The sequence below is a fragment of the Cricetulus griseus genome, chromosome 9 (genome assembly GCF_003668045.3).
Source record: "Cricetulus griseus strain 17A/GY chromosome 9, alternate assembly CriGri-PICRH-1.0, whole genome shotgun sequence".
Classification (NCBI taxonomy): Eukaryota; Metazoa; Chordata; class Mammalia; order Rodentia; family Cricetidae; genus Cricetulus; species Cricetulus griseus.
Window position 1 is genome coordinate 6604007 of NC_048602.1, and position 137567 is coordinate 6741573.

A 137567-nucleotide genomic window follows, 5' to 3' on the forward strand; every position below is an offset into this window, starting at 1 on the left:
AGTTGAGGCAGGAGGATTGCCATGGGTTTGAAGCCAGTCTGGACCTAGAATAAGACCAGTCCCCATAAGCAGCCAGGCGTTGGTGGCACACGCCTTTAATCCCAGGACTTGGGAGGCAGAGGCAGGTGGATCTCTGTGAGTTCGAGGCCAGCCTGGTCTCCAGAGTGAGTGCCAGGATAGGCTCCAAAGCTACACAGAGAAACCCTGTCTCGAAAAACCAAAAAAAAAAAAAAAAAAAAAGTCCCTATAAGTCAAGCATGGTGGTACAGGGCTGTCTGTGGTCCTGGCACTTTGGAGGCAGAGACAAGATTGGGAGTTCAAACCCATCTTTGGGTACATTGTGAGTTTTAGCCCAGCCTTAGATCTATTAAGACCCTGTCTCCAAACAACAACCGAAAACTCAGGTCTAGAGAGTGATGACTCAAGGCTGAGTGTGGACTGTTGCTGGTCCTTTAATCCTAGTATCCTAGCGGCAGGTAAGCAGATCTCTGACTTTGAGGCTATCCTGGTCTATATCATCAGTTCCAGGACAACCAGTGTCTGAGTAAAAGAGATTGGGAAGGTGGAGAAACAGAGAAGCACAGAACTACCTTTGATCCCAGCACTCAGGAGGTAGAGGCAGGCCAATCTCTGCGAGTTGGAGGCTAGCCTGGTCTCTAGCGCCAAGACGAGGACAGCCTCCAAAGCTACACAGAGAAACCCTGTTTTGAAAAACCAAAACAAGGATGAAAAAAAAAAAAGTCAAATCAGAGGGACTTACAGTTAAAACTGGCCAGGATGGAAGTTTGCCTATTGTCTCCCTCCACTGTTGATTATCAGTATATAAACAATTTGGATTTAGTTGGGTGGTATAGAATTTCAACATGAGTAATTCTGCCTTGTTGGCCAGTTACTATAGGAGATCAGTGCAAACAGTGGCCTCCAATATATTATAATAAGGAAAATTGTTCACCTATTGAATGTATACTAGGGCCAAGTATTGAGTTCTCTGTGTAGCCAGGCTGACTTCAAACTCATGATTCTTCTGTGCTGTGGCTACAGGTGTGGTTGTCCACACCTGGCCATGCCGCCTCCTTCCGGTGTTGAGTATTTTGTTGTCCCAATCAGGGTCTCACTATAAATCTCTGGCCAGCCGCCAGAGGAGGCTGTGGAGACCCAAGAATAAAGATGGTGTTGAGATCTTACTGCCTCCCTGTCATGATCTCTGGAAGAATTTAGGTGACACGTAAGAGTGTAATGTAGAAATTGGGCACACTCTCAAGGGTTGAGTGGACAAAGACCAAAGGGACCGTTGTAGAAACCATCTAAGTTTTGGGTAGGCTTTATGCTTGTTCTAAAATCTCTTGCCAATTGTAGTGGCATATGCTGGTAGGATATGGTGCAGACCTAGAGGCTATGAGTTCAAGGCCAGGTTGAGCTATACCTGTGGGCTCAGTGGTTTAAAGTGTTTGCCACTCAAGCCTGAGGACTTGAGTTTAATCCTGAGGAAAAGCCAGCTGCGTACAGAGGTTCTTATCTGTAATCACAGCACTTCTGAAACACGATTGGAGACAGACGCTGGAGAATTGACTGGCAACTCAGGACACCGCAATCAGCTCCCCCCCTCCCCCTCCCTCCCCCCCCGTTCTCCCCCCCCCAGACAGGGTTCCTTGTAGCCCAGGCTTGCCTTGACCTTCCGGTGTTGCTAAGGGTGATCTTCAACTTCTGACCCTCTCGCCACTACCTCCGCAGTGTAGGGGGATTTATGAGTGTTCACCGGCTTGCATACCCTACTAAACAAAGACTCTACCAACTGCCTCAGTTCTCAACTTTTGTTCTTCCTCTTTTTCCTTTTTCTTCTTTTCCTCCCCCTTCTTTCTTTAAGGTTTCCTTGAAGATTGAAGACAAGGTTTCATTGTACAGAAGACTTGGCTGTCTGGGAACTAGCTTTGTAGACTAGGCTGGCCTTGAACTTGAGCACACAGCCTCCACTCCTGAGGGCTGGGATTAAAGGCGTGCACCACCAACGCTAGGCTAGTAATTTCTTTTTTTTAAAGATTTATTTACATGTATGAATGTGCACCATTTGAGTGCCTGGGGAAGACTGTTATGTAAGTTCACAACGTAATCAGGTCCCATTCTCCTGATCAGTAATTGAAGTCTTGCCTCTTAGCCATTTGTTTTACAGGCTGTTGACCACCGGAGGGGCCCAACTCTTAAGCAGGCTACTATTAAACCGGCAGCCTAATTTTACCTATAGGAGTCCACTTCCGGATCACATTAGCCCATTGCCCAAAAGGCTCTGGAAAACCTTTTTCCTCAGGAGGACTTTTGATCTAGAGGTCAAGCAGGCACCGCAATGTCACTGCCAGAACAATCATAAATTCCTCGGGGGTCCTCCTTTAGCGCAGAGATAGGCGTTTCCACAATCTCCGCTAGCGGACGCCAGCCCTCTCTCTAGCTCCTCTAGGAGCCTGTTGGGGGGGGGGGGATGCTCGTTACCATGGAAACACGCGCGCCGCGCAGGCGTGCCTCGCGCAGGGTGGAAGTCGGAGCGGCCATTTTTATAGCTGGCAAGAGGGGTGGAACAGGCGCTGCCAAGCAACGGTTGACCCGTTTTAACCAAGTGACTGGTACAGCGGGGCGGGGAGAAGAGGGCGGTGCCATCCTAGGGGATGAGGGGGGCGGGAGGGCATTAAGAGGGGAGGGCAGGGGAGGGAAGGCCAGGCGCCGCCAGGCAAGGCTGGGTTAGGAGCATCCGGCCGAGGGACCAGATAAAGAAACAGCGAGGCAAAGGCAAAAGGGCGGGGCGGAGGCCAAAGTTTAACCTCCGAGGAGTATGGGCGTGGCCGGAGGAGGCGGGGCGTAGAACAGGTTGGCGTTGGGGGCATGGACAGGAGAGATGATGAGAAAAGGTGGAGGGAAAAGGGGTCGTTGGGGACAGTGAAGATCGCCAAGTCAGCGTGGGTGTGCGACGACGGGAGGTCTTTAGGCCAGAAGACGGTCTGTGGCAAGGAGAAACCCCGAGGTCACGAGCGAGGTGTGGGCGAAAACAGATACTGGGGCAAGGAGAGAGTTATTTATGAGAGGGAGGGCGGCGAGGAGCGACCCCCCGCCGAAGACAAATCCCGGGGCGAGGGAAAGACGCCCGGAGAAGAGCGACTCCGGGGCGGGGAGAAACCCCGAGGCTCAGAGAAGTCCCGAGACCAGGACAGGCCCCCGAAGGAGAAGGCGCAGGCGGGGGCTGAGCACAAACCACAGTTGCGGCGGGCGCCGGAGAGGAGGAGTGGGGAGCAGGGGCAGGAGCAGGGCCGGCGCTCCCAGGACCTGGCGAGAGGGAGGAGCCAGGACCTGGGGCGTGTCCAGGAGAGAAAGAGGAGCGAGGAGCCAATCGCCAGCAAGACTCAGGGCTTGAGCCAGGACAAGGGGCGTGGCCAGGAGAAAAAGAAGAGCTTGGAACCAATCGCCAGCAAGACTCAGAGTCTGAGCCAGGAGAAGGGGCGTGGTCAGGAGAGGAGGAGGAGCCAGGAGCCGATCCGCGGCGAGACTCAGGCCTTGAGCGAGTATAAGGGGCGTGATCAGGAGAGGAGGAGGAGCCAGGAGCCGATCCGCGGCGAGACTCAGGCCTTGAGCGAGTACAAGGGGCGTGATCAGGAGAGGAGGAGGAGCCAGGAGCCGATCCGCGGCGAGACTCAGGCCTTGAGCGAGTATAAGGGGCGTGATCAGGAGAGGAGGAGGAGCCAGGAGCCGATCCGCGGCGAGACTCAGGCCTTGACCCCGTACAAGGGGCGTGATCAGGAGATAAAGCGGAGCAAGGAGCCGATCCTCGGCGAGACCCAGGGCCTGAGGCAGGACAAGGGGCGTGATCAGGACCGAAAGCCGAGCAAGGAGTGGTTCCTCGGCGAGACCCAGGGCCTGAGGCAGAACAAGGGGCGTGATCAGGACAGAAAGTCGAGCAAGGAGCCGATCTACCGCGAGACCCAGGGCCTGAGGCAGGACAAGGGGCGTGATCAGGAGAGGAAGCCGAGCAAGGAGCCGATCTACAGCGAGGCCCAGGGAAGAGGGCGTAGCGTGGACAGAGGTGTGGGCAAGGACTTACAGAAAAGCAAGAGCAAGACCAGAAACCGGCTCCTGAGCAGGGCAAGAGTCAAGAGAAAGGGGCGTTTCGAGGAGCAGTGTGAGGGCGGTACAGCCTGTGAGGACGGAGCCAAGTCCACGAACAAGTCGGTGATCTCCGAGGGGCGCAAGGGAGGGGAAAAGAAGGACTCCGGCAAGTCCAGAAGCAGAAAGAGAGGCTTGCCGAAGACCAGGGAGAAGAGCAAGGGCTCGGCCAGGAGAGAGAGCGTCACTAGGAAGCGGGGCGAAGCGAGTCTCAGGGATAGGGGCGAGGCCAGAAGTAAGGGCAGGATCGTGGCGAGGAGTATTAGCAGGGCAGGGACTGAGAGTAAAAGAAGGGGCGGGACCCGGAGCAAGAGTAGGGTTGGGGCCGAGAGTAAGGGCAGGGGCAGGGCCGAGAGTAAGGGCAGGGGCGGGGCCGAGAGTAAGGGCAGGGGCGGGGCCGAGAGCAAGAGCAGGGCGGAGAGCAAAGTCGCGGTCGCAGTCCGGAGAGGGACGGGCACTCTCAGCCTGGTCAAAGCTGGGGCCCGGAAGAGGGGCGGGAAGAAAGGCAAGAGCAGAGCGCTTTCCCAGAGAGGCTCTCCAAGCCGACTTGCAAGTGGGTATTGACCCCCACGTTCTCCAGGTTGTAGCTGCATGGTGTGCTGGCCAGCCATGTCCCCTGTCAGCCCTGTGTGGTCGAGAAGACCAAGTGTGTGGGCGTGCTGGGGACTGCTGCTAGTGCTACTGTTGTCGTGGAAGTCGTGGGCGGTGTATCATTTGCAACAGTGCCGCTGGCTTGTGGTCCTGAACAAGTTCGAGAAAGTAGGCTCGCTCCCCTCGAAGGATCGATTTCTGGAACAAGAACCCACGGATACAGTGGCCGAGGTGTTCGAAAAGTTGGTAGACTCGCCAGTCGACCCGCGGGAGGTGAGGGAACTGGAGTCAAAGGGTGTCATCGGGATCCTGGGTCAGTCAACAGCAGAGGGGTCCTGAGTCAGTACAGCTCCTGACTGGATATTTCGCCCACCTTTCCTTACAGAAATACATGGGCTTTCCTTACTACCTGAAAGTCAACTACTCCTGTATGGGAAAGGTGAGAGTTTGCAGTGTTAATGGCATGATTTCAGTAAGTCTCCAACTCCCCGTCATTTTCAGTAATGTTTTCCCGTACAGTTTAATAGCAGTCTCCGCCAGCCCTGAAGGCCTTCAGGGTTCAGTGTCCCACTAGGCAGAGAGAGCTAACGTCCAATGGTGGGGGCTATAGAAACCCTAAATCCCCCACCCCCAATGACACACCTCCTCCAAGAAGGTAATACCTAATCCTTCTCAAACAGACCCACAACTAGGGTCCAAGCATTCAAGCATATGAGCCTGTGGGGCCACTCTCCTTCAAGCCGTCACACCAACCATCATTATCTTTCTCCTGAACACTCTTATTATCCCCCCAACAAAAAAAACTGTGCCTATTAAAGATTTTATTACACACACACACACACACACCATTCTGCTTCCATGTGTATCTGCACACCAGAAGAGGGCACTAGATCTCAGTAATGGATGGTTGTGAGCCACCATGTGGTTGCTAGGAATTGAAGAGCAGTCAGTGCTCTTAACCTCTGAGCCATCTCTCCAGCCCAAACCTGTGCCTATTAACAGTCACTTTTTTAAAATATTTATTTGGGCTGGAGAGATGCCTCAGCAGTTAAGAGCACTGACTGCTCTTCCAGAGGTCCTGAGTTCAATCCCCACAACCACATGGTGGCTCACAACCATCTATAACCTGATCTGATGCCCTCTTCTGGCCTGCAGGCAAGCATACCGACAAAACACTATATATAATGAGTAAATCTTAAAAAAAAAAAAAAAAAAAAAAGAATTTCAGAGACAAACTTAACCATTGTAAACTACTTTTTAAAAATATTTATTTGTAGTTATGTGTATATGGTGGGTATAGGCACGTGATGCAGTTGTCTATGGATGTCAGAAGAGGGTGACCAGCCCTTGGCATTGGAGTCTGAAATGGGTGCTGGTCATCTAGAAGAATGGTATAAACTCTTTACCATTGAGCTATCTCCAGCCCTACCTACTTTTCTTCATGGCCTTGAACTCACGGCAACCCCGTGCCTCTGTCTCCAAAGTAGTAGGATTACAGGTGTGAGCACTATTCCAACCTGACTTTGTCCATTTTGTTTTGTTGTTGTTGTTTGCTTGTTTTTTGAGACAGGGTCTTTCTACATAGCCCTGGCTGTCCTGGAACTCACAAAGATCTGCCTACCTCTGCCTCCCAAGTGCTAGGATCAAAGGTGGCATGTGCCATCTTGACTGGCTTTCCTTGGCTGGTTGTTGTTGTTTTTCAAGACAGGGTTTTACAGTGTAGCCCTGGTTGTTCTGGAACTTGCTCCATAGACCAGGCTGGCCTCGAACTCAGAGATCTGAATGCCTTTGTCTCCTGAATGCTGTGATTAAAGGTGGGCGTCACCACTGCCTGGCCTTTGCTTACTTTAAAAGGAAGGTTTTGGTTTTTGTTGTTTTTTTTTCCTTTTTATTGTTGATTTGTGAAAATTGTTTATATATTTGGAATGATTGTTGCTTATCAAATACATGGTTTGAAAACACTGCGTTCTATTTTGTGATTTCTTTCTTTCTTTGGAGACAGGGTCTTTTTATGTAGAGCAGGCTGGTCTTAAAGTCATAGTAATCTACGTGCCTCTGCTTCCCAAGTGCTAGAACTCCATTTTGTTAATGGTTTTTAAAGATTTGTTTATTTAATTTTATGTATGAGTGCTCTGTGTGTATGACTTTATGCCAGAAAAGGGCATCAAATAGAGGGTTGTGAGCCACCATGTGGGCACTGGGAATTGCACTGAGGACCTCCGGAAGAACAGTAATACTCTTAACCACTGAGCCATCTCTCCAACCCGTTAGTGGGTTTTGTTGTAGTTATTTGTTTTTGTTTTTTCTTTTTTGAGGGGGTTTTGAGACAGGGTTTCTCTGTGTAGCCCTGGATGTCCTGGAACTCACTCTGTAGACCAGGTTGGCCTCGAACTCACAGAGATCCATCTGCCTCTGCCTCTCGAGTGCTGGGATTAAAGGTGTGCACCCCCCCATCCTGCCCCCTGTTAGTGTTTTTAAGACAAGGTCTCGTGAAGCTCAGGCTGGCTGACTTGATGTGTAGCAGAGGCTAACCCTTCACTTCTGATGATCTAACCTCCGCCATTTCCTTGGAAATTCCAAGTGTGTACCGCCACACTTGGTGCCGTTAGGTCTTGAGAATAGAGCCTAGGGCCTCATGTATACGAGGGAAGCATTCTAACCCTGAGCTACATCCCCAGCCCCATCATTAAAAGATACAAGAAAATGAAAACAGGGCTGGAGAGGTGGCCCACTGGTTAATCGTCCTGGTTGCTCTTGCAGAGGAGCAGAGTTGGATTCCTAGCACCCATTTGGTGGCTCACAGCCATAGGTAACCCCAGGTCTAAGGGATTTAGCAGGTATGCCTGCGGGATACACATATGCATGCAGACAAAACATTTATGCACATGAAGTAAAAGAAAGAAATCTGAAAAAAGAAAGAAGCGAAAAGAAGTGGTGGTGCCTGTCTCTCAATTACAGCACTAAGGAGGCTAGCCTGGGCTATGTAGGAAGGTCCTTTCTCAAGACAGTAACAAAAAGCTTTAAGTTTCTTGAGATATAGTTCACCAATCATAAACTACCACAAAAGTGCTTACTTGTTTTTAGAAAGAAAAGTGGGTTGAATATACTATAAGGAGCCATTGGCTGGGCAGTCACACAAATACCATTTGCTTATTTTTATGTTTTTCTCAAAAAGAGTATTATGTGTCCCAGCTGTCCTTGAACTCAGGATCCTTGTCTTGCTTCCTCCTTTTCCCAAGTACTGGGATTCTATTTGTGTATAATCATGCCCAGATTCTTTCTTCCTCCCTTCCTCCCTTCCTTCCTCCCTCCCTCCCTCTCTCTCCCTCCCTCCCTCTCTCTCTCTCTGTCTCTCTCTGTCTCTCTCTCTGTCTCTCTCTCTCTTTCTCTCTCTCTCTCTCTCTCTCTCTCTCTCTCTCTCTCTCTCTTAAGTTTATTGAGACAGGGTTTGTCTCTCTGTGTATTCCTGGCTGTCCTGGAACTCACTCTGTAGACCAGGCTGGCCTCAAAGTCAAAGATCCATTGGCCTGCCTCCTGAGTGCTGAGACTAAAGTTGTGTGGCCACTGTCTGGTTGTTTTTGTGTTTTTTAAACCAGGTCTTACTATGGAGCCCTGACTGGCCTGAAACTTACTTCTTAGACCAGGCTGACCTTGCACTGAATCTCCTGTTTCTGTTATTTGAGTGTTGGGATTGCAGATATGAATCATTACCCTCTGCTCAAAAGTTTTTGTTTCTTTAACAATTTTATTTCATATGCATGGGTGTTTTGATTGCATTGGTGTTTGAATATCACGTGTATGCTTGGAGCTTGCAGATTCCAGAAGAAGGTACAGGAGAGAGAGAATGTAAACCCTCAGAAATAGATACACAGTTCTTATCCACCTAGGACTCACTTATAACCAGTTATAGGACTCACTTACAGATTACCACTCAAACTTGTGGTGATCTCCAGTTTAATTTCTGAGGGGGTGAGAGGTGAATGATAACCTGGGCTCCAGCTTTTTTTTTTTTTTTTGGAGACAGTCTCACTTTATAGGCCAGGCTGACTTCAAACTCCCTAAGTGTCCCCCTAGAACTGGAGAGCCTGCTGTATCTACCTCCAGAATGCTGGGAATACACATGTGATGTTACAGCAGGCTACACAGCCATGCCCTCCTGTCCTTGTGAGGTGAAACGCCTGTTGTCCCCACGCAGCTCAGACAGGTGGCTCTAGACAGATGGATTCTGAGACTAAGGCATGCCTCTCACCCTCAGGATGACGAGGAGCTGTCCCGAAAGGGCCACCTGATGGGGATGAGACCCGTGGTCCTGATCAGCTACAAGTACCCAGTCAATTTCTATCACTGGAAGATTGAAAATCTGCAGATACAGATGGAGGCCGCCCCATTGCGCAGCTCAGGTGGGCCAGACCACCGGTGGGAGTGGTGGGCGGAGATGGGAAGTCTGAGAGCACTCTGAGGCCCACAGGGGCTTCTGGCTGTCTCTAGCGCCTCAGTGCCCCATCCGACCAGCAGGGTTCTGCATAGCAGAGATCGTGTGTGCCTTGAACTGGTATGTACCCATGCCCATCAAAAATGGCAGCGTAGTCATGAGTGTGGACATCCGCAGCAATGGCTTGGGGCCCTACATTCCCCCCACAAGGTATTCAAGCCCAGGGCACACTCAGGAATGCCAACCCCCAGACTCCCAAAGAAAGCAGGGGAGGCAAAAGGGAGGAGCAGGGGAAGGTGGCCATGAGCTGTGAGGTACCCCTGAGACGGCGTTCCTCACTGGGGCCTGCTTGCAGGTTCTATATGAATATGAATGGCTTCTTGAAGAGAGATGAGAGTGGTAAACCCATCTTCACCATGGGATACGAGGTGAGCGCTGCCGACTGGGAGAAGTATGAATTAGACACACATGGCCTTGGTATCCCCCACACCAACACGGATCCCATTTGCAGGACATTTACTTGAGCTCCAGGCCCCAGGTGTCATTTTCTTAAATGTACCATTTAGTTCCTATTTCAGAGTGACTCTGGGAGGGAGGGATGCTTGCACACTCGAGTGGGTTACACACACACACACACACACACACACACACACACACACACACACCCTCCTCAGGTGCTGGCGACTGAACAGAGCCTGTTACTTTCCAGGTGGCATATGCCCCATTGTCTCATTGGATTTCATGTAGTGTTTTTTCTTTTATTACATTATTATTTTGTGTGTGACTCTACCTACACCATGGTAGGCATATGGAAATCAGAGAGCAACTTTCAGGAGTCAGGATTCCTCTTTCCACCATGTGGAGTTGCCTGGGATTAAGACATAAGACTTGGCAGCATGATTACCTGCCAGGCCATCTCACCAGCCCCTCTGTAGTGGTGTGTGTGTGTGTGTGTGTGTGTGTGTGTGTGTGTGTGTGTATGTATGTGTGTGTGATCTGTGTGTGTGTGTGTGTTTAAAACAGGGTCTCAGTATAGCCCACAGTGGTCTCAAACTCATTACGCAGACCAGGCAAGCTTTGTGAAATTCCTGCCTCAGCCTCACTGAGCATCTCTCGTGCCGTGTGCACTCATTTCAAAGATGAGAACACTGGCCAGGTGGCAGCACACGTATTTAATCCCAGCATTCAGGAGGCAGAGGCAGGTGGATGTCTGAGTGTGAGGCCAGCCTGGTCTACAGAGCCCAACAGAGAGAGAGAAAGGGGGGAGGGAGGGAGAGGGGGAGGGAGGAGAACACTGAGGCTCCAAGGGAGAGAATCCTTCACTACCTCTCCTAGATAAAGTAACCTAAAACCATTCTTCATCATTTCTGCGCCATATTCCTGTGTGTGTGTGTGCACATCTATGATACTGGGGCTTGAACTCGGGTCCTTGTACATGCTAGACCAGCAACTCTACCACTGAGCCAAATCTCCAGCCCTTCACCCATGTTCTGAATTCACTATGCATGCAGCCAGCAAATGCTCCCATGAGGATGTAGCTCAGAGTATTTGCTGGTATTGCTGGGGTTCAAAGCACCTCACTTCCAAAAGGTGGAGAATGAAAGAAAGCAAAGGGAAAGGAATAAAGAGTCAGCTGGGTCCAAAGCCCCTGGGGGAGCTGGAAAGGAAGAGGCCCCGATGGGACTGGGCTACACTGAGGGCAGAGTGGCAGCACACTGCAGAGGCTCTGTAGCTGGGGTGACAACTTCGGCTTGTGGCTGAGGAGGAGGTATGTGTTGCAATCAGGCAGGAGAGGGGCTCAGTGGCTGGCATTTCCGTTCCTCTGGCAGACCTTTATTATGAAGACTGCACACTTCAAGCGTTCCAAATCGAGACCCTTGTGGTACACGATAAACCATTCACCTGTGTTCATCCTCGGCGGGATCGAAGACGAAAAGACCATCTTGCTCTCAGACACCAGTTTCCAGGACTACTCTCTTGTGGAGGTGAGTGATGCCAGGCAGACAGTAGGCTTGGGCTTCTGGACCAAGTCTGGGGCTACAGAATGGGACCCCAAAGATATGCCAGTCTCCAGCAACAGGGTATGAAGAACAATTTTACTGTCAGGAAACAGGTTCAAATCTTTAAAAAAAAAATACATTTTTTAAATTTGCATGTATATGTGTGAGCGGGTACCCAAGGAGGCCAGAAGAGAGCATTGGAGGCGGATCTCCTGGAGCTGAAGTTACAGATGGCCTTAAGCCACCCAACATGGGTCCTGGAAATTGAACTCAAGTCCTGTACAAGAACAGTACACACTCTTTTTTTTTTTTTCAATTTTTTTATTAGTTCTAGTTAGGGAACAAGCTTGTTTCACATGTAAGTCCCTTCTCCCTCTCCCTCCCCTCACCCCATCCCTCCTCCCCCACCCCAGCCTACCCCCCACCCCATCCACCCACCACTCCCCAGGCAGGGTAGGGCCCTCAACGGGGGCTCTGCAAAGTCCACCAAATCTTCCTGTGCTGGTCCTGGGCCCTTCCCCATGTGTCCAGGGCCAGAGTGTAACCCTTCACGTGGGATGGGCTCTCAAAGTCCCTTCTTACACTAGGGAAAAATACTAATCCACCACCAGAGGCTCCCTGGAGTGCAGAGGCCTCCTTATTGACATCCATGTTCAGGGGGCTGGATCAGTCTTGTACTGGCCTCCCAGATAGCATCTGGGGTCGATGTGCTCTCCCTTCAGTACACACTCTTAACCACTGGGCCATATCTCTAGCCCCAGGTTCAAATCCGTGTGTGTGTGTGTGTGTGTGTGTGTGTGTGTGTGTGTGTGTGTGTGTGTGTGTGTGTGTGTTGGGGATTAAATCCAGTGCCTGTTGCATGCCTGGCAAGCAGTCTACTGCTGAGTGACATCCTAGCCTCTCACTGGTATATTCTGGGCAAGTGCTGCACCATTGAGTCATGGCCCAGCCTGTTCTTTTACTTTTGGCTTGTTTGAGGTTTTGTAGAGTTTTGTTTGTTTTGTGTTGTGTTTGTGTTTTTGATACAAGGTCTCACTGTGTAGTTCTGGCTGGCCTCGAGCTCCTAGAGATCTGCCTGCCTCTGCCTCCTGATCTCTGTCACTTTATTTCTTTCCCTTTTATTTGTTTTATCAATGCCCAGAAGCACAGGGCTCAAAGGGAATCCACAAAGTCAGAGCATACTAGACTTTTCTATCTGAGGGGGTTAGGGAAAAAGACTTTCATACTCTCTCTCCATGGCTTCCTACAGACCTTTCCTTTATTATTCTGTTGCCTTCTCTATTTATTTTCCTGGTGATTTCCTTCTCTTGTTCTTGATGTTTGCCTCCTAGGTTTGTTTTTATTCTTGATGTTTTCCTTCTAATCTCTTCTAATTCTCATCCATTATGTTTTCCTTCTAAATCATTTGAACTCTCTCTAACTCTCTATTCTTTCCCTTTAGCTTACTTATATACCCCAGCAAAACCTTTCAGGCAATATAAAAAAAAATCACAATGTGGTTACATTCTGTTTTACAAGTGAATGATTACAGCAAATACAAAACAAACAGTAAAAAACAAACCCAGCATGTTTTCCATAACCCTTACATGATTAAACATTTTACGTATTATAAGTGAAAAATTAATTATCCCCAGAATCCTGGTATAGTCATACCCAAGCAACTTGTTATAGATTAACTACGTAGGCAAGCAAGATATTCTTCTCAGTCATGTCTTTTACTGGCAGGCTGCTTTTTGCAGTTATAAAGAAAGGGCCAATTATTACTTATCTTGAAAGTTAACCTTATAAGGAATCTTAAAGGAATCACAAATCTAAACTTAAACATGAAAAAAAAATCAGTCATCCCTACTTTAAATCTTTAGGGTACATATCCACTCATCAATAGTTTCTTATCAGGAGATGGAGGGAAAAATGGGAACTAGCCATCACCTTTGGTCATCAACCAATCCTAGCAAGAAAGGAACATCAGCTAATGATAACTGGGCTGCTTTGTACTTGTCCCCCTGGCCCTAAGGAGTTCCTCATTTAACTATGTGCCTTTCTAAAATTCCAGGTTATCTTCTTGGGCATTTCATCTCAGAGCTATTTGACAAAAACATCTTTGTATATTTAAGTTATTTTTAAAGCTTTGTTTCAGCTATGTTTCAAAGCTTTGTTGCACCCTGAAACCTGTGAACACATCTTCCAACATTAAGGTTAGAATTGAAATTAGCTGGGCTACTATGACTCAATTGTTTTTCTTAATCACTAACCTAAGCTACAGTCTATATGGTTCCTCAATTGAAACTCATGTCTTCTAGACACTTACTTGTTTATAGTTTTAATCATCAAAACTCTGTTTAAGGTAATTATTATCATCAGTCAATTAGACAGTGCAGCATAAGAAGTCATCTTCATAGTAATCCACAGGTAAAACTGCCCAGTAGATCAGGGTGTTTCCATGAGACAATCCCACTACATTACAGGCACCGGGGATCTCCCCACACCCATTCACACCATGCCAGATACAAGAGAAAGATGGCAGCAACAAACATGTAAAGCACAGCCGAAGCAAAAGGCATTCTGGAGTCTGTGATCTTGGGACTTTGCCTATCCCAGACTGACCCATCAGGGATTTTCAGGGAATTTTCTCCTGGCTGCTGCTGCTCTGCTGTGGTCACTGGCATTCTTTCACCACCACACACACCCCCTTTTGAGGTAAGGTGACCTGAACATGGTCTTCTGGAAGAGCAGGGAGCACTCTTAATTGCTGAGCCCCAAGTTCTTTCAATATAAAATAGTACTTATAGTTATACTCCAACTCCTATGTCTACCCTGACTGGTTTTTTGAGTCTCAGGCAGCACAGATTGGCCTTAAACTTAGTTTGTAGCTAAGCAGGAGAATCAGATCCCAGCACCCACCTGATCCAGCTAAGAACCTCCTGTAACTCAAGCTCCAGGGGAGTCCAGTGCCTCTGACCTCCATAGGCACTGTATTCACACACAAATTAACTCTCTCTCTCTCACTCTCTCTCTCTCTCCCCCTCTCTCTCCCTCTCTGTCTGTCTACACACACACACACATACATACACACACCCTGTAAGATGGCTCCAAAGTTAAAGATGATTGTGAGCTCCCAAGTGGTGCTGGGAATTGAACTTGCATCTCTGGAAGAGCAGCCAGTGCTCTTAATCACTAAAGCCATCTCTCCAGACTCAACATTCTATCCATGTTACGTATTATATATAGGAGTATATTATATTATATTATATATTATATTATATGTTATATATATGATATATATATATATATAGGAGTATATATGTATTAAATATAGGAGTATATTCTATCCATGAGCAGAACTTTGACAGGGGCACAGGGATTTTTGAACACATTGTATACTGTTTAACTCCAGGTTGTGTACAATACCCAAACTGGCCACATTGGGGGAGTGTGACTATCTAGAATAGTAGCTTTTGCTGGGTGGTGGTGCATGCCAGCACTTGGGAGGCAGAGGCAGGTAGATCTCTGTGAGTTTGAGACCAGCCTGGTCTATAGAGGGAGTTCCAGGACAGCCAGGACTATTACAGAGAGACCCTGTCTTTCAACAGGGTCAAATAATGACATGAAGACTTAATTATTAATTATGGGTATGGCCTTAGCTTGGGCTTGTTCCTAACCAGCTCTTATAACCTAAATTATCCCATATTTTTAAACTATACTCTGTCACATAGCTTGTTAACCTCTTTTCTATACTGTGCCTCATGCTTCCTGTTCGTGTTTTGCTGGGGAATTCTGCCTTTCTTCTTCCCAGAGTTCTCTATGCCCAGAAGTCTTGCCTAAACTTTACTGCCTAGCCATTGGCCACCCAGGTTTTTTATTACACCAATCATAGCAACACATCTTCACACACAGCATACAAATATCATACATTTCCCCATTTTTGTTTAAGTAAAAAGGAAAGGTTTTAACTCAAACATAGTAAAACTATATGTAATAAGAACATGCCAGGTGGTGGTGGTGCATGTTTTTAATGTCTGACAGACCTTTTTGTGAAGCAGGAATTTTGAAGGACTGTCCTACCTTGTCTTGGCAAAGTTTGGCAGTCACCTTTTTGTGTATGTGTGTCTTGCTTGTCCAATTTGGACAACATATTGTCAGCAGTTGAGGCAAGGGCAGTTTCTTTGCCAAGTGGATAACTTTACTACAATGAAAGCAAACTCCTTATGGAGGTTCTTTGATGCCTATAATTCGTTTTTGAAGTAAACTGGTGCTGCCAGGAGCAGACATAATCTCATTGTCACGAAAAGCTTTAGGCTTTTTTTTTTTTAAAGATTTTATTTATTATGTATACAATGTTCTGCCTGCAGGCCAGAAGAGGGCACCAGATCTCATTATGGATGGTTGTGAGCCACCATGTGGTTTTTGGGAATTGAACTCAGGACCTCTGGAAGAGCAGCCAGTGCTCTTATCCATCTCTCCAGCCCCACGCTTTAGGTTTTTAAAACCTCTTCAATGCCATATTCTGTAGGTTCCCAAAGTGTTTGAAGACCATCTATCTAAAATATATTTTTGTTTACCTTGAAAACATACTTAACATGGTCACAAATTTGATTGTTATAGATGACTAACTAATACATTTTTTGTTGTGTTTTTTGAGACAGGGTTTCTCTGTCTAACAGCCCTACTAGGTACAATACCTTAAACAAGAGTAGAAACATATATACAGTATGTTTTGACAAGAAAACCTTACCGTGTCGAGTATCAAATATACAAAAATCAACCCAAGGTAAAATATTTCAGTTTAGTAAATTTTTTTTAGTTTAAAAGTAGATCCAATAATCTACCTTTTTCCCTATCATTCCTCTACCCCACTTTTTTTCTTTTTAGAACCAGATCCCTGAATGTAATTTCCCTTGCTTAGTTTCCTTCCTGATTATGACCAATAGCAACTTGCAAACAACCCCCCTAAAAAATGACAAACCTTCTTAACCAAACAACCAAAACCCACCCATCCCAACTCTTGGGAATGTGGGCATCATGTTCTCTAGACTGCTTCCTGTTGTCTGGGGGTGATGGCATCTTTGGGGGACACTGAGAAAACTGGGATAAAGGTCAAGTCCTGGGAGAGCTAGCTGTGTTATTTTTTGTTTAGTCTCTGTGTGATGGAAAAGTCCAGGGCTGGAGTAGTATGTGAGGCTGGACCATTTCAGCTAGCAGTTCTGAATGTGGAATTTTGAGGAAACTGAAACAGAGGCATTCTGAGAGGTTGGATCACCTGGACTACTTTTTCATAGATGTCCTTTTTATTTTGATAATATACAAACTTTTAAAGGTAACATACATATCTGTATTAACACAAGTATGGAATGTACTGTGTGCACAAGTTAGCTAAAGGTGATTCTCTGCTCCATGTTTGAGCAGGTAAAACACATCTGTCAACTTTACAAGTTCAGTTGGATTGTATAACCAAACTAATATGTTTCTGTCCATGCCATATGAAAGGATGGCTTGTAATGATAGGTCATGAGGACCAACAAGATTTATCATGTCTCATCCAGTCTTAGAGTTATTCCCATGTCAAGGGACCAGTATACAGGTCACCTTCCCTGTAGTCTTCCTTAGTTTTTCCCTTATTTCTCTAGCTAAGATCCTCAGGAGGTCTCCCCAGGTCAATCTGATCTTTCTTAATTTTGAAGGAATCTATTGCTTTTCATTTCTTTCGGAAACAAAAGCACAACCTCTTCCCCAATATCCTGACTTTTATTTTGAAGTTAAGACGCCCCTAAAGTATATAAATTGGTTTAATTTAGCGGTTACTTTCAATCTAATGTCTCTCAGCAGTTACCACTTTATGTTCATTAGCATTTAAAAAATTAAAATTAGCAAAGCACCATATAAGGCCCAAACTCCCTGTGTTACATTTAAACTATTAGGCTGTCCACAGTGCGGCTAGCTTAACACATGGCATTGGTAGCTGCCTCTGCCCTCTTTGGGTCTGCCTAACAGTCCCAGCCATGTCTAACCATCCCAGCTCTAGGAAACTTTTTTTTTGTTTTTGTTTTTTTCGAGACAGTGTTTCTCTGTGGCTTTGGAGGCTGTCCTGGAACTAGCTCTTGTAGACCAGGCTGGTCTCGAACTCACAGAGATCTGCCTGCCTCTGCCTCCCGAGTGCTGGGATTAAAGGCTTGTGCCACCAACGCCCGGCTCTAGGAGACTTTTGTGTCTGTGTTGCCACAGACATTTCTTTTCTTTTTTTTTGTTGCAATTTTTTAATTTAAATTCTTTAATTACTACTATATTTACATATTCATCCCCCCCTATTCCCTTGCCCTCTCATCCTTCCATGTTCTACACCAACCCCCCCCAACCCATCCCCAAACTCCTCCCCAGGGATAGTCAGGCCCTCCACGGGGGACCTTCAAAGTCTATCATATCATTTGGGAGAGGGTCTAAACCCTCCTTGCTGTATCTGGGCTGCAATAGTATCCCTCCATAGGGAATGGACTCCCAAAGTCCATATGTGCTCTAGGGTTAAAGACTGGCTCCACTGTTAGAGGTCCCATAGACTGTCAGGACTCCTAGCTGGCACCCACATTCAGAGGGCTTGGTTTGGTCCAATTCTGTTTTCCCAGCTTTATGACTAGGGTCTCCATGCTCTCACTAGGTCAGGTCAGCCACAGACATTTCTATCCAGTCTCCCACTGGTAAGGAATCATTTAGTGCTCTGATGGATAGCAGCCCCCCCCCTCCCTACCTACCTACCTACCTACCCACCTATCTATCTTGTTTTTTCAAGACAGGTTTTCTCTGTAGCTTTGGAGTCTATCCTGGAACTCACTCTGTATATCAGTCTTGCCTCAAACTCACAGAGATTGGCCTGCCTCCAAGTATGGGCCACAAGGGCCTCTTAAAAGCTGTACCTCTGTAAGCCTCAAGCACTGAGTCTACTTGAGAGACCTTGGTCACCCAGGCCAAGACACTGTGTCTGACTCCATGTTCAGAACTTTTTTTAAGCTTTTTTAGGACTTAATATGGACATTTGTGATCCTACATTGGGTGCCATATCTAACGAGTCTTTCTTTGTACCACCAGCCAGCTCCCGAATCATGACATGGAGACTTAGTGATAAATGCTTCCCCTTAGCTTAGGCTTGTTCCTAACTAGCTCTTTTTTGTTTTTGTTTTTGAGACAGGGTTTCCCTGTGTAACAGTCATGGCTGTCCTGGAACTCACTTTGTGGGTCAGGATGACCTTGAACTCACAGAGATCCACCTGCCTCTGCCTCCCGAGTGCTGGGATTGAAGGTGTGCGCCACCACCACCCATCATCAAACTAGCTCTTTTTTTTTTAAGATTTTATTTATTATGTATACAACATTCTGCTTCCATGTCTATCTGCACACCAGAAGAGGGCACCAGAGTGGTTGTGAGCCACCATGTGGTTGCTGGGAATTGAACTCAGGATCTCTGGAAGAGCCGTCAGTGCTCTTAACCCCTGAGCCGTCTCTCCAGCCCCCTAACTAGCTGTTATGACTCAAATTATCCCATATTTTTTTAATCTATGCTCCGACACATATCTTGTTCCCTCTCTTCCACATTGCACTTCCTGCTTCCTCTCCATGCCTTGCTGGCAAATTGAGACTTTCTTTTTCCCAGCGTTCTCTCTGCCCAGAAGTCCTGCCTATACTCTCCTGCCTAGCTGTCGGCTGTACAGCTTTTTATTGCACCAATCACAGCCACACATCTTCACACAGTGTACAAATATCCCCCTTGCTCACCTGTTGTTTTGCTCCCCTGCAGCTGAGCATTGACAGTTGCTGGGTTGGCTCCTACTACTGTCCGATGCTGGAATTCTCAGCCACCATCCATGATGCCATCTCCACCGAGAGCACGCTCTTTATTCGACAGAACCAGCTCGTCTACTATTTCACAGGCAGATACTCTTCGCTCTTTGATAACAGCCGAAGCAGCAGTGAGAAACCTGGACCGCGGCCGGGAGGGGTGGGAGAGATGTGGGTGTCAGAGACACAAAGCCAAGAAGGATGTTGACCAGAAAAGGAGAAGTCCAGGCATCACCATGGTATCCACCTGTCATCCCAACCCTTGTGAGACAGAGGCAGGGGTGTCATGGTTATCCTCAGTACGTAGCAAGTCAGAGGTGAATCTGGGTTCACGAGACCCTGGAAATGGGGGAGCACATGCATGGTGGGGGTGTCGCAGACCTCTGTAATCTCAGCACTAGAGAATCCCTAGTTCAGGGCAAGCCTGGACTACGTAGTAGGTTCCAGGAAGCCTGGGAAACTTCATGAGAACTGCCTCCATGCCCTCCCTCTGGAAAAAAAAAAACAAACAAAGTGGAGTTTGCATGTTTATTGGCTTACCTGAATGAGAAACGCATGAGCACTTTGGCTTCAGGCATAGGCGTATCTACCCAGGGACTCCTTGTAACTCTTGGTCTCCTTGCTGACCATGGTGATTCCTACTTAGACCCAGCAACTGTCCATTTCTCTGTACCTTAATAGTTCCAGGGAAGCTTTTTGTTCGTGGCTGAAAACTGGAAGGGCCTCTTATTTGCCTCTCTCTGTCCAACACTCAGTTCAGAACCAGGGGAGCACAAGAGAGCACCTAGAACTCACAGACAGCCCATGGAGCAGTACACATCTGACATCCCAGTCTTTGGGAAGCTCCAGCAGGAAGCCAGATAGTTTGAGATGAGCCTGGGCTACATAGGAAGTTTGAGGCCAGCTGGGGCCACAGTGTAAGACCCTGTCTCATTATACCAAAGCCAGTCATAGCAGTCTAGGAACGGCAAGTGTTGCTCTGACAAGTGTTGCTCTAGAGACTCCCTAATACCGTACTGACATGCTGCTCCAGGCTAAGAGGACAGGTAATGGGTTTGTAAGGTTAGAAGGAAGGAGACCGGGGGTTCAGGGACCAGCCTGATCACCTGGTTTTGAGTCCCCATCCTTGCCCCCCTAGGTAGCTGGGTGCGTGTCCTGGCTAGCGAGTGCATCAAGAGACTGTGCCCTGTATTCATCCATGGCAATGGCTCTGAGTACATCCTGGCCCTTACCACTGGCAAGCACGAAGGTTACATTCACATCGGGACCATCACAGGTAAAAGCCAGTGGGTTCTGGAAGCTCGGGAGACCTTTCTCTGTACCTTCTCACCTTGCAGTGTGTCCTCAGGAGAGGTGACAGGCTCAGGGTTGGTCCGTGTGTGTGGAAATGGGTATGCATTGGTTGACATGAGGCTTGAACAGTGTTAGGTACTTTCTATGGTGTATTTGACTTTAAAGGGCAGAAACCCAACTCAAAAATCAGGTCAGCGCTGGGGTGTGGGGGAGAGGGGAGGGAGGATGGTGGTGGTGGCGCACACCTTTAATCCCAGCACTCAGGAGGCAGAGGCAGGCAGATCTCTGTGAGTTCGAGACCAGCCTGGTCTCCAGAGCGAGTGCCAGGACAGGCTCCAAAGCTACACAGAGAAACCCTGTCTGGAAAAACAAAAACAAAAATCAGGTCAGCAAAGCTGGATGGGACAATGCTCGCCTTCAATCCCAGCACTTGGGAAGTGGAGCATCAGAAGTTCAAGGCCAGGGTAGGCTACAATGACACCCTTATCTCAAAATAAAATTCAAAAGCAGGCTGGAGAGAATGATGACGTGTTACAGAAATTAATAAATGTAAAGGACTAGTGAGGCAGCTCAGCTGGTACATGTGCTCGCTGCTCAGCCTGAGGACTTGAATTCAGTCCCCGGGGCCCACATGATGGAAGAAAAGAGCCAATACCACAAATTGTCCCTCTGACCCCCTCAGAGGTGTACAGCATGCAGGAATTTGAGGCCATCCTGGTCTCCATAGGGAGGTCTAGGCTAGCTAGGGATACGTAGTGAGACCTGTTCTTGAAACAGGGGGAGAGGGAGGGTTAGGAGAGATGACTCAGCAGCCAAGAGCCCTTTGGAACACTCTTGTGGCAACTCATAATTGTCCCAGGGGATCTGATGCTCTCTCTTGGCCTCCAGCACCAGGCACTCAGGTGGCACACATACAGATAGGTGTGCAAAACGCTCACACACAGAAAACACGTAAATCATAAAATAAAACACTATTGGCATGCTCATACTCAGTGCTAAGCAGGAATCTGACTCAAGTTTTTCCGTAGTCAAAGAATTGTTCAAAGAGGTGCCACTGACGACATTGGACATTTTCATTTCATTTCTTTTGTTTGCTTGTTTGTTGAGCCAGGATCTCAATATATAACTTGCTGCCTTCAAACTCACTGTGTAGACCAAGCTGGCGTCAAATTCACCAAGATCTCCCTGCCTCTGCCCCTCGGATTAAAGGCTCGTACCAACACTCGGGGCTTGTCCTGTTTTTTGTTTTCCATCAGGCATCTGCCAGGCCCCACTGAAAAGACTGTTTGGTTTTTGTTTGCTGGTTTGAAAATGTGCTGATAAGTCCCTATTATTTTTTTAAAGATTTTATTTTATTTATTATGCATACAACATTCTGCTTCCATGTGTATCTGCACACCAGAAGAGGGCACCCAGATCTCATAGAGAATGGTTATGAGCCACCATGTGGTTGCTGGGACTTGAACTCGGGACCTTTGGAAGAGCAGTCAGTGCTCTTAACCTCTGAGCCATCTCTCCAGCCCCAATAAGTCCCTATTATTGCATCACATGGTGACTAATTAGAACACAGATGCCACAGACTGCTCCACAGAGCAGTCTTTGGAGAAGTTACATGACTTCACTGATAACATTTTCCTATCTGTGAAATGGGACCAGATGACAATACTATAGTCTGCTTCTTTGGGTTGATATAAAGATGAAATAAATATACTGGACATGGTGTCACATGCAGTCACAACACTTGGAAGGCTAAGGCAGAAGGATCAAGAGTTGGAAGCTGCCAGACGTTGGTGGCGCACGCCTTTAATCCCAGCACTCGGGAGGCAAAGGCAGACGGATCTCTATGAGTTCGAGACCAGCCTGGTCTACAGAGCGAGTTCCAGGACAGCCTCCAAAACAATACAGAGAAACCCTGTCTCAAAAAAAAAAAAAAAAAAGAGTTGGAAGCCATATTAACTTAAAAGACAAAACCAGGGCCAGAGCTTGCCTCAGCATCAGCGAACAAGTATGGGATCCACCAGTGTGCACCCCAAATCTCAATTCCTTAATCCTAACTCCAAGCCACAGGATGCACTCTGATCGGCTCCCCTGCCCCCAAAACTGATTACTCTGTATTGCTTTGAAGCCTGTCCTGGAACTAGCTCTGTGGACCAGGCTGGCCTGGAACTCACAGAAATTGGCGTGGGCACCACCCCCGCCCCCGCTGGTCACATGGCCAGATCTAAGAACTTTCTGAGACCCTAGGTCAAGTGTAGAGATGAGAAGGCTGGAAAGCAGGACTAAGCCCAGAATCCCTGCACCAAGAGGTTCAAGGTGTGGGAGCCTCAATGGGGTGCTGGTTGGGTGGGACGCCTGCCCTACAGGTGCTGGCAGACTAAAATGTGCCTGAGCATGGGACCTGCTTTGATCCACAGATGGCCTCGTGTCCTTCCGGATGGTGCCAGAGAAATGGTCAATATGTGATAAATTTATAGGTACTCACTTTTGTGGTGGGATCTGGGGTGGAGGGTGGGAGGCCTCTGAGGAGGTGAGAAGGGTTTCCGGGAAGAGGCCAGATTGCTCTAGGTTCTGCTTTCCCCCAACAGGTACCAACTGCTCCATCAACTGGGCTACATACATCACCGATGAGAAGATACTGCTATTGCTGGTGCAGGTCCTGTCCTGGGATTCAGCTTTGGTCTACAACCTAGTCAGCTTTAATTTAGGTAATCAGGTTGCCTGGAGGTTAAGAGGGAACGCACCAGAGCCTGGACTGTGGACCTTATGCCTACCCAAACACTTCACTCTTAGCTCTTAGAGTGGGCTGGGCGTGTCTGGGAGAGAGATAAGAGGACAAGGAGGGAGACTGAACAGGGGAACAGAAGCCCCCCTCCCACAACAGAGTAAATGTAATGAATCAAGGAAGGTATTCTATCCTAAATGGAAAGCCAGTAGCATCTTTAAGATGGGTGGGAGCTGGTTTTTGAATTGTTTTTGTTTTTTGAAACAAGGTCTCATTATGCAGTCCTAACTGGCCTGGAACTCACCATATAGACCAGGGTGTCCTCAAACTCACAAAGGTCCACATGTCTCTGCCTCCTGCGTGCTGGGACACAAGTGCCACCACACCCAGTTGCCAACAGAGTCTGATTTGAGGATTGGAGAGCTAGTAGCTTGGCTCTGCTCTCAGATGTTGAGAGTTCTTCAGGTTTCAGGGTGTTGTTTCCTACTTTTAGAGACCCAGAATCTGGAAGTTCTCTACGTACTACCATTGTTTATCCCAGAAGGTAGGAGCAGAGGGCCAGGGTGGCTTCCGGGGTGGGCAGAGGTCAGGAAGAGCCCAGGTGACTGAACAATTCTCTTCTCCATCGTATCCTTTCCTCCTCTGCTGTGGTCAGCTCAGGGTTTGGACTTCCTGGTGTTAGACGGGACAGAGCCCTATACCACCACTTCTATGGTACCCAAGGGCTTGTTCTTCAACACATTCAACAATATGCTGTACATCTGGGGCAATTTCATCCTTCAAAGGTAGGCATAAGCTATCTCCCCAGGGAGCCAGACACACACACATACATCTTTATTTATAGAAAGAATCTTTGTTTGTTTGTTTTTGCAATGGGTCTCACTATGTAGCCCTCTCTGGTCTTGAACTCAGAGACCCATCTGCCTCCGTTTCTGCCCCATGCTTGAGATTAAAGTCATCTGCCATTAACACCCAGTCAAGTTTTATGTTAATGATGTGTATGTGTGTGTGTCTGTGTGGTGGTGTACACATAGGAGTGTAGGTACCTATGGAGGCCAGAAGAGGGCACTGGAAACCCTGGAGCCGGCATCATTTGGGACTTGGAACCTACCTTAAGAGCAGCAAATGCTCTTAACCTCTAAGCCATCTTTCCAGGCCTTCAGCAGGTGGTTTTGGTTTTGGTTTTGTTTGTTTGTTTGTTTGTTTTTGGGCCCAGTCAGGGTCTTGCTTATATGTTAGGCAAGTAAAATGAAACTTTGTGGACTGGACACACATGAGCAATAGAAAGCATTTCCTGAGGACACTCTAGAACTTTTCCTACCCATCTACCGGCTTATTCTTCATGGACCCAGGGACCTGATGCCGTCTTCATGAACAGTTTCTCTTTCATGATGCATTTAGTTATTTTTTTTAATTTTCACTTTTATTGATTAGTTGTTTTTTTTTGTTTTTTGTTTTTTTGTTTTTTGTTTTTTTTTGAGACAAGCTTTCTCAGCAGCTATGGAGCCTATCCTGGCACTCGCTCTGGAGACCAGGCTGGCCTTGAACTCACAGAGATCCGCCTGCTCTGCCTCCTGAGTGCTGGAATTAAAGGCGTGTGCCACCACTGCCCCGCTGATGCATTTGCTTTTAAAAGAAAGAAGCCTAGTTCAAAAAATCATTTAAACACAAAGAATCTCTTGACTTATATTTAGAAAGATCCAGAGCCAACTTCAGGTGTGCTGGATCCAGGGCTCAGATAGTATGACACTGGGAGTTCATTTGTAGGCAAGATGGTGATTTACTGGAGTCGTAGGCCACAGGGCTGAGTCAGAGAAGGGGGGATGGGGGTCCCAGGGCCCAAGGAGACTCTAATACGTGATGGAAGCTAAAGGTAAAGTTACAGGGTTCCTCTGCTACTGTTTACAATGCCAGTAGACAGACAGTCAGCGAGTCCTATGTTATACCATGGTTGCAATGGTAGCAACGGGTGTCTAAGGACACCGGGCTGTCCCCATTCTCTGAACCCCGTCTCTCTGCCCCTGCAGCTACAATAGGATTCACTTCATTTACCTGGCGGACTTCCCAAAGGAGTCCACCATCAAATATATGGTCAACTCTTACCAAGGAGATATGGCTTTTGTCACAGAAAAAGATGAGGTGCGCTACCCTGCTCTTCTCCCCAAGCCCTCCTGTCCTGTCAGGGTGAACACCCTTAGGGGACCCCCAGATAACGTCAGTAGCAGCTCTATCTGTAACAAGGCCCTGGAGTTCAGAGAGGGTAGGAGATTTTCCAAAGATCATCACAGCACAGTGGGAGAGCCGGGAAGGTGATGGTTTTTTGTTTTTTGGGGTTTTTTTGTTTGTTTGTTTGTTTTTTGTTTTTGTTTTTTTAATCATAGCCCCACTATATCGACCACTGACCCCACAGATCTGGTACTTTCTGGAAGGTGGCTATGACGTATACCAGATTATCCCATCCAAAGGCTGGAGTATCTACTTTAACCTGCAAAAGATGCACCAGTCATCCCTCTTTGCGGAACAAGAGTTCCTGGTCAGCGTCTTCTATGAAGACGGGCAGCTCTACCAGGTGCCGGGAGGGCCTGGTGGGGTGGACATGGGGAGCAGGTGGGGGCGACAAGGTGGTTCCCACCGGCTGACCTGCCTGCTTCTGGCCCCAGCTGATATATCTTCTGGAGTCCGGGAATGAACGTTTGGTCAAGAGGGTGTTGCCTGTGGCTCAGTTGCTGCTGTACAACCAGAACAACCCTGTCACACTGCAGAAGCATGGGTGAGAACCTGGGGGGCCCATGAACAGGCCTGAGAGCTCCCAGCCCAGGGGCGGGACTAAGAGCCACCCTAAGGGTGAGCCGGTGATGGGGTTACATGGGTGCTCAGCGTGAAACAAAGGTCAAAGGAAGAGTGGGGTGTCACTGGAGGCTTGGGACAGCAGAGAGGAGGGGGGCCTCTGATGAGAGGACAGATTTCGGGGGTGGCCCACATGCGCAGTCTCAGCACGTGTGAGGTTAAGGCAGAAGAATTTGCAACTCAAGGCGAGCCTGGGCCACATAGCGAGACTGTCTGCGGGAAGAGAGAAAAAAAAGCTTCCAGGCACCTGCAGAGGGTGGAGCCAGACAAGCAGCTGGAGGTGGGGGTAGAAGCCAGGCAAGGGCCGCAGCTGGAATGGACGGGAGAGAACACGTGGGAGCCGATGGCGGAGGGACCTGGGTTCTGGTCTGAGGGAGCCAACAGGGCGTGTTCAGAGACCGCGAGGAACTGAACTGCGTTTGGTATGAGCTAGGATAGGTTGGGGGAAGCAGCCCCTCAGAAGTGGGAAGCACAGGTCTGGGGTGGCCCTGACACTCCAGAGGAGTCAGCGTCTATCTCCCCTTGCATGCCCGTCGCCCACTGCTGCCAGGAGCTACAGGATGCCTTTCTTCACCAACTTCTGCCCTTTCAAGGTGATGCGTCTCCGTGACCTGCCCAAAAAACAGCATTTCGCACGTCAGGAGCTCTACCACGCTCCACCACCTCTGGTCTCAGAATCCCTGGGCTTCCACAATAATAAGACACTTGCTGTCTATCAAGGCCTTGTTTATTACCTGCTGTGGCTGCACTCCAAGTATGACAAGGTGGGCACCTGGAGGGGTGAGCTTCAGTGGGTAGTGTAGCCAGATTGGAACCTGAAGTTCAAAGATACGGGGGAGGGTGAAGAGGCAGCAGGTTTGAAAGGGGGACTTCAGAGTGGTTGTTAGGGGTTAGGACCTTGGATTAAAAGCCAGGAAGCCAGGTTTCCGTTATACATGCTAGCCCATGCCTGTAATCGCAGCACTTCGGAGGTAGAGGCAGGAAGATCAGGAGTTCAAGACTAGCCTTGGCTATACTTTAATGGCTGTACGTGCTATTATAAAGTGGGTGGTGGTGGTGGTGGGGATCTGATGTGGTGTGGTTCAGCCTTTATGCCTTTATCCCAGCACTCTCGAGGCAGAGGCAGACAGAACTCTTGGGTTTGTGGCCAGCCTGGTCTACATAGCAAGTTTCAGGACAGCTGGGGCTAGATAGTGAGACCCTGTATCAATAAAAAAAAAAACAACAAAGCCAAACAAACAAAAATCAAAACAAGGGACGGGGTCAGATGATGCACAAAACATGAGGACCTGAGTAGGAATCCCAGCACCCACATAAAAAGCTGTGTGTGAGGGCTGGGCCTGGAATCCCAGCACTGGGGAGGTAGAGACTCACTGGCCAGCCATCTAGTGTGGTCAGGCCGGGGTTCAGTGAGAACTCCCTGGGCGGTTTCTTTGGAAACACAAGCAAGGTATTTGGTCTCCACAAGCTCGCACACCCTACACAGACACAGGAGGCCGGGTTTGGGGGCGGGCTGGGGTGTGTGTCTCCTACTTTGGGCTATGAGCTGAAACCAACCCTAGAGCTGTCTGCCTCCTCCCGGTCCCCTCACCGTGTCTGACCGTCCCACAGCCCTACGCGGACCCCGTGCACGATCCCACCTGGCGCTGGTGGGAGCAAAAAACGCAGTACAAGGTAGGCGGACAGGTTGGGAGTTGGTGGAGGGACAGCACCGAGACTCGGGTCCCATCCAGCGTCCTAGCTGATCACCCCGTGCATCCAGGATTACTACTTCTACCTATCCAGCAACTGGCTGGCGGCGGAAGGCGTGTACATCGACATGAGCAGCTACCAAAAGCTCTACAACATCTCCAACGACTACGGGCTGCCCGAGACCGTCTTCCTGGACAAGGGCAACGCGTTTAGCTTCACCATCTTTCTGTCCTCGGATGATGACACCTTCAAGCTCAACTCCAACCCCGGTCTGTGGGCGGGGCCTACTGGCCACACCGTGGGGCGGGGCCTGGATCCTCTGGGGGTGGATCCCAGGCGTCAAGCCCCTCCCTCTTCCCCTGGCAGTCACCGGCTACCAGGTGGAGAAGAAGTTGGCAGTGGCTGTGGCAGTGGCAGATCCTGACTGCCTTAAGGCGTCTGTGAAACAGGAGGTCCTTCTTAATCGCAAAGCAGTGCTCTACAGGGTGAGGACGCCAGAGAGCAGGTACCGGGCCTTGGCTGCGGTCCCTCTCGGCACAGTCAGTGGGAAACCCCAGATCTTAAGTAGCCCCCTCTGAGCGGCCCAAGTTGTCGGGTCTTTGAATGTCCCTAGATCCTAGGGCGGCATTGGATATCTCTATTTCAGTCTCTCCTTCCTCTACCTCAGATTACAATCAAGGACAGAAAGGTCTGCTATGATCAGGGTCTCAGTGGACATAACCTCAAGAAGACTTCCATGATGGTCAAAGTATGGTCCAAGCTTGGGGGAGGGTGTGGGGAGACGACAGTGGCCCTTGGGATCCCTAGCATCACCTACTGCTACCCACAGGTGTTGGGATCTTCCGGAAAATGCTTCCAGACCTCCTACAGTGGGACAAGCATGCAAGTACTGGAACCTGGGTACTGGGTCTGGTACTGGGAGTAGAGGGTTGGGTTGAGTTCCCACAGGGCTGTTTCCTGTTGCTGTCCTGAGAACACCACAAATGCCTTCATATTTTTTTAAAAGATTTTATTTCTTTATTATGTATACAGTCTTCTGCCTGCATGCCAGCAGAGGGCACCGGATCTCATTTAAGGTGGTCATGAGCCACCATGTGGTTGTCGGGAATTGAACTCAGCACCTCTGGAAGAACAGTCAGTGCTCTTAACCGCTGAGCCACCTCTCCAGCCCCGCATTCATATTTTTTAATTTATGTGTATGGTATTTTGCCTGCATGTATGACTGCTCACCATGTGGGTGCAGGAGCCTGCAGAGCCAGAACAGAAGAGGGCATCTGGCCCCCTGGAGCTGAAGTGACTAATGGTTGGGAGCTGCCATGTGGCTGCTGGGAATGGGACCCAGGCCCTCTGTGACTGCAAGTGCAGCCAGTGCTCTTAACCTCGGGGTCACGTGTCCAGCCCCTTTCTCATTTGCTATCTTCATCCAGCCCCCACCTCACCCCCGACTCAGGGAGGGTCTCTGAAGTGGTTGCCTTCACAGCTCTGAAGGCTGCACACAAGCCTGTGTGCTTTTACATAGGTGTCTATTGGCTCCTTTTCCCAGCTGACACACATGTAGCACGTGGAGGGCATGGCAAACCCTTTCACACACACCACACACTGATGTTTTTGTTTTCCATTTCCAGTACCAGAGATTGAACTCAGGCCTTTGAGGATGTGGGCAAGCACTCTACCACCAAGACAGCACCCTCCAACCCTCACCCATTGTCTTACCCTCTCCCTCTCAAATCTTGTTTGTTCTCTCCTTTTGTTTTGTGCTCTTTCTCTTGCTCACACATGTGCTATCCTCCTCGCACACAGTTAGCCACCGAGGCCTGGAGAGGACCTAGAGTCCTTGTTCTCCATAACTTCCCTGTCCACCCACCAGAGCTCACCTCAGGGATCCTCCTTGCTGGATTGGAGTGACCTGGGCAGTAGAAAAGGGGTGTGACAGGCACAGACCTCTTAGATGACATGTGTCAGGAACAAGCTTGGCTGAATCAGGATGAGTAAGGAGAGAAGGGAGAGACTGGGACATTCGCATCTGGCTGTATGCTGGGGACAGGTGTGTGTGTGTGTGTGTGTGTGTGTGTGTGTGTGTGTGTGTGTGTGTTCCAGAATGGTAAGGGAGGAGGGAAGAAAGTTGAAGTTTAGGGGAAAAAATAGATGGCTTTTAGGTATGGCCTTTCTTCTTTTTTTTAAATATGCCTTCAAGTTTTTTTTTGAAAGGCTATATTTTTATTTTATTTATTTTTTGTTCTTTTTTTTTTCCAAGACAAGGTTTCTCTGTAGTTTTGGAGGATGTCCTGGAACTAGCTCTGTAGACCAAGATGGCCTCGAACTCACAGAGATTCACCTGCCTCTGCCTCCCAAGGGCTGGGATCAAAGGCGTGCTCCACCACTGCTGGACCTTCCTTCCTTTCTTTCTGAGACAGGGTTTCACTCTACCACATAGCTGGCTTCAAACCCATATCAACCCTCCTGATTCAGCTCCTTAGCTAGGTCCCCTTTTGTGTTGCCAGAGAAGGAAGGCAGAGACCCAAGCATGCTATCATTACTGAACAATGAGTCACGTGCCAGCCTTCTGGATCTATTTTGAAGGGTTGAAACAGGAAGCTAGGCAGGCATGGTGGCAGCGTGCCCGTATCCCAGCACTGAGAAGGCAGAATCTGAGCCATACTCTTCAACACATCATTGTGAATCCTACACAACCCCAGAACCTCCTTCCCCTAGTAACCCCAAGTGCTCTACAGGGTCAAGCTACATTCACAACCTAGGGCCAAATTTTTTTTTCATTTGAACATCTGGGAGAGATAGAAGTCCATTAACTAAGATGATTTCTAAATAGACTGAACTTTAGATGCCCACCAGCCTATGGAGTGCTGGCTTATGCATCACAGGAAGGGACTGGCACAGGTCTGGCATGGGAGATGCTCACCTCTGCAGCCACCAAGCTCAGACCACAATCTCTGTATGTCATGGCCTAGCCCCAAATGGGCCTAGAGAGATTCTTCATTCTGAAGACAATGAATGCCATGAGGCTTCCCCGACCCGGGCCACTCATTCTGGGCTCTGCTTCCTTCTGGTGTTACATACTCCTCTTGGTGGCTTATAGTCTGAACTTAGACCTTTGAGATGTGAGTAGAAGCTGAGGTTTGCCAGTGCAGACATCAGTGGCTTTGCATATTGTTGCTAGCAGTATATGGATCCTATCTGTCTGTTTCAACTCCTTACCACTGTGCGGTTCCGCCAAATGAATAAGTTACTCGGCCTTTCTATGTCTAGTTTTTCCTTTATTTGTTTTTAAGACAGTCTCAAATAGCCCAGGCTTGCTAGAAACTTGCTCTGTAGCTAAGGGTGACCCTGAACACCTGATCCTCTTTGCTCCAAAGTACTAAGATTACAGGTTCGAGTCACCATGCTAATGCCCCCCAGCCACGCCACACACACACACACACACACACACACACACACACACATCTTCCTGCATTGGTTTCCCAAATGCTGGGGTAACAGCAGGAGCCACCAGAGCCGGCTGTTGCTCACTTTTGTTATCTGTTGTTGCTATATATAACATGGGGATTTGGCCTTGAACCCCAGATCCTCCTGCCTCACCATCCCGGGTGCTGGGATAGCAGGTGCGTGCCATCTCTAAATGCCAAGTATGATGTTACACCCCTTTAATCTCAGTGCTCTAGAAGCAGTGGCAGATGGATCTTTGTGAGTTCAAGGCCAGCCTGGTCTACAAAAGTGAGTACCAGGACAGCCAGGACAACACAGAGAGATCCTATCTCAAACAAACAATCATAAATAAATATCAAAATGGGGCATATTAATAGGCTGTACCATATAGGGCTCACACAGCTCATGCAGGCTTAATTAAGAAAGTTTGTTAAGCTCTTAGAACATTTCCCAATGCCTTGTACATTGCTACATAAGCCTTGGCTGGCTGTCTTAGCTGGGTGTGGTGAGACATGCCTATAATTCCCGGGGAGATGAAGGATGGGGAGTTCAAGGACAGCCTGGCTCTAGAAGATTCTATCTCAAAAACCAAGAAAACTGGGCCTGGTGGTGCGCACCTTTAACCCTCGAAGCTCTTGGGAGGCAGAGGCAGGAGGATTTCTGTGAGTTTGAGACAGCCTGGTCAATGTAGTAATTTCCAGACCAGCCAGGACTTCTTCACAAGGACTGCCTGTCTCAAGCAGCAAGAAAGAGCATGAAGTCGAGGGAAGCAATCGGTTGGATTTGGAAGGACTTAAGGGGAGTGAACGTGATCAAACAGATCGTATGAAATCCTAAAATTTAGTAAACTGTTAATTAAAAACAATAACAAACAAAGGGCTGGAAATGTAGCCCAGTGGTAGTGTATGGGCTTAGCACTGGAGGAAGGCCCTGGTTCCAACCTTTGGCACTACCAAGAAAAGTCAGGCAGGCAGGCAGTAAGGGTGCCATGCTACAGATTCGAGTGGCCGCCAGCCTTGCTGGTGAGGAGGGCTGGTAGTCTGGTGTGTGACAGAAGGGGGCTTTTCTCTCTCTTCCTTTATGGCAATCTGGCCATCCCTCAGCAGGAGGTCTTTTTCCTCCCCAGGGTCACTTGATGGTGCCAGTGTTAATTGGCTGTCCCCCTGGCAAGCGCCTGGCCTTCGATGTCACCTACACGATCCTGCACTCCCGGGAGTTAAACAAGCACTATTTTGACTGTGGGCGGACGAACCCTGAGATGCCGTGCTTTCTCTTTCGTGACTGTGTGTTCCATCCCTTCTCCCGAGTTCACTGTCCTCCTGTCCTGGCCATTTTGTCACCCCTCCCGAGTTCCCTTTGCGTACAACCTTCTGCTCCAACCCCGAGTTCCCCTCCCCTTCCTTCCTGCTCCTCTCTGGACAAAGCTAATTTCTTTCTCCCCTCCTCTCCTTCGCAACCCACAGTGTTTCAGCCCTTCTTCTTAATCCAAGACATGGTGACCGGAGACTCTGGCAGTTTCCTGGGCAGGTGAGGAAAGGCTGCCTGGAGGCTGCCAGTCCTTGGCAAGTGGGACAGGGAAGGTGGACTGTTGATCCACGTTTGCCTCTACATTCCACAGCTACTTACTAAAAGTGGTGGGTGGCGGCCACACGATTGACACCATCAGAGACTACACAGAGGAAGAAATCTACCATTACAACAGCCCACTGGACAAGTAATCTCCCTGGGGCCCCTGCTGGAAGTTGGTGGGTCTGGTCTGCGGGTCTCCCTTCCACTTCCGGTTAAGCAGGGGACTCACCCACCCAGCGCATAGATTCGCCCTACAGTGAGGCCTAGGCTCCCGAGCCAGGGCCCTGCCCTTAGGTGCTGACAAACTGTGCTGCACTCAATCCACCCTGACTTTATATGGGCCTGCACAGGACCAATAGCCTTATCTGGAAAACAAAGGTGGAAAGGACCACTTTGGACAAGAAGTTCTATATCATGTCCTATCAGAGCCCGGGAATTGAGTAAGTACAAGTCCCAAGAGCTCTGCCCTCCAGGTTCGTTTGTTTGTTTTTTGGGTTGTTTTTTTGTTGTTGTTTGTTTGTTTGTTTGTTTTGGTGCTCAGGTCTCATGTATCCCAGGCTGGCCTTGAATTTACTATATAGCTAAAGATGACCTTCTTCTTCTCATTCTCTCACTTCCATCTCTGGAATTCTGGGATTACAGGTGTGCTCACTATACCCGTGTATGGGGTGCTAGGCTTAGTGCGTGCCAGGCAAGCATTCTACCAACTGAGCTACACCCCCAGCATCCTGTTGGTTTTGTTTTGTTTTGTTTCACACAGAGTCTCACTATGTACCCTGCCTCATCTCAAAATTATGACTGTCCTACTCTGCCTTCTGAAATTTGGGGACATGCTCTTTGCACAAGCCCCCCCGCCCCCCAATCCCTCTGGCCCATTGTGGCCTCTGAGAAGCTCCAGATAGTCACATTATTTGTCTTTGTGTTTCTCCAGGAGGCTAGCCTTTGTATACAGAGCCTCTCCTGGAGGCCTGGGGCCTCTTACTGTCTTCAGGCCTTGGCTCACATGCTCCTCCCTTAAGGAAGGCTTAACCATGCCCTTTCTTTCTTTTTTCTTTTTTTCTTTTTGGTTTTTCGAGACAGGGTTTCTCTGTGTAGCTTTGGAGCCTGTCCTGGCACTCGCTCTGGAGACCAGGCTGGCCTCAAACTCAGAGATCCACCTGCCTCTGCCTCCCGAGTGCTGGGATTAAAGGCGTGTGCCACCAATGCCCGGCTAACCATGCCCTTTCTTGGATGGGCAGTGGGCTCCTCTGGACGTCCTCATGCCTTTCCCACACTGACTCTTTGTGTGCACCTCCCCACCTGCCCCTGACCCTTACATTTTGGTCCTGATCATTCTAAGCTGTCCCTGTCTCCCAAAGGACCTGTCTCAGCCCCTGAATAGACACACTGTAACAATTTTTTTTTTTTTAAGCCAAGAGTGAACAAATTAATGCATGGTCAGCATTCATTGACAGTTAAATAGAGATGTTAATGATGCATAAAAAAACAAACTCTAGAGGAGTTCATTAGCATGTAAGGGCGTGGTAACCATGTTTGATTCCATGAAAGGAAAACCATGATACCACAAGGCAGCAAATGAACAAATCTGCCAATTGACCCCCAAGTCCCTGTGTAGTTCAGGGCTATTGACCAATAGTCAAGGGGAATAAGGGAAGAGTTTGTGCCTAGCTTGTGTTCAGACCGAGCTTGGGAGATGGAGGGATGAAGGTGGTACACAGGAGGTACTCAGCCCAACATGGGGGTGACTTGGCAGGGAGGCAGCAGCCAGAGAGTGAGTGAGCAGCCCTCCACGGCAGGTGCTCAGATAGCATCACTGTTTGAATGGATTGGGTAGGCAGGAGAAGGTGGAGGCTACAGACTGGGGGGGGGGGCGTGACTCGGTGGGAGTGCTCTGGCCTAACTTGACTGTGAAGCAGGTCAGTGGGAGAACGCCTGCCTGGAACGCACTATCTGAAGGGCTGAGGGTGGCGGGACTTGGCTCTGGCAGTAGCGTCTTCACCTAGCTTGCATGAGGCCCCGAGTTCAGTTCAAAGCACCGCGGTTACAAACAGGACCAATACCCTGGAGAAGGTGGAGGAGATTGGTTGTTACTTGGCTGGTGCTTCCCGGAAGTGTAAGTGGTACAGCTGCCTAAACTTGGACTCCTAGGTGGCTTTGTTTAGAGAACTCCCCATGCCACGATATCACCCCTCAGAACATCTTTGCACCTGAATTCTTCCTCAAGTTGCTGGTGAGCAACAGGTAAGCCAGGCATTATAGCCTGGGGGTGGGGTGGGGGTGGGGTTGAGATTGTTCCATGGGACGATGCCCCACAGACTTAACCCACTCCTGGACTGCATTCCCTCCTCAGAGGAGTCGACACGAGCACATACTGTGACTACCAGCTCATCTTTGTGCTGCACATGCATGGACTACCGCTCAGCGGCAAGCGGTCACTCTTCATTGTCATTGTGAGTGGCAGTCAAAGGCGTCCCTACGGGGCGGGCGGGGCCGCCGGGGCCCGCCCAGCACCGCGCACCCATGGCTGCTGTCCGGCTCCTGCAGGTGTCCATCAGCCTGCTCGTGGGCCTGGTGGTCTTCTACATCCTGTTCCTCCTCCTGTGGCCCCACATCGTGAGGGCCTGGATCTCGCTGCGCTGGAAGATTAACAACATCATGGCCTCAGAGTCCTACTACACATACGCTACCTCCAACCCAGCCTTCAGTTTCCAGTCTCACTCCGGCTCGGAGCAAAGTTACAAAGAAGGTTCTAAAGAGGAAACTATAGTGAAGAAAGAAGTGGTGGCCTGAATCTAGAAGAGGTCGTCTGTACCGTTCCTCAGACACCTGCCTCTCTTCGTGGGAATGTAGCCTGCCACCTATCTAGGATTTTCTGGTTTGCTAGATTGTTCAAGCCTCCTTCAGACCCAAATAAAGCCTTGTTTCAGAATCAACTCGGATCAGGAAGGTTCATGTGTTGCTTGGTTTGCACCAGTACAATGGTAATTACCATGAAAACACCAGAAGCCACGCACAGCAGACAAAGGAGCTACTGCGGAGCCTGAGAGCTTGGGCTTCATCCCAGGACTCCATGGTGTAAAGCTGAATCCTTGAAGCTGTCTTCTGACCTACATGCATGGGGGTGGGGGTGGGACACACACACACACACACACACACACACACACACACACACACACACACGTTAATAATGTGTGAAGGTAAGCCAGGTGAATGTCTTTGATCCCAGCAGAGGAGGCCAAGGCAGGTGGAGCTCTGAGTCTGAGCTCTTGGTCTACTGGCAAGTTCCAGGTCAGTCAGATCTACAAAGACCCTGTCTCAAACAAAACAAAACAGAAACCCATCAGAGCAAACAAGAAGACGATGCCACCTTGTGTGGTGGCTCAAACTGTCATCTGACCACTTAGGAGCCCGAGGGAGCAGGAACATTCTGAGTTTGAGGTCCATCTGGGTCACTCAGGGACTTCCAGGTTAACTTGGACTAGGAGAGAGAGATCCTTTAAACCATAAATGATTTAAAAAGTCAAGCATGTTCCCAGTACTGGTGCTGGGAGGCAGCTGGACAGCTTCAAGTTCCACTCTGTTTGATTTTGCCGAGAAACTATTTAGGATGACTGTAAGAGGACAGGCAATTACAGCTGACATCATTCCAGCTGGCTGCATCCAGGTCGAGCTGAATATCCACACAGCAGCTCAGCCCCTCTCATGCCTCAGGGTCCTCTACTATCTGGGTTCTCTCTCTGTGGGCTGCAGAATACTCTGATAATTTGGTGCCCTGGTTGTAACAGCCTGTGTGTGTGTGTGTGTGTGTGTGTGTGTGTGTGTGTGTGTGTTTAATTATTTAGCTGTATTTTATGTGCATTAGTGTGAAGGTGTAAGATCCCCTGGACCTAGAGTTACAGAGAATTGTGAGCTGCCATGTGGATGCTGGGAATTGAACTCAAGTCCCCTGGAAGAGCAGCCAGTGATCTTGACTGCTGAGCCATCTCTTCAGCCCCCACCAGTATATATATTTTGAGTGCCAGTGTTTATCTAGTGACTTGTGGGCAATGAAAGGATTTTGTGTGTTTAAAAAAATCATTTACGTAGCTTTATTTTATGTGCATTGGTGTGAAGGTGTCAGACCCCCTGGAGCTGAAATTACAGACAGTTGTGAGCTGCCATGTGGGTGCTGAGAATTGAACCTGCCTCTTCTGGAAGAGCAGCCAGGGCTCCTAACCACTGAACCATCTCTCCAGCCCCAGTGAAATTATTTTGTACTAGTTGCAAGCAGTAAAACCTGTGCTTGAGTATTCTACACAGAAGTGGTAATTTATGTGGTTGATTTCTATTTCATGACACTCATTCATGTGTATTAGAAGGGCACACATGCCCCAGCATGCACGTGGGGGGTCAGAGAACAACTCAGTCACAGATTCTTATCATGTGAGTTTCAAAATTCCATCGAAAGTTATCATGCTTGGTGGTAAGTGTGTTTACCATGAGCCATTCCAATGCATCTACTTTTTAAAAATTCATTCTTCTCCTTCTTCTCTTCCTCCTCCTGTCTCTGTGTAACAGAACCCACTAAGTAGACCAAGCTGCCCTCAAACTTGGAGTTGCTTCTCTTGTTCCTGCTTCATGAACACATGCCTCCACTGCTCGCTCTCTCTCTCTGTCTCTCTCTCTCCCTCTCTCTCTCTCTCTCTCTCCCTCTCTCTCCCTCTCCCTCTCTCTCCCCTTTCAGGTTGGCCTTGAACTGGTCATGTAACTGAAGGATGACCTTGAAACCATGATCCTTCTACCTCCATCTTCCAAAGTCTGAGATTCCCGCTTTCCCTACCACACTTTCAGGGTCTGCAGAAGTCTCCTTCTGTTTCCCTGTCGTTTCCCCCTCTGAATGTGGACACTCACCCCAAGACTTCCAGCCTCACCCCCTGGGGCTGCAATTTTACACGTCATATGGTCCAGAGAACCAAGGAACCAGGGTTCTACAAGTTCAGCCCAAAGTCGTATTGTCATTCTGATGATATGGATTTGAATCATAAGGTCACCACTGTACCGATTACAGGGCAGTGGCAGAGATAGTTTAAGGCAGTCACGTGGCCAATGTTACCCTAATGCTTACTATTTTTCTTTTTTTAAAGATTTTATTATGTTTACAACATTCTGCTTCCATGTATATCTGCACACCAGAAGAGGGCACCAGATCTCATAACGGATGGTTGTGAGCCACCATGTGGTTGCTGGGAATTGAACTCAGGACCTCTGGAAGAGCAGCCAGTGCTCTTAACCTCTGAGCCATCTCTCCAGCCCCTGTTTTTTTTTTTTGTTTTTTTTTTTTGTTTGTTTTTTTTTTTTTTTTTGAGACAGTTTTTCTCAATGTAATCCTGGCTGTGCTGGAACTCTTGGTATAGAGCAAACGGGCCTCAATGCCCGGCTTCCATAATTATATTTTAATTTCTAAACTCAGAAAAAAAAAAATGCAGTGTGGAGGACGGATGCTCTGATGTAAACGGAGGGACCTGGCTTTAAATGCCACGCCCGCCAGTCCTCTCAGAGCCTGCCTGCCCGCCTGCCTTCAGCGGTGGCCCTCGATCGCTTTCCAAACGGCTCCGCGGCGCCACCTCTCGGCCTGCGGGCGGTATACCCTTAAGAGGGCACTCCCACGGGCTTGAAGCCGGGGTGGCCATGTTGACTCCGGGAGTGGGCGGGGCTTGGCGGGCGTCCTTTTCGGTTGGAGCAAACCGACCACTTCCGTTCTTCCTCCCCCCCCCCCGGTTTGAGTGACAGCAGAGGCGGAGCCCGGCCATGTCCCTCGGGGGCTGGGGGGGGGGCGCCCCGGGGAGAGCGGCGGCGGCAGCAGCAAGGGCTGCTGCAAGGGCGGCGGCAAGGGCGGCGCTCCTCCCGCGGCGGCGGCGGCGGCGCGCGGCAGGCAGAGGCTGGCGGCCGTAGCCCCGCCCCCGGCTTCGGGCGCCGCCTCCCGGCTTCATTTCCGCCGGGAGGCCCGTGCCGGGAGGCGGCGCTGCCGTAAGTCAGGTCGGCGGTTTGCCGCGTCACGGAAGATGGCGGCGGCGGCGGCGGTGAGCGGGGCGCCCGGCGGCGTCGCGAGCTCGGGGCCCGCGGGCACTTCGGGCGCGATCTTGCAGGCGGCGGCCGGCATGTACGAGCATCTCAAGGACGAGTGGAACCGCAAGAGCCCGAACCTCAGCAAGTGCGGCGAAGAGCTGGGCCGTCTGAAGGTAGGGAGGGAGGGGGGAGGCAGGGACGGCCACCGGAGCTCCGGGCGAGCGGGCGAGCGGGCGAGCGGGCGAGCAGAGAGCGAGTGAGGCTGGGACACACCCGACACACGCGGCCCCGGGGGCGGCGGCGGTGGCGGCGGCGATGGAGACTGATGGAGACCCTGGCTTTGCCCGACTCCGATGAGAGAGGCGGTTGGTCCCCACCTCGGGCCTTTGGAGGGGCCAGGGATGGAACCGGACGCCAGCGAGCGAGGTTGAGACGACCGACCGTGAGGTTCTGAATAAATTGTGTGCCAGAGACCGAGCCGAGGCCCGCGGTGGGGCGAGCAAGCAGTTTGGGGGCCCCCGGAGAGCATAAAGTCCCGACTGTAAAACGTGTTCAGATGTGCGGAAGGCCCAGCCCGGTCTCCAGCAGCAAGTTGAAGGGAACGGCTAGGGTTACATCTAGCGAGGCCTCATCTCAAAAAACTAACTGTTGTTATTCATAAGTAACCAAACAGCAACAGCAAAATAGATACGTATTAGGTCCCCAGCTTTACTAGGGAATGGTGTCTGGGCTGGATTGCGGGGGGGGGGGGGGGATTAGTGCCTCACACTCCTTGACATAGATTTGGGGCCCACCCTAGTTACCCCTCCTCAGGCAGAGAGTGGTGGGGGAAGGTCTTGGCAGAACTGAGTATCCTAGCAGGGCATGAGATGTTCCACACTTGGAGTCTTAGCAGTTGGGAGGCTGACACTAGGATCTCCAGTTCTAGGCCAGACTGGCCTGCAGAGGGAGATCCTGTCTCAAACAAAACAGAAACCCCAAACAAGCCAAAAATAACAACAGAAAGAATTGAGGTCATCCGTGTCTTCCCCACCCCATGAGTGCCTCCTGTTTACCCATGAAGCCCCTCGTTGTAAAATGAGGTGATCCAATAGCGCCTTAGGCTAAGTGATCGACCAGGACTGACCCCCTTCATGCTCATGGCTGCTGTATGAGCAAGGGTGCCCGGAAGCTCCGTTCTCCGAGTGGAAACATCACAGTCCAGATGAAAGTGGGTAGCCTGTGTTTGCAGTCTCATGTTCATTCCTTCCCCCTCAGCTGGTTCTGCTGGAGCTCAATTTCCTGCCAACCACAGGGACCAAACTGACCAAACAGCAGCTCATTCTGGCCCGTGAGTGTCACTGGTTGGTGGAGGGAGGGTGATGGGTGCGGGTGACGGTAGTGATGATCCCAGGAGGGGGATTCCAGTCACCACCTCAGAACCACCTCCTTGCTAACAGGTGACATACTGGAGATCGGGGCCCAGTGGAGCATCCTATGTAAGGACATCCCCTCCTTCGAGCGCTACATGGCCCAGCTCAAATGCTACTACTTTGATTACAAGTGAGGTTGGGCCCTCCAGGGAAGGGGTTGGATCGGGGTGGTTTCTTGGTAGTTCATTTACCTCTGGGTCCCTCCTGTTGGCTTCATCGCCTGGGAACCGTTGCTGTTCCTACCTCTGTCCCAAGAACCTGGAGGGTCACGGGATTGACTTGGAAGTCTTGGGACCCGGTTTACGTAGTCTGCTTGGTTTGTGTGGTCCGTTTCTGTACGTTTCTAACCAGTTTTCCTTTTTCTTAAAGATTTATTTATGTATTTTCACGTATATGGGTGCTCTCCATGTATGTCTGCACATCAGAAGAGGGCATCAGATGCCATTATAGATGGCTGTGAGCCGCCATGTGGCTGCTGGGAATTGAACTCAGGACTTCTGCAAGTGATGACCTCTTCACTGCTGAACTATTCCTTAGCCCCTCCAATCTGTTTTTCCTGATCCTTACACTACGTTCCCTCTACTCAGTGTGGCTACGTGTTACCTGTCATCTACTAGGCTGTATTCTTGACTCCAATAACTGACATACCACCTATAGCAGCCAATAGGATGCTATTTTGCATCACTATTTGGTAGTTTTGTTTTGAGACAAGTTTCAAGGTAGTACACCTGCCTTTGCTTGGAGATTATAGGTAGTGCTGCCCCCTGCTGGTTTGTTTGTTATGTTAGTTTTTGTTTTGTTTTGTTTTTTGATTTTTTTTTTTTCCCTGTTTGGTTTGGTTTTGGTTTTCTTGACACAGAGTTTCTCTGTGTAGCCTGGCTGTCCTGGAACTCAGAAAGATGCCTGTGCCTTCCAAATGCTGGGATTAAAGGCGTGTGCCACTACTGCTTGTTTTGCTACATAGTTCAAGCTGTCCTTAAATATATTGTCATCCTGCCTCTGCCTCCTGAGTGTTGGTGTAAAAGGCATGGGCCACCACACCTAGCTGTTGTTTTTTGAAGACTGTGTCTTCTGTTCCCCGAGCTGGCTGAGAACTCTGTGTAGCCCAGGATGATCTCGAACTTCTGATACTCCTGGTTCTACTTCCCAGTAGCTGGAATTGCAGATGTGCACCCCCATATCTGGTTCATGCAGTGTTGGGATCAGACCTGAGGTGGTGTTCATGCTAGGGAGACTTTCTACTGACTGAGTGCCTAATCTCTGGATGCTGTTGTTAGGAGTTTATACCTAGGTTAGGCCATTGGACTCACTTGTGGTGTGGGCACTTAGTAACAACTGTTTAAGAGATAGGAAACCATGCATTGAGGTACCTTGCTTGGTCCGTGTGACTTGCGGCTTTTCTTGCCTCTCTGTACATCACTTGTCTGAACTCCTACAAGTAGTTGTAAGGATTCTGGAAAGTAGATGAGGCACTTGGTTAGGTTCCCAGGACCTACTAACCCTTGTTCCCTCCCTCCCGGTTTTCAGGGAGCAGTTACCTGAGTCAGCCTACATGCACCAGCTCCTGGGCCTGAACCTCCTCTTCCTGCTCTCCCAGAACCGAGTGGCGGAGTTCCATACAGAATTAGAACGCTTGCCTGCCAAGGACATCCAGACCAATGTCTATATCAAGCACCCTGTGTCCCTCGAACAAGTGAGGATGGGCAGGGGAAGGGAGAACCTGGCTGAAGTGGGTAGTGTCAGTTCAGACCTTGAGGGCTTCCTGGAGGAATGGTCAGGGTTCAACCTACCAACTCATTGAACCAGCAAATAAAAATAGATCTGTGCCAGGTACTCGGGTAGTTTAAACAGGTAAAACCCCTAATCTTGAGACAGTGAGGAGAGGAAGCATTGGGTACCACAAGAATGAGTCACCTGTGTTGTGTGTGGGAGGGCTCGGTGAGGATCTGACAGGGCTAAGAGGTCATCTGGAAGAGGCTGCCTGTGTCCTGAGGCTCAAACCTTTCTGCCATATCTGAGGGACAGCAAAGAAGTTAAAGGAACGAGGGGATAAGGCTAGGGGAGAGCCTTGGGAGCTGTTAGGAAGTGGTGTCGGGAGCTGGGGCCTCCAGAGGATTTACTGTGGGAAGGGGAGGCAGAGTGGCAGGTAGGAGCAGCCGTTTAGATGTGTGTAGACTGGGAGCTGGGCTTGATACGCCTGCCTTCCCTTCTAACTGGAGAATGCCAGCCCAGAGTAGGCTGCAAGGGTGTGTGTGTAAGCCAGGTAAGGCTTTGTAGACGAGGAGGAGCCCGATGTACAGGGAATGGGTGGGCTGTGTGGCAAGGGTGTTGTTAGAGCAGGGATCAGGAGGCACCGAGAGAGCAGGGAAGCCCCTGTGCTCCCTTCATCCTCTTTCTCTTCTCTGGCTTTGGCAGTACCTGATGGAGGGTAGCTACAACAAGGTGTTCCTGGCCAAGGGAAACATCCCCGCTGAAAGCTATACTTTCTTCATTGACATCCTGCTGGATACTATCAGGTATGTGGGGGCTGGGTCCCTGATACCACCCTGACAATTCCTGTGTTTTTCATAGGGGATCTCACCCCCCCCCCCAGGGTATAATCAGAGCCCTGTGCAAACTAAGTGAGCCCCTCTACTGCTCTGCTGAGCTGTCCTCCCCGCCGGGACACCTGTTTTGGGAGGTAGGGCTATTGAGAAAGGGTTTCATGTAGCTGACAGTGGCTGTGAACCTGATCCTCCTGCCTCCACCTCCCAAGTGCTGGGAGTACAGACATGCACCCCCACACCTGGATTTATATGGTGCTGGGGACGGAACCTGTGCTTCAGCGTGTAGACAGACACTCTTCTTCATGCATGCAGAAACCTCCTCCAGACTCTAAGGGTGCTGTGCTCTTGTGAAGCCCCTACCCCTATTTGAAGACTCCCTCATAGCCTGAGCTGTGGCTCCCAGGAGGGCAGGGTCTGGGAGGTTGTCTGCTCCGTAGTGAGAACTGTCACCTTCCCACAGGGATGAAATTGCAGGATGCATTGAGAAGGCCTATGAGAAAATCCTTTTCGCTGAGGCTACCCGGATTCTCTTCTTCAACACACCCAAAAAGATGACAGACTATGCCAAGAAGGTGGCTGGGGTGTGGGACAGGGACTATGGATTGGGGTTGGGAAATAGAGAGTATTGTACCTTGTCTCGACAGTGTCAATACACAGTGTGGGTAATCTGGAGAACACAGTGTTAATATACAGTGTGAATAGTTTGGGGGGACACAGATTGGGTTGTCTGAGGGACTCTAGGAGAATAAAGACTGCCTACAGCTAGATCCAGTTGTGAGACCTCAGACAAATGGTCCAGCCTCTCTGAGCTTGCTAGCCTTTCTGTAGGTGGTGGCTAGAGTTATATGCATGGAGCTTAGCATCAGGTCCAAGGGTGCTCTGCATATTAGGTTTGCCCTTAGCAGAATTCCTTAGAAGCAACTTGTCCCATAAGACTGTTTTCTTTGGTGTAGAACATTTGAGTAGGAGCAGTGCCCCGGGGAGAAGCTGACTCATGCTGCATACTGACCTTGGTGTCCAGGAAGCAGAAGAGTCAAGAGCAGACTGTGAAGCTGTCAGGCTAGCTAAGTGGCCTGAGACACCAGGCTCAAGAGCAAAGGGATGAATTTGAGATGTGATGGTGACAGCTATTCACTACTTACTGCAGACCAAATACTATTTTCATTGCTCAGAGGCTTTAGTCATAGAGGAGCACGATTATGGTACCCATCTCAAACATGGGGTGCCATTCCTTGCCTCTAGTTACTCTGTGAAGAAAGGAGCCATGGTATACATGGGGTGGGGAACAGCCTGTTGGATCACCCACTTACTTCTGATCTCTCTCTTTCTTCCTTCAGCGAGGTTGGGTCCTGGGACCTAACAACTACTACAGCTTTGCCAGCCAGCAGCAAAAGCCAGAAGACACCACCATCCCCTCCACTGAGCTGGCCAAACAGGTCATCGAGTATGCCCGGCAGCTGGAGATGATTGTCTGAGCCTCGGCCGGGGAGGTGGACATGACTAGTCCAACAAACCCAGTATAGGCTGGCCTTCAATAAAGGCGGATTAACCTCTTATGGGCCCTAGTCTCCCCGTGGAACGGTGGGAGATAGTTGAGAGTTTGGGGGCCTTTGGGCCTCCTGGGTATGTGTTACCCAGTGGCCATGGCTGAGTTTTAAGTGGCCCACAGGAGAGCACAGGCCCAGACTGAGGGACTCATAGCCAGCTGTGGATACATTGTGGTGCTGGGCTAGGGGACTAGATTTTTCTCAGTGAAGCCCCGTGTGTCAATTTTTAATAATTGTTGGCCATGGATTAAATAATTTTTGAAATGCCATGTGAAACTGGCCTTGTCTGTGGGCTCCATTTGTGCCCTCCATAACACACGGTATGGGACCTGATGTTGAGCCAACACTGACTTAGACTGTTTCCTGCTTTGAAGTTCTTTAAGAAGTCCAAGTCTGGCCAAGCTACCTGTTGGGTTTTCAAGAGAGCCGCCCAGTTGGTTATCCTCACTGTTGCTCCAGAGTGACCTGTGACTTTGGCTCAGCCACAGCGTTGGTGGTATAAAGGGGACAAGACCCTGCCCCTGGGCCTAAGTGTGGATGCTCACTGGCATCTTGCCGCTTTGACTTGGTATGCACAGGAGTTGGTTCTTTAAAGGAGGCCTCGCTCTGCTCTCTCTGCACCTCAGCTTCCCAGGTGGTAACTAAGACAGCCAGGCAAGCTGTGTAGACTGGGTACTTTATTGGCAAGGAAGGTGAGGCAGAGGGTGCTGGGCAGATCGCACTCAGTTGGAATGGGTGGCCTGCAAGTCGTAGCGCTCCAGGCCAGCTACTAGGGAGCCAGCCAGCTTGACAGTGGCCACCCAGGGCGGCTCACTCAGGTGGTTGGTGGGTGTACTCAGCCTGGGAGAAGGAAGAATTGACAGTATCTATCTGTGGGGCTTTCTGGGCTTCACTTTCCCCATGGGCATAAAGACAGCCCTGTCCTAAGGTTCTCCAGGGCATTTGGGGCAGAGGTACATCCACGTGCAATAGGAAGGAGTGTGATGAGCCCTAGCTAACCCCCAAAGGAGGCCAAGGCAGGATTTTGTCCATAGCTAGGCTTAGGTGTGGCAACAAAATCCCTGGGCAGTGTCCCCTGATGGGACAGTAACCTTTGTAGCCAAAGGCTGAGGCCTCTACCTTCTAGTTGCCAAAGCCTTGGGTCCCTCCCGAGTAGGTGTGTGTAGGGCTTAGGAAAAGGTATGGAAGGTGGAGATTTCACTGGGCCCAGGAAAGTCGGGGACCTATTATTTACTCCACCCCAGGTTCCAGAGAGACAGTTGCTTCTGTCCCTATCTCTGAAAATAAACTTGGGGCTGGACCCTAGTGCCCTTAGGGACAGGGTTAAGGCAGAATAGGGTCAGACCAACGGGAAGGCTACAGAGTTGGGGACCAAGGGTCAGCCTATGGTCAGGATGCCAAAGCGTTGGATCTTATTCTATCCAGGGAAAATGGGTGCTGGACTTGGGAGTGTGCCCTCTACTCATCTCCCTCACCAGGCAGACACGTTGCGTGGCAGGCGTCGGTGACGGGGTTGATGGCGGCAGTAGCACTTGCAGGGACAAGAATTAAGCACCTCGAAAGGCGGCCAGTGGCGCACTGCACCCTTGCTAGGTGCCCCAGCTGTGGCGGGCCCGCTGCTGCTACCCCCTACGCTGCTGCTGTCAGCCCCCGGAGTCGCAGTCAGTTCTCGAGGACCGTCTCCAGATACAGCCTCTTCACGGATCACACCCCGGGCCGCCCGGGGACCTTTGTTCTTGCGTGTACGAATCTTGGTGGGCTGGGGCACTGGCGGTGCCGGCTCAGCGGTGGTGGTTGCTGGAGCTGGGGATGTGGCCCGAGCGGGTGCTGGAGGCGGGGGAGGGGGCGGGGCCTGGTCGGCAGCCACCGTGGGAGGCAGAGTGGGGGCAGGAGTGGGGGCCGAGGCTGGCTCCAAGTGGTCAGGGTCTGGGACAGGTGTGGGGGCCACCAGTATCGGCGTCCTCGGAAGTGCTGGTGGCTGCGGTGTGGGCGGCGGCACCGGCACCGGCGGTGGAGTGGTTGGTGGTGTGGGCGGTGGCGGTGGCAACGGAGGTGTCTGCTGCGGACCTGGAGGCACTGGGCGGACAGGCTCGCCGTTGGTGGGCGCTGGGAAGATGAACATGGGTGGTGCCAGCAAGGCAGGTGTGGGCCTGCGGGGCCCTGAAGCTGGATGCGTCTGACCTGACCTTGGTGGAGGGGAGCCCCAAGGCCCTGAGAGCGTGGTTGTGCGCCGTCGGGGTGCCCCGATTCCCCCGACTGCCCCGTTGAATCGGAAGTGCCGTTCAGTGCCATCGGGAGGGCTCACCCAGTCGAATTTGGGCTTTGAACCTGGGAAGGTGGTGTAAGGGGGTGGTGGTAGAGCTCGGGCAAGGGGAGCAGGCGCCGAAGGGGGACCAGAGCAGCCTTCACAATCTCCATCACCGCCCTCGGTTTCCTGAGCTGTACGCGGGGCCTCTCCCGAGGGCCGAGTGGCTCCGGGAGGCTGGGGCCCTTGCTTCAGGACCTCCGCATAAGAGATGGCTCCCGAAGAGGCAAACAGTCCTCCGCCGGCGCCGCCGCCGCCGGCCCCAGGTGAGGCTCTGGGGGGCAAGGGGCCCGGGGCCGCCGGGGGGCACAAGTGGGGCCCCGACTTGAAGGTGACTTTACACAGCAGGCTCAGGCCGGACTCGGAAGTAGCAGACCGAGCCATCTCCCCCTCTCCGCGAGCTCCCCCGGCCGCCTGACCCTCGCCGCCGTGTCTGACCTGGCTTTCTGTGGGGCTGCTGGCCGACGAGGCCGGAGCGAGCCTGCGGCTCGGGGGCTGCTGGTCGCCAGGCGGCGGCGGCGGCGGCGGCGGAGGAGGAGGAGGAGGAGGTGGAGGAGGAGGAGGAGGAGGTGGTGCTGGCGACAGCTGCTTCCGAGGCTCCAGCAGCGTCGGAGGTGGGGCTGGGGCCCTCGGGACCGGTTCTTTCTCGGCCAGTTGCCGGGGCAGCGGTGGCAGCGGGCGGAGGCTCGGAGGATCACCCTGACCGCGATGGCTCGCCTCCAGCAGGCCGCGGATCCGAGGCACTGCCGTGCCCGTGGGCTTTCGCCACTTAGAGGGCGCGGGCAGCAGGGTCCCCACGGGGGGCGGGGGTGGTGTGGAGACCGTCGCCGTAGCCGCCTCCTCTGGAGGGGGTGTCACTGGCGAGGGCAGTTCTAAGGTCAGGGGCAGGGGCGAGGGTGAGGCCTGGGGCTCCGGGGGTATCAGGAGTCCCGGGGGCCCGGAACTGCCAGGGAACCAGACGCCCAGCCCTCGAGCCAGGCGCATGGCTGGGGATGAGGGGGTCACCTCGGGCTCCACCAGAGGCGTCCTGCGGGAGTCGGATGCGCGGTCTGAGGCCTGCTCTTTCCGGGAGCCCCCGCCCGCGGAAGGCTCCGACTGCACGTTCCCCATTTTCGACGGAGGTCGGAGACTGCGGTTAAATAAACTTGCAGCAGTCAGGCGGCGGGCTCTGCGGGGACTCCACGGCTCAGGCTGTTCCGGCACCGCCCCTGCCTGCATCGGTCTGCCCGGTCCCTCAGTGTCCCCTCGGCCCCCCGTCCCCTATTTAAGTCTCCGGCTCTCCGGCTCGTCATGGCCACGCCCACTTCCCCAGGCTCGCAGAGCCGCGGTTCTTACTCTCGGAGCCCAACTTCTTAACGTACTAAGGGGGCTGCTGACCCTGACTCCTCGGCTGCTCAGATCACATCCCTAACCACTCCGGCCACGCCCGCCCGGCCTCTCCAGGCCTCAGGGATCGGTCCTCGCCAGCCTCCTTGTTGACTTTTCAACCACACCGGTAACGATGGTCGTTATGCCCAGAAGCCAGCAAGGAATCCAGGCTTCCACCACCCTCCCGCTCTAACCAGGTCCCGGGGGGGGGGCCTAAGCCCCGCCCCCGATTGTCAGAGAACCGGGCCGCATCCTCACCCCGCCCCCACCGGGGTCCGTCCGGTCGGCTCCTGCCTGACAAATAAATACAGAGGACCGCGGTCTGGCTAATCCCAGGCCTTCGGTCCCAGCCCTCCCTGCGATCACCCACCGTCTCCCTCGGTCGATCATTGGGATCCCTCCCGCTTCTCAGCCAGCAGCAAATCCTCAAGCCGCCTAAACTTTTCCCGCTCGGCGTTTGTGACAGCTCTTAACTTAGGCTCCACCCCCTTTCCTCAAGCTCCGCCCCGGCTCGCCGCTCGGTAGACCCCACTCACCGACTCCTACAGCCGACCAAAGATCAGACCACGGCCCCGTGGACCCAGGGCAGGGCGGGGAACGGCCGTAGCAGAAAATAACCGAAAAGAACGGGTGTGCGGGTGAAGGCAAGTGGGCGAGACAGCGAGGACGACCCCCGAGATCTAGGCCACACCCAGAGCTCGAGGCCACGCCCCCACCCGTGGACCAGTTTGAGCTCGGCCCTTCGAACCTAGATCACCCTTAGAAATACTCGGGTGTCCACCGGGTGTGCAAACCCCTTCGCCTTATGCCCCACCCCTTGACAGTGCCCCGCCCCTCTCCGTTAAGTCCCTCCCCGGACCCCGCCCATTGCGAACACTGCTACGTAGCTCCTCCTTTAGGGCCTCTTATCGGACCTGACCCTAAGGAAATTTATTTCCAGGCTCCGCCTCGCTCAGTCCCGGCGGCAGCCCTTCCCGAGACCCCCGTCTCCGCTCGGGTGCCCCCGAAGGCCCACCCTCCCTCCGTGACGCACCCTCTCTGTTCCTCCAGCGCCCCAGCCTCCTCCTTACTCAGGCTCCCAGGCCCCTCCTCTTTTCGAACCCTGCCAGGCATCCCGCCCCTCCCCTTCAGAGCCCAGACCGTGGACCACCTTCTTTCTAGAATCCTGAGACCAGGCCCCATCCCTGTCCCCTTCTCCCATCATCGGGGAGCAGCCGGTTCAGTTCCGCGGAAAAGTGGAGGAGTCCCCTCTGGGTCCCGAGAAGATGGGGACTCTAAGGGGTGCTCGTTGTAGCCCGAGCCGGGCTCTAGGACCCAGCGGGCAAGTACGCCTGCTCGGCTCCTACCCCTCCCCCAAGCCGCCCCCTCCCCCCACACGTCTTCCAGGTTCCCCCTCCCTCCCCCCTCGCCCCGGCTCCCGGTGCCCGTCTCCAGCGCCGCCGGAGCCAGCGAGGGAGCGGGAGCGAACAGGAGGAGGAGGAGGAGGAGGAGGAGGAGGAGGCCGCGTCGCCGCCGCTCGGAGCCCGGCCGGAGCCTCCCAGGCAGGTGCCCAGAGCGGCGAGGGGGCGGGGGGCTGACGAGACCGCCTGCCCGGGCGAGGGGGCAGCCAGGACCGCAGCTGCACCCCTCGGCCCACCCTTGCACCCCGCGGACACCGGCTGGGATAACAAGAGGGGTGGGGGCCCCCGATCTACGCGGTAGCCATCCGGGGTACCAGTTTCCATTTGGGGGTCCTGGACTTCTTCCGAGGATGCCCCATTCACAAAATTCCATCGTGGACCCTCGCCATTGAGGAAGTCTGAGGACTACTCTCCCTGGGAAAATAGATGTGTGGGTAACACGGGGCGCCCCGAGATCTCCGTGCCCCGTCTCAACTAGGCCTTTGCGGGGGACCCCTGCCCTCTTTCCCTGCTTCACCTGTTGTTGGGGGAGGCGGGCGGACAAAGGAAGCAGTGTCACGTGACTGCTCATTCACAAAATCCCATCCCATTGAGAAAAGGGGGCTGGGGGCGCTGTGGCCGCCCCTTCCCCTCCTGAAAGGCTGGGGAAACCCGACTGCCTGCAGGTGGGGGAGGGGGCTAGGACTCGTTGCCTGGGTCCCTAAGGTTGGGACTCCAGGGTCCCTGAGCAGGGGGGGCAGTGGGGCTGGATGCTAATCCTGATTGCTGGGCGGAGGGCTACGTCCCCTCAGCTGGGGGCGGGGTAAAATGTTTCTGGAGGCTTGGGGAGGGTGAGGGGATGGATCATTATCTCCCCCTCCCATCTCTCTTCTCTGGCGTCCCTCAACTGAGACCAAAGGGAGCAGCCTTGATTTTTGTGAATGAAATGCTCCTTGGATCTTTTCGGTCGCCGGTTGCTGGCTTCCTCTGCCTCCATCTCCTTCTCGGCCTCTCTTTCTGGCCATTTCTGGTTCTCTCTCTGCTCCCTGCCCATCTCCCGGTTGCTGGGTGACTCAGTGAGCTTTGCATCCGGTCTCATTCATAAATCCGGGAAAGGGTGGGGGGAAAAGAGCCAAAGGTTTCTCACCCAGCTAGTGGCCTGGGCGACCGGGGTGTGGAGGCAGTGTTGGGGGCACTGAAGCTGAGTTGATGGGTCCAGAGAAAATAGATATGCGCAGGAACCCAGCTGTGAGGGGGGACAATGGGTGGGGCTATGGGTTTGTGATGAGGGACAGGGGAGGAGACTGGGGTTGAGGGGAGAGGCATTGGGGGGGCTGGGTAGCAAACCCGGCCTATGGGGGTGGGCATGGGTGGGGAGAGAAATGCTCAAAAGGTGGGTATGGTGGGGAAAAAGGTAGATACGGAAAAGGTAGGTGGGCCAGATGTCACCCAGAAGGAAGAAGCCATGATAGAGGAAAGTGGGCAGGAGGTGGGGGTACTGGTGGCTTGAGGGTAAGGAAAATCCAGAGGTAGGAGATAAAAGAGGAGAGCCGGGCTGGAGGGACGCTAGAATCCCGAGCACGATTTGAGTTCACGGCCTGTGTTGTCCCTGTTCTCCCCACCTCCTCCAGGTACATGGTGCGGGTCCGAGCCGTGGTGATGGCCCGAGATGACTCCAGTGGGGGCTGGCTGCCTGTGGGGGGCGGGGGCCTCAGCCAGGTGAGCGTATGTCGGGTCCGAGGGGCCAGGCCCGAGGGGGGGGCCCGCCAGGGGCACTACGTCATCCACGGGGAGCGGCTTCGGGACCAGAAAGTGAGCCACCCTGGGGTGTGGGAATGGGATGAACCCTGGGGAAGGAGGGAAGGGCCTGGGGAGGGGGGAACAAGGAGAGGTCACGTTGTCCCTCCACCACTGGGGACTCAAAGTGGGCCGCGGGATGGAGTTTGTTCGAATATATCTGGCTTGTGAATTAAGAGCCGGGGTTTGGGAGTGGGGTAGGGTGCTGGGAAACTTGTGTCCACTGCTTCTCTGGCTACTTCGGTAGTGGCCTTCCTGTCCCCGTCCCTGCTCCTCCTCCAACCCTGGTCTGTCCACAACGACCCAGCTCACACCCAGCTCACATCCTGTCTCTTTTCTGCTCAGAACTCTCTTCTGGGCTCCATCTTGTCCAGAGATGCCCTCTACCAACAGGCCCTTGTCTGCCCTAAGTATCTGGAGGCATTTGTGGGGTCTGCTTAGGAGTGTCACATATGGTTGACAGTCCTTTGTCACGTGCTGCTAATCCCCAGCACTGGGGACACTGTGGCAGGAGGAGCCAAGTCTCACTAACTGCCTGGGCTAGGTAGTGAGACCTTTTGCAAAAGGAAGGCTTGAGAAAGGCATGCATTTCAAAGGAGAGTACAGAGGAAGTGTTGGCGTCAGCAAGGACATGGAAGGGACATCAAGGGGTGGCCAGCATGGAGTGGGCTGTGTAGAAGGCTGATATCTCTGGACCAGTTTTCAGGGGATTCTCGAGGCATCAGAAGGGAATTGGCTGTGATACTTTGATTCATTCAGTAAAGTGTGAATAATGCTTTTTCTTCGATTGGAACAGGGCATGTTAGGTTATGAGAAAAGGTGAATTTTTTTTTAACGTTTAATAAGATTTGAGGTTCCTACTGGGACAACAGAGGAAGAAATTAGATAAGTATAGAAGGCAAAGGATTGAAGGGATATTGCCAAATCAGAGACATGTCCCCCAAGATCTAGGGTATGTGGGTTTGTGTTTAGGTGCACCTGGGGCTGAGAATGAAGTAATTGGGATATACAGAGGGGCTGGGGTTGGAAGTCACAGGCATGGCTAGGGTGGTGTGACCTAGCACCTTCCTGCCCCCTCAGACCACCTTGGAGTGTACCCTGAGACCAGGCTTGGTTTACAACAAAGTGAACCCTATCTTCCACCACTGGAGCCTGGGGGACTGCAAGTTTGGGCTGACATTTCAGAGTCCTGCAGAGGCTGACGAATTCCAGAAGAGTCTGCTGGCTGCGCTGGCTGCCCTCAGCCGAGGTGAGTGGTGTAGGCACAGACTCCCAGGCTGAGGGGGGACAGACATAGAAGCTGGGGTCTGGGGACTCACTTCCGCCTCTCTCCCTGCCCTAGGCTCCCTCACGCCCTCCTCCTCCTCCTCCTCCTCCTCCCCTTCCCAGGACACTGCAGAGACTCCCTGCCCTCTGACGGTGAGTCTTGGGGTCTGCCATGGGAGGGTGGGGGGGTGGTTCTAATCTACAAATAGTCCCGAATACTTGCTGTGGAGCTGGCTGGCAAAAGGCCACATGTTGGGGACACAAAATCAGGGCCCGAATGGATAGTAGCAATTCAGCCATGGTTATTCTTGTTTTTCTCTACTTTTATATGTATCCATTAATTTATTTTTAGTTAGGGTCTAATGTAGCCCAGGCTAGCCTCAAAGCTCCATATGCATCTTCGGATGACCTTGGATTTAGTTCCTCCTGAGTGCTGGGATTACTGGGGTGTGTGTCACCATTTGTGGCTTGCTTGCTCACTCCTCTTTCCTTGCTATTTTTGGAGGTAGGGTGGGGTATGGTGGTACAGGTTCTCACTCTGTGGCCTAGGCTGATCTGCAGCTTGGATCCCCTTACACAGTGGGGTTACAATGGTGCTCCCTTACACCTTGCTTAGTTTTCTCTTTTGTTGTGATTCATATGTTTGTTCAAGGGTACTTAAAAAACACCAGGCAGGTAGTGTTTTAGGCACCAGGAATATATCAAGCAAAACAAACTCCCCCTTTTTTTTTCTTGATGCTTTAGTCCACTGTGAAAGACAGAGGAGAAGATAAAAATAATAAAAAGCAATAAGCATTAAAATAAATGCACAGACAAATGAATTGATTTTATTTATTTGTTTGTTTGTTTGTTTACTAGGGGGAGGCAAGGATTCTCTGTGTAGCCCTGTCTGCAGACCAGGCAGACCTGGAACTCAGTGATCCACTTACCTCTGCCTCCCGAGTGCTGGGATTGAAGGCATTTGCCACCACCACCTGGCTATGGATTAATAATTCTATGTTCTAGTTATTGCCCAAGCTGCAGGCTTGTAACCTTGGAGTCATCCTCGACATCATTGGTTTTTTGTTTTGTTTTGTTTTTTTAGACAGCCCAGGTCATATGACCCAGGGACTGATTTCATGTGGCATCTTATGTGTCGCTGTAAGGGCTTTTTCCTTTACCTTGAGTGATGGAGCCATAGAGGGATCTGAGTGAGGGAAGGGTGTGATGTCATTTAGCCATCCATAGAATCTTCTTGGCTCTCCTTGGGGAGTGGGGGTGGAGAGGTGACAATGAGACACTGTGGCAATGGTTCTATTAGGAGATGAAGTTAGCCTGTACCTCATGACCCTTCCATCCATCTCGTCTCCCAAGTGTGGGGTTACAGGTGTGCGCCACCATGCCTGGCTGGTTCTTGTGGTTTTTCTGCTTCCCATAGATCTGTCACAATATTGGTTTTGCTTGCTTTCTTTCTTTCTTTCTTTCTTTCTTTCTTTCTTTCTTTCTTTCTTTTTTTTCTTGTAGACCAGGCTGGTCTTAACTCATAGAGATCCCCCTGCTTCTGCCTCCTTATGGCTTGCTTGCTCACTCACAAGTACTGGCATTAAAGGCGTGCGCCACCACCACCTGGGTTTTGCTTTCTTTCTTTCTTTAAAAAAAAGATATAGGTGTGTGTGTGTGTGTGTGTGTGTGTGTGTGTGTGTGTGTGTGCGCGCGCGCGCGCGCGCGCGCGCGCTTTGCCTACATATATGTCTGTGCAACTATTTGTATGCCTAGTGCCCAAGAAGGCCTGGCAAAGTGTTAGATAGCCCTGGAATTGGGTTAACCGCTGAGCTATCTCTCCAGCCCTCTTTCTAATCCCTTCCTTCTTCCTCCCTCGCTTTTTTTCCTTCTCAATATTGAGGCTCAAACTCAGGGTGTTGTGCATGCTAGGCAAGGACCCTACCACTGAGTGACAGCCCCAGCCCAGGTCCTACTTTCAAAATGATCAAGTCTGCTCTCCACTCAATAATGTCCAATCTCATCTCCCAACTCAACAGTCCCCACAGCTTCTCGTTGTCACTTTCCTGACTCCTAGAACAAGTCCACATTTGGGGGAGAGGGGATGCCCAGGTGCTCTTATCAACGACTGAGTCAAATTATACACTTTCCCTACTCAGAACCTTCCCAGGGCTCCTCCACTCAAGGTAGCCCATGAGATCCATCTCGGCCTGGGCTGGTCTTCCCCTTACCCCGTTCCAGTCAGACCAGACTCCTCCCTCTCGTTGCAACAGGGTTGATCCATTCCTGTCCTGCGGCCCTTCTGTTAGAAAACACTTCTTCAGATTTCCATCTGACTTATCATTGCTTTTGAGGCTCTGTACAAATGTCTTCTTGGTGGCTTCACTGAACAACCTATTTAAAATCCCCAGCATTCTCAGGCTGGGGATTCGGCTTGCCTAGCAAGCACAAAGCCCTGGCTTTGGATTCTCCGGGCTGGCATTCGTAATCCCAGCACGAGAGAGGTAGAGGCAGAAGTATCTAAATCCAAGGTCATCCTTGGGCTATGTTACAAGTTTGAGGCCGGCTTGGAAGACATAAAACTCTTTCCCCAGCTGGACATGCTGACACATGCTTTTAACTCCAGTATTTGTAAGAGAGAGGCAGGTAGATCTCTGTAGGTTTGAGGCCAGCCTGGTCTACAGAGTGAGTTCTAGGACAGCCAGTGTTACATAGAGAGAACCTGTCTCAAAAACAAAACCTTTGCTTGCCAACCCCCCCATGACAAATCGCCAATGTCCTTTATCTGGTTCTAACCCCCACTACCACCTTTAAGACAGTTTTCTTATCTGTTAGTTTCCTGGAGGCCAAGGATCTTTTGCTAGTTCCTTGTTTCACCTCTAGTCCCTAAAACAGTGCCTGGTCCACTTTAAGTGTTCATTGATAGAACGATAACAAATGAGGCACAGAAATGGCCAGGTGCCTTTTGGGAGTTTCTGAGAATACCGGGAGCAACAAAAACTAGTTCCTTGGGTCAAAGAAATTCTCAAGGTCATGGGGGACAGAGGTGACCCTCCAGCAATCACACACAGCTCCTGACTGTGGGGCCCTTCTTCAAAGCCGGAAGCTGCCATAGTGGCCTTTGTGTCTGGCATGCCCTGGGGCTCAGTAGCTGTAGACTGAAGGCTGTGAACAGATAAGAGGGAGCTATGTCCAACTTCCAGAAAAGGGAACAGAGGGTGTGAGAAGGGGGGCTTCAGCTAGTAAGGTAGAGGACCTGGCTTGGGCAGGGAAAAGAGCCCTTTGAGTTGTAGTGAAAAGGAGGCAGGAAGAGGGTTTTGGGGGAGGGAGAGGATGGTCGATGGCCAGGAGGGTGATCTGAGCCGGCGTTAGGAATCCGGTTGAGATAATATCCACATCCAGAGTCAGGTGGCACACACCTGTATTCCTAGCTACTCCTGGGGGGAGGAGAAATGATCTTGAATTTGAGGCCTGGGCTAAGTGAGACTTATTTAAATAACTAAGGGTCGTGGATGTGGAGTGGTGGAACCTACCAATAAGACTAAATGGCAGAATGCTTGCCCAGAAGCCACTAGCAAGGGGCTAGCATGGGGACAGCTGTTGCCTAGAAGCACTGGTGAGGGACTGCAAGCAGGCTCAGTTATAAAGGATGCTGTAACACAGGTGCTGGACCCTTGACAGTGTCCTGAACAAATCCTTATGAATAGGTACTTGTGATGACCCTCCATTTTACAGAGGAGAACACTGAGGCTCAGAGGGTGATCTCACTTGTCACACAGTCAGTGACAGAACAAAGGTTTGAGCCCGGGGCCTCCTGATCGCAGAGCTCTTGCTCTCTATGGAAGGGAGGTCTGTGGAAGGGCATCTTTGGTTGGAGAACTCCCTGCACTAAGGCCTGTCCAATCTCCCTCAGTCCCACGTGGACAGCGACTCCTCCTCCAGTCACAGCCGCCAGGAGACTCCTCCCACAGCTGTTGCAGCTGCCATTGTCACAGTGGAGTCAACATCTGCCTTCCCTCCAGCCACGCCTCCACAACGGAGACGCTCCTCTGCTCAGGTATGGATGGCTTCCCAGGTGACCGGAGCTGAAGCCCAGCTGAATGAGAAGGGACACAGATCTCAGGAAATGGCCAGCCTTGACTGAGCTGTAGGTGGTAGTGAAAAAGAAAGAGGCCTGGGTTTGGGGTTTGGGGGAGTAGCTCAGTGATAGAGCACTTGCCTAGCATGTCATGTAGAAGGTGCTGAGATGCTAGGTTCAAACCCCAGTCCTGGGGCAGAAAGACTGACACACCTGGGCTCCTGAGAGTGGGTAGGATCTTCCAAGTGTCTCTAGCTCTCCGGGAGATTTGAGGGCTGTCTAGTTTGTACCAGGAAGCCCGCACACATTTTCAAATATGTTAGAAGATGATGGAACTCATGGAAGGACTCCATACGACTGTTTCCTTTATCTTGAAGGAGAGCCTGGGGGTTGGGTTTGACTGAACTGGGAAGTCTTATTTTTTTTTTTTAGGTATCAGTACTCTGTCTGCATATATGCCTACATGCCAGAAGAGGGTATCAGATCTCATGACAGATGGTTGTGAGCCACCATGTGGTTGCTGGGACTTGAACTCAGGATCTCTGGATGAGCAGCCAGTGCTCTTAACCTCTGAGCCATCTCTTGAACTGGGAAGTCTTAAGCCATAACGGGTCCTTAAGGTGTATGCTTGTGCCCACATTCATCTGTCTCTGCGGGCTGAGGGACTTGGATAGGAATAGGCTGGAAGTCTAAACTCAGAACCCAAGAGAGTTTTTGGAGGGACACAGTCCCTCCTGGCTGATGCCTGTGGCTGCATCCTGGATTTGGGGTCTTCTGAACCTGGGTAGCCTATGGGGACTTGGTGAGTTGCAGATGTCCTTAACCTGATCAACTTGTCCCTTGGCTTTGTAGAGCTATCCTCCGCTTCTACAGTTCACTGGGATTCCAGAACCCTCAGAATCTCTAGCCGGGGCCGGGAGCCAGGGCTGGGGCGGCCGTGGCTATGAGGACTACCGGCGATCAGGACTACCGGCACCTCTTCCCCTGTCGACCTGCGTGGTGGGCTTTGCCAAGACTGGTGCATTGAGGGGTGCAGCACTGGGTCCCCCAGTGTCACTCCCTGCTCCTCTCACTGAGGCTGCACCCCCAGCACCCCCTGCTCGTCCACCCCCAGGTCCAGGCCCCACCCCTGCTCCAGCCAAGGCCTCCCCGGAGGCCGAGGAGGCCGCACGGTGTGTGCACTGCCGAGCACTCTTCCGCCGTCGTGCGGATGGGCGCGGTGGTCGCTGCGCAGAGGCCCCGGACCCAGGTCGCCTGCTAGTGCGTAGGCTCAGCTGCCTGTGGTGCGCGGAGAGCTTGCTGTACCACTGCCTGTCGGACGCCGAGGGCGACTTCTCGGACCCGTGCGCTTGTGAGCCAGGGCACCCACGCCCTGCTGCGCGCTGGGCTGCCCTAGCTGCGCTGTCCCTGGCAGTGCCCTGCCTCTGTTGCTACGCGCCCCTGCGCGCCTGTCACTGGGTTGCGACACGATGTGGCTGTGCGGGCTGCGGGGGTCGCCATGAGGAGGCTGCACGGTGAGGATCGTTGGGCTGGTTTGAAAATCGGTCTGAAGACCCAAAAATGGGAGGGCCCAGAACCCTGAACTCCGTACGAAACCTAAAACCCAAACTTAGGTACGTCTGGAACTTGGAGTTTGAATGGATTTGAGAGATCCCAGATCTGGTACCTGAACCCCAAACCTAGGATTAAGATCCCAGACCCAGCGTCATCAGGATGTCTGTCAAGTGGACCCAGGAGTCCTGAATTCTGGATTCTCCCTCCCTCTTCCCCACTGAGGAGACTCGTGACGTCTCCAAACATTGCATCTCAGAGGGCCCAGGAACTCTCACCTCTGAGACCCAGGGATCTTGGACCCTGACTATCTAAATACCCAACCCAGACTCCAGCTCATACTTGACATTGTAAACACTCGTATCACAGCTCCCAAATTAAGTCAGGAGTTGCTAAAACCTGATCCTTTATCAAATGACTTAGACCTTGAGGCCAGAGGACCCAGAATCACCAGAAAACGGTCCCTGAATTTTCACCTGAGACCTGGTATAATATATCTACATCTGGATGTTCTTATAGCCCCAGAACCCGGAAACACCAGGATGGTTTGGAATCACCAGACACTGACCTGAAGTCCACTCACTCCTGAGAGTCCACAGATCTTACCATCAGTTCATATGTAAGCGACTCACAGTAGCCCTCATACCCCAGATTTAAACTGCACTAAGTCTTCAGATATCCTCAAATAAGAGGTGTTTTCTGACCAAAATAGCTTGGGAGGCCCTTTTCAGAGCTCAGCAAGGTCCAGATGTCAGACACCAAGATGTCCTAGGAGCCGGGAACTGAACACCTGCCCCTCAAGCCAGCAGTTCTTGAGAACTTGGGTCTCATGGATGGTCTCTGGAGATGTCTGGTACCCTCAGATGTATGGCTGAAGGCCACCAGCACTTTGAGGCCAATGCACTGGTTTCAAGTGCTTAGATAGCCTTCCAGTTTCCCCGGGGCCTGACTTTCAAGAACCCAAATGTTCTGGAAATATTAGCTTCCTTCTGTCAATGTTCCCTAATCCCTGTCCAGCTGGGTGGGAGCCTGGATCTCAGAAGATGCAGTGGTCATGGTAACCCCGGGCCTCTCATCCCTTGACTCTCAGCTCTAGAGCAACCCCAAGGTGCTGTCAAAAGCACTGGGTCTAAGACTCTGAGATGCCAATCGGCCCCTGGGTGCAGGATTCAAGCCCCCACAATCTTGAGATTGTTTTTGGCCTGAGACCTTGGTCCCTCTATACCAGAGACATTCCGAAGCAAGATGCCCCAGGGCCTTGACACCTTTAGATGCCAGCTTTTCTAGACTTCAAAGTACTTTTAGACTGATGGAGCCCTCGGATACCTCGCCACCTTGACCCCCATGAGTCCTGCCATCCAGAGGCCCACAAAACCACAAAGCCCCAACAACACCCAGATTTCCTCTTTATCCTGGGGGGACACTTGCACCAGTGTGAATTGCTGGAATCCTGGACCACCTAGAAGTTCCCTTCTTTCACCTCTGGGGTCTGGCTTTGCCACAGAGGATCCTACAAGCTGTCTGCTAAGCAGAGGCAGGTAGCTGCAGGGGTCAAGCGGGAACATGGGAGGAAGCCTTCTCTTCTCTACTTTGCACAACAGTAACTTTGGGGCTGGCTACTGCTCCACTGAAGGCCCCGCCATCCCTAGCCTTGCAGATCTCCCACGCTGTAACCCCCAGTTCATTCAGATCCATCTCTTGGTAACCCCTTCTGTCTCCGTTGGGAATGGCTCTGGAAAGCTCAGCACTGTTTCATGATGGCATTTCCCCACGCGTTTCTCCTGGAGAAGAGGGGTGCCCCAGCCTCTTTTTCCCCAAGAGTGCGGTGTCCACTGTACCTAGGATCTGGTGTCCTGGATAGGGCAACCAAGGTCTCCGAGCCAAGACAGTCTTGATGGATTATGGGGCTTAGGACCTACATCTGGCCCTAAGTACCTGGGAATGTGCACCTAACCAACCATTCCTCATTACCCAGGCTTGGACGGCCTTGTGGGGACTCAAGGGATTACGATTTGTGTCACTTCCTTTAAATTATTAACTATTTATTGTATCCGGAACCTGTGATTCAGCTCTCCCAGCCAGACCCTGGGATGGGAGAGAGAAAACGGGGAGAGGGAGGTGCCCCTCCCATCCCCACTCTGTCTAGCTCTCATCACTGTCAGACCCACCAGAGCTGAGGGCGGAGGGACTGGGGGCTGGGGCAGCCTGGGTCCCCATCCCCCTCTCTGTGCCTCGGTCTCCCCCCTTCCATGGTGAGCGGGGGGAAGCTCCATTCTTAACCTACCTCGTTTTGGGAAGGGGTGGGATGGGGGACCAGAGTGCTGTATGGTGCTGTGAGATCTTTGGGTTAAGCAGTGGGGACTGGGGAAGGTTCCCTAGTCTCCATCTCCCGGTACCCCCCTCCCAGGTCCCCAGCCCTGTTCCCTGCTGACACCCACCTCTGATCCATGATTCCCTTTCATTGCCCCCGTACCTGGGGTGCGTGGAGGGCTGAACCCTGGGAGCCAGGGAGACCTCAGACCCTGGAGCCCCCCAGTTTTCCAGCTGCTTGCCCCTCAGATTGGATGCTTGCCCACCCCCCAGATTTTGGGGGACGCACGCCAACATATATCTTCCTGGTCATGATTCCAAGCCAGTCTGTGACCTCAATATTGTTAGGGTCAGTGCAGGCTGAAGTGGAGGGAGGATGGGGCCAAAGACTCAGCCTTGTCATTGGGGGAGGGGCACTTGAGATCTGCTCCAAGAAATGTCTGTGACAGTGTCTTGGCCTGGTCTTTATTTGCATTGGTGCGCCCTGTCCGCTTTGTTTCCCATAAGTGCTGGACTCCCGTTCTTTCCTTTGACAGCCTTTGGTCCCTAACTGGTCATCTAGCTGGGTTTTATTTGTTCAGTCAAGTACATTTACTGAACACCTAGCATGCGTCGAGCCCCTTAGTTACTGGTGGCGCTGCAGTGGACAAAGGCCTTTGGATAAAACCCTGCCAAAGTTGGGGTGGGGGGTTCTGTTGGGTGTGTGCAGGCTGCAGCCAGTACCCATCACTAAGGCAGGGGTGTATCTGGTAAGTTGGGAGTGGGGTTAAGCGAGGGGAATCCTGGGAGGGGGGCCTGGAAAGGTGACAGGGTGTACCCAGACATTGTATGGCTTTGTTGCCCTGAGTGAGAGAGGCGGGGCCACAGGAAGCCTCCGGGGGATGGTCTGGATCTTCAAAGGCTAGTTGTAGCTAGCTGTGAGGGGAAGACTGTCTGGGAAGGGGACAGGCTGGCGGGAAGCTGCTCCCTGGGGAGGCAGTGGTGATGCAGGTAGTGTGTGAGGGGGGGGGAGGGAATAATAGATGCTTTCAAAGAGTCCGTAGATTTATTTTTTTTATGAGTGTTTGCTTGTATATGCGTGTGTATGAGTGCCCACCTGGTTACCTGGCATCAGATCCCCTAGAACTGGAGGTGCAGCTGTGAGCCACTTTGTGGTTGCTGGGGACCCAGGTCCTCCATGAGAGCATCAAGAGCTCCTGCTGAGCCATCTCTCCAGCCTGAGTGCACAGATTTATATCTGGAGTTTAAAAGCAAGCTGGGAATGTAGCTCAGTGGCTGGACGCATGCTTAGCATGAGCAACGGCCTGGGTTAAGGCCCCTGTATGGAAAGGAAAAGGGAGTCAAAGCTAGCAGCCCGAGTTTGTTTGGGGAAAGATTTATTTTTATTTGTGGGTACATGCATATGGGCTGGAGAGATAAACGGTTGTGAGCTCCCCACACAGGAACTTGTGGTCAACTTCCTATGGGAACATAGCTTTAAGACACCAGACCTAAAGCCGGGCGTTGGTGGGGCACGCCTTTAATCCCAGCACTCGGGAGGCAGAGGCAGGCGGATCTCTGTGAGTTCCAGGCCAGCCTGGTTTCCAGAGCGAGTGCCAGGATAGGCTCCAAAGCTACACAGAGAAACCCTGTCTCGGAAAACCAAAAAAAAAAAAAAAAAAAAAAAAACCAAACAAAAACAAAAAACACCAGACCTGGCTTTAAGCACATTTATTCTTTGTGTGTGTGTGTGTGTGTGTGTGTGTGTGTGTGTGCATGTGCAGGGGTGCCCAAAGAGGCCAGAAGTGCATGGTGGGTTCTCTGGTGCTAATGAGGTCAGTATTAGGAGGTCAGTACTAGGAGCTAACCTTTGAAAGAGTACCAAGCGCTCTAACAGTTGGGCCTTGTCTCCAGGCCCCCTGCTTGTTATTTACTTATTTGTTTAAGAGAGGGATTTCTCTACGTAGCCCTGGCTGTCCTGGAACTCACTCTGTAGACCAGGCTGGCCTTGAATTCAGAGATCTGCCTGCCTCTATCTCTTGAGTGCTGGGACTAAAGGCATGAACCACACTGCTTTACTTGTTATTTAACTGAGGATGTATTGAGGGCTCTGTGATTTTAAAGCATATTTTACATAAGTTGTTTAATACAATTAATCCTCACAGATGTCTTCAAGAGTGAGTGTTTGATAGGCTGGGTGTGGCACAAACTTGTAGTCCCAGACCCGGGGAGGCAGAGATAGGAGAATCTTCAGTTAAAGGTAAGCCTGGAATACACAGTGAGGCCCCATTTAAAAAAAAAAAAAAAAAAAGAGGCTGGCGTGATGGCTAAGTGGTTGAGAGCTCTTGCTCTTACAGAAGACTTAGGTTTGGTTCCCAGCACCCACATAACTGCTCACAACCATCCGAAACTCCAGTTCCAGAGGAGCCTATGCCTCCTGACTCCCATGGGCACAAGGCACACATGAGGCTGACGTACACACACGCGAGCAAAAACAATCCTGCACATAAAATAAAAAGTATCATCAACTGGGACCCCAATTACACAGACGGAAAACCAATTTGGCAGGAACACGTGCTGGTTAACGGCGAAGTCAAACCCAGGGCCTGCCTGCCTGCCTGCCCGCCTGCCCGCCCCCTAGGATGCAGTTTTTCAAAGGTGCCTGTGATATGGAAGGAGAGCCTACCTGCAGTGGGAGAGTGGGTGTGGGCGTGTGCTGAGATCCTAATAAGCCTAAGATGGACTTTCCGGACTCGGGTGCATGGAGGAAGAGCAAAGGGCAGCCGGGGGTGCGCGGCACACGCCTGTCAACCTTATAGGGAAGGAGGGAAGCAGGACCAAGACGCCAGCGTGGAATGCAAACATATCGAGACCCTGCCTCAAAAACATATATATATATATAATATATATCATATAATATATATAATATATGATATAATATATATTATTATATATGATATAAAATATATTATTATATATTATATGTATATATTATTTAATTTAAAGCAGAGAAGGGGAGAAGAGAGGGAAACAGGTTGCTTTTTTGCTTTTATGTTCCCGAGAGTAGGAGCACTCAAGCCAACCCCACCCACCCCGACCCGGCGACCTCGGGGAATCCTACAGCAATACCAAACTGTAAAAAAATTTACAACCCTGGACGAGTTGCCCGAGGCGCGCGCGTGGCGGGCTGCCAGCCCAATCGGAGCGCCGAAGCTCCTTCGCACGAGAATGTGATTGGATAGCGGCGGGGTGGGGGCGGGAGGAGGCGCCTCGGGGGGCGGAGCCTGTCCGGGGCGGAAAGGGGAGCGCGCCCGGGGTGCCCCCGCGAAGCTGCCATGGACGGGGCCACGGTGGCCGGCGACCTGCTGACTTTGGGGTGAGGGGTCCGGGCGGTGTGGCCGGGGGCCCGGGTGGGGCGCAGTCGCTCGGGGCGCGGGCGCGGAGGGAGGCACTCGCACTGACGCGCGCCCCGCCGCAGGTACGGAGCCCTCCCGGAGGCGGCGTCGCGGGGCCCCGCGTGTGCGGACTTCAGGGCGCTGTGCGCGCGGCTGGCGGCCGAGCTGACGGCTCTGGGAGCTGTGGAGAGGCGAGAGGAGGGCGCCCTGGGGCTGGGCGCTGGCCACGGTGCGTGAGGATCCGGGCGGACGGCGGGGGGGGGGGCGGGAGCCGCGGGACCCGCCGCTCCCCTGATGGCCGCCTCCTTCTCCTCCCCGCAGGCCCGGACGCAGAGGAGGAATTCCTGCGGCAGTTGGCTGGCCTGCTGCGGGCGTTGCACTGCCCCGATCGCGCGCTCGGCGGCGGAAACTGCGCCACCGCGTTGCGGGAGCCCGGCGGCGGCCTGCGCCTGCTGCGTGAGCCTGGGAGGCCCCAGGAGGCCGGGCGGGGGCGGGGCCTCTGGGGGCGGGGCCTCCCGAGTGGGCGGGCTCTCGAGGTGCGGCTTAAGGCCCGCAGGTAGGTGCCGGCGGGTTGGGGGCTGGGCTAGCATTCTGATGACGGCCTCTGAAAGCTTTCATGGGTTGAGTTAGATGGAGGAGGAGGAGGAGCTGCAGCCTTGAAGTGGGTGAGGCTTATTGGGGGGGGGGCAAGGTTCTAGCTGGGCACGGATCTGTTCCTTTTTTTTCAATATGTTTTATTTTCTGTTCCTATTTGTAGGGTTTCTTTGCTCAGAGCTCCAGGCTGCCCGTCTCTTGCATCTGCGGCTCCCGCTAGATGCTAGCCCCGCACAGTCCATTGGAGAGGGGACAAAAGAGGGAAATGGCATGGTTCAGGAGCTGATGCTAACTCTTCAAGCTCTGGGCCTTCCTAGACCCGTGCGTGGAACCCTGGCCAGCCAGCTAGTTCGGGAGTTTCACGGCAAGGTAGAGAGATTCAGAGGACGCTCTTGAGCTGTCTTACTTGGGGAGAGGATCCTGTCTTCAAAACCATCTCTAGAAAGAATGGCCCGATGACAGGAATGGTTTTAGAGATCTGGTGGCCATTTGTTCTAATTTGCTTTTTGCTGTGATAAAACACTGACCAAATGACGTGTGGGGAGGAAAGGGTTGGTTTCAGTTTACAAGCCCACGGTTGAGGGAACTCAGCTGAAGTGAAGACCATGGAGGAACACTATTTACTAGCTCATTTCTAGATCGTTCCGCTATTTTATCTTATTTTGGTTTTGTATACAGTCCATCTGCTCACCGCAGGCCAGGCTCTCTTACAGTAAATAGCAGTTAAGAAAATGCCCCAACAGGCAGGCCCACAGGCCAGTCTGATGGAGGCAATTCCTCAGATAGAGATTCCCTTTTCTCAGGGTGTCAGGTTGACAAAAACCATTAACACTGTTGTTGTTTCTGAGACCTGAGTTCATATGGCCGAGGGGAACCAGGGTACTTAAGAAGGCCGCGACAGAGAGAGTTCCAGGACAGCCAAGGCTACACAGCGAAACCCTGCCTCGAAAAACAAAAGGTCCATCCTGTTTGTGCTTCATTGGCTTCTGATGGTTTCTTCCACTAGGTCTCTGAGCTGCTGCCTTCGCTGCCCCCAGAGTCCATGCAGCCCCTCCTCAGCTCCCCACTGGATGCGTCACAGTGGGTAAGAGCATGTATAGGTGGCTGTGAACAGTATCCTCACCCAGAGATGGAACCCTTGGTGTGACCCAGACCTCTTCTTCCAGGAAGCCCTGGAGTCTCTGTCCCAAAGCCTAACAGAACAGTACTGCTGCCGCCGCTGCCTCCTCCTGAAGCGTCTGGACCTTACGACATCTGCTTTCCACTGGGGTGACCGGGCAGAGGTGTGGGGACCTTATTAGCAAGGATAAGCGGGCCGTTGGGAGGGACAGCTGCAGGGCAGATGATCAAGTTATTACCCTTCTGGGGATGCCAAGGCCCAGACCGCTTCAGAATCATTTAAGTTTTTATTTTTTGATTTGATGTGTTTTCCTTATATGTGTACGAGCATCATGTGTGTGCCAAATTCACAGAGGCCAGAAGGGTATCTCTGATCCCTTGGAACCAGAGATAGAGATGGTTGTGAGCCCCCATGTGGGGACTGGGAACTGAAGCCAGGTCTTCTAGAAGAGCAGTAAGTTCTCTTACAAGCCACACTTTAGAACCTTTTTTAAAAGGATTTACTCATTTTTATTTTATGTGTATGTGTTTTTTATACATACGTGTGTGTATGTATGTATGTGCAACGTGTTCTTGCAGAGGTGAAGAGAGGGCATCAGACCCTATGGATGCTGGGTACTTAACTCTGCTTCCCTGCAAGAGCAGTGAGTTCTCTAACTATCGAGCCATCTCTCTTGTCCACACTTCAGAATCTTACAGGGTTCAAGACTGCTAGACTCTCAGGCCCTCCAGGACATTCTAGAATGCCCAGCTCTCAGCTGGGAGTGTTCTCAGAACTATTCCCCTGCGAAATAAAATGGACAGTAAGGCCATCTTAATTGGTTTTATGTTGCCAATGCAAAGTACCAGAAACTGGGTACTTTATAAGGAAAATCAGGTTCCTTTTGGCTTACACTTGCAAGCTGGGCAGGTAGTGGGAGTTGCATGCGTCTCCTCCAAGTCTTCGGCCCTTTGATCTTGATAGTGTCACCTAGGTTCTATCTCTTACATGGTCTACCATTTTAAAGATTTTGGTTTTGCCTCCCCCACCCCCCACCCCCGACCCAAGACAGGGTTTCTCTGTGTAACAGACCAAGCTGTCCTCGAACTCAGAGATCTGCCTGCCTCTGTCTCCCGGGTGCTGGGATTAAAGGTGTGCACCATCACCACCTGGCTGTTTTTGCCTCTTTTTTTTTTTTTTTTTAAGATTTTATTTATTTATTATATATACAACATTCTGGTTCCATGTATGTCTGCACACCAGAAGAGGGCACCAGGTCTCATAACGATGGTTGTGAGCCACCATGTGGTTGCTGGGAATTGAACTCAGTCCTCTGGAAGAGCAGTTGGTGCCCTTAACCTCTGAGCCATCTCTCCAGCCCTATTTTTGCCTCTTAACTTGCCATGTGGCTGAGGGTAGCCTTGAACTCCTGATCCTTTAGCCTCTACTCCCCTTGTGCTGAGATGACTTGTTCTTATGCCACCATACTCAGCTGTCTGTTACAGCACGTGTACCTTGAAGAAAACCCCCTCTGGAGCATACAGAGACCCTGAGTGGAGATGAGCTCTTGGGCACCTTCTCCATGGATGCCCTTCCCCTTACTCCAGGGCCAAGGAGAGGCCATGAAGGCAGTGCTGTTCCCAATCCGAGGACTTCTGACTCCAGAATCTGATGTCTCTGTCGCACATGTTCTGGCTGCTCGAGCTGACCTTTCCCGTCTGGTCCCAGCTACCAGTGTGGCTGCCCGCCAAGGGACCAGCTGTGCCATCAACAAGGTGGGCATACATCGGGCAGGGGACAGTCTGGGCATCCTTGGCCTTCAGATTGGCCTTCTGGAGTTTCTCCTGGTCTAGTGTTCTCCATGGTTCCTTGCCTCTGGACCCAACTGGTCTCAGACTAACCATTCTCTATAGCAGTTAGAGGGAAATTTTCTTTCTTCTTTTTTTTTTTTTTTTGGTGGGGGCGGGTTGGAAGGATAAAGTCTCATGTAGCCCAGGCTAGACCTGAAACTAACCCACTATGTAGCCAAGAGGTTGGCTTCAAACTCCCAATCTTCCTCTACTTCCCAAATGCTAGGGTGGCAGTTTGCATGAGCGCACCCAGCTTTTTTACCTACTGAGACTCCAGTCTAATCAATTCTCAGGTGCTTATGGGTGATGTGCCAGACCGCGGGGGGCGCCCAGATGAGCTGGAGGCGCCCATGCCTGCCTGGCAGAGCCGAAGGGAAGACGGAGGAAGGGGGAAGGCTGGCCCACAGCGCTGGGGTCGCAGAAAGAAGAAGAAGAAGTAAAGGGTCTTGGACGGTCAGTCAGAGGTTCTGCCAGGTGCTGATGCCACTGGTCGTCTTTGAGAGTCACTGTGAAGAGTTTTCCTTGGCACCTAAGCCCGGCATTCCCTGTCGTAGAGGCCCTAAATGCCCACCACTCAATACTATGAACCATGTTGTCTGAAAAATAAATTTAATTCTTTTGATCGTTATAGGATCTGTTTCTGCAGGGACCAGCTCAAGGGTGTGCGCATTTGTGGAGGGGCAAATGGGGGAGTTTCTGCCCCCAGGTCTGGAAGAGCCTTTTGCTTTTCCTGTGGGTGAGGCAAAAGACACAGTAAAGCATTGGAGGATCACGTTACAGGTGCTAGGCAGCTGGGCCATAGCGGGATAATACAGAGACACATCTCTGCCTTTCCGGAGCTCTTCCTGGTGAGGAAAAGCAGACACTCATCAAGATGAATAGGTGAAATGTCCAGTTTGTCAGCGGACGGAAGCACCGTGGAGAAAAATAAATCAGGAAGGGAGCGTCACAACACGCATGTGTGACATCTCTGAGGTCAGGAGGCCTCACCAAGGGGATGTCACTTAAGCAAAGCTCTAGAGCAGGTTGAGCCATGTAGCCCTCTGGCCAAGGGCAGTCCGGATAAAGGGAACCACCAGTGCAAAGGCCCTGAGGTGGCCATATTTTAGGGTGTGTTGTTCTAGGAAGACAGAGCCAGTGTAGGTGGAAGGGGAGGAGTAAAGAGTCGAGCTGTGGACTGAGGACACATGGTGGGGACAGATCTTGCAGAGCTTCATAACCCATAGGCCTGAGTTATGCCCTGAGCAAGCTACAGGAGGCCCCGAGCAGAGGAAGGTATTTTCCACGCACTGTCCACACCAGCCTCTTTGCTGACATCGTTAGAACTCTGTCCCCTCCACCCTCACAGCCTCCAGCTCTGGGCCAACAGTCAATGTAGTCCATTGGTTCAGCATTTCATTTGGGAAACAGCGTGAGCCTTGCCTCCCATGCTTTGAGCTTGAAGCTTAACCTTGCTAAGCTCTCGTCTCCTTATCTGGGAAGTTGGGAGTTGGGGAGATGATATAACTGGAGTCCAAATTCATCCAATACAGAGCCGCAGATGCTAAGTGAGGGAGGAGCATGGCTGACAGTCATTGCAGCACAGAAGAACTTTTTCTAGGGTAGAAGATGATGGGTCTTTGTCAGAGGCAGTGTGGATGAGACAGTGGTTAGGGGAGTGAGGGAAAGGACTCCAGATGCTGTTCAGGTATTGGGCTCCGAGGAAGCTTTCGATGGTAAAACTGGTGCTGGGACAGGCACCTGGAAGGAGGAAGAATACACCATGAGGGGCCCTTCATTTCTCTAGGGGACAGTTCACAACCATGACCTGGGTTTCACTCAGATTATGGCTAAAGCAACCAATACTTCCAGATGAAATCTCTGCCTTTCAGGAGTGGAAATTGTTCCAACAACATTTATTGTAGCTCCTGACATATTTGGCCTTAGTGTGTGTGTGTGCATGTGTGTGTGTGTACACATCATGTTCCAAGTAGATGCTGCTGACCCTGACCCTGGAGAGCATGCCAAAAATTCCTGGGTAGGCAAGTGCTCTTGACCTTGTTCTTGCTTCCCCGCTCCCCCCCTTTTGTTTTCTTTTCTTTTTGAGACAGGGTCTCTCACAATGACAGTCTGATCTGGATCCTCACCATGTAGGCAGGCCTTCAATTGTGGCTATTCTCCTTTCTCAGCCTCTTCAGCACTAGGAATATAGGTTTGGGCAACCATGCCTAGCTTTTAAAAACTAGTCAGTGTTCGCTGGGCATAATGGCTTATGCCTACAATGTCAACACTCTGGAAAGTAAAGGCAAGATGATTGTAGTTTGAGGCCAGCCTGGGTTACAAAATGAGTTAGTTGGTTAGGTTTTGCTGTCTTGACACAAACTAAAGTCACCTGGGAAGAAGGAACATCAATTGAGGAATTGCTTCCATCAGATTGACCTGTGGACATGTGATGGGGGATGTTCTTTTGCCTATATGTTTCTCTTAGTGGCTGATGAATAAAATACTGATTGGCAGATAGCCAGGCAGGAAGTATAGGCGGGGCTACCAGACAAGGAGAATGCTGGGTAGAGAGGAAGCCAGGAAGAGATGCCATGTAGAGACCGGGAAGATAGGATGCTCCAGGTGTTCTCTGGTAAGATAAGGCTGTGTAGAAATACATAGTTCAGTACTTGTGGGTTAACAATTAAGAGAGAGCTAGCCAATAAGAAGCCCTAGCCATCGGCCAACAGTTTTATAGTTAATAAAGCATCTCTGTGTTTATTAGCGGGACCTGGCAGGACAGAAACCATCTACAGACATGTCTGTGTGGCATTTTCTTGATTAATGATTGATGTGGGATTGAGGGACTACCCCTGTGTAGGTGGTTCTGGGCTGTGTAAGAAAGGACGGTGAGGAAGCCATGGGGAGCAAGCAAGCAAGCAAGCAGCATTCCTCCACATTCTCTGCTTCAGTTCCTGCCTCAGTTCCCACCTGACTTCCTCCAAAAAAAATGAACTATGACAGGGAAGTGCAAGTCAAATAAACCCCTTCTTCCCCAAGTTATTTTGGTCAGTGTTTTATCACAGGGACAGAAAGCCAACTAGGGCACATAGTGAGACACCATCTCAAAAATATATATATTTTTTTCTTTCCTTTTTTTTTTTCTTTCTAAATCAGCCAGTGTCTCTCACCTCCCATCCAGGTGACTGAGGGTTTTCATATGGTTTCCCTTCCCTGTGATTTCCAGATCTGTCTGATTTTCCCAGGTAAATGCTGCCTTTCCTGGATCCAGCCAGGGACTCCTTACCATCTCTGCCTCCCAGGGAGAGTGTGAGGACTCCGTCTGGGTCCAAGCATGGCGAAGGTGGCTACCCGGCTCAGCATCCAGGGATAGGGTATAGGAGAGATTTTCCTCAGAGCCTGTTTGTGATGTGATGGGTGGCAGAGACGGGACTATGCCAGGAAGAACTCTATGACCTCAAGCATGAACCCTGTGCTCTGGGCCCTCCTCCCAGGTCCCGTGCTCTAGGTCTTACCGCAGCTGGCAGGAGGAGGTGGTGTGGCTGACACGGACGCTCCTGGGGGACCAGGGTCACCCTTCATCTCTGGCCTCTTCTTGCATTCCACTCTCACTTGACCCCTGCAGTGTTTGTGACAACACAGCCCACAGTCTGGGGGGGAAGGAGCCATTAAACACCTCGTTCTTCCAGCCTGCAGGAGGAGAGTCCCTCCCTCTCACTTACCCCGACAGCGGTAACCTTGTTTGGTGACGCCCCAGAGCTGAGGAAAGGAAGGAGAATTGGTTAGTTGGACTAGAGGAGAGAGCATGGGAGGGAGAGGATGGAAGCCAACAGGTTTTGCAATTTCTGAAAGATCCTGAGAATTAACCAAAATTATAGGAACTTGGAGATGATCTCAAACTTGGGGAATCATGTAGGATATTAAAGCTGTTTAAACTTCTGAGTTAACAAAAAATGTACACTCTGTGGATAGGGGCTATTTGAGTCGTTACACTTGTCTCCAGACCCTGGAACTGCCTGGCTTATGGGCTGTGTCAAGTGCAGACCTAGCAGTAAATAAATGGTGAGATCTATGAAATAATCTTGATTTGATGGTTGAGATTTGTCCACTATCAAGAATCTGAAGCCAGGTGTGGTGACACAAACCTGTAATCCCAAGAGGCTGCGGCTAGACTGGGAGTTAGAGTCAAGCCTGAGCTACATAATCCATTTAAGCGAGACACACACACACACACACACACACACACACACACACACAGAGAGAGAGAGAGAGAGAGAGAGAGAGAGAGAGACAGAGAGAGACAGAGACAGAGAGAGAGTTCTGAGGATTGAACCCAGGAACTCGCACGTGGCAAGCAAGCACTGTTTACCACTGAACCATATCCCTTGCCTTGTAAAATGAGTTTGAAGCCAGCCTGAGCTACATGGGAAGACCCTGTTTCAAAAAGCCAAAATTTGAGAGCAAACTAACAATAATAAAAGAGGTCTTTAATTTGGAAATGAAAGCGTTGAATGGTTCAGGGTATGAAGGTCAGAGAATGATTTTTGGGACCAGGTTTCTCTCTGTAGCCCTGGCTGACCTGGAGCTCCAAACGTAGACCAAGCTGGCCTCGAACTCAGAGATCTCCCTGCCTCTGCCTCTTAGATGCTGGCATTAAAGGGGCACCATCATACCAGCTAAAGGCTAGTGTTTAATTTTTGCTTTATTATTTGTTACACTGGTCTTTGAAAGATAGTTTAAGTTTTATTTTTTATTACTGCCTGGCATGTGTATCTGTGTGTCTATGTGGCTGTCACCTGTGTGTGTGGGCACACACATGCCACAGTGCATGTTATAACAGAGAAGGGCTTCATGGAGTCACTTCTACCTTTCTGGGTTGTGGGGTTACAACTTGGGTTTCTGGGCTGAGCTGCAAGCATCTTTGCCTGATGAGCTACCTTGCTGGCCTGTTTTAGTTTTTTGAGACAAGGTCTCACTCTGTTTGCATGTGAAGCTGGTCTAGAGCTCCCTTTAGAGCTCAGAGCTGGTTTCAAACTCATGGAAATCCTCCTGTCTCAGCCTCCTAAGTGCTGGAATTATAGGCATGGGCCATTAGCTCTAGCATTTACCACGATCTTTTTTTTTTTTTAAAGAAGCATTTCTTTTATTTTAGGTATATGTTCGCATGCCACTTGTCTGTATTTGCAACACATGTATGTAGGTACCCTCAGAGGCAAAAAGAGGATGCTGGATCCCCTGTAACTAGAATCACATGCAATTGTGAGCTGCCCAAATCCAGTCCCTCAGCAAGGGCAGCCAAGTGATGTTACCTGATGTCTGCTGAAACATCTCTCCAGCTTTTTTTTTTTTTTTTTTTTTTTTCCCAAGACAGGGTGTCTGTGTATAGTCCTGGATGTCCTGGAACTTTGTAGCCCAGACTGGCCTCAAACTGAGAAAGCAGCCTGCCCCTGCCTCCTGAGTGCTGGGACTAAAGGCATATGCCACCACACCCAGCTATGTTACTTTTTAAATTAATTTTTTAATTTAAATAAAAATTTACTGTTATTTTTTTTTTTTTTAGACAGGGTCTCACATAGCCCAGGCTGGCCTCAAACTCACTATGTAGCTGAGGATGGCCTTGCACTCCTGGATTCTGGCCCACTACCATGCTCAGTGCAATCTATCCAGGTCTGTGTATTATCCAGTGTTTTGGAAATTGCTCATGGCTTTGGATAGTATTCACAGCTTGGCCACTGTCTGGGTAAAGGTTACCTGCTATCATGTAGAGTTTGGTAAGTACACGGAATATGGGAATGCCAGTGTTCCGTGCTTGTATGAACTGTGGAATATCTGAGGCTGGGGCATTTCTGAATGTCTTCCCCCGCCCCAGCCCCCACCCCCACTGCCCTAGCTAGTAGGTTGTGAGGAGCTAATCCAGGGAGACAGAGCCCAAGGGTGCTAACAGGGCCAAGTGCTCACGAAGCCGCTGCAGCTGTGACAGAAGGTGGGCTTGCGGAAGGTGACCTCATGGAAGCTGTGCAGGAAGGCCAGGCCCAGCTTGGAGCAGATGGCGCTGGCACGGAGCAGGTATTCGGTCAGCTCCTCTCTGCTGAAGGAACCGCTCCTACCGGGCAAAGGCCACACCTCAGCACGACTGGCCTCTTGTGGCATGTCCAGGATCCTTGTTTCTGGAAGATCCAGGAGCCAGGGCCTCTCTTACCCGTGGCGGGGAGGTGGGTGAAGCCCATGGCAGGCAAAGGGGAAGTTGCCTGACAGTCGCTCAAAGTCCTCCAGAGAGATGGTGCCATGTCCTTCTGGGTCATAGTTCTTGAACACGGACTTGAGAGGGACACAGAGAGTGGGGTGAGGGCAAGACACCCAGGTGGGCTTGGCTTCCTCCAGGCTTCCCACCCGGGATCCCTCCACAGGGGCCCACAGTTTCTGCTCACCGCCACCAGCTGCTCCACATGCTGGCCCAGGGTCACGCTGTCTGGCTTTGGTGTCACACCATGGGCCCACTCCACAACCAGAGGTGCTTTGTAAGGGGAGGGCGGCTAGAAGGACACAGAGGGACGCAGCTAGTCAAAGCATGGGCTCCAGCCGGGGCAGGGGCGGGGCGGGGACAGAGGTCAGGAGTCAAGGCTCACCAGACTCTTGGCACAACGTGGTTCCCGGGCGTAAGACAGCTCGTAGATCTCATCTTCGGTGTAGAAGAGATCCAGGGAGAGCTGGGGGATGGGCAGGGCAGTAAGGTTTCTCCTCCAGAGCTCTGCCTGGACCCTGCTCCCCCATCTTCTTGTCTAGACTCTTGAACCTGTCCTGCCACAGCTATCACCCTCCACAATCCAGAAGTGCCTTGTTCCCACCGAGGCCTTTAAAAACAAGTGTGAGTGTGCGTGCGTGCGTGCGTGCGTGCGTGCGTGTGTGTGTGTGTGTGCGCGTGTGCGTGTGCACCATGCATGAGCAGGTAGGTGCCCATGGAGACCAGGAAAGGCGTTGCAGTTGCAGGTAACTGAGAGCTAGCTACCCAGTGCATGCTGGGAATGGAAATGGGATCCTCCGAACAGCAAGAACTCCTAACCACTGAGCCACGTCTCACCCACCTTTTTGAGACGATTTCACCACACAGCCCAGGCTGGCCGGGAATTCATTCAGGGATACAAAAGCCAAAGCAACCCAGGGGCCTGGAGCAGGTCCTTGAGTCAGGACAAACTGTGTTCATCTTGTTCCAGGTTCTGCTTTTTCATTTTCTTTGAGACACAGGAAGCCCAGGGTACCCTTGACTCTCATTCTCTTGAGTGTTGGGATTATTAAAGGTGTGAGCCACCATACCCAGCTCAGTCAGATACTATTTTGATTACTTCCTATTACATTATTGATCGTTTCTTCTTAGCCACACTCTGAAGTGGGTCCCATTCATATCCTTGTTTGGCAGGCAATGAAATTTTTGCAGGGATGTGATCTGCCCCAAGTCACAGAGTTAGCTAGATTCCTAGAAGCTGTGGCTTCATGAGTTCTATAGCTGGGCTCCCTACTGCACACCTGTAATCACTGCACTTGGAAGGCTGAAACAGGAGGATTGCTGCCTGACTCACACACAGAGTGCCTGGCCTGAGCTACACTGTGAGACCTGACCTTAAAATAAATACTAAAGGAAAAGGAAGAGGCTTGGATCGGGGATGTAGTTTGGTGGTGGAAAACTTGCTCTAGAACTCATCATGAATGGGGTGTGGCTCAGTGGTAGAGCCCCTGCCTAGAATCCCCCAGTGAGGGGGATATGGCTCACCAGTTGAGTGCTCACATATTGTGAGATCCTAGTTGCAATTCCCAGTATAGCAAAAACCAAACCCATCAAACAAAAATCTCTCGTTCCATAGCTAACTATCTGGATCCTGCAGACCCCCAGTAACCCAGGACTCTGAGTAACAGTCCCCTGTGTTCTTCAGGAAACTTGGGCGACACAGGGCCGACGGTTTACCGTCAGCAGATGCAGCAGGTCCTCGTTGGCGCTACAGGGGGGATGCTGTTCCTGGAGTGTTGCCAGCTCCTCCAGCCGTAGGTAGAGGCTATTCAGCTTTGGTAGGTACACTCGGCCATCTGGCAACCTGTCTGGATGGGCCTCATGCAGGGACACCAGGTCCTTGAGGTGCACACCCAGTACCGGCAGCCGGAAGCCAGTACAGCTGGCCCAGGTGCGGCGGTAGCAGGAGTAGTTGTTGTGGGAGGCGAGGAGTTCCGTCAGCTCCAGCAGGGCCTGTGTGGAAAGTGCGTGCTAGGGATCAGAATGTCTCTGTTGAACATGCCTCTCGCAAAGCATCTCTCTCCAGAAGAGGAAAAGAGGAAACACAAGAAGCTCCTGGTGCAGAGCCCTAATCCCTACTTTAGGGACGTGAAGTGCCCAGGATGTTATCACACCACCATGGTCTTTAGCCATACACAAAATGGTAGTCTTGTGTGTTGGCTGCTCCGAGGTCCTCTGTCAGCCCATGGGTGGAAGAGTGCGGCTGAAAGGAAGATGCTCCTTCAGGAGGAAGCGGCACTGAAAAGCACCTGATTCAAGCTTAGTGGGAGCCATCCCGACAAACACGTTTGGAGATATATATATATATATATATATATATATATATATATATATATATATATATCTCCTTATTCATCCCATTTGTGCACTCTGGACCCCAGAAATCTGCGCCAGATGCGAGAGTGAGCAGCTGCCTAGAGTCAACCAGTGAGGGGCCAGGACATTGCTCAGCATATAGGTGGCCCAGGAAGAAAGAATAGGGGTTGCCAGGGAGTCTATGGAATTTGGAGGATAAAGGTCTTAAGATGGTTCCAGAGCCGTTGAGTAGGGACTGACAAGTCAGGGAGCAATGTGTGTTCAGGGCACAGGACCATTTTGGACTTTGGGGAGTCAAGGGGGTTACCTTAGTGCTGTCGGGGCTCAGGTGGTTGTGGGAGTCCTTGAGCCTGGAGATGGAACTATGACATAGGCCCCCCGTGACTGCCATCAGCGTGTTGAAATTCTGTAGCTGGCGAAGCCTCTAGAAGGGAGGTAACGGCAGAGGTGGGGGGCACCGGGAAACAGCGGCGGGCTGGGGTGCTGAGTTAGGGGTTCCCGCCGTGTGTGAGGGTGGACCGGGTGTGAGCGGATGAATGGGTCAGACTGGCCAGGTGCCAGGCATCAGTCATACACCTGGAACTGGCCAGATTCAGACAGACAGGTGTGTGTCAGCCAGGTGTACGGAATTCAGAAATGTAAGGCCTCTGGGGGCGGCAAACAACTCCCACAGGTGACAGTCACACAGGCGAAGGCGTGACTGGTAGAAGGGAATAGAGTAGTGACATGGAAGAATGAAATGTGGGACAAGTGTGAGATCCTCAGGGTATCAGGGAAATTCTTCCTCCTCTATTCCAAGCTTCAAGGCCACAGGCTGATGCTCCCAGGTTTAAGGTGCCCAGCAAGATACAGCTCAGTGGTAGAGCCCCTGCCTAGAATCCCCCAGTGAGGAGCTGAAGTGTGTGGCTCAGCGGTAGAGCCCCTGCCTAGAATACCCCAGTGAGGGGCTGGGGGTGTGGCTCAGTGATAGAGCCCCTGCCTAGAATTTCCCAGTGAGGGGTTGGGGGTGTGACTCAGTGGTAGAGCCCCTGTCTAGAATCACCCAGTGAGGAACTGGGGGCGTGGCTCAGTGGTAGAGCCCCTGTCTAGAATCCCCCAGTGAGGAACTGGGGGTGTGGCTCAGTGGTAGAGCCCCTGCCTAGATTTCCCCAGTGAGGGGTTGGGGGTGTGACTCAGTGGTAGAGCCCCTGCCTAGAATCCCCCAGTGAGGGGTTGGGGGTGTGACTCAGTGGTAGAGCCCCTGCCTAGAATCCCCCAGTGAGGGGCTGGGGGCGTGGCTCAGTGGTAAAGGACTTATTTAGTTCAATCCCCAGCACTGACAGAAATAGCCAAGCAAGAGAAAGCAAAGCGATGGAAGGCTCATAAGGAAGGGCGTGGTTTGCTTTGGAGATATTCAAAGAGGCCAGACCACAGGCTTCCCTTTTCCCAGAAGGGAGGAGAAGCTGACTCACCAGGTCAGGGCTAGAGACTAGATTAAGTCTCTTTGTATGGAAGTATCACTAAGAATGATACAGTCAGTCAGTGTCCAAAGACACCCTCGGGAGCCACATAGATCCTCTGTCTGCACTGGGGGATAGAATTTGACTTTGGGCTTGGGAAATAGTGCTAATTCCTGACTACAAGCATGGTTTGACTCCGAGACATCAAGGTCCCAGCTAGATAGGAAGAGTGTGGACTCAGGTGATTGTAGGGTCTGATGTGGTAGGTGTGGTGGGGGGGAGTGCAGATGAATCACGCCACCAGAGGATGGACGGCTGGACCAAGAGCCTGAAGCCATGTGAGCCTGAAGCTGGAGAGATGGCTCCATGGTTAAGGGCGTATACTGCTCTTGCTGGGGACCTGAGTTCCATACCCAGCACCCACACAGGCCAGCTCACAACCGCCTCCTGTAACGCCAATGTCACTAGCCTCTAAAAGGGCACTCACACACACAATTCAAAATAATTAAAAAATAAGTATTGGGGGCTGGAGAGATGGCTCAGAGGTTAAGAGCACCAGCTGTTTTTCCAGAGGTCCTGAGTTCAATTCCCAACAACCACATGGTGGCTCACAACCATCTGTCATGAGACCTGGAGCCCTCTTCTGCTGTGCAGATAGACATGGAAGCAGAATGTTGTATACATAATAAGTAAATAAAATCTTTAAAAAAATTAAGTGTTGATCTGTGAGTTTGAGACCAGCCTGGTCTACCTAGTGAGTTCCAGAAAAAGCCTGGAGCCTTGGTCAGTCACAGATATAGAGGGTCAGGTAGCTGTCCCAAAGCTAATGTACAATCCCAGAAGCAAGTGGAAGGCAGCTGTGGTGACACATGCCTTTAATCTTAGTGTTTGGTAGGCAGAAGCAGGCAGATCTCTTTAAGTTTGAAGCCATCCTGGTCTACAGAGTGAGTTCTAGGGTAGCCAGGGCTGTTATACAGAGAAACCCTGTTTCAGAGAGAGAGAGAGAGAGAGAGAAGCAAGCAGGGAGACTGAGCAGTCAGACAGGGGCTTACCTGTGCCACATGAATGAATTTGTCCAGTACCTGGGCGCGCTGCACAGGCCCAGGACGGCTCAGCACCATGACCTGCACCCAGCGGGACACACTGTTACTCAGACCCACAGAACCTTCCAGGGCGGGACAACCCCTCACCGAGCCCTGCAAAACATAGCCCCGCAGGTCTTGGGGCTGAGGACAAGATTGGTCAGGGTGGGTCATAGTGCTCACATGCCATCTTCCTGGCAGTCCCAACCTCTAGAGTCCCTGACATCCCCTTGTCCTTCTCCAGTCTGTGTACTCATTATTAGGAGCCTGACTGGGACATGGTCAGCAAAGGAAGGTATGGAAAGAGGACTTGTTCTGCTCAGTAGTATGTACACTCCACTCTTGTTCACCACACCACACAGGCACACGCTTGCACACGTGCGTGCACGCACGTGCGTACACACGCGCGCGCACACACACACACCAGCCCAGTCTGGAAGTCTGTCCCCTAAAGGAACCAGATTCCCACTTTCCTTCAAAGCAATGTCTAGATGTTAGCAGCTGATAGATGTCAATATAGAAGCACGTGCGGTTGCCTTAGGGGAAGCGAAACACAGCAATTTCAAAGGTTTTCCGAGGATAGTGTTTACTCTAACCATGCAATGGTCCCTGGGGTAGGAACTGTTAATAGCCCGCTTTATTTATTTATTTGTTTGTTTTGGTTTTTCTCTGTGTAGCCCTGGCTGTCCTGGAACTCGCTCTGTAGACCGGGCTGTCCTCAAACTCACAGAGATCTGCCTGCCTCTGCCTCCCGAGTAAAGGAGATAAAAGGCGTGAGCGGAGACCACCTGACTTCATTTTAATTTTTACCTTTACATATGAGTGAACTGAGGCATGGTGAATGGAAATGCTTGGTGAATACGTGAATAAATGATAAAATATTGTGAGCACTTAACTAGGTGACTCTATTGCAACAAGTATTTTTGTGACAGGGTCCCATGTAGTGTAGTCCAAGCTGGCCTTGAACTTCACATCCTCCTGCTTGAGCCTCGAAAGTTCTCGAATCTTAGGCCTGTGCCATCACACCACACTGCAATAAGCACTTTTAAATGGGTTTTCTCGTTCTTTCAACCTCTCCATGAAGTAATATGTTCTCTATCTTACAAATAGGTACCCGAGAGATGGGGAAACTAGTTCAAAGCTGGCTATGTTAAAAAAACAAAGTGAGGAGGGCCGGAGACGTGGCTCCTTGCAGCCTTGCAGAAACCAGCTGTGTTGGCACACAGCTGTAATGCTAGCACTGCAGGGAGTGGACCAGAGTTCAAAGTCATCCTTGATTACATAGTTGGGGACCATGAGACAGGAAGTAAGCAATGAGTAGGGAAAAAGAAATGGCTGCCGAGATGGCTCAGCGGATAAAAGATCCTGAGATGCCTTCCTGGGACTCACATGGCGGTAGAAACATTAGAATGACCCCTACAAGTTGTCCTCTAACCACCATGGTCTCTCAGACACAATAAATAAACATGTAAAATTAAATTAGTGTTTAGAAGGAAGGTGATGGCATTTGAACTCAGGGCCTTAGCGCCCAGCTGGCTTCACAAACTGTCTCAGGGTTAGGGTTAGACTGTTTCAGAGCGCTGGCTAGGAGTAGCCGCGTACACCTTTAGCCCCAGCACTCAGGAGGCAGAGGCAGGCGGATCTCTGTGAGTTTGAGGCCAGCTTGGTCTCCAGTGCGAGTTCCAGGACAGGTTCCAAAGCCACAGAGAAACCCTGTGTCCACCTCCTCCACCCCAAAAAGAGCATTGGCCAGGAGTGGTGGCGCACACCTTTAGCCCCAGGACTCAGGAGGCAGAGACAGGCAGATCTCTGAGTTCAAGACCAGTCTCATCTACAGAGTGAGTTCCAAGCCAGCCTGGGTTCCGTGGTGAGGCCCCGTTTCAAAAAAGAGTTTACAGTCTGGCTTGGGGTTGTAGCTCAGTGTTAGAGAGCTTGCCTAACATAGGCAAGACCCTGGGGTCAGTTACCGGAGCTGTCAACACAGTAACAGTAATAGCAATAATAGTAAGATCTACAACCCCATAAGGTCCCTGTGCCAGGAGCACCCCCCCCCATCTGTTTCCTGCTTGGGGGCAGACTGGGAAAGGCATTCTCACCGTGATGGCCTGGAAGGACCGGAACTCGAGGTAAGTGAGGTGTTGAGCCAGCTCCTGTGTTTCCAGGTGATCGAACAGCAAGGACACTTTGCGCTTCTTACTCAGGCCTGGGCTGCTCATGAGAGGTGGTGGCCCGGGCCCTCTGGGACTCAGTCTGGAGGCCAAGAAGGACAGGCTATTGGAGTGGCTCAAGAGTTGAGGGTTTGAGGGATGTGGAGGGTATGGACAGGCTAGGGCAGGGGCAGGAAAGGGGGGTGGTAGGGCAGGCTCACAGGTTGGAGGCATCTCTTAGGCTCTTTTGGGCCAAGTTGCCCTCCTGGGCTACGGTGGCCCAAAATCGACTAATGACTTCTTCTAGATGGGGTTCCTGGCGCACTGCCTCAGGGTGATGGGTCAGCCAGTACCTGGGAGGGGTCAGAGGTGGAAGGTTAACTTGGTCTGGAGAGCTCTGTAAGGGGGCCTGAGGCTAAGGAATTCTACACATGGGGATCTCAGGGCATTTCTGGAGTCAGGATTTAGAGGGGTGATTTAGAGGATGGGGAGATCTCTAGAGTAGGACTTGGGGGTTGTTAAAACAGGGTAGGGATCTCATAACTTATTTTTTTGAGATGGGGGCCTTACTGTATAGCCCAGGCTAGCATTGGACTTGAGGAGATCCTTTTACCTCAGGCTATCTCGTGCCAGGATTGCCGTCATGAGTTATCACACAGATGCTTAGCACGAGATTTTAGAAAGTGGGGCTGAGTGTATGTGGTGGGGGGATTGGGCTGGGGGGTCTTGGAGAGGTGTTTCATGGGATTGGGAGTCTTGGCCCCGCCCTACCTGACCAGGTAACAGATCTGTAGCTGTCTTAGCTCCTGTGCATCTTTGGCAGCCTCCTGGTACTTGAATTCTAGTCAAGGCTGTTTTCAGCATCCCCATTTGCCCTCTCTCCCGTTCCCTTCGCCCAGGAGTTTCCGGGTCTGCCCTCAGCCCTCTAGATGGAGATCGAGGTTCTGGGAGGATATGAGGTCAGCAGGCGGGCAGCAAAGTCTGAGGAGGGCAGCACCCAGCTGTGCATCGTAAGCACCATCTTGAGAATGTGGTCCCCTCGTCGGAGGCTGCCAGCTGAGTCTGGAGGAGCGGGGAGGAGAGTCCATCAGCCTGGGCCCTGGGCATCAGACCCATGGCCTCCAGGCTGCTGCAGGAATGTGGCCAAGCAATTTGATTTCCTCGTGCCTCAGTTTCCTCATCTGTCATGAGCATAGGGTAGCAGAAGTCTGGTTCCTTGCCTTCAAGCATCTCAAGGTGCTTTCCTTGAGCTTTTATGATTTATTTTTATTGGGTTTTCTTTTTGTTTTTTTTTTGGGGGGGGGACAGGGTTTCTCTGTGGCTTTGGAGGCTGTCCTGGCACTCGCTTTTGTAGACCAGGCTGGCCTCGAACTCACAGAGATCCGCCTGCCTCTGCCTCCCGAGTGCTGGGATTAAAGGTGTGCACCACCATTGCCCAGCCTATTTTTATTGTTTTAAATTTGTGTGTGTGTGTGGGGGGGGTGTTCACATGGGTGCAGGAGCCTTCTGATTCAAGGGTATCAGGTTCCCTGGAGCTGGAGTTACAAGTAAGCCTTCCGATGAGGGTACTGGGAACCAAACTCAGGCCCTCTGCAAGAGAGGTGTATGATTTTAATCTCTAAGACAGCCTCACTCTCTATATTTTTTGAGGCAGGGTATCACTATGTAGCCTTGGCTGGCTTGGGGCTCGCTATTTAGACCAGGCTGGCCTCAAGTTCACAGAGCTCTGCCTGCCTCGGCCTCCTGAGTGCTGGGATTAAAGGCGTGCATGCTATCACCCAGCTAGGCCTGGAACTTTATCCTCCCGCCTCAGCCTTCAAAACTACACCACCAGGCCCAAGCTCTCTCTCTCCATTTACGTCAGGAAGATCCATTCTACTTACCCACTTTCTACCTTGGCCAGTGAAGCTATCGGGGGAGCTGGCTGTCAGGGCTGGGAAGGCTGGCCCCGGTAGGGCTACTCACCGAAGCATTGGATACATTTCTCCAGGAGCTCATCTTCGCTGCAGCTGCCTTCACTCAGCACCCCCAAATTCATGGAAGCCATAACCTTGATGATTTCCCGGGGGGTGGGGCACGTCTTGTGGCGGCGGGCCTGTCGCGGCCGACCCCGTCCTCCTGAGCATTCCTGATGAGACTTCCTGTAGGTACACACACACACACACACCAACCCCACCGCAAAGCATCACTGGAGCCCTTCCTCCAAGTACACTCCCAGAATTCCTCTTGACCCCAATACTCCTAGGCGTCTTGCAAATCAAGGCCCAAGGCTACCCTACCCACTAGGAACTCATGGGTGACAAACCCCAAAGTATTTCAGATTCCCCCAGCAATCATGTTCAAAGATCCAAGACCGCCGGGCGTTGGTGGCGCACGCCTTTAATCCCAGCACTCGGGAGGTAGAGGCAGGTGGATCTCTGTGAGTTCGAGGCCAGCCTGGTCTTCAGAGCGAGTGCCAGGATAGGCTCCAAAGCTACACAGAGAAACCCTGTCTCGAAAAACCAAAAAAAAGATCCAAGACCAAGGGCCTTTCAAAAGCATAATCCCCTCCTCTAGGCATTAACTCGTTCCTTATTTTGTTTTTAATCACTGTCTTTAAAGTGTACAAAATAGTGGGTTTCATTATGCCATTTTTCACACATAATATATATCAAGTCCTTGCTCCTATTTGTCACCCTGCCTCATATCATTGGTTCCTACCCTTTCCCAGACACCGTCTTTCTGCTTTCGGGTCATACATGTGTATGTATGCATGTATGTGTATATACACATACTTAAATACAGGTTTCACACATAAGGAAAACACAGAGTTGCTTTTATTTTGTCTCTCCCCTGATACCCTCCGCTATTCTTCAAGTCCCTCTTCAAGAACAGTCCCAAAGCATCCATGGCAGGGGAATCTTGCTGTAAGCAGACCCCTAGGATTCATCCTGAGTTCTCAGGGAACCCCGGATATGACTCTAGGACCAACTCTAGCATCAAAGTGACCCATGAAGTGGCCTTGAGGCTCCTGGCAGAGCCAGAACGACACCTGGAGTCTCGGAGTCGCGCCTCTGCGACTCCTGCAGTCAGGCCTCTTGGAATCCACCCTGCCCCCGTGAGGCAGCAGACCCTCTCCTCATCCGAGCTCGCCTTGGCCTCTGGGCTGCTCCTCCACATCTGCAGCCCAGAGAGGAAGTACCGGAGCTGCTCCTGGGCTCCCGGGAGGTAGGCGGGGTCCCTGGGGCCACAGCCGCTTCAGGGAAAGTTTAAAAATAACCTTTCCTGCCTTATGCCTCCCAGGGTGCCCTCCCAGGTGGGGGAAAGGGGGTGATGCGGGAGGGATGGAGGGACGGAGGGAGGGGTTAGAAGTCTGGTCTTCAGAGTCGTTCAAAACTGGGCTCCAGAAATTTCCGCCCGCCGTGTGCCTTTTTATAAGTTACCCAATGTCTTTCTAGCCCTTGCTTTCTTCCTATGAAAAAGTAAAGTCATCCTTGGATTTTCCCAGACGTTAGTAAGCCTGGCTCCTCAAAGGGGCCCAGCTGGTGGGGAAACAGAGCTACGGAGAGAAAGCTTTATGCTGTGGCGCTATCTTGTAATCCTAGCTGTCTGGGAGATTAAAGCATTTAAATTGCAAGTTCAAACCCAGCCTGGGCGACCGATCAAATCTTAAAGACAGGAGGAGTTCGAGGCCAGCCTGGACTATAGAGCGAGTGCCAGGATAGGCTCCAAAGCCACACAGAGAAACCCTGTCTCGAAAAAAACCCAAAATAAAATAAAATAAAACAAAAAACAAAACAAAAAAAACAGGAGGAGCCGGGCGCTGGGGGCCCCTTTAGTCCCACCACTAGGGAGGCAGAGGCAGGTGGATCTCTGTGAGTTCGAGACCAGCCTGGTCTACAAGAGCTGGTTCCAGGACAGCCTCCAAAGCCACAGAGAAACCCTGTCTCGAAAACCCAAAACCAAAAAAAAAAAAAAAAAAGACAAGAGGAAGCAGCCAGGCTTGCAGCATAGCAAGGTTGTGAAAATGCAAACAAGGACACCCTACAATAAATCTGCTGTGTCCCCTGCAGCACCATAAGGGCTCGATACAACTGTGAAATGTTAAATAATAATGGACAGGTGCCCACCCAAGTAGCAAAAGCATCACCCTCCTGGGCATTCCACATAAGCACAGCTTCTCAGGCCCCGCACCGCAGACTCACAGAATCTAAAACTTTAGGGGTGGGTCCTTCGGCCTGTGCTTTCCAAGCCCTCCATGTGACTTTGGTACTCGCTTACGTTCGAGAACGGGTGGTCAAAGCAGAGTAAGTTCTGCAAACCCCTCTAGTGTGATACCCATGACAATTCTGACAGAAGTGGAGACTGAGACAGAGTAGTTGAGTAACTTACCTAAGGCCACACAGCCAGGGACAGAGGCCCCTAAGGTTCTCTCACTGTAACGCTGAGTAGGAGGGTGGAACCCCTCTGCTCATCAGGATGGTGCTAGGGAGACCGGAGGAGCTATCCGGGCGAGGGACTCTGCACCATCCTTCCTTATGGGGATAGGAGGGCAAGGAATGCCAGGAGACAGAAGCCCATGTCTGATCCTGCTGGCACAGGCAGCCACCTGACCCTTACCTGCAGAGCGGCAGCCCCCAGTAGTGTATGGAGAACCAGGAGTGATTTGAGAGGCAGAGAAGCTGCATAGACCTGCGTCATAAACCCCTCTCCTGGGACATAGTCCTGCAGGAGCCTGGAGTTTCCAGTCCAGGGCGTGCAGTGACCATAATAGGGGACAGGGAAGACCCCAGGGAAGAGAGAGGCAGCCAGCTGAGGGAGCTAGGATGGAGGGACACAGGACAGCTCAGACGCCAGGGAGATACAACAGCAGTAACAGAGGCTCAGGTGCTCAGCTCCCCACGAGCGCCCGGTCTTGGAGGTGTGGGGCATCCCTTCTCCTATTGTCCACCCCCCACCCCAACCTCCCTGTAGCCAGAGACACCAGGGCTTTGGCTCTCCCAGGTCTCCCTGGGGAGGGCCCTCTTACCTTTTGCTGTCTTTCCGGTTCATGTTTCTTGGAGGGGGTGGGGGTCCCCACAGAAGTGTGACCCTGTTCCTTCTTATGGCCGCACTGTCAACCCCCTGGGAGCAGCAGCGTCCATCGTGTTTAGGAAGGAAAGAGGAACTGCCCCTCCCCACTCACCCCCAGGCCAGGGGGAAGGAAGAGGCTGTGGAGAGACCAAAGGCTCCCCTCCCCCGATGGGGATCCCTGCCTGCTGAGGTTTCCGGTGTTGCTGCCTACCCCCCCCCCAGCTGTCTCTATAGCTTATCTCCCCATCTCTGTCTGTCTCTCTCTGTCTCTGTCTCTCTCACACACACAAAACAGCTGTAAAAGTGTGACTGATATTTATGTAAAAACACGGGCTCAGAGGAAAAGTCTGAATTTCTCTTCTTTTTATCTTTTTTTATTTTTTGATTTTTCGAGACAGGGTTTCTCTGTGTAGCTTTGGAGCCTATCCTGGCACTCGCTCTGGAGACCAGGCTGGCCTCGAACTCACAGAGATCCGCCTGCCTCTGCCTCCCGAGTGCTGGGATTGAAGGCGTGCGCCATCAACGCCTGGCTACTTTATGTTTTTAAAGTTCTAGACTCTCACGTAGCTCAGGCTGGCCTCCTACTCGCAGCAAATCTCCTGCTTCAGCCTCCTGTATGCTAGGATTATAGGTGTGAATAGCGTGGCTGGTTTGAAGGACACCATTTATACCTGGAAAAGAGTTTTCCTTTATGATTTTCTTTGTAAAATCCTTTATGTAGCACCTACTGTGTACCATCTTCGTCTCTAAGGCTTGGGGGCGAGAATTTATTTATCTACTATTTCCTAAAGCTATACTCACCTTTTGTTGTGTTTTATCTTTACTTTTAATCACGTGTGTGTGTGTGGGGGGGGTCTGTATGTGGCTGTGTACTCACAAGCTCTGGTGCCCTTGAAGGAAGCATCAGATCCCCCTGGAGCTGGAGTTCCAGGATGTTGTCACCCACATGGCATGGGCGTTGAGGTCTTCTGCAAGAGCAGGGCAGGCCCTTGATTTTCATTTTGATAATAATTCAGTGCACTGTACTGTTTTTTTGGCTGTTGTTGTATGCTCTCTCTCTCTCTTTCTGTGTGTGTGTGTGTGTGTGTGTGTGTGTGTGTGTGTGTGTGTTTCAAGTTCTGGGCAAGTCTTTTATCAACTGAGCTGCGTCCTCAACTCCCAAGGTTGACCAGGCTGGTCTCGAACTCACAGAGATCCGCCTGCCTCTGCCTCCTGAGTGCTGGGATTAAAGGCGTGCGCCCAGCTCCAAGGTTATCTTTTTATAAAAATGTTACTGATAGAGGTAAGCACTGAGTCACCTCTCCAGCCCCTGGAGTTTTAAAAACAGGACAAAATGACCGTTTTTTGTGTTTGTTTGTTTTTTTTTTTTTTGGTATTTCTTGCTTTTCTTTTATTTTTATTCTATTTTATTTCACATGAATTAGTGGTTTTGCCTTCATGTATGTCTGTATGAGGGTGTCAGAGCCCCTGGAAATGGAGTTACAGACTGTTGTGAGCTGTCATGTGGATGCTGGGAATTGAACCTGGGTCCTCTGGAAGAGCAGTCCTCTGTTCTCTGCTGGGCCATCTCTCCAGCCCCTTGTTTTGTTTTTCGAGACAGGGTTTCTCTGTGTAGTTCTGACTGTCCTGGAACTTGCTCTGTAGAGCAGGCTAGCCTCGAACTCAGAGATCTGCCTCTCCCAAGGCAATTGTTTTAAAGTCCTCTCCCCTTCCACTGCATCTTAGGCTGCTGTGAGCAGCAGTATACACAGGATACATTATTCGGTTTTGTCTCAACCGTTTCATATATATATATATATATATATATATATATATATATATGTGCCCATGGAAACGGACTTTACTTTTGAGTATGTATGTTTTGTTCTTTTATCTAAATGTGTCATGCTTGGCATATTTTTAATTGAAGTACCAAAAAAGAGCATACACTGATATTTAACTTGATGAATTGTCGCTAACTGAGGAAACCCCCGGTAAAACTCAAATCAAATAGTGAACAGGACATTAGCTGGGCCTAGTGTTGCACACCTCCAATCCCCAGTGCTTGAGAGGTAATGTTGGAGCTCCAGGAGTTCAAGGTCACCCTCTGCTACTTGTTGAGTTTGAAGCCACCCTAAACTACAAGAGATTCTGAGAAAAAAAACCTCAACTGTGGTGGCTCATACACTTTTAGTCCTAGTACCTTTGGTGGGGTGTGTGGCTAAGGCAGACTGATCTCTGAATTTGATACTAATCTAGTCCACATAACTCTAGACTGGGGCTCCCCCCACACAAAAAAATCCAAAACCAAAAAGTCAAATGACTCTGGAGAATTCTTTTTTAGTTTTTCGAGACAGGGTTTCTCTATGTAGCTTTGGAACCTATCCTGGTACTTGCTCTGGAGACCAGGCTGGCCTCGAACTCACAGAGATCCGCCTGCCTCTGCCTCCCGAGTGCTGGAATTAAAGGCGTGCGCCATCAATGCCCCGCCCCCCGGGGAACAAGTCCCCTTGTTCTTCCCTTGACGTCTCCCACGATTTATCTGCAGCCTCTACATAACAGAGTAGCTTTGTCTCCTTTAAACTTGCAGAGAACTGGAGTCCAGTTGCCAGCACCCACACAGCAGCTCACAACCATGTAGAACTCCAACTCCAGGGGATCTAATACCCTGGGCTCTAAAGGTTCTCAACTTGCACACACTCACATACAGACACAAATACCTGCACATAATTCAAAATAATAAAAACAAGTCTTGAAAAGTACTGTATGCGCGTGGACTCACGGATTGTGTCAGGTTCCTTTTGTTTTTCTGTTTTTGTTAGTCTTCTCTTGTTATTTTATTTGGTTACACGTCCTCCCTTTTGTTGCTGTATTGTCTTTCATTGTGTGCTAACACGAGATTTGTTAATTTTCTTACAACGGACAGATGAATTGCTTTCTTGGCTCTGTTAAAAACAGTACATTTCAGAGCTAGAAGGATGGCTCAGTGGTCCTCCTGAGGATCTAAGTTCAAATCCCAGTACCCGCATGATGGCCCAAAACTGACTAGATCCAGGGAATCCAACACTCTCTACTGGCCTCTGAGGGACCACGTACATACATAACAGATGCACATACATGCAGGCAAAGCACCCATATGCAATGCCAGGAGAGGGCTGTTTTGTGTTTTGAGACAGACTCATGTAGCTGAGGCTGTCCTTGAATTTGCAACAGAACAGAGAAGGATGACTTTGAATGCCCGATTCCCCGGCCTCACCTTCCAAATGCTACGATTCCAGGTGTGTGCCACCATTCCCAAAAGGCATCTGTTCATACCATGCCAAGATAGAAGCTAGAGCCTGCACGTTCTGTGGCTACTCTCCTACTGAGCCTTTCTGGAACTACTCAAACATGCCGCTCTTGGTGAACACAAAGCCTGCAATTCTGTAGGGCCGTTTCCAGGAGTGGAATAAATGGGTCATAGTGGAATGGTTCTGCCAAACCTAGTACTTTAAGTGGCTTCAATGAAACAGCACTTTCAGGAGAGTACGTTTGATCCTTTCTTTTTCATTAAAACTGTTCGCTGTGGGTATCTTTTTACATAGCCAAGAAGGCCTACTTTAGTTTCCCCATCAAATGAAGTGTGCCCTGGTTTGGTACTCCCTCTCTTTCTGGCTCTTTGCCTTCCTATGTCTTCTGCCTCGTCTCAAGTAGTGCAGTGTGTGCTTCCATGATACAGAGGCCTCCTTTTCTCTCCATTTCCCCAGCACATGCTTAGCCTCCAGGGTGAGAGTATCTCCAGGCCCCAGGGGGTGCAGAAAAGCCCTAAAGAGGAAGGTGGGAAAGGGCCTTAGCACTCGTGCCTAAACACAGAGCCTTCAAGGCTCTCTGGATGACCATTCACACCCCTAAGAACACTGATGACCACAAAGGAAGAGCCGTCTGACTCAAAGAGCAGAAACTCACAACGGGGAAAAACATGCATTCGATAGCATCAGAGTTGAGGCACCACGGGACCAGTATTAGCTGGCCACAGGGGAAAGGTATTTGCATTTTTAAAATCGGCCAGAAAGTGTCTAGAAGTTCAAAAGAACAGCCGTAAGTCAAGAAACCAGTACGGAAATTCCAGTAGAAAATCGGGCAATCAGCTGGAGGGATTGCTCAGGGCATAAGACCTTAACTTGGATCTCCAACATCCATATCAAAAAGATGGGGATGTCTGGGCGGTGTTGGCGCACACCTTTAGTCCCAGCACTCTGGAGGCAGAGGCAGGTGTATCTCTGTGAGTTCGAGACCAGCCTGGTCTACAAGAGCTCGTTCCAGGCCAGCCTCCAAAGCATCAGAGAAACCCTGTCTCGAAAAACAAACAAACAAAAACAAAAACAACAACAAAAAGCTGGGGCTGGAGGAGGCAGAGATGGCTTAGTGGCTCAAGCACTTTCACAGCGGCTAAGAGCCCTTGCTGCTCTTGTAGAGGATCAGAGTTCAATCACTCTCCTGCCTCCACTCCGCACCCAAGTCAGGTTGTTCATAGTGGCCTGTAATTCCAACTCCTGGAGAAGCAACATCCTCTTTTTGGTTCCCAAGGGCACCCATACAGATCACACACACACACACACACACACACACACACACACACACACACACACGTTTCTTGGGAGCTACCACAATGGTTATAATACTTGTTGAGGAACAACAAACAGGCACCAGTTTGGATCCCCAGAACCCACATAAATGCTGGGTGGGTATGGTAGCTTTCATGTCATTCCAGAGCTCAGAAAGCAGAGATGGGATTCTCCAGCAAGCCTGTCTGTCATCTCACCACTTTCGAGACTGAGGCAGGAACATCAGGCATTTGAGGATACCTCAGGCTACATAGTGACACTCTGTCTTTAACAAGTAAGCAGTGAAAACTAAAAACAATGAGAAATATGCTGGGCGTTGGTGGCGCACGCCTTTAATCCCAGCAGTTGAGAGGCAGAGGCAGGCGGATCTCTGTGAGTTGGAGACCAGCCGGGTCTACAGAGCGAGTGCCAGGACAACCTCCAAAGCAATACAGAGAAACCCTGTCCCGAAAAGCAAAAACAACAACAAGAAGAAATAGACAAACAGGAAGAAATGAGAAGGGGTCAAAGAGGATGATTAGGTAGCAGTGACTCCCAAAATCTGACAGATCCCAGGGAAGATGCTAGAAACTATTGACAACTGATTAGTGACTGTAAGTCAGTCTTTAATTCTGTTAAACGTTAGTAGTCTGGTAGCTGGGGAGACGACTCAGTCAGTAATCAGCTCGACACACAAGCAAGAAGACCTGAGTTAGAGCTCCAGCATCCACCTAAGGAGCCAGGAGCGGTGTGTTCTAATGCCCTCAGGGCTGGGGAAGCAGAGATGGGTGGATCCCTGGGGCTCCCTGGCCATCCAGCCTATCCTCACGGTGAACGCCAGGCTAGCTGAGGAACAGCGCCCAAGGTTGTCTCTGTCCTTCATACACACGTGCCTGCATGTTCATCCACAGCACCCATGTGACCCCCCCACCCCTCACCATACACATGAGAAGTTAGAAGATGCCAAGGGGAGGTTGGGAGGTGGAGACCGAAATCTTGTATGGTGACAGCAGGCAGCCACTCCCCAGGCTGCTTAGAGGAATTATGTATATGGGTGTGTCACCTAGCCCTTAGGTTCTGGGGGGTGCATACCAAAATGGTGCCAACTCTGCTTCATCACTTTTCTCATTATTGAGATAAAATTCCTGATACAAGTCACTTAGTAAGGAAGGGTTTGTTCTGGTTCTATTGTGAAGATCCTGACAGCCATGGTGGTGGGAACAGAAGGCAGCTGCTCACACATCTGAAAGAAAGAGAGAGAAAAGGCTGCCGTTCAGCCTTGCTCTCTCCTTTTCACTCATTTGGAGACCCAGCCAGGGTTCACACTGAATCAGTTAAACCATCTGCAAATGCTGTCCCAGATACTCCCAGGCTTGCTTTTCCTATGCATTCCCAAATCCAGTCAAATTGACATTCTGGATTTACCACATCCAGAGTGCAAGGATAGTTACAGAAGCCAGCGGCAGCTTGGTTGTCCATCCCCGGGGAAGGGTGGACAGGCAGAAAGGGACTCGTCACCAAGAAAGCCACCATGGCCATCCACCAGGTGTCCAGAAAGCAACACGGAAGAGTCTTAAAACATGTTGACTAAAGAGCTAAGAAACACTATTAAGGGGCTGGAGAGATGGCTCAGAAGTTAAGAACTCTGACTGTTCTTCCAGAGGTCCTGAGTTCAATTCCCAGCAACCACATGGTGGCTCACAACCATCTATAATAAGATATGGTGCCCTCTTCTGGCGTGTAAGCATATAAGGAGGCAGAATGTTGCATACATAATAAATAAATCTAATAAAGAAAAGAAACACTATTAATATCTTAGGATAAAAATCATCATGACAGCGTAATTCCACATTCTGTATAGAACATTTAAGGAAAAATATTTACCATGCAACTACATAATATATGAAATATAACACAAATATATTTAACTATGTCATATATAATAACATATAGAAACAATATATGTAACTATACAATGTACTGAATTATATAATTCAATAAGGAAGTATAACTGGTTAATCTCAGCACTCAGGAGCCAGAGGCAGATGGGTAAATCCAGCCTGGTCTACAGAGCAAGTCTGAGACCTTTCAGGGCTACACAGTGAGATCCTATCTAAAAAAAAAAAAAGTAAGATTCCGTTTGATACAAGTGGATTATCGCCAGTGTTTAATAAGCAAAACCTACACTGAAAACACTTTATTATAGTTTTGTTGGACTGTAGAATCCTGGTTTTAATGGCATTGGTGCATGATGTGTGTGTGTATCTGTGTTCATGTATGTTATTGTAGGCTGCAGTGTATGTATGGAGGTCAGTGTCATTTCTAACTTTCTGCCCTGGTTGAGGCAGGGGCTCTTCAGTTTTCACCCCTCCACACAGCTAGCAGGCCAGCAAGCCCTAGAGATTCTCGGTCCCCTCCCCAAGTCTCCCCCTCCCCTAGTCTCCTCCTCCCTTCTCATGGTCCAAGCAATGGGATTATAGCTGCTTGTTGCAGCGCCCTGATTTTATGTGGATTCTGGGGATTCTAGAAAGCAAGTCCTTTCTAGGAGCTGGAGAGATGGCTCAGTGGTTAGGAGCACTGACTGCTCTTCCAGAGGACCTGGGTTCATTTACCAGGGCATCCAGGTTGGCTTACAACTAGCTGTCACTCCAGTCCCAGGGGACCTGAAGCCCTCTTCTTGACTCAAACAAACAAAATCAGCTCTCATGCTTGCTCAGGAATCATACCATCTCCAAAATACTTTTTTTTTTGGTTGTTTAAATATGCTAGTTGAGGGTTCTATTATTGAATTATATATCCTCAGCCATTTATTTATTTAGGTGATTTTTTTTTTTTTGAGACAGGGTCTGGCTGGATTAGAACTCACTATGTAGAGCAGGCTGGCCTTGAACTCACAGAGATTCACCTGCCTCTGTGTTCTGAGTGCTGGAACTAACAGGCTTGGGCCTAAGCCCTTTAAAAAAGATGTATATACACACATTTTATTTGTTTGAAACAGGGTTTCATGTAGCCCAGGCTGGCCTCTAGCTTGCTGCATAGCTAGAGATGAGCTTAAAGTCTTGATTTCCCTGCCTACACTCTAGGTGCTGGGATCCTGGTGTCCACCACCAGGTCTGGTTTATATATACAGTGCTGGGGATCGAACCCAAGGCCTCCCACCCAGGAGGCAAGTGCTCTATTAACTAGTCACATCTAACCCCACCCTGCCTTACCTTATCTTTCAGACTTACTTAACATTATGTATGTGGGCGTTTGGCCTGGTGCCTGAGGAGGTCAGAAGTAGGCATCAGATCCCCTGGAACTGGAGTTGTGAGCTACCATATGGGTGCTGGAAATTAAACTCAGGTCCTCTGCAAGAGCATCAGGTGCTCTTAACCGCTGAGCCATCTCTCCAGTCCCTAAACAACATTTTTTTTTTTTTTTTTTGAGACAGCGTTTCTCTGTGTAGCTTTGGAGCCTGTCCTGGCACTCACTCTGTAGACCAGGCTGGCCTCGAACTCACATATCCGCCTGCCTCTGCCTCCCGAGTGCTGGGATTAAAGGCATGTGCCACCAATGCTCAGCCCTAAACCACAATTTAAATGACATTAAAACTGTTTGTGCGCACGGGCACGTGTGTGTGTGTGTGTGTGTGTGTGTGTGTGTGTGCGTGCGTGCGTGCGTGCGTGCGTGCGTGCGTGCGTGCGTGTGTGTGTGTGTGTGTGTGTGTGTGTGTGTGTAGGTTGCCCGGGCCATGGCCTTCATGTAGAGGTCAGAGATCAATTTACAGGAACCTTCTTTCATTCCATTATACGGGTCCCTGGGATCAAATTCAGGTCACCATCAGTATTGGGGGCAATCTTGTTGACTCATATTTTATTTGTTTTTTTGAGACAGGTGATCATACATAGCTTTGTCAGGTCTGGAACTGGATACATAGACCAAACTGGCCTCAAACTCACCAAGATCAGCCTGCCTGTGCCTCCTGATCACTAACGCTAAAGGCATGCACCACCACTCCTGGCTCTTATTTTCTTGTTTTTGAGACAGAGTTTCATGTAGCCCAGGGTGATCTGGAATGTACTATATAACCTGGGCTTGCCTTAAACTCCTAACCCTTCATCCTTTACCTCCTAAATTGGGGGAGCCCAGGCAAGTGCCATCACACAGCTAAATTTAAAAAATCACATGCAACTATGGAGATGTCAAAAGCATAGCTTCTAGGTCCAGATCAGCTCCTGGATGTTGCACAAGGTTCTTAACTCCATCTCCCAAACTGTCCTCATCTTTGGACGTGGCACTGTGAGCGTGGTGAAAGTGTGACCCCCAAAGGTTGCTAAGAGGACTACAGGACATTTAGGAGGTATCTGCGGGGGACCACGTGCTTTTATTTTCTGCTGTTAAGGACGCCAATAATAGCAGGGCTGTGAGACGTGAGTGGCAATAAAAAGATCTTAGCTCACACCTGAAATGCAACAGGTGGGTAAGAGACGAGGGCTAGGACTATTTCAAAACGCAGTTTTTAGCTCGGGGGTGGTGACGCATTTCTGTAATCTCAGCATTAGGGAGGCAGAGACTGGAGGATGTCTGTGATTTTGAGACCAGCCTGGTGGACAGACAGACAGACAGACAGACAGAAACACACACACACACACACACACACACACACACACACACACACACACACACACACACACACTCACGTTTGGAGACAGGGTATCATGCAACCCAGGCTGGCTTCTAACTTGCTCTGTATTGGAGGTTGATTTTGAACTACTGATCATCTTTTCCCCAACTTTCTGAGTGCTGGGATTACAGTGCATCGTCATACCCGGTTTACGTGCTGGAACCTGGGTTTTGTGCAAGCTAGACAAGCACTCTCCTAAGACACACCCGGAACTCTGTTTTTGTTTCTGCTCAGCTCCAAATTTGAGATCCTGCTGCCTCAACCTCTTCAGAGCTTGGATGACAAGCCTGAGCCGCTATGACTGCCTCTAAGTGAGGGATTATTATTTTATTATTTTAAGTTCGGAGATGTGGTGCATCCAGGCACAATTGTGTGATTATGTAGCAAGGGTAAAATCTTAGTTTACCCATTAAAATCGGACCTAGGCTGGGAATACAGCGCAATGGCAGAATGCTTACCTAGCATGCACATAGCCCAGGGTTTGAACCACAGCACTACGTGCATCAGATGTGGCTAGAAGTTCAAGGTCATCCTTGACTACAAATGAAGTTTAAGACCAGCCCGAGGTACATGAGACTCTCAGAGAGAGAGAGGGAGGGAAGAAGGGAGAGAGAGAAATAATTAAAATACATAAATGACAGAACTGACCGTGGCCACTCGCTACTTTCTAGACACCCAGACGACCAGAGCGAACCCCTTCCACCCAGTTCGCGCTGTGGGCGGGGTTCTGGACAGGGGCGTGGCCCTCCCATCCTAGCCCAATGGGTGGGGCGGGGCGGGGACCTCCTTGCATCTGGGTCCCGCACCGGTTCGTTTCCTGCAGTTCCATCTACCTCGCGGGTGCTTCTGGCGTCCCTGGAGGTCTCCGGCCCCAGCCCTCCCCAGCCCCCCCGCCCTCCCAGCAGCCCCCTCTCGCCATCCTCAGCATCCTCAGACCCTAGCCCGGGACAACGGGGCATTGCCGTCATGGGTGATGGAGGAGAAGGCGAGGACGAAGTCCAGTTTTTGCGGACGGTACGTCTTGTGTGACTTAGGCGGCTTTGTGGGGATGTCTCGCTGACCTCTTAGAGTCTCTCTGTCTCTGTCCTGCTTGCGGGTGGTCCCTGAAATCCGAGGTCGCTTTGGGTGACTCTCGCTTCGTCTTTGTGTCTCTTCTCATCACCTTTTTGACCATGGAGAATTAGCAAGGGTTTGGGAGGACCGAGTAGGGAGACGGAGATCCTCAGTTGCCCTCTCTTGACATGAGAGATTTGGGGTCACTGAGGGAGTACCTCCTCCTGCCATCCTGGAAGCAGGCACTTGAGGAAGGTGGTTCTAATTCTTGGGCTTAATTTAGCTGTCTTCCACCCCCACCCTAGCCCTATTCCCTTCTTGCTCCAGGCTCTGACCTATTTAAATTCTTGGGAAGTGGGCTGAGGTAGGCTGGACGTCACTGTATTTTTCAACTCCTAGCCTTTGGTGGTCTCCTCCGGGGGGCTCTTGGATCTTGACTGTTCTTTCTTCTTTGGTTTTGGTGAGGAGCACTAACTATGTCTGCTAATGGTCTCTGAGGGTGTCTGGGTGAAGTCGCTCCCATCTCCTTGGTATGTCCTGTGTCTGTCTCTGTTTTTTGTCCCTTGGCTTCAGCCCTCTGAGTTTTATTATCCCTCTGGTCCTGTCTCCCTGAATCTCTCATCCCCAGCTGGGGGCAGGGATGGAACTTGGAACAACAGGTGTCTCTCCCAGAATAGCCCTCTTTTCTGGGCTCTGGGCAAGGGACAGGGAGGGGACAAAGGGGGGAGGGGCTGCCTCTTTCTTAGTCCTTCCTACCGTACCTTTCCAGGGGCTGAGATGGGGGTTGGTGTAAGAGCATGGGAGATGTTCTCTCTTTTGGGCCAGGTCTGCTGACCCCGCACTGTCGGCTATCCGCCTCAGGCCTTGGGTCCACCAGAAATGCTGACGCAGCATTCCTGGCCCAGAATAGGACCCTGGCAGGCAGGGTCCGGTTTCTTGGGAGGGAGGAACAAACAGCTGGGACTGGTAATGAAAGATGGGGACAGCTGGCTATGAGGCCACTGGAGGAGGGCCTCTCCCCAGCCCCAGCCCTTTCGCCTACACCGTGGGTTTGGCCTTCCACAGCCTAATAAGCCCATGGCTGTGGCTACCAGCTCCGGACCAGTCACTCCGCACCAGGCCCCGTGCCCAGGGCCTCAGCCTCCCGAGGCATCTAATTATATTCTCATTGCCCTATCTTCTGAGGTAGGGCCCTATCTTTATCTCCCTAGGAGAGTTGAGGGAAACCAAGCCCCAAGTGGTAAATTTGCCCAAGGTCAAGGCCAGGAAGTGGTGTCTCTGAGTGCCCTGGGAGGCCAAGTCTTGCTTTCAACAGAAGGAATCTAGGCCCAGGCTTGTTGCGGTAGACAGGGTCAGGCCAGGCTGACCCAGGCTGGGTCTGTTTTCTTCAACGTTACTGAGGTTGAGTGGTACCTTCTTCAAAAAAAAAAAAAAAAAGTCTTTTAGGAATCATATCCCACCTGTAAGAAAGAATCTGCATTGCATATTCATAGGTATTTTTAAAAAAGATTTATTTATTATGTATACAATGTTCTGCCTGCATGGATGCCTGCACACCAGAGATGGCACCAGATCTCATTCTAGATGGTTGTGAGCCACCATGTGGTTGCTGGGAACTGAACTCAGGACCTCTGGAAGAGCAGTCAGTGCTCTTAACCTCTGAGCCATCTCTCCAGCCCTCCATAGGTATTATTAAACAAAAAGAAAATTCCGACTTTAAAGCAGGAGGTGGTGGTATATACCTATGATTCCAGCGTTCAGCAAGCTGAGACAGCAGAACTGAAAGTTCAAGACCAGCCTGGGCAACATAGTAAGTTCAAGATGGCATATGATGGCATAATTGACAAGCAGCAAATTTTACAGATTCAAAACAGTTAACAAGCCTCAGTGCTTTGGGGGGTGATGTTTCATGTATCGAAAGCTGGCTTTAAAACTGATACATAGCCAAGGATGATACTGAACTCCTGACCCTCCTGTCCCTACCTCCCAAGTGCCACGGTGTCTGGCTTCCGTGGGTTTTGACATATTATGCAAACTAAGTAACCACCTTGATTATCAAGGCAAAGGTCACTTCCTCCTCGGCCCCAGAAAATCCCTCCTGCCAGTTGCAGCAAACACCCTGTCCACCGGTCATCATACGGATTCCGCTAGACACCACTAGAGTGTCATATACAACAGGTGTTCATTCTCTTTTACCGCTTAGGATATTTTTGACGTGTAGCATGTATCTAGCCTGAATTCTTTTGTGGGGAGCTTATTGGTATCCCGTTGTATAACTATATTTTAGTTTGCTTGTACCTTCACTTGCCTGGTACACTCTGAGGTAGACACGTCTTCAATATTTTGCTACTACACACAACCTCAGCAAACATCCACACTCACTTTGTATAGCCCTGGCTATCCTAGAACTCCCTATGTGGGCCATCGTGGCCTCAGTTTCACTGAGATCTTCCTGCCTCTGCTTCCCCAATACTGGGATTAAAGACACGGTCACACACACACACACACACACACACACACACACACACACACACACTTGTTTTGGGGGAAGTGGTTTGAGATGGAGTTTCACTGTGTAGCCCTGGCTGTCCTGGAATTTGCACTCTAAACCTGGCTGGCCTTGAACTCACAGTGCCCAGGGCTTCTGCCTCCTGGGTGCTGGGATTAAAGACATGACACACCTATTTTTAATAACAACTTCCATAACATGTCAATCACCTTGATATCAGACTGGGCATGTTATTTTCTTGTTCTATTTTTTTTGTTTTATTAATTTGTAATTATTAAGGGTGCCGGCCATCACCCTCCAAATCATTTTCCTTGTTTTGAATACAGTGACCTCTAGCTCTGCCAACACTGGGATTTCTCAGAAACTGCTTAAGTCAGAACCTCAAGAGGGAGTGGTGTGCTCAAAGGTGCAGATTGTCTACAGATCCCAGAACCACTGAGTCTGGTGGTGGTGGTGGGGTGCTGGGGTGCCAGAAAGCTGCTTTCTGTCTGTTTGTTTGTTTTGTTGAGACAGGGTCTCATATAGCCCAGGCTGCTCTTTGACCTTGAATTCCATATCCTCCTAAAATATTTGGGATAATTAATAGGCATTGTACCATCATGCCTGGCTTTGGAAATTTGCATCTTTTATTGTATTCTGTTCTTCTCTGTCCAATTATCCACTTATTTGGTCATGTATCTATCTATCAATCACCCACCTATCATCTATGAATCTATCATCCATCTGTCCATCTATGGCTCTCCTTCCTTCCTTCCCTATATTGTCTAGGCTGGGCTTGAACTCCTGGACTTAAGTGATCCTCTGTCTCAGCTTCTGGAGTAGATGGGACTACGGGTGTGCATCCTTTCAACCCTGTTTGGAAGCCGTGTCTAAAGCCAGGCTCCTGCTCACTTCACTCTCACACCATTTGCTTGCTTTCTCTGCTTGGGAAAGCGATTTTAGTTTTTTTTTTTTTTTTTTTTTTTTTTTTTTTTTTTTTTTTTTTTTTCTCCAAGCTCAGTTTTCTCATCCAGGGATGTGGAGAGGGAAAAAAAAAATCCAATAAGAATTCTTAGGGCCCATACAAGTTTCTCTCTGGCCTCATAGCATCCCTTACTCCTGCTGGTCCCCCCCCACTCCCCGCCCTGTCCCATTTCACAGGTCACTCCTTGACACCCCCTGCACCCAGTGGCCACGGGCCTTTGCACAGGCAGCCTCTCTGGGACATCCCCTACAGATGACCTGTCCTGCTTCTTTTTATGTGGACAAGGCCTAAGGTCAAAGGTCATCGTCTTCTTGGAGAGGTTTTGTGTCACTTCACCCCCTTGCCGATGGCTTCCCTACCTCAATGCCACTCTGTGACATCAGCCTGGCTTTGTTCCCCAGAACATCTGCCACTAACAATAAACTTACGTATTTACTCACCTGTATATGGATGGTTTACACGTGAGGATATCAGCTCCTTGGGGGCAGGGGTTCTCTACGTTATTTGAGTCTGTGTATTCAGAGCCGGAAACAGTGTCTGGCAGGTCATAGACACTCAATAAGTGTCTGTTAAATGAATAGAAGACGTAAGCATAAGACAACCCTTGCTAAATAATGTTCAAGCTATATAATTGCTATGGATACAGAGATGCCCAGCATGTACCAGGATGTTGAGCTACCAGGGTAGAGCAGTTATCATTAGGCCATGCTTCTGTGTCCTCCTGGGCTGTCAAATGGATTGAAGACTGCGTATGTGGATTGACACTCAAGATTAGAACACGTTTGTCTGACAAGCTCGGGAGTTTGGAGGTCATGTGGTTTCCGGTAGGATGTGTAACCTTCTTTAAAAACGTTTTCTTACCTTTAGTTTCTGTGTACGGGTGTTATGCCTGCATGCGTGTCTGTGTCTGCGTGCGGTGCCTTCAGAAGCGAGAGAGGGTATCAGATAATGCAGGTGCTGGGAATTGAACCTGGGTCTTCTGGAAGAGCAGCCAGTGCTCTTAACCCTGGAGCCGTCCCTCCAGGTTCATTTGTAACTTTCCTGAACTAGTTTCCTCTGCCACAGGATTTGCTGGGCATAGTGGTACACCCCTGAAATTCCAGCTTTTGAGAAGTGCAGGAACAAGTGTCAGGAACTCAATGTGGTCCTTGGCTACAAGGCAAATTGGAGGCCAGCCTGCACGGCTACATGAGACTTTGTTGCAAAAACAAAACAAAAACTAAACCCAATAAATAAATAAATATATAAGTAAGTAAGTAAGTAAGTGAAACAACCCCATGACATTTAATTTGTAAGAAAGTTGATATTTTCCATGTTCCATTGTGTCACTTTGCAGACCCCTCGTTAGGACGCCTCTAGAGGAGCTGGATTTTTTTTTTAAGATTTTATTTATTTATTATGTATACAATATTCTGGCTCCATGTCTATCTCCACACCAGAAGAGGGCACGAGATCTCACTATGGATGCTTGTGAGCCACCATGTGGTTGCTGGGAATTGAACTCAGGACCTCTGGAAGAGTATTCGGTACTCTTAACCTCTGATCCAGGAGCTAGATTTTTTATTTTAATACAAAATTCTCTCACCCGCTGTGAACCCAGGCGTGGGGCCACACACCCATAATTCCAGCTACTCAAGGGGCTGAGGAAGCAGGGGTATCTCATGATCTTGGGAATTCAAGGGTAGCCTGGGCAACTTAGGGAGACTCTGTCTCAAAAGAAAAACGAATGAATGACAGAACAACCAGCCAGCCAAATAGAGAACCAAATGGAGCCTGGCTGGTGTGGAGTGTATCTGTTCTACACGGCACACAGTGTCCTCTCTGGTCCGTCCCTTCTGGTTCCCACCTGTGAGCCTCTGGTGTCCCTCTGTTCTCCCAGGATGACGAAGTGGTCCTGCAGTGCAGCGCCACGGTGCTCAAGGAGCAGCTCAAACTCTGTCTGGCCGCGGAGGGTTTCGGCAACCGCCTCTGCTTCCTGGAACCCACCAGCAACGCGCAGGTCTGTGTGCACCGGGCGCGGGAGGAGGGGCAGGGTTTTGATATTTTATTTATTTTTATTTTATTTGCATCGGTGTTTTGTCTGCATGTATGTCGGTATGACGGTGTCAGATCTTGGAGTTACAGACAGTTGTTAGCTGCCGTGTGGGTCCTGGGAATGAGTCCTTAAGAAGGTTCTGGGGGGCTGAGAGATGGCTCAGTGGTTAAGAGCACCGAATGCTCTTCCAGAGGACCTGGGTTCAATGCCCAGCACCCACATGGCAGCTCACAACTGCCTTTACCTCCAGTTCCAGGGGATCTGATACCTTCACACCAATGCACATAAAATAAAGTTAAATAAATGATTTTTAAAAAAAAAGGCTTTGGAGCGGGAAAGGGGAGTGGGAGGGGCTAAGATGGAAAAGGGGCGTGGACTGAGATGGGTCTGGAGGAATCTGAGACTAGTACAGAGAGCCTGAGACGGCGGATGTGTGAGCTGAAGTCTGGAGGGGCGGAGCCTGAGATGGGGCGGGGCTCTAAGGCGGGGCAAGATCTGAGGTTGTGGAGCCTGGCCTGAAGAATAAAAGGCGATGTCGGAGGGGGGGAGAGATCTCATGGACCAGGCGGGCTGTGGAGAGAAAGGCGGGGTCTGAGGTAGGGGTGAAGCCTAATGCGGGACAGGAGCTGAGGCAGGTGGAGAGGGGTCTGAAGAGGGAAAGGAGGCGGAGCCTAGGGTGGGGGCGGAGTCTTAGGTGGGTGATGAGGTCCCAAAGGAAAGTGGATGTGGGGATTCCTTTGAGGGCAGGATTCCAAGGAGGAGGAGACCATTCAGTTTAGAGGAGAGGGGAACCCAACAGCAGAGGACAGGAGCCAGAGATGGGACGCGCGTGTGGCATTGGATAGCAAGGGTCTGAGAGAGGGCTTTAGGCATAGAGGGAAGTTAGAATCTGAAAGGCAAGCAAGTGGCTTTGGGTTAGGACCAGAGGGCCCAGGCATCCGGGACAATTTTTAGCAAGGGTGAGGTGTGCTCAGGGTGTGAGAGAGGAAGGGACCTGCAAGGAGAGTGCCTGGGGACTGAGAGGAGGAGGCGCAGGTCAACAGACATCTGAGGGGCAGGGAGTTTTAGAATCTGAGGGGACAGGGTGTCTGTGTCTCCTGTGGTGTGACTGGAAAGCCGGGGATGAAGGCAGAAGATGCATCTGGGGGGTCTGCAGGAAAGATGCATCAGGAGCTTCCTGCCTGCCGTGGGAGCAGGCTCAGTGTGATGAGCCACAGTCAGAGGGCGTCCTTTGAGACCGGGGGCATAGAACTTTTGAGTGAGGTAGGCAATCCGGAAGCTTCTGTGGAGCTGGGGGAACTGGAGGGATTTGAAGGAGGAGGCTGAAAGGAAAGGTGTTTCTGGGGCTGTTGGGGCCCCTTGTGGGTGAGGACGGGGTCTGGGTGTGTGGAAGTGTGACTATTCAGATGAAGAGACGACGAGGCCCAGCGGGGAATGGTGTGTAAAGGCTCACGGCCCCAGTGACGTTTGCTCACCCCACCTCAGAATGTGCCCCCTGATCTGGCCATCTGCTGCTTCATCCTGGAGCAGTCTCTGTCAGTTCGAGCCCTGCAGGAGATGCTGGCCAATACTGTGGAGGCTGGTGTAGAGGTAAGGCTCCTCTCCAAGGATGGGGAGCAGGGGCAAGAATGGGGAGGGGCCTGGGCGGGGTCATTCACCGAGCATTCTTCTTCCTCTCTCTGCCCTGCCCCCCACAGGCCCTCAATTTGGATAAGTGGGTAGGTCTGGCCTTGGGTGTCATGTCTTTTCCTATCACTCCGGACCCCAGGCCTGCTGCTCAGGCCCACATCCTGAACACAGGGGCTGGAGGATTTTCCCCACCCCAGATGTCAGGGGCTGTGGAGCCCAGAACAAGCCAGGCAGGAAGGAAGGAGGGAGCAAGGGGCTTCTGAGCCCCTGTTCCCTGGCCCGTTCCTTTCTCCCCATCCTGCCCCTCACTGCATGGGACCTCTTCCCTCACCTTCCTCCATCCCAAGTGTGCGTCTGCCATGGGACCATGTATCCCCATGACATGGCTCCCGCAGAGCATGGGCATGGGGGAGCCATGTGGAGTCATGATGCCATCAAGGAATTGGATGCACCTCCCTCCTCCAAAGGGCCAAGTCTCCTCGTGCATGGGAGTGTGTGGCAGCACTAGTAGTCACTTTACCACAGTGGTTGGGAGTCATGTGACAAAGAGCAGCTAGGACTGTCCTGGTGCAAACACATTACAGTTCAGCTCTTTTATGACAGGCTGGAGTAGATGGGATACTGGGGCTCTCTTGAGTGTCCTTTGTCACCGGGAAGATGAATTCATACTCCTGGGGTGACATCGGGAGCTGGTTTATAAGAGGAAAGAGGCAGGATGGCTGAGTGGGTTTTGTAGTTTTTGTTGTTTTGTTTTATAGAACTTCATGTATTGCAGGCTGGCCTCAAGCTTTCTAAGTAGCTGAGATTGGCCTTGAGCACCCAATCTTCTTGACTCTGCTTTCCCAGTGCTAGGATCACAAGCTTCTGGGCCTTGGGGAATGTAAAACACTCCATGTATAGGCTTCTCAGAGACAGCCCCTGCTTCTACAGATGGGGAAATGGGTGCAGACCATATGTTGGGGATTTGAGCTGAGGTTTCCTGCCTGGGCATAGCATTTCATGGGATTCATATATCCACCGGTGGAAAAGCCATATATTTGGGGGCTGCTGGAAACCAGGGGGTCTGTGCTTACTCTGTGCCATTTCTTCCCCTGTAGTCATCCCAGGGTGGGGGACACAGGACCCTCCTGTATGGCCACGCCATCTTGCTGCGGCACGCACACAGCCGCATGGTGAGTGCAGTAACCATGGATGTGGGTGAAGGAGGGGGCCCAGGCCTGCCGGGAGGCTGACCTGACGTCACTCTCGCTCACCCTAGTACCTGAGCTGCCTCACCACCTCCCGATCCATTACCGACAAGTTGGCCTTTGACGTGGGGCTTCAGGAAGACGCAACAGGTGCAGGGGCTGGGGGCAGGGAGCATGATGGGTGCCCCCAAATCAGGGAATTGAAAGTCTGCAGAACGCTATAGGTGTGCATGAGGCCGCTGCACTCGAGCCAGGGATAGGGTCCTGGAAAGGAATGGCCGCCTTCTAGACAGGAAGGCCAGGTGGAGAAGAGCATTGTGGGAAACTCCAGGGTCTTCAAGGCTCGGCGGCTGTGAGTACCCTGGGGAAGAGCATTGTGGGAATTCATTATCCTGACAGTCACCCCCACCCCCCCCCATAGGAGAGGCCTGTTGGTGGACAATGCACCCTGCCTCCAAGCAGAGGTCTGAAGGAGAGAAGGTTCGCGTTGGGGATGACCTCATCCTTGTCAGTGTCTCCTCTGAGCGATACCTGGTGAGTGATCCCGTCGTCTCCTCGATGGCTCCTCCTCCTGCAGGGGTACCTGGGATGTGCCCCATCTCTCATCGTTGGCTTGCCCAGTGGGTCTCTGGCCCGCAGTGTTCTGTCTTGATTCTGTATGTTTCCTGGTGTCTGGCTTTGATATTACCCATTGGTTCTCAACTCTTGGTAACTCCATTGTCTTCGACCACCACACCGTGGTTGCCCCCAGCACCTGTCGACGGCAAGCGGGGAGCTCCAGGTTGACGCCTCCTTCATGCAGACTCTGTGGAACATGAACCCCATCTGCTCTGGCTGTGAAGAAGGTAAGGACCCCAGGCCATCAAAACGGATCCTCGGTGGTGCTTCCTCAGACACGCCCAAACTGAATCTTGGGATCTCACACTTCCGATCTCCCAGTTATGGCTCTCACGGCACATTTCTTACTGACCCCAAAACCAGATTCGCTACCACTCCCAAACTCAGGTCCCAGAGCTTCCATACCAAGCTCAGTCCTCAAGGTCAGACTCTGACACTCCGAACTTACAGCTTACAGCCATGGTTCTCAACCATCCCATTACTTCAATCCTTTAATACAGTTTCTTGGGTGTAGGGACCCCCCCAACCATAAAATTATTTCCGTTACTACTTCATAACTGTAATTTTGATGTTATGAACCACACTGTAAATATCTGATATGTGGCCCCTGTGAAAGGGTCATTTGACCCCCAGGGTTCACGACCCAGAGGTTGAGAACCACTGGGTTAGAGCATCAGTCAGCCTGGGAGCTTAATCCTTGACTTCAGTTCTTGGATATAAGCACAGACCAAAGCCCTGGAATCTAAACCTCAGATCCCAAACCAGAAACCCTGCTCAGACCTCAGACCTTATGCTACCAGTCTCGGACTCTCAAAAACTTTTAACAGAAGTGTGTGTGTGTGTTTGTGGGGTGGGGGGCATGCCCACACGTGTGAAGGTCAGAGAATAACTTACCGGGACTCTGTTCTATTGTTATGTAGGTCTTGAAGACTGAGCTCAGGTTGCCAGGGTTGATGTCTGGTGCCATTACCAGGGTTGGTGTGTGGTGCCATTACCACCTTCCTGGCTCTAGACTCCCAGATCTTTTTTTTTTGTTTGTTTGTTTGTTTTTTTGTTTTTTCGAGACAGGGTTTCTCTGTGGCTTTGGAGGCTGTCCTGGAACTAGCTCTTGTAGACCAGGCTGGTCTCAAACTGACAGAGATCCACCTGCCTCTGCCTCCCGAGTGCTGGGATTAAAGGCGTGCACCACCAACGCCTGGCGACTCCCAGATCTTAATTTCACTCCCCCAAATCCAAACTCAAGCTCCCAGCACTCACAAACAAACATAAAACAGGGCTCGGTGATGGTTCCCCAGTTAAGAGCACTGGCTGTTTTTCCCAGATGACCCAGATCTGATCCCCAGCTCCCATGTCGGGGCTCACAACCATCTATAACTCCAGGTCCGTGGAATCTAACAGCCTCTTCTGACCTCTGTGGGCACCAGGCCCACAAGTGGTACAAGACACCCATGTGGTAAAACACCAATACACATAAACAAACTAACAAACAGCACAATCCCAGGGCTGGGAGAGGCTCAGCTGGTAAAGTAGGACGTAAGTTCCATCCTGTCACACATGTTAAAAAGTCAGGTCGGTGTCACATCCTTTATGTAATCCCAGTGTTGGGAGGGCAAGATCCGAGGATCCTTGGGGCTTCCTGGACAGCCAGTTGAGCTGGTCAGTGATCTCTGGGTTCTTTAAGAACCCTGCTCCCCCAAAATAAAGCAGAGAGGACTGAGAAGGACACCCAGTGCTGACCTCTGGCCTCCAAATGCATGTGCACATGTGTGCATGAGCACCTGCACACATAAACACACACACACACACACACACACACACACACACACACACACACACACGTACACCTTGTACACAGAAAGCCCAAGTAAACATAGGGGGAAATCCACACAAAACCACGCATTCGAACTCTCCTGAAAACAAACCAAAGAAAAACAAAAACAAAAGCCTGGCAATTTCAGTCTCAGATCATATAGTAAATCTGAGAGTAGCTGGGCGGTGGTGGCGCACACCTTTAATCCCTGCACTTGGGAGGCAGAGGCAGGTGGATCTCTGTGAGTTCGAGGCCATCCTGGTCTATAAGAGCTAGTTCCAGGACATCCAAGGCTACACAGAGAAACCCTGTCTCAAAAAACAAACAAACAACACAAAACAAGTGCAAGGCATGGCCCTAAGTTCTGACTCCAATTTCAGGGTCCTGAACCAGGGAACCAAGCTGAGACTTAAACCACTGATACCCAAGCCCTGAAACCCAGACCCACCAACTTTTAAAAAACTCCTTTAAAAAAAAGATTTATGGGGCTGGAGAGATGGCTTAGCGGGTAAGAGTACGGACTGCTCTTTCAAAGGACCTGAGTTCCCAGCAACCACATGGTGTTTCACAACCATCTCTAGGTGGTATCTGATGTCCCCTTTTGGCATAAAGGCATAAGTGTAGATAGAGCATTAATACATGCAAATAAATAAATCTTTTTATTTTATTTTATTTTTTGAGACAGGGTTTCTTTGTGTAGCTTTGGAGCCTATCCTGGCGAGTGCACTGGAGACCAGGCTGGCCTCGAACTCACAGAGATCCGCCTGTCTCTGCCTCCCAAGTGCAGGGATTAAAGGCGTGTGCCACCAACACCCGGCCAATAAATAAATCTTTAATGGGCTGGAGAGATGGCTCAGAGGTTAAGAGTACTGACTGCTTTCCGTAGGTCCTGAGTTCAATTCCCGGCAAACACATGGTGTAAAGAGGTCTGGCGCCCTCTTCTGGCGTGCAGGCATACATGCTCGCAGAACACTGTGTACATAATAAATAAATCTTTAAAAAAAGATTTATTTCTTTTTATTTTGTGTATATGGGTGTTTTGTGTACATTTGTGTCTGTGCACCATATATGTGCCTAGTGCCTTTGAAGGCTAGAGGAGCGTGTTGGGTCCCCTGGAACAGAGTTTACACAGATACAGTTCTGAGCTGTTATGTGGGTACTAGGAACAGGACTCAGGGTTTCTGCTAGGAACGGGACTTGGGTCTCTGTGATGGCAGCAAGTGCTCTTAACTGTGGAGTCACCAGCACCTCCGTTATTTTACTACCAAGGTCAGGTCTTACCAAATTTGCACTCCAGAGCTCAGGGTCTCAAACTCAAGATCATAACCCACAACCTGGACCTCATATGTCAGCCTAAGATCCCCCAAACCAACACTCAGAATTGAGGTCCTTACTGCCAACTCTAGCCTCAGAGCCAGACGTCACACCTCCAGACCCTGACTAACCTCAGGCCTCAGAGCTGAACATCACACCTCCAGACCCTAACCTCAGGCCTCTGAGCCGAACATTGCACCTCCAAACCCTGACTAACCTCAGGCCTCAGACCTGAGCATCACACCTCCAGACCCTAACCTCAAGCCTCAGAACGCAGAGCCCAAGAGCAGAGAGCACTAGGCCTCCCTGACCACACAATCTGACCCCAGTCTCAAAAGCCCAAATACAGACCCTGAATGTCACAACTCTAAGTCCTGCCTACCTTACCCCGGCATCTCCAGAACCTTATGGGTTGGTCTCTGACCTCAGATCCCAATCCCACATTCCCACCTTTTAGTCCTTAAATATAGTGTAAATCACAGACTGTCAACTGTTCCTCAATCCAGCCTTTAGCCTTCCGCAGGGGAGATAGAGGACCCCTAGAGCCCACACAGACTTCCAGCTCTTTCTGGGACTCCTACCTCACAACAACCGCCTTTCCTTGCCCTTCCTCAGGCTTTGTGACCGGAGGCCATGTTCTCCGCCTCTTTCATGGACACATGGATGAATGTCTGACCATTTCCCCTTCGGACAGTGATGACCAACGCAGGTCTGGGCTTTGGACAAGGAGATCTTGGGGTCCAGGGGTGTGGGTGGGAAGAAAAGATTGGCTGGGCACTCTGTGCTTTTAAGCTTTCTGTCACTTTGACAAAATATCTGAGGACATCACCTTCATAAGTGCAAGTTTCTTTTGGCTCATGGTTGCAGTCTATGGTTGCTTGGCCCTATTACTTTAGGTCATTGGTGGCACAGTACATCACAGTGACAGGATGGGGCAGAGCTTGGTTTCACCTTATGACATTTGAGGGCACAATAAGGAAAGTGGGGAGGCCAAGATGTTAATATTCCCGCCACCTAAATTCTTTCCACTGGGCTCTCTCCCCAAACCTCTATCACTTCAAACAGTCCCGCAGGCAGGGGACCAGACCTTCCCCAGATGGCCTGTTAGCCACAGGGTTGTTGTGGACTCGCATCTGCATTCCTGAGCTTGTTCTCTCCTGAATTCCCTAGACTTGTCTACTACGAGGGAGGGCCTGTGTGCACTCATGCCCGTTCCCTTTGGAGGCTAGAGCCGCTGAGAATCAGGTGCCGTGGGGCAGAGGTTGGGGACTCCTGTTGGGGCCTGGGATGGGAGAAAGGGTCTTGAAGGAGATCTGAGGAAGATCCTGGAAGGTTTGGGGGGCAACCTAGAGAGCCTGAGAGAGGTTTAGGTCCTCGGGGATCCTGGAACCCTAGAGGAAAAGCCCTTGGGGGATGGGGGAGATTCCTGGCGAAGAGATTGGGGTCCTGGGTGAAAGTCTGAGCATAGAAAGCTTGCCAAGACAGGGCCCTGGAGGCAGCTGAGGGACTCTGAGGAAGGTTCAAGGACCTGCAAGAGGACTGGAGCTACTGAGCAGGGAGGGGAGAGTTCTAAGAAAGATCTAGGGGCCCCAGGAAAGATCTGGGGATCCCTAGAAGAGAGATGATTGAGGAATGTCAAGCCAAGACTATGATGTTCATGGCTACTAAGAAGGGGTCCCCTGATTCTCCCCATTGTCACCTTCCACAGCTGGAGTGGAAGCCACCTCCGATGGGGCCAGCCACTACGAATCAGGCATGTGACCACTGGGCGGTACCTTGCGCTCACCGAGGACCAAGGCCTTGTGGTGGTTGACGCCAGCAAGGCCCACACCAAAGCTACTTCCTTTTGCTTCCGCATCTCCAAGGTTGGTGTGTGTGTGTGTGTGTGTGTGTGTGTGTGTGTGTGTGTGTAGGGGGGTGAGGTGCTCTTCCTCACTGCAGCCTCCTGGCTGTGGGTTCTTGCTTGGGGCTCCCTCCACAACACCGGGCAGAGGAGGCTGATGTCTGTCCCTTGTGCCTGCAGGAGAAGCTCGATGTGGCCCCCAAGAGAGATGTGGAGGGCATGGGCCCCCCTGAGATCAAGTATGGAGAGTCGCTCTGCTTCGTGCAGCATGTGGCCTCAGGCCTGTGGCTCACCTATGCTGCGCCCGACCCCAAGGCCCTGAGGCTTGGCGTGCTCAAGAAGAAGGTGGGCTCCTGGAAAGGGTGTGTGTGTGTGTGTGTGTGTGTGTGTGTGTGAGAGAGAGAGAGAGAGAGAGAGAGAGAGAGAGAGAGAGAGAGAGAGAGAGAGAGGAGAGCAGGGGCAGGGATGAGCTTCCGATGTTCATTACCTAGTTTTTGGGAGCTGCGGAATGAAACTGAGTTAGACAGGGAAATAAAAGAGGTGTGTGTGTGTGTGTGTGTGTGTGTGTGTGTGTGTGTGTAGAGAGAGAGAGAGAGAGAGAGGAAGCAGAGATAAAGACACACAGAAATTGAAAAGCAGAGAGCCATACCCACAGAGAGAAAACAGATACTGGGCTGGTAAGATGGCTCAGTGATTAGAAGGCATTTGCTGCCAAGCCTGAGGCCTTGAGTTTGAGCCCTAGAACCCACATGGTGGGAGGAGGGAGCGGCCTCCCCACAGAAACCTTCCAAGTAATAACCGGCTGAAAATCGTCTTCATAAAGTATTGGCAGGGCCTGGTGGTTCACACCAGTTACCCTAGCCCGCAAGAGAGATGTGGAGGGCACGGGCCCCCCTGAGATCAAGTATGGAGAGTCGCTCTGCTTCGTGCAGCATGTGGCCTCGGGCCTGTGGCTCACCTATGCTGCGCCCGACCCCAAGGCCCTGAGGCTGCGGGGGGGCGGACTGTGAATTTGACGTCAGCCTGGACTACACAGTGAAAGCCTGTTTCAAAAGGGCTGGAGCTCATTTGCCACAAGGCTTGCCTAGCATCCGTGAGGCCCCCGGTTCCATTCCCAGCACCCTACAGATCAGGCGGCGACCCTTCCTGACCCCGCTGTGTGTGTGTGCGTGCATCTAGGCCATGCTGCACCAGGAGGGCCACATGGACGATGCATTGTCCCTGACCCGATGCCAGCAGGAGGAGTCCCAGGCTGCCCGAATGATCTATAGCACAGCGGGCTTGTACAACCAGTTCATCAAGTAAGCCTGCCCACCCTCTGCTGGGCTCCCGGCACGCATGACCTTTGACCTCCCATCCCAGACCGTCATCCCGACTGGCCATCTCCAATCCTGACTGCTTCCGAAGCCTGTGGGCGGGAGTCCAGGGCAGGAGGGGGTGGGGTGGGGGGTGGGGCTTCCAACCCTGCCTGAGCCCTGCGCTCCCCACAGGGGCCTCGACAGCTTCAGTGGGAAGCCGCGGGGCTCGGGGCCACCGGCTGGGTCAGCACTGCCCATCGAGGGTGTCATCCTGAGCCTGCAGGACCTCATCGGCTACTTCGAGCCGCCCTCCGAGGAGCTGCAGCATGAGGAGAAGCAGACGAAGCTCCGCAGCCTGCGCAACCGACAGAGCCTCTTCCAGGAGGAGGTGAAGCCGGAGGGCGGAGGGCGGAGGGCGGGGCCGGGGGGGGCAGGGGCGGGGCCTGGCCTAGGAGCCCGGGGACTTGGGCTGAGGGAGGGGCGGGGTCGAGCTAGGGAGGAGCTCAAGGGAGGGCGGGGCCTTTGGGAAAGTGATGGGCGGGGCCTCAAGGAGGGGGCGGGCGGTGTCGACGGGCGGGGCCTTGAGGGAGGGCGGGAATAAGGGGGGCAGGGGGCGGAGCCGTGTGAAAGTGAGGGCGAAAACAAGATTATCTGGCCTGGAGTCAAAGCAGGGCCTCCAGCCAGGCGTTGGGGTGGCATTGCACGCCTTTAATCCCAGCACTCGGGAGGCGGAGACTGGAGGATCTCTGTGAGTTCGAGACCAGCCTGGTCTACAGAGTGCGTGCCAGGATAGGCTCCAAAGCTACAGAGAAACCCTGTCTCGAAAAACCAAAATAAATAAATAAATAAACAAATAGATAAATAAATAAATCAGGGGCTCCACAAGATGGGGCTTCCTGCTTCTGGGTCTGTAGGATCCAGAGCTTCTGGGTGAGACAGCATACCGGAGTGGGGCGTAGGCTGATCTTGATATATCTGGGAGATTATTGCGGTGAGGTACTAGTCATCTCTTAGAACAAGGAGGGAAGGGATGGGGGTGTGTGGGGTGCTCAGCTCTGCCAGAGGGGGAGAAGGGGAGAGGGGTAGCACAAGAGGCTGGACTGAGGTCAGGGCTCTGCTGCCTTGTCAGTGGTGGGGACTGTGTCTATTCTGAAGGATCACGGTAACAATAACAAAACTACTGCCAGGGTGGGCTTAGTGCAGTGTATACAGGGACTCTAGATCCCAATACAGATGGGGGGGTTCAGTGAGAGACCCTGTCTCACAAAAATAAGGTGGGGGCTGGAATGATGGCTCCGTGTTTAAGGACAGGTACTGCTCTATCAGGGCCCAAGTTCAGTTTCCAGCACCCATATCCAGTGGCTCTAAAACAACTGAACCCCAGCTCCAGAGGGATCCGATGCCTCTGGCCTCCACAGGCACCTGCTCTTACATGCACACACCCTCACACATACATAGCTTAAAAGTAATAAAGTAATTAAAAAAATAAAACCACAGGATGGCTGAGTGTGATGGTGAACACCCTTAATCCCAATACTTGGAAGGCAGAAGCAGGAGGATCTCTAAATTCAAGGCCAGCCTGGGCTACATAACAAGTTCCAGGCCAGTCAGGGCTACATAATGAGACCCTGTCCTTAGAACAGAAAACCAAGATGGAAAGTCATCATAAGAGACCCTAAAAGTTGTCAGGCGTTGGTGGCACACATCTTTAATCCCAGCACTTGGGAGGCAGAGGCAGATGGATCTCTGAGTTTGACAATAGCCTGTTTTACAGAGTGAGTTCCAGGATAGCTATGGCTACACAGAGAAACTTGGTCTGTAAAAACCAAAACCAAAGGCTCCAGAAGTTGACTTCCAGTCTCCACAGGAACAAGAATGCACACCTGCACACAAACAAATACAACACACACACACACACACACACACACACACACACACACACACACACACACAGAGTCTCAAAATGCAAACAAAATGATTTCCAGGTACCATCCAGAATTCTTTCCCCCCCTTAATATAGGGTTTCTCTGTGTAAATCTGCACCTCTGACTCCCAAGTGTTAGGATTAAAGGTGTGAGACACCATTACCTGGCTCTATCTGTAATTCCTCTTTTTAAAAGATTTATTTACTTATTTATTATGTATACAGTGTTCTGCCTGCATGTATGCCTGCATACCAGAGGAGGGCACCAGATCTCATTACAGAAGGTTGTGAGCCACCATGTGGTTGCTGGGAATTGAACTCAGGACCTCTGGAAGAGCAGCCAGTGCTCTTAACCTCTGAGCCATCTCTCCAGTCCCTCTATCTGTAATTCTTAAGTACAGGAAAGATACGTTTTATTCAGGCATCGATATAATGTTATTTGCTGTGAATTTGCTATTCCTCAATAAGACGCTATATTATGAATGTTTCTTTATATAGAAACACCCATAAAGCAAGATTATGCACTAACTCGCTGAAATGTTCAGAAGTGGAGCACAGTAGCTCACACCCACAGTCCCAGCTATATGGGAAGGTGAAGTAAGAAGGCCATTTGAGCCCAGGATTTGGGGCTAGCCTGGGTCACGTACCAAATAGACTCTCTCCCTCTTGCCCTTGGATAGCCATGAACTTGCAGTAGCCAAGGATGCCCTGTTCCTTTGCTTCCACCTCCTAGTTGCTGGAGTTACAAGTGTGTGTCGCCATGTTTACTTTATGTGGTGCTGGGGACCAACCCCAGGGCTTCATTTGTGCTAAACTTGGGCTACATCTCCAGCTATGATTCCATCTTTTTTTGGCAGTGGGGGTGGGGGAGTTGGTTTTTCGAAACACAACCCAGGCTGTGTAGTGCGCCACCACTGCTGGGCTCATGACTCCATCTTTTAAAAATTAAAACAAAATTGTAATGTATTTCATGTATATTGATGTTTTGCCTGCATGTGTGTCTGTGAGGCTGTCAGAAGCTCTGGAACTGAAGTTACAGATACATGTGAGCTGCCATGTGGGTGCTGGGAATTGGACCTGGGTCCTTTGAAAGATCAGTCAGTGCTCTTAGCTGCTGAGCCATCTCAGTCCAGCCTGGCTTACACAACAAGATCCTGTTTCAAAAAATTTATGGTGAGTCAGGTGTGGAGGCTCACACTTGTGTTGCCAGCACTTGGGAAGTTGACTCTGAGGATTGCCACCAATTCCAGGTCAGCCTGGACTATAGGATGAGGCCCTCTTTCAAATAAACAAACGAATCTATATTTATCCAGACATTCCCAGGAATCCCCTGTATTTTTGCTATGAGTAATGATTCGATAGTTGATAATTGATTGTTCATGAGATTTTACGGAATGTTACTGTGAATAGTGAGAATTAATTGTACACTCTGTGTGTGTTAGATTTCACAATGAAAGGGCTGGAGAGAGAGCTCAGTCAAAGTGTATGAGAAACTGAGGTAGATTCTCAGAATCCAACAGTAAAAATTCCAGGCGTGGTGGTAGGCACTTGTGTTCCCAGCACGGGGGAGGCAGAGACAGGAGGATCCCCAAGGCTTGATGGCCAGTGTAGCCTAATGGGTGAGCTCCAGGCCAATGAGAAACCCTGTCTCAAAGGAGGTACAAGTTGTCTTTGGTCTCCATACACACATTGGTGCATACATGCGCATGCTTACCTACACACACACACACACACACACACACACACACACACAGACACACACACACACACACACAGAGACACACATACACACACATGAACACACACACACACACACACACACACACGCGCGCACACACACACATAGTCACACACACAGTCACACACACACACACTCACACATGCACACACACACACATATACACACATGAACACACACACACACACACACGCGCGCGCGCGCACACACACATAGTCACACACACAGTCACACACACACACACTCACACATGCACACACAGACACACATACACACACATGAACACACACACACACACAGTCACACACACACATGCACACACAGACACACAGACACACACATGAACACACACACATGCACACACAGAGACACACATACACATACACACACACAGTCACACACACATACACACACATGCACACATACACACACACACAGAGAGACACACATAAACACATAAACACACACAGACACACATACACACATACACATACACACACAGTCACACACAGACACACATACACACACACACACAGTCACACACATACACACACACTCACACATACAGACACACACTCACACATATACACACACAATCACACACACATACACACATATATATACACACACTCACACATACACACACATACACACACACAGTCACACACATACACACACACTCACACATACACACACAGTCACACACATACACACACATACACACACAGTCACACACATACACACACCACACACACACACACACACACACACACACACACAAATAAAATACTCAGAATAGGGGCTGGAGTGGAGAAATGGTGGCGCTTGCTGCTCTTTCACAGGACTTGGGTTCAGTTCCCAGTACCCACAGCAGATGACAACCATGTGTAACCTCAATTCTAGGGGATCCAATTTCCTCTTCCGGCTTCTCCAGCATAGACATGGAACACACACACATGCAGGCAAACCACTTGTGCAGGATACACTTTTATAAAATTCAGAATAGCTGGTCATGTTAGCGCACACCTTTAGCATCAGAATTCTGGAGGCAGAGGCAGGTGGATCCGCATGAATTTGAGGCCAGCTCGGTCTATACAGTGAGTTTCAGGCCAGCCAGGGCTACATAGTGAGACCCTGTCTCCAAAATAAAAATAAAAACAAATCACCGTAAAAGAAGAAAAAGTAAACATTAAAATGTCAGAGGGGAGCAGGGTTATGGCAGCACATGCCTTTTATTCCAGCACTAGGGAAGCAGGGGCAGGCAGATCAGCCTGGTCTACAGAGCTACACAGAGAAACCCTGTCTCGAAAAATAATATTTAAAAAAATGTCAGAGGGCAAAGAGTGAAAAAAATCTCTTATAGTAGTTGGTAAAGTGAGTTGGTCCAAATTGCAACCAGGAGTAGGGTGTCTGAAACCAAGTAAAATGGGGAGAAAACCATAGACGACAAGGCACTAATTCAGTCTTACTGTTAATAGAGGCATTGGTGACTCAAGGAGAGGACGGTAATGAGACTGAATGGTGAAAGGGAGTTAAGGGAGCTGGGTTACCTCTGGGGAACACAATCTTTGCCTATTGCGGGCATATGACTTAGTAAATCCAGGAAAGAAGTGTGGGCCTGGGACTGTAACCCCTGCATCTCTTCACCCCAGGGGATGCTCTCCCTGGTCCTGAATTGCATTGACCGCCTCAATGTCTACACCACCGCCGCCCACTTTGCCGAATTTGCAGGGGAGGAGGCAGCTGAGTCTTGGAAAGAGATTGTGAACCTGCTGTATGAACTCCTAGGTAAGGACACTCAGAGCTGACTTCCCCGGGAGCACCCAGATACCCTGTCCTAATAGATCCCACCCCCGTGCCCCCTGCAGCCTCTCTGATCCGTGGCAATCGCACCAACTGTGCCCTCTTCTCCACAAACTTGGACTGGCTGGTCAGCAAGCTGGATCGTCTGGAGGCCTCCTCTGGTAGGAGAACCCAGGAGGGGGGATGGGAAGGGTGGGGAGGAAAGGCCACCCCCCTCACCTCTACTGTGGGCACCCGGCAGGCATCCTGGAAGTTCTGTACTGTGTCCTGATCGAGAGTCCTGAGGTTCTGAACATCATCCAGGAGAACCACATCAAGTCTATCATCTCCCTCCTGGACAAGCATGGGAGGAATCACAAGGTTGGGCCTCCATCCCTGACTCCTGGAACCCTGACCTCTCCCTGTGGTCCTCCCTGTTATCTGACCTTTCACTGAACTTAATTGCAATGCACTCCCATCCCACTGAGGGCCTCAAATCCATGGCTCTGCAGTGGATTCTGGGCCACGGATACACTTAGTTGGATCTCTGAAATGGACATTTTGCAGCCATCAGTGGGTGGCAGATAGATAGGTTTTTACAGTTTGCTACAGGCCCTATCAGTGCCCACTGTACAATTCCAAACCAGTTCATACAGTTACATCCCCCCATTTTGGCCCATGAAGGCCAAGATTTAGAACCCCTGTTAATCCCAAATCTTACCTTGACCCCAGAGACTCCAGTTGATCATACACTCTGCCCTTTGACCTCTTCCTTCACTACCCGAGTCCCTAATTTTTTATACTTAATGATGCTCTATCCCAACCCATGAGGACCACCCCTGGCCTCTTGCCTCACCTTCCTCTTTGACCTCTGACCTTCCTCCTTGACCTCCTGACCTTTCTCACCCCATCCTCCCAAGCAGGATGTCGGTGTTCTATCTGGATACTCTATCCTTGCTTTCTGGCTTTCCTCTGCAGTTCTCCCATAGCCTCCCCACTCGGGTGTCCTCACTTCCCTTTCTAATTTTCATTTTTAAGACAGGGTCTCACTCACTCTATAGCCCTGGATGTCCTGGAACTCACTGTGTAGACCAGGCTGGCCTCGAACTCACGGAGATCCGCCTGCCTCTGCCTCCCGAGTGTTGGGATTAAAGGCGTGCGCCACCACACTGGCTAGCCTTACTTTTCTTGACCTCTGAACTTGACTTCCAGGTCCTGGATGTGCTGTGCTCACTGTGTGTGTGCAATGGTGTGGCTGTGCGCTCTAACCAAGATCTCATTACTGAGAACTTGCTCCCGGGCCGAGAACTTCTCCTGCAGACAAACCTCATCAACTATGTCACCAGGTGGGGCTCTTAACCTCAGCTCTAACCTCAGCTCTAACCTCAATCCTGACCTCAGGTCCTCTCTGCAAGAGAAGCCAGTGTTCTTAACCTCTGAACCACCACCGCAGTCCCTCTCTTTATCCCTTGATATCAGTCTCTCTCTTTCCTTCCCCTCCATCTGGCTCTCCTCTCCTGTCCTGTCTCTCCGCAGCATCCGCCCCAACATCTTTGTGGGCCGGGCAGAGGGCTCCACACAGTATGGCAAGTGGTACTTTGAAGTGATGGTGGATGAAGTGGCTCCGTTTCTGACAGCTCAGGCCACTCACCTGCGGGTGGGCTGGGCCCTCAGTGAGGGCTACAGCCCCTACCCTGGAGGCGGCGAGGGCTGGGGCGGCAATGGGGTTGGCGATGACCTCTATTCTTACGGCTTTGATGGACTGCATCTCTGGACAGGTATCTATACCCTCCCAGGAGATTCTCACCCCTGATCATTGGCCCCAGAGTTTCCAAGATTCTGACAGCACTCTTTGGGATTTAAGCACATGCCTTTCTTCCCAGCACTCAGAAGGCAAAGGCAGGTGGCTCTCTGTGAGTTCGAGGCCAGCCTGGTCTACAGAACGAGTTTCAGGACAACCAGGGCTACACAGAGAAACCCTGTCTCAAAAGACCAATAATAATAATAATAATTATAATAGTAATAATAATAATAATAATAATAATAATAGTAATAATAAAAGAATCCTGACTCCTAGAAGAGGCAAACTTTTGACTTCCAACTTCTCATTTCACCTTAACCCTAGAACTTTCGGAATTCTGGCCGTCACCTGTTTCTCTTAGCCTCAAAATTCTGACCCTACAGGGGTGATTCCAGAAGACTGCCCTGATTGTTTTGACCTCTGACCTTTGATTTATGACCTCAAATTTTCCAGAATTCAAACTCTAGGAAGACTAACATCTTATTGTGTATCTCCCAGGAACCCTGATGTCGGCTCTTAATTTTAGGGCTATCCATGGGAGCCTTTGCTCTTACAGATTCTAATATTGGGTCCCCACAGGACCCCTTGTCCCAGTAAAACTGCTTTTGTGGAACCTATGACCCTTGACCCTTTTCTGGCGGCTTTTTGTAGGGCATGTGGCACGCCCGGTGACTTCTCCAGGACAGCACCTCCTGGCCCCGGAGGATGTGGTCAGCTGCTGCCTGGACCTCAGCGTGCCTTCCATCTCCTTCCGTATTAATGGCTGCCCGGTGCAGGGTGTCTTCGAATCCTTTAACCTGGATGGGCTCTTCTTCCCGGTCGTGAGCTTCTCAGCTGGCATCAAGTGAGGACCCATTCCTGCCCCACTGTCTGTCCCACGTCTGGGAACTGACTCGACTTGGCTTCTCCAGTCAAAATTTGTCCTCCTAAAAGGCAGGGACAGAGTAGCCTGGGCTTCATGACTGATTGGAGGGGCCAGAACCCCTCCTTACATGAAGGTCTCCATGACCTCAGCGTGACCGAGACTTCGACCGCAGTGATCTCGGATTCCTGTGCCCTTCCAGGAACCTTCCAGTAACCCTAGAATTTCACAATGATGTCATAACGACTTCAGCCTCTCACAGAGATGTCTCAATGATCCAAGTCTCTTCCAGTAACCTCCCAGTGACCTCAGACTCTTCCAGTGACTTTAAAGTGATCTAAGGTCCTGTTTGACAGCCCAGTGGCCTCAGAGTGCCATCAGTGATCTAATAAGCTCAGACTTGTCCAGTGACTCCCCCATCACCCCATACCCAGTTCACGGGCCCAGAACTTTCCAAGCACCACCAACTCCCTGAATTCCCATTCAATGGAAATCCTGTTAATTTTGTAATTATAGTGGAATTTAAGTGACCCCTAAATGACTTCTGTGATCCTAGGGAAACCCAAGACTGCTCAGGGTCCTCTCATCCCCGAGAACATTCCACTGACCCCAGTGTTGCTTCCGTATTCTCCACTAACTGCAAGCTCTCTCCTTCGTCTCCCACAATTGGTATTCTTCTTTCTCCCAGAGTGCGATTCCTCCTCGGTGGCCGCCATGGTGAATTCAAGTTCCTGCCCCCACCCGGCTATGCTCCATGCCATGAAGCTGTGCTCCCTCGGGAGCGACTCCATCTCCAACCCATCAAGGAGTACCGCCGGGAAGGGCCTCGGGGGCCCCACCTGGTGGGCCCCAGTCGCTGCCTCTCACACTTGGACTTTGTGCCCTGTCCTGTGGACACCATCCAGGTACGGCCTGCTCTACAAGGGCATTCTTCTAAAGATTTGTTTAAAGAATTATTTATGGCATGCACCTTTAATCCCAGCACTTGGGAAGCAGAGGCAGGTAGATCTCTGTGAGTTCGAGGCCAGCCTGGTCTCCAGAGCAAGTTCTAGGACAGCCTCCAAAGCCACAGAGAAACCTTGTCTTGAAAACAAACAAACAAACAGAATTATTTGTCTCTATGTTAACTTAGGGTTCTTCTATTGCTGTGATAAAACACTGACTAAAAGAAACTTGGCAAGGAAAGGGTTTATTTCAGCTTACACTTCTGCACTGTAGTCCCTCAGTAAGGGAAGTCAGGACGAGGCCTCAAGGCAGGAACTTTGAGGCAAGAACTCAGTGGCAGAGCACTTGCCTAGAATCCCCCAGTGAGGGGCTGGGGGCGTGGCTCAGTGGTAGAGCCCCTGCCTAGAATCCCCCAGTGAAGGGCTGGGTGTGTGGCTCAGTGGTAGAGCCCCTGCCTAGAATCCCCCAGTGAGGGACTGGGGGTGTGGCTCAGTGGTAGAGCCCCTGCCTAGAATCCCCCAGTGAGGGGCTGGGGGTGTGGCTCAGTGGTAGAGCCCCTGCCTAGAATCCCCCAGTGAGGGGCTGGGGGTGTGACTCAGTGGTAGAGCCCCCGCCTAGAATCTCCTAGTGAGCAGCTTGGGATGTGGCTTAGCTGTGTAGGGCCTGATATATGAAGCTTTGGGTTCCAGTCTCACCAGTGTGTGTGTGTAGAGCTCTTTTTTTTTTTGGGGGGTTTTTCAAGACAGTGATTCTCTGTGTAGCTTTGGAGCCTATCCTGGCCCTCGCTCTGGAGACCAGGCTGGCCTTGAACTCATAGAGATCCACCTGCCTCTGCCTCCCGAGTGCTGGGATTAAAGGCATGCGCCACCAACGCCCAGCTAGAACTCTTGACAAGATCTCATCACTGTCTATAGAGAGAAGGAAATAACTGCTCATTCAGCCAGTGATTTTCTGAACAGATTTGTGGATCTGACTCTAGCTCTCGTTGGTGGTGCTGGAAGCCCAATGGCTAGAGCAGTCCAAACTCTGTCTCTAAGGGGTTCCCAGTCCACAGGGGCACATGGGCCTGTCCCCGGGTGCCCCTTAACTTTGATGCTGCCGCATCCCTGCTCCTCTGGACGTTACCTTTCTAGTCAAGGCGAAGTGTGCAAACAGGGCTTTGGAGTATGGCTGCTGGGGCAGGAGGCTAGCCTGGACTCATTCATATCTTTGAGAAAATAGGTCACAGTGGAGGTTCAATAGGATCTCACGAATGTCCCCTGTCCCCAGATCGTCTTGCCTCCTCACCTGGAGCGGATTCGGGAGAAGCTGGCGGAGAACATTCATGAACTCTGGGCACTGACTCGCATTGAGCAGGGATGGACCTACGGTCCGGTGAGCCTAGACTCTGAGGGGGAGGGGCAGGGATGGTAGAGAGGATCAGCGCCTGGACTTCCGGGTACCCAGCAACCTTTGGGCTGCAGGCGGGAGATCGGTGGGGCAGTAAGGGGTCAAGGGGAGCCCAAAGATTGACCCCAGTGTTCCTCTAGGTTCGGGATGACAACAAGAGGCTGCATCCATGTCTTGTGGATTTCCACAGCTTGCCAGAGCCGGAGAGGAATTACAACTTGCAGATGTCAGGGGAGACACTCAAGTGAGAGGGCTCAGGGGAGCAGGGTGTGGGAATGACTGATGGTCAGGAGGGGGCAAAGGAGAGACCGAGGCAGAGATTGGAAGAAATGAAGCCAGAGGGGCTGGGGTGTGTGGGTCATGCTAGAATGAGCTTGGGGAATACACAAGGTCCTAGATTATGGCATAGTATTAATAAATAAATAAATAAATAAATAAATAAATAAATAAATAAATAAGGAAAAGAATATGAGGAGCTAGAGAGATGGCTCAGTGCTTGCTGCACAAGTGTGAGGATCAGAGTTTAGCTCTCCATCTAAAAAGCATGTGTGGTGGTGTGTACCCGAGATACCAGCTCTGGGGAGTAGCCTGGCAGCTTAACAGCCAGCCAGTGGACCCAGCTGGTGGACTTTCGGTGAGAGATCTTGACTCGAAAAATAAGGAAGAAAATGGGTGAGGAAAGACATCTGACATTGACCTGTGGCCTCCACACACACACACACACACACACACACACACACACACACACACACGTGTGCGTACGTCTGTGCACATGTGTGCACAGACAGTATCTGAGAGAGGAGGGATCGCAGAGAAGGAAACGGAAAACAGCATACAAGAGAAAGGCAGGTGCGGTGATGTGTGGGTCCATCATCCCAGATCCTTGAGAGGCTGAGCCATGAGGATGCTTTGAGCCCGAGACTTTGAGACTAGCCCGGTGACACAGTGAGACACTAGCCCAACCAGTGAGAGGGGAGGCAGGAAGTCACAGGGAAGGACAGATAGCCGTATCCAGGGAAAGCTGACCATAATCAAGGAGATGTAGAGATGAAGGTATACAGGAAGACTGACATCAATGAGACCCAAAGAGAGGGAATGCAGGCGCCACAGTGGCCAAAGGAAGAAAGACCCAGAGACAAGCGATGGGGGCAGGCAGCTCTATGGGCTGTGACCTTGCTCAATTCCCCCCTGCTCAGGACTCTGCTGGCCCTGGGCTGCCATGTGGGCATGGCTGACGAGAAGGCTGAGGACAACCTGAAGAAGACAAAACTCCCCAAGACGTGAGTGTGGGTGGCCCCGGGGGGAGGGGGAGCTGGCTGGGGAAAGGATACATAGTGAGGTCTAAAGAGACCAAAGAGCCATGTGGTGAGGCTGAGGTCATGGGTGAAAGTGGGTGAGGGTGCAGTCTGTAGGGTCAGGGGTCAGGGCCTTTGGGTCAGAAGTGAGCCTCCAGGATTGAGGAGTTAGGAGTTCCAGAGACAGAGACTGAACCAGGGGTGCAGGATCAGGATCTGTCCTGGGAAATCCAAGGTGGAGTCCAAGGTCAGAAGCAGAAGGTGAGTAGCCAGTGGTTTCTGGAGCTGTAAGTCCTAGGATGATGGGGAGGGAATAGAAATCCTGAGTTCATGCCAGGCGGTGGTGGTGCATGCCTTTAATCCAAGCACTCGGGAGGCAGAGGCAGGTGGAGTTCGAGGCCAGCCTGGTCTACACAGAGAGACCCTGTCTCAAAAAACAAAACAAAAAGAGTGATTGGTCAGAAGTAAGAAATCCCAAAGCAAGAGGTGAGAAGTCACAAAATGTGGTATCCGGGTCAAAGGAAAGAGTCCTAAACTGGGTGTGGTGGTGACACTCTTTTGTCATTCCAACTTCCCAGAGGCCGAGACAGAAGCATCTGTGTGAGTTTGGGGTCATCTGGGCTATATAGTGAGACCCCCATCCTAAAAACAGCCACAAACCCCCAAAGGAGCAAAGATAAAACTCTCAGTATCAGGATGAAGGGGTCCTGCTGGTGTGGCTCAGTGTTTCAGAGCACTGACTGCTCTTCCAGAGGACCCAGGTTCAGTTCCCAGCACCCACATGGAGGTTCACAGATACCTGTACTCCAGTTCCAGGGGAGCTGATGTCCTATTTAGGCCTCAGACACTTGCTCTCTCTCTCTCTCTCTCTCTCTCTCTCTCTCTCTCTCTCTCTCTCTCTCTCTCTCCCTCCCTGTCTCTCAGACACACACACACACACACAAATAAAAAATATATTAATTTTTAAAAAGTAAAGGGGTCGCAGAGGTCAGTAGTGCCAAGCCCTAGAGATAAGGTCTCTTGCTGTGTGAGCCTGATGACCTGAGTTCAATCCCTGGAAGCCACAGAAAGTTGGAAGGAAAGAACTGATTCCACAAACTTGACTTCCGTGTACACCATGGCATACTCGATCCCCACCCCACACATATCATATCACGAACACACACACACACACACACACACACACACACACACACACACACACAAGATCTTAGGGTCCTGGGACAGGCCAACATTCCACAGCCAGCCCAGTGTGGATGGTGCACACCTTTAATTCCAGTACTCAGGGGGCGGATCTCTGTGGGTTCAAAGCCAGCCTGGTCTACACAGTGAGTTCCAGGTTAGCCAGAGTTACAGAGTAGAACTCTCATACCTGCAGGTATATGATGAGCAATGGATACAAGCCGGCTCCGCTGGACCTGAGTCACGTGAGGCTGACGCCTGCACAGACAACCCTGGTGGATCGGCTGGCAGAGAATGGGCACAATGTTTGGGCGAGAGACCGTGTGGCACAGGGCTGGAGCTATAGCGCCGTGCAGGACATCCCTGCACGCAGGAACCCTCGTCTCGTGCCCTACCGTCTGCTGGATGAGGCCACCAAGCGCAGCAATCGGGACAGTCTCTGCCAGGCTGTGCGCACCCTGCTGGGCTATGGCTACAACATTGAACCACCTGACCAGGAGCCTAGTGAGTGCCAACCTCTATCTCCACCCATAAACTTGACCCATGACCCTTGATCTCTGACCCAGTCAGCCTCAAGTGGTTGCCATTTCCAATCTTTAACACTGAGTGAACTGCTCAGAAGGCTGAGAAACACTGACCCTTCCCCTCAACCACGACCTTTACCCATCGTCCTTGTCTTGACCCCAGTCTGACCACTGGCCTTGATCTGCCTCAGGGTTTCTGTGGGCCAGGACCACAATGTTGAGCTGTGGGACCATGCCATGTGCCCTGTGGGTGCTGACCTCCACATCTGACCTTTAACCGCAATCCCTTGGTATAGTTATAACATGATGCCACTCAAACAAGGAACCATGGACTGAGTTTCTAACCCCTAGCTATAACTTGATCTTTTACCAATTCCCAAGCCAAGGCTTGACCCAAACAAAGACTGGCCATCGTCCCCAGTCTCTCCTTCCCTCTTCCTTCTTGTCTGCACACTTTATTTATTTATTTTTTTTGTCTTCTGAGGAAGGGTCTCAATAGCTGAAGCTAGCCTTGTGCTCATTATGTAATCCAGGCTAGTCTCAAGATCATGAGTCTCCTGCCTCAGCTACCTAGGCACTGGGATTACAGGAATGCACTGCCATGCCTGACTGTGACTTTTCTTTTCTTTTGTTTTCTTTTCTTGGTTTTTCGAGACAGGGTTTCTCTGTGGCTTTGGAGGCTGTCCTGGAACTAGCTCTTGTAGACCAGGCTGGCCTCGAACTCACAGAGATCCTCCTGCCTCTGCCTCCCGAGTGCTGGGATTAAAGGTGTGTGCCACCACCGCCCAGCCAATTATTATTATTTTCAAAATGGTGTCTTGTGTAGTACATGTAGGTCAGGTGAGCCTCCAACATGTACAGCTGAGGCTGGCCTTGAACTCACAGGATCCTCTCACCTCTCGTCTCCTGGGTGCTGGAATTGAAGGTGTGTGCCACCATGCCTGCCATAGGTTGTCTTTATTCTTGAGACTTTCATACACGTATACAATGAAATAAAATCACATCTATACTCCAACATCCCCCTAACTCCCTGATATTCTCTTTTTCCCAACTTTGTGTCCTCTCTTATTTTCTTGACAAGTCACTAAGTCCACTGAGCGCTGCTCATGTGTGTGTAGGTGTGGGACCTTCTGGAGCACAGGACATCTACCAGTAGCTATACGTTCAAAACAATGATGCTGGGCATGGTGGCTTTAATCCCAGCACTCCAGAGTCAGAGCCGGGCAAGATCTGTGAGTTGAAGGCCAGCCTGGTCTATATAGCAAGTCACAGGCCAGCTAGAGCTACACGGTGAGACCTTGTCTCAAAACAAAACAAAAAACTCTTGAGACAGTGTGAAGACCTCAGTTTTCTCTGATCTCTTGTCTTCTTCTTCTTCTTCATCTTCTTCTTCTTCTTCTTCTTCTTCTTCTTCTTCTTCTTCTTCTTCTTCTTCTTCTTCTTCTTCTTCTTCTTCTTCATTTTTCAAGACAGGGTTTCTCTGTGTAACTTTGGAGCCTATCCTGGCACTCGCTCTGGAGACCAGGCTGGCCTCAAACGCACAGAGATCCTCCTGCCTCTGCCTCCCGAGTGCTGGGATTAAAGGCGTGCGCCACCAACGCCGGCCTCTTGCCATCTTTTGACATCCTCAGATCCACTTCCTGCCCAACTTCTCTAACTCTTCCTTGCCTCCCCTGTAGGTCAGGTGGACAGCCAGTCTCGTGGGGACCGGGCCCGCATCTTCCGGGCAGAGAAGTCCTATGCAGTCCAGAGCGGCCGCTGGTACTTCGAGTTCGAAGCCGTCACCACAGGAGAGATGCGGGTGGGCTGGGCAAGGCCTGAGCTGAGACCGGATGTTGAACTGGGAGCTGATGACTTGGCCTATGTCTTCAATGGGCACCGAGTGGGTACCTCCCTGGCTCCAGGCTTCAGGCCCTGGGGTTTCTCCTAGTCATACATTCTAGTTTTGTCCATTTGTGTCTCGATAATCACTGACCCGTGCATCTACCAGACTGCTCATCCTTCCATCCTATTCACCATTATCCACCTATGCAATTTTTTTTTGAGACAGAATCTTTGTACATAGCCCTGACTGGCCTGGAACTCACTATGCAAACCAAGCTGACTCTAAACTCACTGAGATCCTCCTGCCTCTGACTCCTGAGTGCTGGGATTAGAAGCACGTGCCACCATGCTCAGTGTCTTTTATTTTTTGTTTTATGACAGTGCCTTGATGTAGACCCCTGGATGACTTGAAACTTGCTATTTAGCTGAGGCTTGCCTCAAACTCATAATTCTCCTGCCTCAGTCTCCTGAGTACTAGGTTTACAGGCACGGATCACTGTGTCCAGCAGTATCCGTCTATCTGTCTGTCCCCCCATCAGTCTACCCATCCACTCCATCTGTGTGCCCATTTATTTATGTGTGCATCTCCGCACATTTTCTCCCTCCCCTCCATCAAACAGCGTGGACTTTCAACTCTCCATCCCTTTTCCCACCCAGCCCTGTACCAACCTTCTCCTCCATCCGAATCACTATCCATCAATTCTGGGAACCTAAGGGTCTGTATTTTCCTAGACTCCGTTTTCTTTCTATGCCTTCACTCACTTCTGTCCTAAGTCCTACCGTACCACCTTGGTGGTCTGCCTGCCCCTGCCACAGGCTCAACAGCAGGAAGCAGGTAGCAGGAATGGGGTATAGATTAGGGAAGACAATTTCAGGGTTCATGGATGGAACTGTGAGGAAGATGGGGATGCTGTGGGTGGCCTTCTGTCTCACCTGCACTGAAGTCGATACTGTGTGTGTCTCCCAGCTGCCCTTTGTCTCCATTTCTTCCTTTTTTTCTTTTGTTTAAAAACAATTTATTTCATTGAATCTTATTTTTTATTTAAATTCTTTAATTACCACTCATATTTACATATCCGTCATCCCCATTCCCTCCCCCTCCCATCCTTCCGTGTCCCCCACCAATCCCCCCAACCCATCCCCCGACTCCTCCCCAGGGATTGTGTGGCCCTCCACCAGGGACCTTCAAAGTCTGTCTCATCATTTGGGGGAGGGCCCAGACACTCCTTGCTGTATCTGGGCTGCAACAGTATCCCTCCATAGGGAATGGGCTCCCAAAGTCCATTTGTGCTCTAGGGTTGATGACTGGCTCCACTGTTAGAGGTCCCATAGACTGTCAGGCCTCCTAGCTGGCACCACATTCAGAGGGCTTGGTTTGGTCCAATGCTGTTTCCCTAGCTTTATGACGAGGGTCTCCGTGCTCTTACTAGGTCAGCTCCACTGTTTCTGCGGGTTTCTCCAGCCCCATCTTGGCTCTTTATTATGTACATAGCATTCTGTCTGCATGTATGTCTGCAGGCCAGAAGAGGGCACCAGATTTCACTACAGATGGTTGTGAGCCACCATGTGGTTGCTGGGAATTGAACTCAGGACCTTTGGAAGAGCAGCCAGTGCTCTTAACCACTGAGCCATCTCTCCAGCCCCCGTCTCCATTTCTTTGTGTGTCTCTGCATCGTGTGTTTCTGGCTTCTCCTCACAGGGCCAGCGCTGGCACTTGGGCAGTGAGCCATTCGGACGCCCCTGGCAGCCAGGTGATGTCGTTGGCTGCATGATTGATCTCACAGAGAACACCATTATCTTCACCCTCAATGGCGAGGTCCTTATGTCTGACTCAGGCTCGGAAACAGCCTTCCGTGACATCGAGATTGGGGACGGTGAGAGCCAAGGCCTCGTTACATGGTCTTCCTGCCTCTAGCTCTCCCATCTTCCACCCTCTGACCCCACACGTTTCTCCACCCCCCCAGGCTTCCTGCCAGTCTGCAGCTTGGGACCTGGTCAGGTGGGCCACCTGAACCTGGGCCAGGATGTGAGCTCCCTGCGCTTTTTTGCCATCTGTGGCCTCCAGGAAGGCTTTGAGCCATTTGCCATCAACATGCAACGCCCTGTTACCACCTGGTTTAGCAAGAGCCTTCCTCAGTTTGAGCCTGTGCCTCTTGAGCACCCCCACTATGAGGTAAGAACTGGCCCCCGTTCACATTATTATTATTAATTATTAGTATTCTGTGCTGCCAAGGCTCAAATACAGGGCATGGTGCATGACAGATAACATATCTTCTTTTTTCTCTTTTGTGGTGGTTCTAGGGATTGAACCTAGGGCTTTGCACATACTAGGCAGGGGCTCTACCACTGAGCCACGCCCCCAGCCCCTTATGGGGGATTCTAGGCAGGGGCTCTACCACTGAGCCACACCCCCAGCTCCTCACTGGGGAATTCTAGGCAGGGGCTCTACCACTGAGCCACAACCCCAGCCCCTCACTGGGGGATTCTAGGCAGGGGCTCTACCACTGAGCCACCCCTCACTGGGGGATTCTAGGCAGGGGCTCTACCACTGAGCCACACCCCCAGCTCCTCACTGGGGAATTCTAGGCAGGGGCTCTACCACTGAGCCACACCCCCAGCCCCTCACTGGGGGATTCTAGGCAGGGGCTCTCCTGCTGAAATACATGTCCAAACCCTAGAGTAACATCTCATAATTTGTGTTCCACCTGCACTCTTCTTCTCACAAGTCCCTTCTCTCTGTCTCTTCTATGCATAAACGTCATAGAAGTGTCAGCACAGTGAGCTCCTGGGGTTGCCTTTGAAAGTACAGCTTCCACAAATGACTTTTCCTCTTCATCTATAAAACAAGAGATGAGAGCAAAGAAAATCACAATTAAGTGACCCCAGCAGAACCAGCTGTGGCACAATCCTGTTGTCCTAGAACTTGGGAGCCGAAGGCAGAGGTTCAAGGCCATCTTTGGCCGTGTAGAGAGTTTGAGGTCAGCCTGGGTGACATGAGACCCTGTCTCAAGTAAACAAAGGATGAGTAGAAGAGGCAAAGGAGGGACTGTAACGATAAATCTTTACGCCAAGCAGTCCGAGCCCCGCTGCCACGTGGGCGCCCGAAATAACACACAGAGCCTTATATTAATTACAGTGTTGCTGACCAATGACTAGGATTTCTTGTCTGCTATCTCTGTCTTAAGTATCAACCATAATTATTAATCTTTATGTTTTATAAACTTATTGAGTATGCCGGCGGCAAGCATCCTGTCTTCCCGGGCTCACATGGCAACTCCCCTCTATTACATTTCCCAGAATCCTCCTTAACTCCTAGCCCCACCTATCTTGCTTTCCTATTGGCCAACCGTGCTTTATTAATCAACCAATAAGACAAACATATACACAGAAGGACCTCCCCCATCAAGGGACATTCTGACTAGTTGAGGCATTGTGACACTTCTCCCGAAAATACAGCAGTGTGCATGAGCAGAGAGCATGCAGGACAGTGGTGAGAATCAGGAGACTGGACACTGGCGCACTGTGGCCCAATCCCCAGCAGCCTGCACTTAAATTTGTCCAGTTGTGGCAATCATTTCCCGCCCTTTCTTTCCTGGACCAGGCCCCACTGCAGGCTTACATGCTACATAGGTCTCTGTGTAGAACATTCCTGATACTTTTGTGTCTTTTATGACATTGACTTTAAATACATTTTTTGGTGGGGGGGGCAGTTCAATACAGGGTGTCTCTGTGTAGCTCTGGTTGCCCTGGAACTCGCTGTTTAGACCAGTTGGCCTTGAACTCACAGAGATCCCCCTGCCTCTGCCTTCCAAGTGCTGGTACTAAAGGTGCGTGCCACCACTGCCTGTTTTTTTTTTTAAATACATTTTTTTAAAGATTTATTTTATTTGTATGACTGTTTTGTCTGGATGCATATCTCTGTACCATGTGTGTGCCTGGCACCTGTGGAAGTCAGAAGAGGGCATCAGATTACATGGAACTAGAGTTATGGAACGTTGTGAGCCTCCAGTGGGTGCTGGGAATAGAACCTGGGTCCTCTGCAAGATCAGCTGGTGCTCTTAACTATAGTGCCATCTCTCCTGTCCTGAGTTGGATGTTTTTGAAGACTACAGGTCAAAGGTTTTATACAATGTCCTTCAATTTGGGTTTGGGAGCTATTTTATTATAACCAGGATCATATTGTGTGTGTGTGTGTGTGTGTGAGAGAGAGAGAGAGAGAGAGAGAGAGAGAGAGACAGAGAGAGAGAGAGAGAGAGAGTTCTACAGAAATATCACAGAAGTTGTGCCTTTCAATGTATGAGGTTTCTATTTCCTTTTTGCTTTTATTTTAATTTGATTATTCTATATGTATGGGTGTTTTGCCTTCCTGGATGTCTGTGCACCTCATGTGTTCCTGGTCCCTATGGAAATGGGGTTGCAGATGACTGTGAGCCACCATGTGGAGTCTGGGAGTCAAACCCAGCTCTTCAGCTCTTCTGGAAGAGCAGCCGGTGTGCTCTTAACTGCTGAGCCCTCTCATGTCTCCAGCCTGGAGGTTGCTATGGTTTATTGCAGTCAGCCTTCTGAACCATGTATCACGTGTTCTGTATCATTGGCTTCAAACAGCTGTACATCAAAAACATTGGAAAAGACTTTGCCTCTGTATGAAGATGTGCAGATTTTCTTCTCGCCGTTATTTCCCAGCAGAACAGCTGTTCCCATAGCATGGAGCTGTGTTATGTGTTGTGTGTATGTTGAAAGCATGAAGAGAAAAGGCTGGCAACGCAGCTCTGTGGTAGAATGCTTGCCTAGTGTGTGCCAGGTCCTGGTTTTGATCACCAGCACTAGAAGAAGCAAGCAGATGTGTAAACGGCGCATGGAGGCGCATGTGTGTGAGTTAGATGTGAACGCTTTACACAGGAACCATTCGGGCATCTGCAAGTGGCTTGAACATTCCACACAGCTCTGCTGACTGTTGACGGGGACTGCTTAATTGATCAGAGTCTGTCAGATTGCTCCCCTGTCGAGGAGCTGCTGTGGTTCTCTTTGTAATCAGTAAGTGATCAAACACAACAACAAAACCAGCCTCGGCACTGCATGCCCGTTCCCTCAGCATGGGGAACTCAGAAGTTCAAGGTCATCTTTGTCTGCATAGGAAGGTTGAAGCCAGCATGGGCTACACGGGACCCTGTTTCATAAGCAAAACAAACCCACAAACAAAACAAAAACTAGCCGGGTGTGGTCTCGTGTGACTTTAATCCCAGCACTTGGGAGGCAGAGGCAAGTGACTGTCTGTGAGTTTGAGGACTGTCTGTGAGTTTGGTCTACAGAGAGAATACCAGGCTAGATAGGCTACACAGCAAGACACTAACTCAAAAACAAACAAACAAACAAACAAAAAAAAAAAACCAGCACACAAAGAAACCCACCTTCTCCACCACCTCAGCCACCACCACCACCATCTCCATTCCCTCTACTTCCAGTACCAACACAATCAGTGATGTCGGGAAGATATTTTAGATCTAAGGATATAGAAGATTTTTAGTAGGGTGTGTCTAACTGAGATCAGAGTTTTGGAAAGGCATCTCTTTTGGCAAGAGATTCCAGGAGTGATGGTGGAGCCCAAATGGCCAGAGAGGCTGTAACGGGAGGGGAATGGGTGCAAATGTAGTTCTTCCTGAGAGTAGAACCAACGCAGGCAACTGAGTATTACAGCAGTTGAGAATGAAGAAGCCAAAACGCACAGAGCCGTCTGGATGAATCTCACAAACACAATGCAGAGCGACAGAAGTCAAGCACAGCAGAGCCCAGGCTCTGGGAGTCCATTCATAGAGCGTTCCAGAGGCGGCCAAGCCAGTCTGTGGAGTGACAGACTGCGAAGTCACTGCTGGTGTCTTCACACTTAAGTCACAGGAAGGAGTCTTCTGTTGTCAGGGAACAATGGCGAAGGAGGGTTCCCGAGAAAGGAGGGAGGGAGAGGTGAGAAAAAGGGGTTGTGTAGGCACAGTTTGGGTGAATTCTCCAGATGTTTGTTTTGTTTTGTTTTTCGAGACAGGATCTCTCTGTAGCTTTGAAGCCTGTCCCGGAACTTGCTTTGTAGACCAGGCTGGCCTCGAACTCACAGAGATCTGCCTGCCTCTGCCTCCTGAGCGCTGGAATTCTCCAGACCTTGAGGAGCGCAGGACCAAGTAAGGATTTGGTACTTGGAGACATCAACTCCACTTCTGCTGCCTGCGGGTTAATCTCTAGAAAATCTATGAGAAGCCCGGGTTGGTGGCCCAGCCTGGGACCCAGCACTCAGGAGGCTGAAGCAGGAGAATCAAGGCTTTGAGGCCAGCCTGGGCTACATGGCAAGGCCCTGTCTCATAAATCTAAGTCCTGGAGTGCAGCCCAGTGGTGTATCATTTGTCCTAGTATGTACAAGGCCCTGGGGTTCCATCTCCAGCAACACACATATGTACACGCACGCACGCACACACGCACGCACGCACGCACGTGAATCCGTGAAAGTCTATCTTGAGCACACAGGATTCTTTCGGGTCCTGCCCCTTTATTTAAGCCAGACTGGCCAAGTGGTTCCCAGGAACCTAGGTCCATTTCTATGGTGCTGGCTGCACAGGAGTTCACCCCGTGTTCCATCTGTAACGACCCATCACCACACCGTGTCATTATAATGTTCGTATTTCTGAGCAATCATGTTTTTTTTTTTTTTTTTCATCTGGGGAGTCTCTCCACAACTCTGACTCTTCTGAGTCCTTCTCTCCGCAGCGTTCCCTCTAGGATCCTAGGAAGGCAGAGCCCTCATTGTGTTCACCATTGAGTTTCTAGCTCCTAGAACAGGGCCTGGCACACAGTAGGTGCTCCTGAGATAGGTGTAGCGTGGCTAGATGATGCGTGGATGGGCGGATAATACATGGATGATGAACGGATGCGTCGAAGAATGGTGATGCTCACGTGAGTGTGTCATGTCTGTATGTATGCACAGGGATGCGTGCATGGGGGGGGTGACGGGCAGATGGATGAAGCACAGGGGCATGCATGCATGGATGGAGTTATGCATTAAATGCATATGTGGGCTCCAGAGGGCATAGGTAGGTTCCCGGAAAATCCCTCCAACAAGTGATGCCGGTATGGGACCAAGCTGTTACACTTTGAAAGGCTCAGAGCTTAGCACAAGGCTGCAAGCATTCCACAGCCAAGCCCCATTCGCCCAGAGGAGAGGGCATCTTTGGACAATTCCCACACGGATCCCCAATAGCGACTTTACACGTAACCATGTTTAGGACCAGAGGCCTGGCCTAGCTCGCAAGTCTGGCTCAGAGCTTCCTGCCCTCCTCTCCCAAGGTGGCCCGCATGGACGGCACTGTGGATACACCTCCCTGCCTCCGTTTGACCCATCGCACCTGGGGCTCACAGAACAGTCTGGTGGAGATGCTGTTCCTCCGGCTAAGCCTTCCGGTCCAGTTCCACCAGCACTTCCGCTGCACTGCAGGGGCCACACCCCTAGCATCCCCTGGCCTGCAGCCGCCTGCCGAAGATGAGGCCCGGGCAGCCGAACCTGATACGGACTATGAAAACCTTCGCCGCTCAGCTGGAGGCTGGGGGGAGGCCGAGGGGGGCAAAGAAGGGACTGCCAAAGAGGGGGCACCCGGAGGTACTGCCCAGGCTGGGGCAGAGGCCCAACCCACCAGGGCGGAGAATGAGAAAGACGCCACCACTGAGAAAAACAAGAAGAGAGGGTGAGTCCAGACTGGGACTGGAATGGGGCTGAGGGTCTGTTTTGGGATCCCCCAGTCACGCAACCTCAATGCTTTAAGAAGCCCCCATTGTACCCCAAAGGGGTCTTTATGTGCCAAGTGAGGTCAGAACATGGAGAGAGCTCCTCTCAGGGGAATGCTGTTATTTTCCAGTGACGCTGTCATTTCCACACAAGTGTGGAGAGCCTGACTGCACAGCACGTAGAATGCTGTTATCTCGGAGGGTCTGGTGGGCCCCAAGGTGCTCAATGGATGTCATTATCCATGAGCACTGAGGGGTGCTTCCTTATCCTGTTGGAGCTACTGTGTCTTCCACCCCCACCCCCCACCCCCGTGCCTAAGTGGACACAGAGTGGCCTTCTAAGTTGGGATCCATTCTGTGTCCCCAGTGTGGCCCCCAAAACTAGATATAGTGGTGCATGCCTTTAACCCTAGCACTTAGGAGGCAGAGGGAGGTGGGTCTCTATGAGTTCAAGGACAGCCTGGTCTATGTAATGAGTTCTAGGCCAGTCAGGACTATACAGTGAGACTCTGTCTTTAAACAAACAAACAAACAAACAAACAATAACACAATCCAAACAAACAGCCCAAACCGAACTAACTTCAAAGAAGGCCTTTAGGAGGTACAGGATTGAAAGGGGACCTACTTTCCCCTGTTATGACAATGGCTTCAGTGCAATTCTGTCTCCTGGAGGTTGTTTGGCAATGATGGAGTGTTGGTATCTGTCACAGCTGGAGACGGCTGTTGGTGGAAGATCCCACACACCTTGTAGTGTATAAGACAGTGTATAGATGAAGACTTACCAGGCATGGTGGCTTCACCTGTTAACTTCAGCACTTGGGAGGTGAAGGCAAGAGAATCATAAGTTCAAAGCCAGCCTAGGCCACATAGAGAGAACCTACCTCAAGAACAGGCCAAGTGTGAGCCAAGTGGTGGTTGAGCACACCTTTAATCCCAGCACTTGGGAGCCAAAGGCAGGTGGATCTCTGTGAGTTCGGGGCCAGCCTTGTCTACAGAGTGAGTTCCAGGACAGCCAGGACTACATAGAGAAACCCTGTCTCAAAAAACCAACCAACCAACCAAACAAACAAACAAACAAAAACCTAAAAAACAAAGCAAGTGAGGTGCACACCTGAAATCCCATCACTTACTTACAAGGCAGAGGCAGGACTGGTCTCTTGAAGCCAGCCTGAGCCACGTAGCGAATCCAGATCAACCAGGGCTATGTAGTGAGACCTTATCTCTAAAACAAACAAATAACATCAATTAAAACAACAAAACAAAACAAAAACCTGAACTGGTCTGGGAGCATGGCTCAGTCAGTAAAGCGCTAACCTGAAAAGCACAAGGCTTCCATTTGAGCCCCAGAACCCACATAAAAGTGCTAGTGGTGGCAGCAGGAGCTTGCAGTCCCAGGACTAGGCTAGCGTAGACAGGCAGGTTACCATGACTCTATGGCTACCCAAGCCATAGAACTCCATGCTAGCAAAAGAAAGGAAGGAAGGAAGGAAGGAAGGAAGGAAGAAAAAAGGAAAGGAAAAAGACAAAAGACACTATCTCACAAAACAAGGTGGGTGTCACCTCCTGAAGACCCCCAAAGTTGTCCTCTGGTACCCACATGCATACACACGAGAGAGAGAGAGAGAGAGAGAGAGAGAGAGAGAGAGAGAGAGAGAGAGAGAAGAGGAGGAGGAGGAAGGAAGGAGGGAAGGAAGACAGAGGGCAAGCATTGATTTAGGGAAACCACTGTGTGTTCCCAAGGAGGACCTCCATATTTCTGGTTTCCCTCTTTATTTTGCTTTGTTTTTACTGTTGTTTTGGTGTGAGACAGGGTCTCACATAGCCCAGGCAGACCTTGAATTGGTTGTGCAGCTGCTGATGGCCTTAAACCCCCAGTTCTCTTGTCTCACCTCCCCAGGGCCTGTACACCACCACACTTAGCTATTGGTAGTGCTCTTTCAGTGTGAGTGGCCCGGCAACCACAAGCACAGCACACAGAGCCTCCGGAATAGACTGGGCTGGGCCAATCGGGAACCCTGCCCTCCAGAGACAATATCGGGGTTAGAAGGGTCTAACCGGGACAGATATGGGCAGCATGATGGCTGTGATGGGAACGCAGGGGCTGGGCTTAGGAGCGGCTTCTCATGGCAGGCTGTCTCCTCTGACCTCCAGGTTCTTATTCAAGGCCAAGAAGGTCGCCATGATGACCCAACCACCTGCCACCCCTTCTCTTCCCCGACTGCCTCGGGATGTGGTACCCGCAGACAACCGCGATGACCCTGAGATCATTCTCAACACCACCACGGTGTGAACCTAGAACCCTCAACTTTGGGGACCCCTTAGCACAATAGGGAAACACCAAAGTTTCCAGTTCAGTGCTGTCCTCCTTATATTTGGGATACCCGGATAGATTGTAGAGATATAATCCTCGGAACCCCCTGTGTTCATGTAGTTAGTGACCTGAAGATGGCAGGGGGCTCAGTGAAACTATAAGACAAACTAATATAATTCTTAGGGACCCCAAAGTCCAGAGGACAAGCCAATATAGATCAACATTTGGGATCAACAATAGCATAAACACAATACTTGAAATTAAAAAAAAAAAACTAATATTCCCGGAAGTAAAAATCCATAGTTATCCCATTATAGTTTGAGTCCTCAGATAATTTCTTAAGGCAGAAATCTTATTCATGCTGGGCTTGCTGGCACAGGAGTGTCATCCCAGCTACTTGGGAGGCTGAGGCAGGAGGATCATAAATTTGAGGCCAGCCTGGGCTACAGAGGAGTTCAAGACCAGCTTGGGCAACATAGTCCCAAAATATAAAAAGAGGACTGGGGAATGTAGATCGTAGATAAAACAGTTGCCTAGGATTTATGAGATCCTAGATTCTACCCTTAGTCCAGGAGGGGAGGGCAGGGGAGGAGAGGGCAGGGGAAGGGAAAAAAACAAAGAAAAACATATCTTAGCACTTGGGACTTTAGAATCGTAGGCCACCTAGGTGCCACTTGGCCGAGTCATTTCACTGCTCCGTGCCTTCTAATGGAAGGACAGTGGTTTCCTCACTGGTAAATAAAAGGGTAAAAATGGTACGCGCCCTCTCCACTCCCCAGTGAGGTGTCTGGACAGAGACTGTGGTTAGACTGTGAGAGGAGCCTCACTTAGAGCTGCAAACCATTATTGTGAGCTATTATTTACTGTCTTGCTGTAGTTTAAAGAGGGACCTAAGTGTAGGGGTGCCACCAAATATCCCTCCAAGGGATCCCCTAATCTAGAAAAGTGACACCAACACAAGTCCTCATCTGGTAACTTCATGTTAAGATCCCAGACTCCACCAGATGTATTTAGAGTCCCCAGAAAGGCCATCTTCCTGACTGACTTCTGGTTCTCGCTTTGTGTCCCCAGTACTATTACTCTGTGAGGGTCTTCGCGGGTCAGGAGCCCAGCTGTGTGTGGGTGGGCTGGGTCACTCCCGACTACCATCAGCACGACATGAACTTCGACCTCAGCAAGGTCCGGGCAGTGACGGTGACCATGGGGGACGAACAAGGCAACGTCCACAGCAGGTACTGGGGCTCAGGGGCGCGACTGGGTGCAGGGGGGGGGGGAGTTGGCATGAGTAGAGTCAGGGGCTCCAGCCAGCAGCTTTGGAGCTGCCTGACTGGGGCTCCTGAGAACCTTCTGGAACAAGAGGAATCATGGCGCTCACTTCAGAAGCTTTTCTTCTCCCCG

At 50.9% G+C, this 137567-nt stretch overlaps 7 protein-coding genes and 1 pseudogene across 24 annotated transcripts in view; 6 read left to right on the plus strand and 2 right to left on the minus strand.

The window, feature by feature from the left end:
• The first annotated feature begins 3971 nt into the window (after positions 1-3971).
• Catsperg (cation channel sperm associated auxiliary subunit gamma) lies at positions 3972-35481 on the plus strand. 9 transcript variants are annotated; one of them, XM_035449429.1, is made up of 29 exons: positions 4251-4375; positions 4721-5004; positions 5117-5170; positions 8987-9131; positions 9247-9373; positions 9519-9591; positions 10993-11148; positions 18944-19115; positions 20123-20260; positions 22692-22751; positions 22863-22982; positions 23493-23543; positions 23655-23784; positions 25027-25138; positions 25410-25568; positions 25660-25769; positions 26397-26610; positions 27458-27520; positions 27609-27807; positions 27905-28023; positions 28206-28286; positions 28368-28424; positions 32106-32262; positions 32443-32506; positions 32598-32693; positions 32899-32988; positions 34697-34789; positions 34899-34998; positions 35093-35481. In XM_035449429.1, the coding sequence occupies exons 2-29, from the start codon at positions 4732-4734 to the stop codon at positions 35336-35338; spliced, it is 3459 nt and encodes a 1152-aa protein (XP_035305320.1). In that variant the 5' UTR covers positions 4251-4375; positions 4721-4731; the 3' UTR covers positions 35339-35481. The 9 variants fall into 9 exon arrangements, with proteins under 9 accessions (XP_027286352.1, XP_035305321.1, XP_035305320.1 ...); XM_027430551.2 differs by lacking the exon at positions 4251-4375 and adding an exon at positions 3972-4060 and having other exon boundaries at positions 32106-32506; XM_035449430.1 differs by lacking the exon at positions 4251-4375 and adding an exon at positions 4082-4202 and having other exon boundaries at positions 32106-32506.
• Positions 35482-38059: 2578 nt separating this feature from the next.
• On the plus strand, positions 38060-44107 carry Psmd8 (proteasome 26S subunit, non-ATPase 8). The gene is made up of 8 exons (XM_027430550.2): positions 38060-38168; positions 38312-38766; positions 39851-39923; positions 40033-40135; positions 41533-41698; positions 42421-42521; positions 43012-43123; positions 43889-44107. The coding sequence occupies exons 1-8, from the start codon at positions 38060-38062 to the stop codon at positions 44024-44026; spliced, it is 1257 nt and encodes a 418-aa protein (XP_027286351.2). The 3' UTR covers positions 44027-44107.
• A 651-nt stretch (positions 44108-44758) lies between these two features.
• Positions 44759-48568, minus strand: LOC113837212 (gametogenetin-like). Of its 3 annotated transcripts, none has more exons than XM_027430549.2 (3): positions 48308-48568; positions 45574-47532; positions 44759-44938 (listed from the first exon to the last, which is right to left on the minus strand). In XM_027430549.2, exons 2-3 carry the CDS (start codon positions 47511-47513, stop codon positions 44821-44823), a joined length of 2058 nt encoding a protein of 685 aa, XP_027286350.1. In that variant the 5' UTR covers positions 47514-47532; positions 48308-48568; the 3' UTR covers positions 44759-44820. The 3 variants fall into 3 exon arrangements, with proteins under 3 accessions (XP_027286350.1, XP_035305308.1, XP_027286349.1); XM_035449417.1 differs by having other exon boundaries at positions 48142-48568; XM_027430548.2 differs by having other exon boundaries at positions 45574-48568.
• A 121-nt stretch (positions 48569-48689) lies between these two features.
• Spred3 (sprouty related EVH1 domain containing 3) lies at positions 48690-60583 on the plus strand. 7 transcript variants are annotated; one of them, XM_027430543.2, is made up of 6 exons: positions 49140-49312; positions 50782-50962; positions 52028-52196; positions 52290-52366; positions 56106-56249; positions 57123-60583. In XM_027430543.2, the coding sequence occupies exons 2-6, from the start codon at positions 50786-50788 to the stop codon at positions 57786-57788; spliced, it is 1233 nt and encodes a 410-aa protein (XP_027286344.1). In that variant the 5' UTR covers positions 49140-49312; positions 50782-50785; the 3' UTR covers positions 57789-60583. The 7 variants fall into 7 exon arrangements, with proteins under 7 accessions (XP_027286343.1, XP_027286344.1, XP_027286347.1 ...); XM_027430546.2 differs by having other exon boundaries at positions 49184-49312; positions 50782-50869; XM_027430544.2 differs by having other exon boundaries at positions 49187-49316.
• Positions 60584-63349: 2766 nt separating this feature from the next.
• Fam98c (family with sequence similarity 98 member C) lies at positions 63350-67676 on the plus strand. 2 transcript variants are annotated; one of them, XM_027430540.2, is made up of 8 exons: positions 63350-63486; positions 63589-63734; positions 63827-63961; positions 64263-64468; positions 65106-65183; positions 65266-65382; positions 66806-66973; positions 67342-67676. In XM_027430540.2, the coding sequence occupies exons 1-8, from the start codon at positions 63446-63448 to the stop codon at positions 67486-67488; spliced, it is 1038 nt and encodes a 345-aa protein (XP_027286341.1). In that variant the 5' UTR covers positions 63350-63445; the 3' UTR covers positions 67489-67676. The 2 variants fall into 2 exon arrangements, with proteins under 2 accessions (XP_027286341.1, XP_027286342.1); XM_027430541.2 differs by lacking the exon at positions 63827-63961 and having other exon boundaries at positions 63351-63486.
• Positions 67677-68731: 1055 nt separating this feature from the next.
• Rasgrp4 (RAS guanyl releasing protein 4) lies at positions 68732-85325 on the minus strand. Its single transcript, XM_027430536.2, has 17 exons — positions 85303-85325; positions 82260-82435; positions 81251-81356; positions 81066-81128; positions 80516-80647; positions 80244-80397; positions 78118-78291; positions 75934-76050; positions 74988-75263; positions 73657-73737; positions 73459-73563; positions 73230-73348; positions 72989-73133; positions 70753-70789; positions 70546-70680; positions 70317-70429; positions 68732-68788 (listed from the first exon to the last, which is right to left on the minus strand). Exons 1-17 carry the CDS (start codon positions 85323-85325, stop codon positions 68732-68734), a joined length of 2013 nt encoding a protein of 670 aa, XP_027286337.1.
• On the plus strand, positions 75303-75552 carry LOC103161808 (annotated as a pseudogene).
• Positions 85326-95540: 10215 nt separating the features above from the next.
• The window catches only part of Ryr1 (ryanodine receptor 1), a 124587-nt gene continuing 82560 nt past the window's right edge, over positions 95541-137567 (plus strand). Inside the window, 30 exon segments of the mRNA XM_035449535.1 lie at positions 95541-95588; positions 100980-101099; positions 102621-102725; positions 103862-103936; positions 104023-104101; positions 104373-104485; positions 104703-104796; positions 108309-108402; positions 108864-108938; positions 109402-109558; positions 109717-109881; positions 110716-110837; positions 111027-111222; positions 116149-116284; positions 116365-116460; positions 116541-116659; positions 117491-117624; positions 117815-118056; positions 118731-118923; positions 119630-119846; positions 121156-121260; positions 121416-121519; positions 122472-122555; positions 123949-124256; positions 125956-126158; positions 127800-127974; positions 128065-128273; positions 133424-133818; positions 136010-136142; positions 137241-137401. Of these exon segments, the coding sequence (XP_035305426.1) occupies positions 95541-95588; positions 100980-101099; positions 102621-102725; positions 103862-103936; positions 104023-104101; positions 104373-104485; positions 104703-104796; positions 108309-108402; positions 108864-108938; positions 109402-109558; positions 109717-109881; positions 110716-110837; positions 111027-111222; positions 116149-116284; positions 116365-116460; positions 116541-116659; positions 117491-117624; positions 117815-118056; positions 118731-118923; positions 119630-119846; positions 121156-121260; positions 121416-121519; positions 122472-122555; positions 123949-124256; positions 125956-126158; positions 127800-127974; positions 128065-128273; positions 133424-133818; positions 136010-136142; positions 137241-137401 (4457 nt within the window).

Excerpts from the sequence above, each read along its gene's own strand:
- Catsperg (XM_027430551.2), top strand. The coding sequence starts at position 4,732 with ATGGTGTGCTGGCCAGCCATGTCCCCTGTCAGCCCTGTGTGGTCGAGA. Across the intron at positions 26,611-27,457 it reads TGCACTCCAAGTATGACAAG|CCCTACGCGGACCCCGTGCA; the intron begins GTGGGCACCTGG and ends ACCGTCCCACAG. Across the intron at positions 27,808-27,904 it reads CAAGCTCAACTCCAACCCCG|TCACCGGCTACCAGGTGGAG; the intron begins GTCTGTGGGCGG and ends TTCCCCTGGCAG.
- Psmd8 (XM_027430550.2), top strand. The coding sequence starts at position 38,060 with ATGCCACGCCCGCCAGTCCTCTCAGAGCCTGCCTGCCCGCCTGCCTTC. Across the intron at positions 40,136-41,532 it reads TGCTACTACTTTGATTACAA|GGAGCAGTTACCTGAGTCAG; the intron begins GTGAGGTTGGGC and ends CCCGGTTTTCAG. Across the intron at positions 41,699-42,420 it reads ACCCTGTGTCCCTCGAACAA|TACCTGATGGAGGGTAGCTA; the intron begins GTGAGGATGGGC and ends TGGCTTTGGCAG.
- LOC113837212 (XM_027430548.2), bottom strand. The coding sequence starts at position 47,621 with ATGCAGGCAGGGGCGGTGCCGGAACAGCCTGAGCCGTGGAGTCCCCGC. Across the intron at positions 44,939-45,573 it reads CCACGCAACGTGTCTGCCTG|GCTGAGTACACCCACCAACC; the intron begins GTGAGGGAGATG and ends TCCTTCTCCCAG.
- Spred3 (XM_027430542.2), top strand. The coding sequence starts at position 49,037 with ATGGGGACTCTAAGGGGTGCTCGTTGTAGCCCGAGCCGGGCTCTAGGA. Across the intron at positions 52,197-52,289 it reads GCTGGCTGCCCTCAGCCGAG|GCTCCCTCACGCCCTCCTCC; the intron begins GTGAGTGGTGTA and ends TCCCTGCCCTAG. Across the intron at positions 52,367-56,105 it reads AGACTCCCTGCCCTCTGACG|TCCCACGTGGACAGCGACTC; the intron begins GTGAGTCTTGGG and ends AATCTCCCTCAG.
- Fam98c (XM_027430540.2), top strand. The coding sequence starts at position 63,446 with ATGGACGGGGCCACGGTGGCCGGCGACCTGCTGACTTTGGG. Across the intron at positions 63,487-63,588 it reads GGCGACCTGCTGACTTTGGG|GTACGGAGCCCTCCCGGAGG; the intron begins GTGAGGGGTCCG and ends GCCCCGCCGCAG. Across the intron at positions 64,469-65,105 it reads TTCGGGAGTTTCACGGCAAG|GTCTCTGAGCTGCTGCCTTC; the intron begins GTAGAGAGATTC and ends TTCTTCCACTAG.
- Rasgrp4 (XM_027430536.2), bottom strand. The coding sequence starts at position 85,325 with ATGAACCGGAAAGACAGCAAAAG. Across the intron at positions 75,264-75,933 it reads TGAGCCCCGACAGCACTAAG|GCCCTGCTGGAGCTGACGGA; the intron begins GTAACCCCCTTG and ends CTTTCCACACAG. Across the intron at positions 70,430-70,545 it reads ACCTCCTCCTGCCAGCTGCG|GCTCTGAGGAAAATCTCTCC; the intron begins GTAAGACCTAGA and ends CATCACAAACAG.